Raw genomic sequence first — 144179 nt, 5'->3', positions numbered from 1 at the left:
CTGCCCTTTTATAAAGTTAAATGAATATTTGCCTATGTAATCAGCAATATGAATATAAACAACAAAAATCTATTTTCTACAATCATGGGTTAAACTCTATTTTATTTACTCTATATATCTCTATACTATTGAAATGCCCTTTAGTTTTAAAAAAACTAGTTTGTGTCTATTTTTCTACAAATTTTTACGATTTTTTAAAATCCAATTTTTTACCCACTTTTTCAAAAAATATTGTACTTTTGGTTTGCTGATTTTTTTCCCAAATGATTTTTATTGCTATGATATAAAGCATTGCAATTGTGGAATATGATTTGATATAAAGCATTACATTGCAATTGTTGCTATGATATAAAGCATTGCAATTGCCCTCTTAAAAAGTTAACTGAATATTTTCTTATGTAATTAGCAAGTGTCAACCTTTGTTACTACTTTGGTTTTAAGAAGAAGAGGATGTGAATGTAATTGTACACAAGAAAATAGGTTAGTTAAAAACCTAAGTGTACCAATGATACATTAGACTGAAAGATTTAACAAAAGCATATTAGAAACATCAAATGCAACAAAATCCTTCAAGAGCATCCATTTGTCCACTATCTCCAAGGACTTATTGAGTCTTCCAATTTAGTGCTCTCAAATTATGCACAAGACTCACTTAGATGACAACTAAGAGAATAAGATTTAAAAGATGGAGAACAATTACACTAAGATGAGAGTTAATGCAAGATATAAACAAAGCTAATTTTGGCTAAGATGATGTTAAGTATGATATAAACAAGATGATTTAAGCTAAAATGATACTAAAAATATGTTAAAGAAAGCTAATTAGATGCACAAGCTAGAGATAATTTAGCATTAGTATGATGCAAAAATAAGAGATGATCTTTATACATGGAGATGGCTCTATTTATAGACTTCCCAGGGCCAAGAGTGAGATGGCGTGGAATCAAGGCCTGAGATTCAATCTAGAAAATTGGATGGTGAGGATGCAAAGGTCATTTATGATGGCAGATAGAAGATGAGATTTTATTGCGAGGTCATGGGTCAAGGAAGCAACATGGAGTAAATAGGAATGTCGAAAGAAAGGTCCAAGTACCCTATGATGCAGGTCCAAGTACCTAGGAGCATGGTCCAAGTACCAAGAGGTGTAGTGCAAGCAAGGTCCAAGTACCCATGTGATGTGAGGATATTTGACCTTTTTATTTTGTAAATTATCTATTTACTTGTCATATGTTAATGTGTCATGATGAAGTGGAAAGAGGAGTGGGGATGTGGATTTGTAGGAAAATGCAAATGGGGTGGATAAATATGTTTTTTAGAAGAATTTTGGGAAAATGAATTATATAATTAAATTGGTGAATTCAACTTTAAATGACCTTTGCATTTAGATTAATTAATTGAGGTAGATTTGTGTGTATACAATAACCAAAGCACTTAGAGACCAAATACAACAGGCTCCCTCAAAGTTTATGGAGACCCAATACAATTATGATCACATTTGATCCATGGTAATGATCACTAGATGCTTTTGATTCCTTTCCTTTATATCTCTCAATGTGAGTGGTGTGGGAGCACCCTCATGCTCGCAATGGTCAAAATTGGGTTTTTGTCATGTTTTGTGTTGTTTCATCTAAATAAGGTTATTTGGGATCATTAATTATCATTTGGAGTCATTTGTGAAAGTTTAGGGTCATTTGGATAAAAAGATGTAAAAGTTGCTCAGTTATTGTCAAAGTTGCTCAGTTATTGTCAAAGTTGCCCAGTTGTTGTCAAAGTTTGGGGTTAGATGATGAAAACCACTTGTGTGGTCATAAATAGGCATCTTCAACATGACCCAAGGGTTGAAAAATTTGTATTAAAGTTTTGAATAAAGTTGGAATCAATTTGGAGACTATTTCTATGTGTTTTCTTGCAATATTGTCGCTCTTTCGCATTATGTGGATTGCATAGATCAAATAAATACCTGAGACTTGTAGGAAATGTTAGATATGTAAATCTAGTTTCATTTGCAATTTTTTACAACATGTAGGGTCCTAATGGGGTCACTCATGTGCTACAACACCATATGACCCCTTAGGACACCATACGATCCCTTAGGATATCATGTGGTCCTAAGGAGTCATGGAGTGTGATAAGAGGTCTTATGGTGTCATTCAGAGTCATGTGGGGTACTAATGGGGCCACACATGTGTTACAACACCATATGAACCCTTAGCACACCATATGACCCCTTAGGACATTGTATAGTCCTAAGAGGTCATGTGGTGTGTTAAGGGGTCTTATGGTGTCGTTAAGGGTCATGTGGGGTCCCAATGGGGCCACACATGTGTTACAACATTATATGACCCCTTAGGACACCATACAACCCCTTAGGATATCATATGGTCCTAAGGGGTTATGCAGTGTGATAAGGGGTCTTATGGTGTCATTAGGGGTCATGTGGGGTCCTAATGGGGCCACACATACATGTTACAACACCATATGACCCCTTAGCACACCATACGACCCTTTGGGACATTGTATGGTCCTAAGTGGTCATGTGGTGTGCTAAGGGATCTTATGGTGTCATTAGGGGTCACGTGGGGTCCTAATGGGGCCACACATGTGTTACAACATCATATGACCCCTTAGGACACCATATGACCCATTAGGATATCATATGGTCCTAAGGGGTCATGCGATGTGATAAGGGGTCTTATGGTGTTGTTAGGGGTCATGTGGGGTCCTAATGGGCCCACACATGTGTTACAACACCATATGAACCCTTAGGACACCATATGACCCATTAGGATATCATATGGTTCTAAGGGGTCATGTGGTGTGCTAAGGGGTCATATGGTGTCTTTTGGGGTCTTGTGGGGTCCTAATGGGGCCACACACATGTTACAACACCATATGACACCTTAGGACAATATAAGACCCCTTAGGACATCATATGGTCCTAAGGGGCCATGCGGTGTGTTGAGTGGTCATATGGTGTGGTTAGGGGTCATGTGGGATCCTAAGGGGTCATATGGTGTGCCAAGGGCCCGAATGATCTGAACTAATTTTTGTAAGAAGTATTGGCACTACTTTTTATATTGTAATAATGGTTCACCTTGACCCCTCAGGACACCATATGAGCCCTTAGGACACCATATGACTCCTTAGGACACCATATGACCCCCCAGGACACCATACAACGCCTTAGGACATCGTATAGTCTTAAGGGATCATATGGTGTTCTAAGGGATCTTATGGTGTGCTAAGGGGTCATCAATCCAACATGCATTCCATTATTGTTGCTGTTATTTCCATTACCATCGAAGTTGTTGGAAGTGTTGGCATTATTACCACTCATATTCTGATTTGGATCTTGATTATGCCCTCCTCCAGCACTCTGTCTAAAGGTGGCTATCATCTGGGACATCATGTCCATCATGTTGTAAATTTTCTTCTCTATGTTCTCCACAGCCATAGATGTATCATTCTGTCCAAATATTATTTCCCCCATTGAATCTGCTGAGTCAACTGAATCAACTTCCTTATCTCTATTTCTCAGGACTTCTGAAAAAGTCTCTTCAAATGGCACTGTAGGAATTTGATATTGCTGATGTCTTTGTTCTCTGTTGTAGTAACAGATGTCTCTATCACTCATGGAGAACTCTGTTCACTCTGACTTCACAGGCTAGCAGGGAAACCATCTATGATACCACTGTAATATTCCCACTATTTTTTCTGGTTTTTTCAAAGCAATATCACAATTACAGCAATCACCCATAAGGGTTAGAATAAAGAAATCCAAACAACTGGAAAGAACCCTACACTTTCTAATCATCGAGAGCCCAAACTACGAGGGTGAGAGAATACAATAGTAGGGGATCATTAGTGATAATCTATTGAATTGTTGAAATGCAATAACAGGTGGCAAGCCAGCCCCTTCCACTTTCTAGTGGGATGAAGACCAAGAACTTGGTGGTAAACTAGCCAAGGGAACAAGAACATGACGAAAACCAAATCACTCTACCACTTATGCAGCGGGAGGACTTATTGAAGTTTTGAATAAAGTTGGAATCAATTTGGAGACTATTTCTATGTGTTTTCTTGCAATATTGTTGTTCTTTCACAATGTGTGGATTGCACGGATCAAATAAAGACCCAAGACTTGCTAGAAATGTTAGATATGTAAATCTAGTTTCATTTGAAATTTGTTACAACATGTGGGGTCCTAGTGGGGCCACACGTGTGTTACAACACCATATGACCCCTTAGCACACCATACGACCCCTTAGGACATTGTATGGTCCTAAGGGATCATGTGGTGTGCTAAGGGGTCTTATGGTGTCATTAGGGGTCCTAATGGGGCAACAAATGTGTTGCAACACCATATGACCCCTTAGGACACAATACAACCCCTTAGGATATCATATGGTCCTAATGGGTCATGCGGTGTGATAAGGGGTATTATGGTGTCGTTAGGGGTCATGTGGGGTCCTAATGGAGCCACACATGTGTTGCAACACCATATGACCCCTTAGGACATCGTATGACCTCTTAGGATATCATATGGTCCTAAGGGGTCATGTGGCGTGCTAAGGGGTCATATGGTGTCTTTAGGGGTTTGTGGAGTCCTAATGGGGCCACACACATGTTACAACACCATACGACCCATTAAGACACCATACAACCTCTTAGGACATCATATGGTTCTAAGGGGTAATGTGGTGTGCTAAGGGGTCATATGGTGTCGTTAGGGGTCATGTGGGATCCTAAGGGGTCGTATGGTGTGCCAAGGGCCCAGGTGATCTGAACTAATTTTTGTAAGCAGTATTGGCACTATTTTTTATATTGTAATAATGGTTCATCTTGCCCCCTTGGGACACCATATGATCCCTTAGGACACCATATGACCCCTTAAGACACCATATGACCCCTTAGGACACCATATGAAACCTTATGACATGGTATGGTCATAAGGGGTGGTATGGTGTGCTAAAGGGTCTTGTGGTGTCATTAGGGGTCATGTGGGGTCCTAATGGGGCCACACATGTGTTACAGCACCATATAACCCCTTAGGACACCATACGACCCCTTAGGATATCATATGATCCTAAGGGGTCATGCAGTGTAATAAGGGGTCTTATGGTGTCATTAGGGGTCATGTGGAGTCCTAATGGGGCCATATATGTGTTACAACACCATATGACCCCTTAGGACACCATACGACCCCTTAGGATATCATATGGTCCTAAGGGGTCATGTGGCATGCTAAGAAGTCATGGTGTCTTTAGGGATCTTGTGGGGTCCTAATGGGGCCACACATGTGTTAGAACACCATATGACCCCTTAGGACACCATAAAACCCCTTAGGACATCGTATGGTCCTAAGGGGTCACGTGGTGTGCTAAGGGGTCTTATGGTGTTGTTAGGGGTCATGTGGGGTCCTAATGGGGCCACACGTGTGTTACAACACCATATGACCCCTTAGGACATCATATGGTCCAAAGGGGTCGTATGGTGTGCTAAAGGGTCACATGGTGTCGTTAGGGGTCATGTGGGATCCTAATGGGGCCACACATGTGTTACAACACCATATGACACCTTAGGACATCATATGGTCCAAAGGGGGTGTATGGTGTGTTGAGGGGTCATATGGTGTCGTTAGGGGTTATGTGGGGTCCTAACAGGGCCACACATATGTTACAACATCATATGACCCATTAACACCATATGACCCCTTAGGAGATCATATTCTCCTAAGGGGACATGTGGTGTGCTAAGGGGTCACATGATGTTGTTAGGGGTCATATGGGGTGCTAAGGGGTCTTATGGTGTCGTTAGGGGCCATGTGGGGTCCTAATGGAGCTACACGTGTTACAACACAATATGACCCCTTAGGACACCATATAACCCCTTAGGACATCATATGCTCCTAAGGGGTCGTGTGGTGTGCTAAAGAGTCACATGATGTAGTTAGGGGTCATGTGGGGTCCTAATTGGTCCACACATGTTTTACAACACCATATGACCCTTTAGGACACCATATGGCCCCTTAGAACATCATATGCTCCTAAAGGGTCATATGGTGTGCTAAGTAGTCATATGGTGTCATTAGGGGTCACGTGGAGTCCTAAGGGCCCACACATGTATTAGAACACCATATTACCCCTTAGGACACCATATGACCCCTTAGGATATCATACATGGTCCTAAGGGGTCATATGGTGTCATCGGGGGTCATGTGGGGTCCTAATGGGGCTGCACAAGTGTTAGAACATTATATGATCCCTTACAACATCATATGGTCTTAAGGGGTCATATGGTGTGCTAAGAGACCTTATATGATCTCATTGGGGGTCATGTGGGGTCCTAAGGGAGAGAGGGAGAGAGAGAGAGATATTTAAAGAGGGTGGGAATACAATGTGCTAAGATATTGAGAGACAATATATATATATATATACATATATTTTACATACATAAATGTATACATACACATACAAATATTATATACATATACATACACATATACATGCACATATTATATACATATAAACATAGACATAGTATATACATATCTATACACATATTATATTCATACATATCTATTTCTATATATTGGAATGTTTTTATGTTGACATAATCTCTACGAGTTTTTTGATCTCCAAAACGCGTATGGGTTTCTTGCTCTCTAAAACACGTATGGGCTTTCTCTTTTTATAGCCCCGTACGCACTTTTGTTTCTATAAACCTCGTATGAGCTTTCGATTTAAAAAACCCATAGGCATTTAGTGCGTTTAGGCTTGTGAATAGGCTTGGATGACAAGGTTGAGGGTTAGGAGTTTGATTTCCTTCCATTTCCCTCCTTTTTGACATGTTTTGTTTTATCAAATTGGTTTCTCAACTTTGTCATCATCAGGTTTACACCTCATCAACTGGGTATTTTTAAAATTGCCACCATACTTTCAGCCATCATATGAGCTTTCTAACCATATAATATTTTTTAAAATCTGAACAACAATAACATATTAATCTTGAATTTCTTTTACTAGTGTCTCCATAGTTCTCAGAGACATATGTGTACCATTTTTTTAATAACTTTTGATCTACTTATCCAAATTTTAAAAAATTTATATATCATTATAGTGCACTTGATTCTTTACACTTTAAAAGAAAATTGCATTTTCGATTATTTTGGTGCAAGTTATGCTTCGTGCACAAGCAGGTACCTGATTTTCAGGATGTGCCCATTTCGAAAAATCATTAAAAAAAAATATTCAACAAAAAATTACAAAAAAATACACAACTTCTAGTGCTCACTCTTAACTATATTTCCACCTAAGGATTTGTCAAACTACTAAATCTAACTATGACTTTTTTGATGTGCACGTCAAACACTATGTTATGTTTTTCAAAAAAATCAAGATCTGTTTTTCATGTGTGAAGGCTTTGACACCCTTAATCTTATCCAATTTTGAAAAAAATTAGTAGTTTGGAAACTAGATTCAGAGTAATACAATATTTGTTCTTTGAGTATCTTCATATTTTTAGTGGACTAGTCTTAAATTTCTCCTCCAAGTTCAGGTCTAGCTGATTTAAAAAAAAAGGTGTCCACTTATACCCCCCTTTTTGCACACCATCTTTGTGCACTTCCCCTATGACTGAATTTTGAAGCTTCATAGGAATTATAGGGCACTATAGGAAGTTTCTAGAAGGGTTTTATTGAATTGTATCACCAATCACTTCACTCCAAAATAAAGGAAAACTATTTGAGTGGAACGAGAGGTGTGAGCAGGCTTTCCAAGTGATGAGGATTTATAGGGTATGCATAGGATATATATAAGTTATTATCTTAGTATTAATTTTATTTGTTTCTTATCCTATGTAAGTGTCAAAAATAAAAAGTGAAACGTGAAAAGTAAAATGTTAGTTTCCTAGTTGTTAGGAGGTTAGTGCAAATTAGTATATCATGATTTTATTAATTTATTTGTTATTCTTCTCCATCTCACGTTGAGATTTGGAAGAGTATATTATATTTCTTTTCTTTTCCATCTCACATGGAGATTTGGAAAATATTTCCAAATCCTTTATTTTAGGCATATTAATGCCTATATATTTGTAGCTTTCTCCTCACAGAGACATATTGGAATAATGAAAGTTTGCAGCCTTGTTTGCAGAGAAATTATTTTGTTTGAATTTGTTCTCTAACTGCATAGATTGTTATCTAATTTGTGGAATTCAATCTCTGTTTGTTGCTCTTTCTTTGCTTGTTCCATATCAGTTGGTATCAGAGCATTTTCTGATCCTTGGATTTGAATTTATCATTCAAATCCATTTTGTCAAAAAGGAAAAAAAATCAGTCCTGAAGCTTTCGAGAGCTTTCAACAACAGGAGAATATTTTTGAAGATTTAACACTCATTTGAGGAGAAATATTCATCCAAAAGCATTTGGAACTACTTGCTTGCAAAAGTAAGCACCATTTTCTTTAATTTTTTGTGCATTTTCTTTAGAAACCCATGCTATTCTTTCATTAATAGATTTTTATATACAAAATATTTTGTTAAATGATTTGTGTGGAAAGAAGCATCTTCCTAAGAGATTTCCAGAACATTTTATTGTTTTGAATGTCATTTAGTATTGAGAAAATTATGGCAGTTTCAATCTGGCAGCCTCAACTACTGAATACAAAAGAAAAATAATGGTTTTGTTAGTGGTTTTGGACCCAAAAACGTGGTATTTGGGTAAAAAACATGGTTTTTCTCCTTCTTCATGGTTTTTCATTAAATTTTTTTTAAAATTTTTTTTAAAAAAAATTGTCTAAAACTTACCTTGGAGAGTAGTAATTCCATATGTTGTGATCTAAGGGGTATTTTTCCTCTAAAAATTTGCTACATTGTGTCTAGTGACATTCAAAACCTCTTGAAAATTGGTTTTATTCTAGCACTCATTGATCTCTCAATTCAATTATTTTCCCCAAGTTTGGTAGAGTTTTGATCCAGAGTGGTTGTTTATTTTTATTGTTGGGAGGTATAAAAATTTTCACTGGCTTTAACTCGCAATAATATGGCTGCTAATTTAGCCGAGCAAGTTGTTGAACTTGCCAATGTGATAACCACATTGATTGATAAAGTCAATGATATTGCAATTCAACAGCTTCCTAGTCTAGAAAGCCACCGACCTTCAGCCAAATATGAAGTCAAAATCTACGATCGATCCCAAGATCTTGAAGTGCTCCAAACTTCGATCCTTGACATGGAAACATGGTTCACCTATAATGAGCCTGTCAATGTAGATAAGGTTCCTTTTACCAAATTGAAACTCTCTGGTATCGCTAAGGTTTTGGTCACTGAGCGACAATATGCTCAGGACCCTATCACGACATGGAATCAACTTGTCACAACCTTAAAGGATACATTCTATCCTTCAAACTATGAGCAGGAATTGCACATCAAATGGCTTCGCCTACGACAAGGATGACAGATGTCAGTGCAAGATTATATCTACCAATTCAATCGACTAAGAATACTACTTCAGGTGCAAGAGCTAGTTGTTGCTCTAATCTTAAAGTTCAAGAGCGACTTACAGGAACCTTTTTTTAGGGAGTTGAAATATACTACCCTAGAATGTCTTGATGTTGCATTCAACCAAGCACAATTGGCAGAGGAAAAGCTAGCTACCTAGTTTCGTGCATCTCGACCTTCATTTTCTGTAGGTCCTCCAAAGGCTTCGAGTTCTCGGCCACAACAAAAATTTTCCAAAGATAAAAGTTCTTCTCCTTCCTCTTCTTTTCAGTCTCCTCCTTCTAATACTAAGAAATCTAAGTTTTGTACTTATTGTAAAAAGAAGGGACATGAAAAGTTTGAATGTTTTAAGTTGAAAAAGAAGAATCTAATTGTACAGTCTCATGATGAGGAAAGGAAAAATATTCCCATTGAGACTTTTGGTGATGATAAGAATTATGATGAGTTGAAAGGTAGACTCAACAAGGTCACCTTAATGAACCGTCATTCTACTTCAGGGGGACATGACAATTTGTTTGTCACTCGTGCACATTTAATACATAATTTTTTTGTGGATTGTATCATCAACAATGGCTCACAGAAAAAATTGATTGCGAAGTCCATTGTTGACAAACTTCATTTGCCGATGGATCCACATCCTCATCCATATTCACTTGGATGGAAGGATAATGATTCATGCTCACAAATCACACACACCTACACTGTCTCTTTTGTATTTGGCCCCAAGTTTATTGATAAAGTCACTTGTGATGTGACCACCATGGATTGTTGTGGTTTGTTGCTTGGTAAACCCTATCAGTATGATAGGAAAGCTCACTATGATGCCTTTAATAACACCTATACACTACAACAAGATAATCAAACATACCTAATAAAATGTACTAAGAGTACAAAAAATCTAGTACTTAGTTGCAGACAAGCAAGAAAAGTGATAAATCAGGCACAAGAGCTTGCATTAATTTTTATAAGGCCACAATATGAAAATTCTGAAGCAAAATCCATTATGTCTAAGCCACATGCTACATTAGAAAAATTGTTTCAAGAATATTCACATGTATTTCAAGAGCCTAAAACACTTCCCCAAGAACGAGCGATCAATCACTCTATTGATCTTTTTCCTACTACATCTCTTCCTAATGCCCCAATGTATCGACAATCAATTGTTCAAAGTGATGAGATAAAAAGACAAATTCAAGATTTATTATCTAAAGGCTTCATTAAACCAAGTGCATCCCCTTGTGTTTCACCAATTTTATTGGTACTCAAGAAAGATGGAACTTGGCATCTTTGTATTGACTTTCGGGCATTAAATAAGATTACCATTAAAAATTGATATCCACTTCCACGCATTGATGACCTATTGGATCGACTTCAAGGTGCAAAATTTTTCTCTAAGATTGATTTGAAAAGTGGGTATCACCAAGTTAGAGTTCGGGCCGAGGACACATGGAAGATGGCTTTCAAAACTAAGATGGGACTTTTTGAGTGGCTTGTGATGCCATTTGGTCTCACCAATTCTCCTGCCACTTTCATGTGATTTGTAATGCCCCGCCAGGAAACCCCGAAGGGATAAGCCAAAACACAAGAATAGAGTGCAATAATTTTATTTTTTTTAAGTTACACCACATTAAGATACAACAAGATATCAAAGATTCAGATTACATAGCGGAAGACATCAACTAACACCTAAAGAGTTTCCCAACAAGATTACTTAAATTTCACAATCTACTTAACTCACACAATTAATCCAACAAGTTGATTATCTTAATAATGAGATAATTCTTAATCAGGATAATTTCTTTCAGAAGATGGAAATATAAATCACAAGCAAAGATTCATCCATTAAGATCTATTCATAATCTTCATTCAAGCTTTTCATTAAAATACAAGCCATACATCTAATATTCTAACACACGAGAATTTCATCATAAACATATGAGATCTTTTCAAGCATACTTAATTTCCTTAACAACAACTGAATATATTCCATTACTCTAAGTTACATTCTTTCATATTCCAATTTATTGCATTTTAAAAGACGATTGCATACATGCATCTACGATAAATCTCATCTAAACCACTTATGCATTCGATCAAAATGGCATTCAAGAAAGGACTGAATATAAGCATTTAAAGTTAATTCCATCTTATCCACTTATACATTCTAACATAAGCTATTCATATATGATAAAGTTGAATAAGGGAAACATAAGAGAATAACATCACATAACACCATAATGATCTCGGAGTTCACCCCTAAAGGGCTACATCTCCGGGTCTGCTCAACTGCAAGACCCCTCTGATAAATAATAAAGTTAAGAATACATGAGGTTACACCATTTACAATCTGGCCATCAAGGCAAAACATAATCAATATACAAACGACCACATCGGTCAATTAATACATAAACGATCCTTGAAAAGGAAAGAATCCAGCTGAACATAATCAAAGCTAATACAAAGGTCCAAGAGAGCATCCACAAAACTGAGTCATCACCACCCAAGGTCTAACATGAAACCAAGTACTTACAAGGGCATAGACAAAAGGATGACCCACAAAGGTACTCCTAACAGGACAAAATGACAACATACTAGCGAACGTAGGGACAAGTGTCATCACACAACCTGGTATGGTTACCATGGCAGGTCTTCATAGGTTTCGGCCCCATACACTGGGTTACCCTGGCAACCTAATCTAAGCCTCCGGCCCATCCAAGCCTCATGTGGACCCACACATCCTCTCGTGAAGACAAGGATGATGGATTGCCATTTCAGGCCTTCTCACAGCATGTCGGGTCTATGTTAGCACTCATCCCATGTGTGAGGCAAATTTATCTTACTTAGAGATTACATTCTAATCTACTGTTAGGTTATCACTTATTAGACTCACTTTCAATGGGTTACCCAGCAGCCACTTTGGGCGCGGCCCCCAATCGAAAGCCACTTTCCCATACGACACTAGACTATACTCAGACGAACTCAAAACCAGGGAATAGACATGGTCAGACGAACAGAGTTCAAAATGGAGAAATCCACCATTTGGTCAAACATGACTTCATACGAGGTGCACTGACAGACGGTACTCTAACTAGAGACCTGACCGACTAAGGTCAACCATGAATCATCATTCGACACCCACATAGAGGATATGACCAAATACGACACCACCACAAAACAACAGTCAACTCGGAACCGAGGACTGAAACAGGTACCCCAAATCAATCCATACGACAGGGACCTATCAAACAAAGCACGACTTGCCATTACATAAACAAAAGCGAATACAGAAATTAAACTCACATAGGTAATATTCAGCATATACAATCTTTTCCGAATGGATCTAAACATTAAAAGTCGATCAAGTTTTCTACATGATCTATGTTTCCAAAAAAATACACTAGCAAGAAATCATCATTGCAAGGTGAATACAATATCACAATTTGCAATAGTACCATTGTCTATTTCTCAAACAGAGGAAAAATATAAATTAACCATTCATTTTACTAAATGAGAATATCAGTAACTAACAATTTTCCCAAATGATACTTAATTAAATTTCCAAAAGCACATCGTTTAAATGATCAAAATATCCAATGATAAAATATTTCACTTACTTCTCAATTACTCAAATGATATGTTCTTGAATATTATTTAACATAATCAATTAGTAAATATATCATATTTCAACAATTTTCCAATAACATAATATTCTATTTTTTTTTAAAACAATACTTCCTCAATTAGCCAAATACTCAAATTAGCTATTAAGCAAGGTATATATTTATTAATCCAAGATTAATCAAAATATAACCAATTAATATTTAATTGCGAATTAACAATTCTAGAATTTAATTAGAAAAAGTGCATTAATCATAAAATGAAATTGAATATTAATTAACATATAAATTCCATTATACAATTAATTAATATCAAATTTATCATTAATTATAATTATGCCACATTAGTCATAATTAAAAACCTAATTAAAAACTTAACATTAAATAGTATTAAAAAAATTATATATATATTTTTTTGAATTAAAAAAAAATACATAAAAAAAAACATTTTTTAAAAACTAAATTGAAAAGGGCAAAATGGGGAACTGGGCCCGTGCCCAAGTCGTAGTGGCGCCACCGCGATGGGCGCAGGACCTGCGGCTCCCGCACAGGGAACGCAGCGCCCTGCGGCCACCGCGGGGGACGCGCCGCTCCCTGCGGCCACCGCGGTGGAGACGCAGAGTCTGCGGCCGCCGCGAGGGTCGCAGCGAGCTGCGGGCTGTGCGAGCGGGGGAAAGGAGGAGGCAGGTGGAGCTCCGCTCCCCGCCCTCCAAACCCCAATCAAATATATATATATTTTTTAACAATTTCGATTTTTAAATACGAAATAACCAAATGAAATTGTTCCAAATTTCATATTTCGATTTATCATAAAAGAAATCAATTTTTCTATAATTAAAGATATGGGTTTTAATCACTTCCTTTCTAAATAGCAAAACCCCATAATAAAAAAAACACAGTCTCATAAAGAGACTTACAATATAGTTTTCCAGAATGATAAGGTTTCAAAATTTAGAGGAGTTTATTAAATAATCCTCCAAAATAACCAATTTGAGACAAAGAGGAACTCATTTTCCATACACAATTACGAGCAATCAACCAAACTTACTAATTACCACAATAGTTCTTAATCTTGGCATTCAATGGAGAATCTGGAACCAAGATAGCATGAAAACATTCAAACCCCCATTTTTATTTTATTTTAAACAATAACTAAATTGATAAACAGATCCTACCTGATCTCGCATTCCTGGCAAGATCTGCTGAAGAGCCCCAATCTGCAGCTCCCAAAAACCTTCCTTCTCCTTCCAAAACCCCCAAATTTCATCCCAAAAATATTTTCCAACCAACATTTTTCCAAAAAAATCCATTTTTTCAAATTTTCCAAAAGTTTAGGTTATAAGGAAGAGTTGACCAAAATTTCATTTTTGGAATTAAAATTTTTATTTAAAAATAATTCTTTTCTAACTATATCAATAAATTGAATTGCTTTTCCCATTTAAAATTGGTTTTCTCACTCAACTGAAATTTAACCTTTCTATTTCAAAAATGCCAAAAGATTAAATTAATTCTATTGCAATTAAATTTAAATCTTTCTTTTTCAACAACATATACAAAATGCATTTAATATTAAAATTAACCATCTAATTGAACTTGCTCCCAATTTAAATCGAGCAATTCAGATTAATGATAAATTGCATAACGAAATCCCGATTAATCTAGTCCATTAATCTTTAATGCACAAACACATATTTAATCAAATTAAATACTAAGGACTAATTAATCAATTTAACCATACACGCCAAGCACACAACCCAAGAAAGTCAACCAGACTGACAACTCGCAAACCCAACCAAAAAGGGAGTATCGACGACGACTAACAGTGCTCACTTGAGCACGACTATGGTCAACTAGGGTCTTACGACCACCTAATCCAACTCTAAGGATAAAAGAGGTACACTCAAACCTGCAAATCTAGGTGAAGACGAACCTCGCACTCATGCGGCATTGTACCTGAAATCTCCTAAAACCAAGAGTCATACATGCATACATATATAAACTTAATGAAAGCGTTAGCCCGATATTAATACCACGAAAAAGGAACACTGAACAACTTGCATACAACTAGTGTGAAAACCACATCAACAACTATGCATTTAAATCAAACATCTGACTATAACATTATATTAAGATAAACTGACCAAGAATAAACTGAGATTAGAAATTGATTAGGGCAGGGGTACTACATGATTGATGCATGAGGTGTTTCATGATTGTTTGGACAAATTTGTTATCATCTATTTAGATGAAATTCTCATATTTTCTAAGAATTGGAAAGAGCATCTTTAGCATTTGGAACATGTTCTTTGCACTCTTCAGCAGAACAGTTTGTATGCCAACTTTTCCAAGTGTTCTTTTGGTCAGACATATATCTCCTATCTTGGGTATATTATTGATGCACATGGTGTTCAAGTGGATCCTGTGAAAGTGGAAGTTCTTTTCAAGTGGCCTACTCCTTCAAATATCACTGAATTGAGGAGTTTTCTTGGTATTGCTAACTTCTACCGCAAGTTTATTCTATGTTACTCAGACATTGCCACACCTTTACACCAATTGACAAAGACCAGTGTTGCATTCAAGCGGATGGAAATTCACTCTCAAGCTTTCAACACATTGAAAGAAAAATTATGTTCAGCACTTGTTCTTGTTCTACCAGATCTCTCACAACCTTTTGAGATTGAGATAGATGCTTCACAGTATGCACTTGGAGCTGTTTTGAAGCAAAATGGACATCCTATGGCCTATCATTCAGAAACTTTTTCTTCTGCTAAAAGGAACTACTCCACATATGATAAGGAATTATATGCATTGGTCCAAGCCATCAAGTATTGGAGGCATTATCTTTTGGGGAAAGAAACTACTGTTCACACTGGTCACTTGCCTCTACAATTTCTTCAATCTCAGAATAAAATTGAAGAAGCCAGGCATATGAAGTGGGCTTCATATTTATAATAGTTTCACTTGTTCATCACGTATAAGAAGGGAAGCACCAACAATGTTGCAGATTGTTTGAGTCGGTTTCCTACAACACATGCTCTGACTATAGTGACCACTTCTCATTTGGGATTTCAAACATGGTCTTCTTAGTATGCTCTAGATCCTGATTTTGGCATGACATACACCAGTCTTCAAAATCCTTCAGCTTCAAATTTAATAGCTTCTCAAGATTTTCATATCAAGGAAGGGATACTCTCGAGATCATCAAGATTCCCTTCTCAAGGAGGCACATTCTACTCTTTATGGTGGTCATTTTGGCAAACAAAAAACACTTCATCATTTGTAGCGTTTCTTCTGTTGGCCTCATATGCAGTGGGATGTTCTAAATTTCCTCAAGAGATGTGCAGTTTGTTGCTGCTCCAAATCAACCAGTAGAAAAATGGGCTTGAGTATTCCTTTGCCTATTCCTTCTCGTCCTTGGGAGAGAATTTCTATGGATTTGGTTAGTGGCTTTCCATTGACTTCTCATCATCATGATTGCATTTTTGTGGTTGTTGATCGATTCAGCAAGATGGCTAAGTTCATTACATGCCGCAAGACAAGTTCTGCACGTGACTTAGCCCAACTCTTCTTTGAATTTGTTTGGAGATCTTTTGGTTTACCCACTAGCATTGTTTTTGATCGTGACTCACGTTTGTGGGCCATTTTGGGTGATCTTTGTGGAAGATCTTGGGAGTTTCCCTTAACTTCTCCACTTCTTTTCATCCTTAGTTAGATGGTCAAAATGAAGTTGTGAACCGAACTCTTATACAAAGTTTAAGGATTTATCATCATAGCTCTCCTGCCAAGTGGGATTTGAGCCTAACCCACATAGAGCATGCATACAACTGGGCAGTTCACTCATCTACAACTTACTCACCTTTTGATGTATGTCTTGGTTTTCAGCCTTTGGATCCATATGAGTTTCCCTTATCCTTGCCATCTCCAGCCAATATGCATATTCAGAAAGAGCAAGATAAGGTCCAATCCTTCATTCAACATTTGCAGAATCTTAAGTCCAAAGTAGTTCAAATTCTTCAAAAGACTCAAGAAAAACAAAAAAAACTTATGGATCGTCATCGTGTCCCTCATAATTTTCAAGTTGGGGATAAAGTTTGGCTATACTTGGATAAACGTTATTTCTAGGAGAAAGCACATAGCAAGGTCAAGCCACTTCGTTATGGGCCTTATACTATTCTTCAGAAAGTGTTCGAGAATGCTTTCCGAATTGATCTTCCAACTCAATTGGGCATCCATGATATTGTTAATGTTGATCTTCTCAAACATTACCATGAGTCAACACTAGAAACTGAGCCTCCTGTCAACCATCTTGCAGATGTTGTTCCTAATTTTCAGCTTCCGCTTGATTCTGATAGAGTTTTTGATACAAAGATTCGTTAGACATGACATGGCTCCACAACTTCCTACCTTGTTGCCAAGCAAGGTCAACTTCCACATCAGGCTCGTTGGATCTCTCATCATCAACTCTCTCAGGAGTTTCCTTCTCTATTGCGAGCATTGGAGTCCAATGCCCATATTGTTGGGAGGAATGATGAGGATTTATAAGGTATGCATATTATATATATATATATATATATATATATATATATATATATATATATATATATATATATATATATATATATATATATATATATATATATATATATATAAGTTATTATCTTAGTATTAATTTTATTTGTTTCTTATCCTATGTAAGTGTCAAAAATAAAAAGTGAAATGTGAAAAGTAAAATTTTAGTTTCCTAGTTGTTAGGAGGTTAGCATAAATTAGTATATCATGATTTTACTAGTTTATTTGTTATTCTTCTCCATCTCACGTTGAGATTTGGAAGAGTATACTATATTTCTTTTCTTTTCCATCTCACGTGGAGATTTGGAAAATATTTTCAAATCCTTTATTTTAGGCATATTAATGCCTATATATTTGTAGCTTTCTCCTCACGAAGACATATTGGAATAATGAAAGTTTGCAACCTTGTTTGCAGAGAAATTATTTTGTTTGAATTTGTTCTCTAACTGCAAAGATTGTTATCTAATTTGTGGAATTCAATCTTTGTTTGTTGCTCTTTCTTTGCTTGTTCCATATCACCAAGAGAAGGTGTGGGAGGAGAGCTAATGTAGAATGGGCAAGTGGTTTCCTATGAGTCTAGGAAGTCAAGAAAATATAGGTTGAACTACGCACCACATGATCTAGAGTCAATAGACATATTTCTTGCACTTTAGATGTGGGGACATTATCTTTTGGTTAATCTTTTTGAATTGAAGACAAACCACCTAGGACTCAAGTATATCTTTATTCAACCTAATCTCAATGCTCGCTAAAGAAGATGGCTAGAGTTTAATAATGAATATGGACTTTGGGATTGAATATATCAAGGGAAAGGAAAATACAGTAGCAGATGCTCTTAGCACCATTAGAAGCTATGGTTACTACAAGGTTTAATTTAAGACAAGTATTTCAAAATCTACAAGGGTATGAGCACTATTCTAGAGTGAAGCAAGCTTTAGAGAAAAATGCCTTAGACCATCGATTTGATGGTTATGTGTTTGAATTAGATGAATGATTGAGGTACCAAGGGAGAACGCACATTCCATATTTAGGGGATTTGAGGAAGTTGATCTTAGAGGAAATATGCAACACATCTTATTTAGGGCATCCAGGAGTAACCAAGGTGGTATTAGAATTGATATATTTATATTTTTGACCAAGACTCAAGAAGGATATGATTGAATTTTTAACGCTATGTTTGGAGTGTCGACAAGTCAAGGTTGAGAATGTGCATCCAAAAAGGATTTTGTACCCACAAGATATAATTGAATATAAATGGCAAGTGATTAGCATGGACATCATTAAGTGGTTGCCTACATCGAAGAATAAACATGTTGTCATCTTGGTAGTTGTGGATAAGTTGACCAAGGTAGCACATTTTATCCCAAGCAATCTTGAGGATGGATCGTTGACATTATCTAAGAAGTTTGTCTAAGAGATCGTTCATTTGCATAGAGTACTTGAGACTATCATATCAACTCGAGATACTTGCAAGACTTCTAGATTTTGGACAACATTGAATGCAACTTTGGGGAAAAGATTGAATTTTAGTTCAACATATCACCCTTAAACAAATGGACAAATAGAGAGAGTGGTAGTTGAAGACCTCCTTGGGATGTATTGTATGGATCAATAGTATAAATGGGAGGAGTATAAATCATCATTACAATATATTGTACTACAAAAATCATTTTAATATTTCAAATACTAAAGTGGAGAAAAAGAGATTTGACACTAAAGGAGTGTCTATATTGCTAAAATCCACCCATGTCCACTTGGGGAGAGCCGAAGAGTTATCAAACCTTGTATAATTAGCCAACATTATCCTTGACAGGTTAGTGTCTCCTTTTGTCTTGAGGGAATTGTAGCATATTTATAATGGCAAGGAACTCACTCCATCAATCGTCTTAGAAGAGGGTTCTCCCATTTCTTATGTCCCATGTCAAGTAATATTTTATCAAATGGGGTTATAAGCTGAGTGGGATTAACCTTGGAGGAAACTCCATGGTTAAGTGCGCTCGAGTTGGAGTAGTACTAGGATGGGTGACCTCCCAGGAAGGCCCAATGCTTCAAATTTGCGAGCATCACCTAGATGCAATGAGCGCTAAGTGTACCATTAATTTTCATGAGATATGGGTTCTTGTGAAACACTACTCATGAATCATGGGTCAATGAGTTTGACTTGAAAACTACACAGTTGAATTCTGATAGCAATATCATAATTCGACTTGCTATGGAAAATATCTCCTACTTATCACTTGATGAGCTTAAGGGGCTCTTTAATGAATGGTTCATAAGACACAACATTTGTTGAAGGTTTTTTAAATGTGGTTGCAAGCTGTGTGGGATTAACCTTGGAGGAAACTCCATGGTTAAGCGTGCTCGAGTTGGAGTAGTATTGGGATGAGTGGGCTTAACCTTGGAGGAAACTCCATGGTTAAGCATGCTCGAGTTGGAGTAGCAGTGGGATGGGTGACCTCCCAGGAAGGACCAATGCTTCACCTATGTGAGAATCACCTAGATGCAATGAGTGCTAAGTGTACCATTCATTCTCATGAGAGATGGGTTCTTGTGAACCACTACTCATGAATCATGGGTCAATGAGTTTGATTCAAAAACTACATAGTTGAATCCTGATAGCAATATCATAATTCGACTTGCTATGGAAAATATATCCTAATTATCACTTGATGAGCTTAAGGGGCTCTATAATGAATGGTTCATAATGCACAACACTTTCTGAAGGTTTTGTAAATGGGGTTGCAAGCTGAGTGGGCTTAATGTTGGAGGAAACTCCATGGTCAAGCGCACTCGAGTTGGAGTAGTACTAAGATGGGTGACCTCCCAAGAAGGCCCAATGCTTCACCTTTGTGAGAATCACCTAGATGCAATGAGTGCTAAGTGTACCATTCATTCTCATGAGATGATGGGTTCTTGTGAACCACTACTCATGAATCATGGGTCAATGAGTCTGACTTGAAAACTACATAGTTGAATCTTGATAGCAATATCATAATATTTTATCAATCGTCTACAAGAGGACATGAAGTTCCAAATTTTGGAGTCCATAGGTAAGGATTGAGAAATGAAGATCCTTTTATTATCTTGATATTACAAATATTTGTTTTGCAAAATCCTTTCCCCTAAGGTTGTGAATAAATCTTCTAGATTGTTTTGGCACCCAAGGCACTATTTTGGGATATTTAATTTCTCATTCCAACTCCACCATCTACCTTTGACTTTCAAATCGTGTCCTACACAATTAGGAGAATTTTCTTATGATTCAAAGTGTCTTGCCATAAAAATTTCCTCAATTTTTTTTAAGCTTTTGGTTTATACCTAAAGACATTGAGAGACCAGACATCAAAAAGACAAGAATTGTTAATATTATTTTCTTTAACATTATTATTCTCCTTACCCAAGATAGCCATCGACCTTTCAAGGAAGCCATTTTGTTTGAACACTTTGTAAGAAATAGATCCCTTAGCTTGATTATTCTTAGAATATTTGTTACTAGTAAGCATAAATAAGTGATGCGTATCATTTCCTTGTTGAATTCTAAAATTCTCAATATTTTCATTTTCTTACTTGAACTAGTACCAGAGGAGAAAACTTATAATTTTGTTGAATTAACTATTTATCCCAAAGCTTTAAAATATTATTCCCAAATCTCTTTTATGGCTTTAACATGTCTCTTATTTTTGTTGATTCAAATATCATAGTGTCATCAATAAATTATTGATGTGATAGGGGAGATACATATCTAGTTATTGTAATTCCCTCAAGCTCGCGTACTTACACAACCACCTTAAAAGTTCTCTCAAGGGAATATGCCATGATGAGAAACAAGAAGAGAGAAAGAGGCTCTCCTTGGCAAAGTCCTCTTTTAAGTTTCAAATCAACCTTGTGGATTGCCATTAATGATTACAAAGTATCTTGAACTAGCAACCATACTTAAAATCCATGTAAGCCATTCCTTGTCAAAATTAAATGATTTCAAAGTTTTGAAAAGGAATATCCAATCTAGTCTATCATAAGCTTTCTTGATAACTAGTTTCACCAACATGTTGCTCTTTCGATTTGTTAAGGATGAGTGAATTTCTTTTTGGGAAATTGTTACTCTATCATTAATGGATATCCTAGGTACAAATCCACTTTGTGCCTACCAAGAATTAGCCACTACCTTGGAAAGGATATTATATGTGGTGTTGCATAGAGGAATTGATTGATATTCTTCAAAGGACATTGCTTGCTTCCTTTTGGGAATAAGAGATACAAATATATTGTTTATATCTTTAAGAAGTTTTCATTTACTTTGAGATTCTTTCATGGCCTCTAGAAGACCCTTCCCAATAACTTTTGAACATTTATGAAAGAAATTCATAGGGAAATTGTTCGGACTTAGAGCTTTGTTCAAATGAAGCCACATGACTACTTCTTTCAGTTCCTTTTATGTGAGGAATTGTTTAAACATTTCATTTTGACTCTTTGTCACCAACTTTGGAATATTCCTAGTGAAAAAGTGTAGTGATGCATAATTTGAACCTTCCCAATTATTTAATAGATTCTAAAAAAAGTTTACAGTTCCCCTATTGATGAGATATTACTCCTCTAAAAGGAAGCCATTGACCATTCTGATTGTGTTAATTATGTTCATGATTCTCCTAACGTTTGTTGTGTTTTGAAAAAAAATCAAGTTTCTATCACCTCTAGGGTGATCCCACAATATTGGGTTACACTTTTTGGTACATCCTGATTTTTGCTGAAATCATACATTGTTTAGAAAATATAATGATTTAAGCCTTGAGAGATCTCATTTCAAGTAATTATTTGAAGAGAGTTAGATCAAAGCCACTTAGATCATAATCTCTTGGATAAAACCTTTCTACTTTTAAATCATACCTACAATGGAGTCTCCTTCGCACCTATCAAAATGCTGATAAAAAACCGCTTTTACATTATCTTTTGGGGGGTCTAATGAATTCATTTAAAAGTTTTGTTTTTTGAAGTATGTAGTCCTTATTATAAGCTTTCCAATTTTTTTTTTTAATATATTTAATTTCATTAATATATTTATGTTTTATTTCTTATGAATGTAGGTTTTTCATTGAACATTAAGGATTGTGTTTCACACATGTGGAAAAATTGAAAAATAGAGAATTTTTTTTTGTTAAAAATATCCTTTCCTTAGTTATTGATATCCCCATTTCAACACAAAAAGAAGAAGTTAATTCAAATGCATAAAAAAAAAGTTACGCATTACAGAATACACCTCTGTCCAAATTTAAAATTATTGACTTTAAAAATTAACTAAAACATATATATGTACCAATTTTTTTTTGAAAAAATAACCATCCACTAGATATTCCAGTGTGACAAATCTATTTTTAAAAATTAGAATTTCCTTCTTGCTAAAAAAAGTTATACACTATAGAATACATGTCACTTTTGAAAAATGTTAATTACTATAAATATTAAGTTATTAAAAGTTACACAAAAATATGAACAATTCATTTGTAATTATTTTTAAAGAATATATTTTTACAATCTATGTGAAAAATCTCACAAACTAGTAGTTTACTTCATCTTCAATTTCTTTAATGTTTTAGGTACATAAGGGTTAAAAAGTAAAGATTTGGTGCAAAATACTAATTTTAGTGTCAAGTTTGGCCAAAAAGTGTAACCCGGTATTATGGGATCACCCTTCTCTTAAGCACATCTCCTTGGATTTTTGTCTCCAATGAATTTCTGTTTTGGGCAACACATCAACATAGCTCCCCATGTGATAAGGTGAACTCATCCATTTTTGTAAATTTACCTTCCATTTTTCTCTTTTCCTCAAACATATTCTTAAATTCTCTTTGTTTCAAGCTTTCAATTTTTCTTTCAAATACCTAACCTTAGAGAGGAGCTAAAATATTTTAGTTCTCATCTGGACCTCCTTTCTCCACAAAGTTTCTATGTTTGTGAGAAAATTTGGATCCTTCACCTTATGTTCTCAAAATTGAATGGGCACTAAGTTGGAGTCTTATTATCCATGGTGATTGGTTGTATTAGGTAATGATCTAATCCAAAGAACGAAACAATTCAACATTCTAGCAATTTGAAACACTCCCCCAAATCTCCTTTCAAGAAAAAAAATGGTCCAACTTCTCTACAATGTTGTTGAAACCCATCCTCCTATTGGTCCAAGTAAATGAACCATTCTTCATAGGAACTTCAAAATTTTTGTTGCTCTCTAAAAAGGCTTCAAAATCTATCTGAGATTGCCCTTTCTTCTTAACACCACCTATATTATCCTTCTCATGCAAAATAGCATTGAAATATCCTTCAATGATGAATAATTTTTTTGGGATGGATTGTACTACTACTATTAGTTCTTTTTATAATTATTTTTTGTTCACACAAGAGTTAGGTCCATATACATTAATCAAACTAACTTGAAAATTTGACTCGGTACATCTAGCTTCACATACCTATGAAGCTATGTTATTTGGATCTTTGTAACTATCAATTGCCAAGGATTTTGAAATGTGGCTAACCCTCTTGAGGCTCCAATAGTAGATACCCCCATTATTTACCATAATATAAGCTTAATCTTCATAAGATTTAGATATGCAAAATTTAGCTTGGTCTCTTGAAACATACATATATATCTGAGTTTGAAACCTCTACTTGCCTTTTGACCAAGTGTTTCTTATTAGAGGCATTTAAGCCCCTAAAATTCCATAAAGAGATCCTCATTGCTCCATGGAAAGGGTTTTTCCCTTCCCATACTTTAACATTCTACTAAATTTTAGTTGTTCTTCATCAACACCTTCTTGGATACTTTCTCTTTGTTTGTTTTTCAACTCTTCCTTCTTGGATCTCTACAACCAGTGGTATTTTTTGTTGTTTCTATCTAATCCATAATATTTTTGCTTGTGTGAAGTCATCTTCTTTAGGGTTTGGTTGAATCCACCCTGTCCTCATTTAGGGTCTCTCCTTCCATTGTTGTCTCCTTTGATTTAACCTTTTGTTGGGTCATTTTCAACACTTTCTTTATTGGGGGTTCTTCCTTTTTTTCTTCACTATTATCCCTCCAACATCATTTGTTATGCCAAAGAGGTAGCAATCCACATCAAAGCTATCAACATGCTCATCAAAATATAATGCCTTGACTATTTGCCAATCCAAAAAGTACTTTTTAGCCTCCATCTATGAGCCCAATTTCTCTTTTTGCCCTACTTTTAAATTTTGCAATCCACCTTTGACTATCTCAACCTCTTGGGTGTTTGCAATTTTTCCCTTGTCACATTTGGGGCCCTGAAAGTTAGATTCTCATTATAGGGATCCAATTCAGGGGTGGCCATCCCTAGATTGATTTCCTCTTCCTTTGTTTCTTCTATCTTGTTCTTTGTCTAGATAGTTTCTCCCACCGATCCTTGTGTAATGACCTCCTCACCAACTCTTAATATTTTTAACATTCTTAATTATATACTAACATAAATATTTTAAATACATCTATTTAAAAAATGTAAAAAATATCTTAAATGTTTAATAATTTATATATTGCAATTTAAATTAAACTCAATCTTATATATTTTATTTTTTAGGTGTATTTAAAACAATATATAACAACTAATATCAAATATGATCCAAATTATTATATATTTTTTACATATATGTTTTTTTAATGCTTGGTAAACTTTTTAACGTGACCGTCGATGTTGGCATGACACACCTTCTAGCTCCATGTGAAACGCTTTTGACTTGGAGCCATGAACCAGTGAGGCCACAAATGGGGGACCTATCATCCCCACACTTCACTTATTCAAACCCCAAGAGCACAACGACCCAACAAAGACACATAGTAGGCACCCCCATTATTTACCATAATATAAGGTTAATCAAGATTTAGATATGCAAAATTTAGCTTGGTCTCTTGAAACATACATATATATTTGAGTTTGAATCCTCTACTTGCCTCTTGACCAAGTGTTTCTTGTTAGGGGCATTTAAGCCCCTAAAATTTCATAAGGAGATCCTCATTGCTCCATGGGAAGGGTTTTTCCCTTCCCAAACCTTAACATTCTACTAATTTTTAGTTGTCCTTCACCATCATCTTGGATAGTTTCTCTTTGTTTGTTTTTCAAATCTTCCTTCTTGGTTCCCTACAACCAATGATATTTTTTGTTGTTTCTATCTAATCCATAACCTTTTTGCTTGTGTGAAGTCATCTTCTTTAGGGTTTGGTTGAATCCACCTTGTTCTCATTCATGCTCTCTCCTTCCACTATTGTCTCCTTTGATTTAACCCTTTGTTGGGCCATTTTCAACACTTTCTTTATTGGGGGTTCTTCTCTTCCTTTTTTTCTTCACTATTATCCCTCCATCATCATTTGTTATGCCAAAGAGGTATCAAACCATATCAAAGCTATCAACATGCTCATCAAAATCTAATGCCTTAACTGTATGCCGATCCAAAAAGTACTTTTCAACCTCCATCTACAAGCCCGATTTCTCTTTTTGCCATACTTTCAAATTTTGCAATCCACCTTTGACTATCTCAACCTCTTGGGTGTTTGCGATTCTTCCCTAGTCACATTTGGGGTCTCGAAAGTTAGATTTCTCATTATAGGAATCCAATTTAGGGGTGACCATTCCCAAATTGATTTCCTCTTCCTCTATTTCTTGTATCTTGTTCTTTGTCTAGATAGTTTCTCCCACCAATCCTTGTGTAATGACCTCCTCACCAACTCTTAATATTTTTAACATTCTTAATTATATACTAACATAAATATTTTAAATACATCTATTTTAAAAATGTAAAAAATATCTTAAATGTTTATCAATTTATACATTACAATTTAAAATAAACTCAATATTATATATCTTATTTTTTAGATGTATTTAGAATAATATATAACAATTAATATCAAATACAATCTGAACTATTAAATATTTTTTACGTATGTATTAATTAATTAAAATTCAAAATTTTAATGAATTGAAAAAAAAGGTCAAATGTGCATCTACATTGTTGGATGGTGCCCGATGGATAAAACGAAAACTTACAAGAAAAAAACAAAAAAGCAAAAAAACAAAAAAGTAAGAGAAAAACAAAATCAAACTTGAGAAAATAAATATGCTTCAAACGGTAATCTTCGGAATACAAAACATTTTATGATAACGAAATCCTTAACATTTGGGTAAGCTTTGAGCGTCCCTTCCAGTCATGGCATGCCTGAGCTCCATGTACAGGAATAAATTTGGCCTAACGAATTTGTCAATGACAACCTCGCCATTGAGGCCGCATTGGCGGTTTAACAGCGCCCGCAGCAATTTGCAGCCTCCAGATGTACATCAGCTTGCGGCCAAGGCTCGAATCTCTCTAACACCCAAACAGGTAGAGTTTGTTTTCTGTTCATTCATGCCGCCTTAATCTCTGTAACCCTAGTTTACAGTATATGTAGACAAAATATTGTTTCCTTTTATTTCAAGGTAATGTCTCTGTAAGTCTATGGTCCATATAAATAATTTAATATTCATGAGCATTAGCAGAGAAGATTGACTGATTTAAATTCAGGGTAATTTAAATAAATTTCGTAGCAAAAGTTTTTAATTAATTTTTTTTAGGAAACATCTCTGAAAAAAACTCTCCAGCATCTGCTGAGAGAACTGGGGAATGCGCTCTCGCTTGGACTAGTAGGTTAACCGCATACATTATACTAAGGAGAAAATTATAGAGGAATAGATTAAGAGCTGTTAAATTCTCTTTGCTAATTCTGCACAGATATTTTGGATTTTTTGTAGGATTGTGGTAACATGGGAAAATGACGATTTCAGCTCTGCTACTGTTACTTAGAATTTTATATTTTTGAAGAGAAAACTAGAGAAAAATGAACTACCGAAAACATGACATTGCCACTAAACACCCCTTGGATATGTAAGGAGGTGCTGCAAACTTCCGGCTTCCCCTCTTTTTGCAACCGCTCAATTTCTCCTTCAACCAAATTGGCCTCACTGCATTTCTGGATTTTTTATTTTCCTGTAACTGTACAATGCAATTTACATGGGGTTTGTCCCTCCATGGGACCGAATCCAAAGTCTCTCACTGGAAAAAATAGCTGTAAGTAGTTTGGTGCTTGCTGATCCTATTCTTGCGCCTCAAATGGTCCCATGCAAACTGTTAAAACTTAGTTTGCCCAGCTGTAAATAATGATTTTTGCCCCCCTAAAGTTGTGGTGCAGCCGCTGCTTAGGAGGACTAATTTCAGCTGCAGCTAGCTGTTGGGGGCGAAGAGTTTGCCGTATCAGCAGAGACATTGTAGGATTTTTTATATTTTTTGCTATTTGTAATGATAGTTTTGTAAAATAAGTTTATTAATTCTGTTCGAAGAAATCCTGTAGTAGTTATTAGTAAAAATTCCTTGAACACATAAATTGATTAAGAAATGGTGAGTGGGAGTGAAGAAGAAGCAGATACAGATGGAGACAAAGCAGAAGGTTTTCAAAAGGACCTGCACACTTTGCAGAAGGGTGCACTGGGAGCAGGTAAGAAAGAGATGTTTGAAGGGGAGAGGGCTGTGTGTACCAGGGGAAAACAGACATGAAATTATCCTATTTTATATGGTTTTCTAAACTCCTCTAAGCCCCAAACCTCTGCCATAGCGGAAAAAGCTCATATCAGAGGATAATATCCTTTTTTCAGATTCTTACTTTGATAAGGAGAGGTTGGGGAAAGTGGATGACAGGGCTCCAAATAATCCTGTTTCGTCTAAATCACAAGTAGGAAGTATGTCCCTTGATGCAGAGATGGCTCAGCAAGTTTCTGTATCTTTATCTCTGGGGAATGTCCTACTAATTATGGCTGATGAGGTGCCTGAACTGGTAATCAATGATGACTGTTTGCGTAGAATGGAAGGGGAGACTGGTAGTAGATCTTTGTCACACAGTTGTGTGGGGAAGAAACCCACTTTCAAGGAATTCAGTGAATGGATGAAATCTGTTTGAGGTGTTATTGTAGATCCCTCCTTATCCTTGCTGAAGAAAGGTTTCATCTTGGTTCAATTTTGGACTGTTGAAGATTGAGAATTTGTGGGGAACAATGGCATTTGGTTTTTTTGGAAGGTGCAGTGTTTTTGTGTGCTCTTGAACCCCCTTTTTTGATCCCAGATATCTTACAAAGTTGCTGCCCAAGAATAAGCACCTCCTTCGTATCCATCGTCAACTCCTCTTCTTTGTCAATTGCTAGATTGGCAAGTAAATTTGCTCTCACATTTATCTCTCTATAACGTGATTGATAATACATTCTTCTAATGTTTGCAACAGGGAGGTCTTTGTCAATAGTAGATTGTTAATCTTCCAACCATGGGAGAAATTGGCTCTAATTGCATTGATAATAATAAGAGTCCCCTTCTATTTCAATTTTTTTTTGAGTCCAAACATCTTACAAAGTTACAGCCCAAGAATAAGCACCTGCAACTCGACTTCATTATTATTAGAATATTTAATTATATTTTAGTCACCTATATTTAGTTCCTTGTTTAATGTTCATTTAGCTTTTAAGCTTTATTTAGCATTTAGCTTTTTCTTTTTAGTTAATTAGCTTTTAAGCTTTATTTAGCGTTTAGCTTTTTGGTAGTTCACTTTAAACGACTTGTTCTTAATTTAGAACGTCGTTTGTAATCTCTATATATACGCTTGTATATTGTTGAATACATTATCCGATTATTGAATCATTCATTCAATTTATTTTTCATGGTATCAGAGCGGGTCAATGGGATTCTTTAAAGTTTGGCGAATTTTTTAATAAAAATTCATGGCTTTCTTTCTGGAATATTTTCCTGATTTTTTTCAATTGTTTTTTTATAAAAAACGATTTTGTTTTTTTTAAGGCTTCTTGAGGGTTTTGAGGGTTTTTGGTTTGTGGGCGAATTTCTTTGTGCTGGGCAGCAGTTCATGTTTTTTTTAGGGTTCTGGAGATTTTCGGGCCTGCCGCCTGGAGGTTTTTTTTTGCAGATTGAAAATTTTCCTAGGGTTTATGCAATTTTCGACTAGGGTTTTGACCCTTCAGTTCAAGTCGAATTTTTTTTCTGATTGCAGATTCTTGGTGGGTTTTTCAAGACCTCAACTGGGTTGTCATCAGATTTTTTTGGGTGCATCGTTTTCTATGCCTCGATTTTTGAACCATCAGATATGCATTCTGATTTCAGATTCTTAGTGGGTTTTTCAAGAGCTTTTCTGGGTTGGTCTCAGATTTTTCTGGGTGCCTCGTTTTTTGTGACTCAAATTTTGTGCCTTCACAGGGTTGACCAAAGTTGACCTCAACTTCCAGAATGGCGTCTTTGACCAATGTTATGTTGGAGAGCAGTCAGAATTTCAATGGGCAGCACAACTCTAAGGAGGGGTTCACACAGATATTCACATGTCACTATTGTGGTAGATCTGGGCATATCCAGAAGTTCTACAGAAAGAGGTTAGTTGATCAAAAGTCCAACCAGGGAGGGTCTTAGGAGCAGGTACAGGCTCATGTTGCAGAGCATTCTGAAGAGAAGAAGGAGTCAGCTTTCTATGCTTTTTGATTTTGTCATTGGTTGGTGTGTGGGAGAAAAAGTGACACTAAGCAAACATGCCCTAATCTCACTTTCAACCACACACTTGTGGAATACGAAAGAGCCTAGAGGTATCACACAATTGGCTACTTCTTTTTGTGGAAGAGAGAGCCACGGGCTACCTATTAGGATTTCTATTCCTTTGTTGTAATTGAAAGATAAAATGATGCAAGTTCAATCCCTAACCCCAAAGTGCAAGTATGAACTAATAACAAGATTGCAGAATTGAACTTAAACAATGGAAAGCTGTAAACACAAGGACAAGACAAGAATGCAAATGCGTACCCGGAGTTAAAATCTGACTGAAAATGTTCGGGACGGGGGCGCGGGCGCCACTGTCCTGATTCTGCCCCTGAAACTGCTCCGGAAATTGCTGTTTTTGCACTCTGGAAAAGCTGTCAAAAATGCTGAAAATGTTGTCTGTCAGGAGGACCAGGGCGCCCAGCGCCCCTGTCCCAGGGACCAGGGCGCCCAGCGCCCCTGTCCTGGCAGGACCAGGGCGCCCCACGCCCCTGTCCTGGTCTTTTGCTTTGAAATTTGGTGTGTTGTTCTGTCTCTGTCTGCTTCTCCCGGATTTGCGACCTGCGGCGTCGTCCGAGTCCTGAAACCTGCCCTTATATCTGAAAAGGTGTTTGGGCGGCTATATAGGGTTTTGCCTTAGTCAAACCCCCGCTTCGGTGATTTCCACCTCCACGAATAGCCAAGTTGTATTGTAAAATGTATTGTGTGTGCAGACCTAGTGTGTGTGCAAGGTCCTTAAATGCAAGAAAGCAAACTAGAGCAACCTAGAAAGTAAACCCTAATTGCTTGTAAATGATAATGTAAATGCTCTAAATCAAGATGCAAAGTGATCAAAAGCATGAATAAAGGATATATTGAAGCTTATGCAAAGACATGAAAACAACATGAAATCATACCCAACCCTCAAGGGAGGAGTACAAGCCAATCTTCAGTCGGTAATCTCCTATTGTTCTTCAATGTCTTCCAAGCCCTAAAATGGATGAATGAAATTGATAAATGCTTGATAGAAGGATGTTGAATGTTGTTGAAGTCTTCAAAGATCTGCTCTTTCACTGCATATGAGGTCCTGAAAACCAAAATTCGGATCCCTTCAAATGAAGAAAGAGAGCTCTTATATATGAAACCCTAGGTCTTAATTTCGACTTTTGGCCGACCTAGAGATTGAATATCCCGCCAATTTCTTGGGGTTAAGCTTTATTTTATGATTGGATCGCGCTCCTAAAATTTCGGGAAAAAAGTCCGGGACCATGTTGCACTCCGGGCGCTATGGTCCCGACAACTTTTCGCCAAATTTTCAGGGCCGTCGGATATGATGATTTTAGAGAGAATCCCGAAGTTACAGCTGATTTCGAGATGTTTTGACCCCCGAAATCAAGCCCCCAAGTTCAAAATAGGACCTAATTAGGGTTTTTGATTGAATGATGTATTGGAGGAATAAAATGAAAGGGGCACACTTTAATGAAAAGGGCCCAACTTTATGATATGGGAGATGATAAATAGAACCTTAGACCTAATTAATTTGATTAATTAAGTGCTAAAGGGGAAATGCAATGCAAAATGCAAAATGCGCCAAGGCGGGTGCTAAACTAGGTGTGAAATTGTACCACCCTAGCAAGTGCGTACAATTTACGACGCTACATTTAGCCCCCACTTTAGCGGTCATATGAACACTACGTGCATATGCAAGCTAAAGTACAGAAAAGTAAACATTATTTGAAAAAGGATATATCCATAAGTCTGTCGAACGAAGCCCCCAGCGGTATCTGCAGTACACAGTTAGGAACCACACCCTACAAAACACACGTTAGATCACAAAATCACCTAATGCTTACTAAGGAAGGTGATGAAAATTCGAGGGTAGCTATATGCCCCCCCCTGTTTCGGCTTGCTAATTTTAGTGAGTTGAAACAGGGTATCATGTTTACCACTTCGAATTGTTAAAGAATATTGATGACAAATGCTCACAAGACGATTTGATATGAGATCAAAAAACTAATGGAGAATCATTTGGTAAGAAAGAGGACTAAATCTCAATTCCAACACAACAAAGAGTGTGAGGATTTGAGAGTTCTCTAACACAAGATGAAGGATATAAATGGAAACAAAATGCAAAGAGAAGAAAAGAAAGGGAAAAAAGCATGAATACACACATTGGTGATCCATGAGAAGAATAATGAGAGAGAAAACATGGACTTCTCGTCCCTAGATCTTGTCTAGGTGATCCATGTGAAAAAGGACATGGAAAACTAGCCCCTAGAGTCTGTCTAGGTGATCCATGTAAGGGAGGAGAGTGAGAAAGTCTAGCCTTATGCCGCTAGTTCCACTCAACCTCGTGCATGTGTGTGTAAGGGAGGTTAGAAGCACCTCATAGGAGTCTATGCCCGAGTATGCTACAACCTGTATATGTATAGTACAAAAGCGTGACATCTCGCTCTAAGAGTCTGTGCTCTGGTTCCGAGAATGACCCATTGCTCAAAAAGTGTAATGTTTATGTCATAGGCAAAGTAGAACAAGGATACCTACCTTCATCACAAAAGAAGATACCCCAAAATGCAACAATGTCATAGATCCAAGCAAGAGAGTTTTGCACTCTTTAAGCAAGGATAAGATAGTTGAGAAGGGATATCTTGTAGTATGTGTAAAGGAGATCCTTAGAGGAGAAGAGATCTTTGTACAAAAGACACCTATCCCCGAGAGGACAAATATAACATCTTCTAGAATAAGACAAAGAAGAGAATAAGAATGCAATACTTCCTTCTTTTGTGAGGTGAAAGTGATTCTTAATGAAGGATGACGCTATTTTTAACCCAATTGGGAGAGTGAATTCATTATGGATGTAGTTTACCAAGTGCAAAAGAGGTTGTAGTCAAGGACTTACACCTCTTGTAAGAGAGAATCCTTGAACAAACAACAACAAATGCGTACAAGGCATAACATCTAGTAATAAAGTCCACACCATCCACAAAATAGGAAAAAGTGGATCCTTAGATAAAAATAAGGAAAGATCATTGCCTCCCAAGGATAAGGACAATGAGAAGGACTTACACAATCTTCTAGGGAGAGATTTGGACATAAGCAAAAGAAGAGATGTATGAAATCACTCTTGTCCCCATAGGAACAAGAAAATTAGGCTATTATGTTGCTTCAAAAAATATATGATTGCACTTGAAATTGTACCATCATGAATGACAATGAGCCCCCAGTAAATGAGCTACCAATGTCACATAATGATGAGCAACATAATAGCCATTAATGTTATTTAAAGACATGATAGATTGAATGAGGTATTTGAATATGACATGCTAAATGCTCAACTATAAGTGAGATCAAAAACATGTATAAAATGATAAAAATTGAAGAAGAAAAGTCACAAGAAGTCTTAGAAGAGGGATGAGTGTAATTTATTAGAGCCTTATCCCTGGGGAAAAGGACTTTATGATGAATAGGAGATAAAGATTCATAAGTAGATTTAGAAATTTGAGGGGATTCATAAAGAGATTTGTTCATCGCCAAGATTTCCTTATGAGGGGAATGAGAGTTGATAGAAGTAGAAGATGATTTAGTTGAAGTGAGATCATCATCACTACTAAATATAGCATTCACATTGAGAGATGGTCTTTTAGATGCTTTGGTACGTCTGCAGGGATTATAGCCGAGTCCAAAGGCATAATTGTGAAAATTAGTCTCTAGAGGAACTTTTATCCCTTGTTCATGAGCACCACAACCATTTCCATGATACCCATGCTTAGCAAAAATGCGAAAACCACGACCATAACGATCAGCCATTTCAGGAAGAGGAGGTGGTTTTTCATAAGACAAAGAATCAAATCCTTCAGCATTAGAAGTGTGAGAAGAAGTTTGAGAAGCGGCCACAAAATTATTGCTCATAGGTTCAAGTAAGACTGATTGATCTCTAGTTTCTTCCTTCTTTTTACCTTTAAGATCTCTAGGAGGAACCCTATATTCACCTACAAAGGTGGGATTAAAATCAAGGGATCCCCAATCGTCTTCTGCGAGAACCTTCTCAGGATCAAAAGCCTTTTCATGTGTAGACTTAAGTCGAGAAGGATCTTCTTCAGGAGCTTCAGACTCATCCAAAGAATTTTGATTATTAGAGGGTGATGATTCATCCATAGGTATCTTGTTCAAAGAGTCATTACTAGAAGAGGAAGGCTTAGATGTTTGCAAACAAGCTTGAAGATTAGTGTCACCTATCAAGGTATATGTCTTATTGTTATAAATGAATTTAACTTGTCTATGCAATGTAGAGGGGACAGCTTGCATACTGTGAATCCAAGGTCTCCCTAATAACAAGTTGTATGTTAGATTTCCCGACATAACATGGATAGGAGTAGGCAAAGTAACAGGTCCCACTGTGATTGGTAAGGTGATAATACCTAATGAAGACTTAGCCACATTATCAAAGCCTCGAATAGGACGAGAGTCAGGCTCAATAAGGGATGTATCCACATTCATCCTATGCAATAGATTAATGCTACACACATTAAGGCCAGAACCATTATCTATCAGTGTTCGTCTTATAGCAGTGTCATTTATGATAACCACAATCATCAAGGGATCATATTGATGTTGAATTTCATTAGTAGGCAACTCATCTTGAGTAAACACAATTTGAGCTTTAGGATTCATCACAGAGTTAACCAAAGACACTATATTACTAGATGTATTAGGTGGAGGAACATTCAAATCTTTCAAGGCATCTTGTAACATTCCATGATGAGCGGAAGAAGTTTGGATCAAATCCCAAAGGGATATCTTAGCAGGGGTAGCTTTAAGTTGTTCTATAAGATCATATTCCTTACCAAGAACTTGTGAAATACGTGGAGCTTGGGGAAGAATAGGTTGGGAAGGAGGAAGTGAAGTTGGGATAACTGGAGGAGGATTAGGTTGCCTATTGTTTCTAGTATTATAAGTATGGGCAACCGCATGATAACTCTCTCTAGTCAGTTGCTTAGCATAATCATAAGGGCTCTTAGTAGAATAACCTCCTTGCACAGTAATAATAGGTTTCTTAGGAGTGCAAAAAGAATCATTAGCATAACCACCTTGAACCACTAAGATAGGCTTATTTAAAGGTTGAGAATTTTGAGAAGGACAAGCACCTTGGACAGTGAAGAGAGGTTTGTTAGGTGTTTCATTCACATGTATCAAATTGATTGAGGATGGTTTAGAGGAATGAAAAAAAGTGTTGGAAGAATTGTTGATGGTCTTCTCTTGCACCAAAATCTCATCACGGATTAAATCAATTTTAGGATAGAGACAAGGGGTAGGCATTGATGTTCTAGTAGGAAGAGGAAAGGTCATATCATCCTCTATCATCAAATGATCTACATGGGGAATAAACTCTCTAGGAGAAGGATCAACATTACTCTCTAAAGTCTCACCTTTGAGAGGGAGATCTCTGAAAGAAATGTTAACCATCTTGCTTTGAACTAGGGTTTCCTTATGAGTAGAACCAAATTGAGGAGAGGGAGATGCTTTATTTTTAGAGGGAGAATAATTAAGATTCAAGGAAGGTGAGAAACTATCAAGGGAGTTTTCAATCTTGATTTCATCCCCTTTGGCTAGGGTTCTCTCACGGGGTAGAGAATAATCTACACCTTCTTCCAATGGTTCATCCCAAATAGTGAAGTTGTTGAAAGGAATGTTTGAAGTATTGTCAATTTCGGGAGAGGAGATAACATTGTTTATTAATTCCTCATCCTTAGAAGGGAGGGCATCAATAGATGTGTTAAACTCATCCTCTTTCCTCAAAATATGTTCAATATGATCTTTAGGGGAGAGAGAATTAAGGAAAGTGCTTATTATTTCATCTTCTTTCTCTAAGGGATGCTTATGGGTAAGACAAACTTTAGGAGAAGGGTAAGCATTTATCATTAATTCATCATCTCTAGTGGGAATTTTGTTAGAAAAGGAAATGCCATCAATAGGAAATGTAGGGATAATATCATCTTCTTGCACAAAAGGATCCTCATGAAGGGAGTGTTTTTTAGGAGGAACATGAACATATTTCTCCAAAGATTCATGCTTAGGAAGGAGATCTTTGAAAGAAGTATTCATAACCTCTTGTTGCACTAACATGCCCCCATTGGAAGGACCAACTTTAGGAGAAAATAAGTCAATGTCCATCAATACCTTTTCACTTAAAGAGGCATCATGTAGGGAAGGTGAAGTAACATTAAGAAAGGTGTTTATGATATCATTCTCTTCCTCTAGGATAGCTAAATAGGAAGGGCACATTTTAGGAGAATTGTCAAGATCACTCTTAAAGTCTTCATCCATAGAGCATGGGAGAGTCTCAAAGGGATCATAAGCAACTCTTTTAGGCACTAAAATGTTGTTATAGATGGGGGGAGGTTCTTTAGGAGAAGGAAAAATTGAAACAAGGGAAGCTAACCCATTATCACATCTATGAAATGAATGCATCATGACAACAATTTTTTCTCTTTCAAATGATAACACATGCAAAATAGAAGGAAATGTTTAATTTTAACCAATGCAAGCACTTAGAATGTGGATTTAGAAAATGAAATTTATGATTCAAATGAGTTCCTAAATCAGATTTGAAATTATTGATCCCAATTAAGCTATCCACAAGTTCAACTTTGAATTGAAAAATTTCCTCTAAATTTTTGAATCTTGCAAGAAATTAAAACTTGTAAATAGCATAAACACTCAAATTTGAAAACGTAAATCAGAATTAGAGAAGATTGGAGTTCACGTCAGGTTCACCAAAATGTGTGGGAGAAAAAGTGACACTAAGCAAACATCCCCTAATCTCACTTTCAACCACACACTTGTGGAATACGAAAGAGCCTAGAGGTATCACACAATTGGCTACTTCTTTTTGTGGAAGAGAGAGCCACGGGCTACCTATTAGGATTTCTATTCCTTTGTTGTAATTGAAAGATAAAATGATGCAAGTTCAATCCCTAACCCCAAAGTGCAAGTATGAACTAATAACAAGATTGCAGAATTGAACTTAAACAATGGAAAGCTGTAAACACAAGGACAAGACAAGAATGCAAATGCGTACCCGGAGTTAAAATCTGACTGAAAATGTTCGGGACGGGGGCACGGGCGCCACTGTCCTGATTCTGCCCCTGAAACTGCTCCGGAAACTGCTGTTTTTGCACTCTGGAAAAGCTGTCAAAAATGCTGAAAATGTTGTCTGTCAGGAGGACCAGGGCGCCCAGCGCCCCTGTCCCAGGGACCAGGGCGCCCAGCGCCCCTGTCCTGGCAGGACCAGGGCGCCCCACGCCCCTGTCCTGGTCTTTTGCTTTGAAATTTGGTGTGTTGTTCTGTCTCTGTCTGCTTCTCCCGGATTTGCGACCTGCGGCATCGTCCGAGTCCTGAAACCTGCACTTATATCTGAAAAGGTGTTTGGGCGGCTATATAGGGTTTTGCCTTAGTCAAACCCCCGCTTCGGTGATTTCCACCTCCAAGAATAGCCAAGTTGTATTGTAAAATGTATTGTGTGTGCAGACCTAGTGTGTGTGCAAGGTCCTTAAATGCAAGAAAGCAAACTAGAGCAACCTAGAAAGTAAACCCTAATTGCTTGTAAATGATAATGTAAATGCTCTAAATCAAGATGCAAAGTGATCAAAAGCATGAATAAAGGATATATTGAAGCTTATGCAAAGACATGAAAACAACATGAAATCATACCCAACCCTCAAGGGAGGAGTACAAGCCAATCTTCAGTCGGTAATCTCCTATTGTTCTTCAATGTCTTCCAAGCCCTAAAATGGATGAATGAAATTGATAAATGCTTGATAGAAGGATGTTGAATGTTGTTGAAGTCTTCAAAGATCTGCTCTTTCACTGCATATGAGGTCCTGAAAACCAAAATTCGGATCCCTTCAAATGAAGAAAGAGAGCTCTTATATATGAAACCCTAGGTCTTAATTTCGACTTTTGGCCGACCTAGAGATTGAATATCCCGCCAATTTCTTGGGGTTAAGCTTTATTTAATGATTGGATCGCGCTCCTAAAATTTCGGGAAAAAAGTCCGGGACCATGTTGCACTCCGGGCGCCATGGTCCCGACAACTTTTCGCCAAATTTTCAGGGCCGTCGGATATGATGATTTTAGAGAGAATCCCGAAGTTACAGCTGATTTCGAGATGTTTTGACCCCCGAAATCAAGCCCCCAAGTTCAAAATAGGACCTAATTAGGGTTTTTGATTGAATGATGTATTGGAGGAATAAAATGAAAGGGGCACACTTTAATGAAAAGGGCCCAACTTTATGATATGGGAGATGATAAATAGAACCTTAGACCTAATTAATTTGATTAATTAAGTGCTAAAGGGGAAATGCAATGCAAAATGCAAAATGCGCCAAGGCGGGTGCTAAACTAGGTGTGAAATTGTACCACCCTAGCAAGTGCGTACAATTTATGACGCTACAGTTGGGTTTTCTGATTTTTCTCCACAAAAAAATTATGGGAGGGTTTTGCTTGATTTTTCCTCAAAAATCAGGGAGTGTTGTTTTACCACATGATGTCTGCTATTTTGCCGCGTGAGGTTTGCTGTTTTACCACGTGATGTCTAGTATTTTACCACGTGATGTTGTCTGGTGTTTTCGTGCATGATGTTTGATGTTTTACCGCGTGATGTTTGGTGTCTTACCATGGGGTGTTTTGGGTCTTGCCATGCAAAGTTTCAGGGTTTTGTTCGATTTTTTCCACAAAAATTGTTTCAAGGGTTTTTACCATTTTTTTCCACAAAAATGATGATTTGTATCTTCAGTTTTGGAGGGTTTGTCGATTTTTCCTCAAAATCATGGTTTCATGTTTCAGTTTGGTTACCCAACGTCAAGTTGGATGGATTTTGGTATTCTTGGTCATTAACACTTTTCAGATCTAGGGAGGGTCTCCACCGCAACAGAGTGTTCTTTTCATTTGTGATCAAAAGACCTGCAGTTTCTTCTGTAGGGTAGTTAGTAGATAGAATGACCATTAAGGAAGGGTATTAGAATATTTAATTATATTTTAGTCACCTATATTTAGTTCCTTGTTTAATGGTCATTTAGGTTTTTAGTTAATTAGCTTTTAAGCTTTATTTAGCATTTAGCTTTTTCTTTTTAGTTAATTAGCTTTTAAGCTTTATTTAGCGTTTAGCTTTTTGGTAGTTCACTTTAAACGACTTGTTCTTAATTTAGAACATCGTCTTGTAATCTCTATATATATGCTTGTATATTGTTGAATACATTATCCAATTATTGAATCATTCATTCAATTTATTTTTCAATTATTAGTTCCTAATTTGAGCCTTTTTGAAGCTGTGCAAACCAAAACCCCATCTGAATCTATGACAATACATTGAATGCCTGTTTTACTAGGATTGCCTTTAGAAGTGCCATTGAAGTTCAGTTTGTGCCAACCAACTGGGGGAGCCACCTATGTCACTTCTTCTCTCCTTTTTTGAGATTAATCTCTTGAAACCCCATTAATGAGGGGGATAATGAGGGTAGTCTATCTTTTGGTAATCAAATTGTCTCATGCTAAGATTATTTTCCCTTTATCGGTCATAAATATTGTACAATTATTGACCACCTCAACAATGTCATTTTCTTTTTTGTTTTGTAAAGAGAGATTAGACAAATCTTTGTTTTCAAAAATTCTCCAATTTTTTGTGAGCCAAGGAAGAGATAATTGTGAGATATCTTGCAACAAGTGTAAAGGGGTCCTTTTGAGGGATACACAAGAAGGAGGAAGAGATCTTTGCTCAAAGACATCTACCTCCAAAAGGAGATCTTGAACAGTAATAACATTATTGACCAAAATAAAGGAAGGAGAACAAGAATTCGCACCTTCCTCCCATTGCTAGGTAAAGGGATTCTTGATGAAGTATTACACACTTTTTGGCTCCAAGTGAGGGATTTGTTTAAAATAGACATACATTGTCAAGTGAGGAAGAGGTTGTACCCAATGATACACACCTCTTGTATAAGAGAGAATCCTTGAACAAACAAACAATTCCACACAAGAAATGACATCGTAAAATAAGCCACTACCACCAACCAAGGAAAAAAAAGGTGGATCCTTAGAAAGAATAAGAGATAGAATCCTTGCCCCCCAAGTGTGAAGGTCAAGGAAAAGGAGCTATCATGTTGCTCACAAAGTAAGATTGAAAATGAAAGCATAACACCATGCAAAACAAAGAGTCCCCTAAAAGATTACATGGTGTGGAGCAACATAATAGGCAAAGGGGGTGCTAAGGCATGACCTCTTCACCAAGAAAAAGAATAAGATCAATTGTGAGAGTAATACGAGCTCTATCAAATTGGTCTTGAACAAATTTTTTAAAAGCTTTACAATTTCCAAGAGAATGATAATAACTATGATGAAAGAGACAATATATATCACCATCTTTGTTCTTATAATTATTGTTATTCTCTATGAAAGGAAAAATAACATTCTTACAAGAGATAGAATCCTTGCTCCCCAAGCATGAAGGTCAAGGAAAAGGAGCTATTATGTTGCTCAAAAAGTAAGATTGAAAATGAAAGCATAACACCATGCAAAACAAAGAGTTCCCTAAAAGGTAAACTGCTATGATTACATGGTGAGGAGCAACATAATAGGCAAAGGGGGTGCTAAGGCACGACCTCTTCACCAAGAAAAAGAATAAGATTAGTTGTGAGAGTAATACAAGCTTTATCATATTGGTCTTGAACAAATTTTTTAAAAGCTTTACAATTTCCAAGAGAATGAGAATAACTATGATGAAAGAGACAATACACATCACCATCTTTGTTCTTATAATTATTGTTATATTTTATGAAAGGGAAAATAACATTCTTATCATACTTCAATATCCAAAAGATTCTTGTAGCTACTTTTTCTTGATTATCTATATGGATAGGTCTTCTCTCTTGAGATGTAGAGCAAGATACACTAGTGGAAGAAGAAGGGTTGTTTTCTTGTGGTAAAAGATTTGAAAAGGGAGGAGGAGGATTGTTTGATGAAGAAGAATTTTTAAATGGATGGTAGTTTCTATGTTGTGCAAAATACTCCTTAAGCATTTGAACCTTATGAGAGTCTTCCATAGATGTTTGAGATGATGAATGAGGACATCCTAGACCTTCTCTAGTAGTTTGCTTGGGAAGATCTATAGGAATCTTAATTCCTTGTTCGTTCTTTCTGAATCCTTGTCCTCTATAGCCTTGTTTTGAAATCATGTCATAGCCAACCTCATAAGATGTTTGCAATTTTGAAGGACCTTCATCCTAAATTTCTTTAAAATGTGTTGTGTAAGGATAAGTTGAAGGGTCAAAGGGATGAATAGACAAAGAATGAATATTCTTTGTAGGGAGATTCTCCTTTTTATCATCACTATTCATGTCCTCTTGGTAGGTTTGGAAGGAGGGTCATCTAAATCTTCATCTTTGCTGAATGTTATGTTAGGAGATAGATCATGAGTAAAGTGCTTAACATCATCTTGTTTTAGAATATTTTGATGGCGAAGATAAGATGTAGGAGAATAGGGGGGATCTTGAATAGGGGGGATCTTGAGTGATTGAAGTGGTTAAATTTTCATGCTTAGCTTGTCCTGCTGATTTTATGGTAGTGCTCGTTAACCACAGGCAAACATTAGATTTGTTGCCTTCCCAACCATAGACGATAAGCTCTTATCGTCACCCCCGAGTACACTACATGTCCTTCATGTTATTGAATTCATATGTATTGATGCAATCATGACCTTGCATATATATGAGTCAATACCTCTTAATAGACCTCAAGTCGGCCATATACTTTTGGCGCGGAGGCAACATATCTGATGTTTGCCCGTGGTTAACGAGCACTACCATAAAATCAACATGTCCCTCTTGCACCAAGGTATCCTTGTGTGAAGAGGGTCTTGGAGTATGGACTCTAGCCTCGTTAACAAAAGATAACCTAGGGGAGGTACAAGTGTTGTTTATTTCAATGTCATCTCTAGGATCATCACTTTCTACAAAAGCTCTTATGTGATCTACATATGCTATGCATTTTCTTAAGAATATCATCATAAAACAACATACAACATGGATAAAAGCTTTGAGAATGATTTGCAAGTAGGAAATATCTTTGAAATTCTAATGATGCCATATGCAAGAGTACTCTGAATGAAAATAAGCAACATGAAGTGAAAGAAACCATTATCCAACACATAATTTTGATAAATGTAACTAAGAAGCAATGTAATCACATGTGAAATATCAAACCAATTGGATTTAGTGAATTCGATTATGAATAATTGAATACACCCAAATCAGATCTAAAAATCAAAAGATGGAAGGGAATGTAGGGTTCACCAAAATGTGATGTGGGGAAACAAGGTTTACTAGCTTGTATGGGCAAACTAGGAAGCTTAGGCCTATTTCCGCTTTAATTACTTTGAGAGGGAGAATGATTCACTTGGCTCAAGATGTTCTTAGTCACAAGGTGAATATAGGGGTCCCTCGTGGGGGGAGTTGAAAGGTGATTCAACAATTTAGGAATAGGGATGCAAAATAGGGTGACAAGATGACCTTTTTGTGTGCGTAAGAATACTCCAGTGTTCCAAGGAAACACGTTTCCCCCTCCCAGGCCCAAGTCTCCCCCGTCCTCGAAACCCGTCCCCAAAACTTTTTCCCTTTGTCCCCCATCCCCGAAGCCCATCCTCACGTCCCCCCGTCTCCCCGTCCCCAACGACCGTGGAACAATGGAATATAGTGAACCGACAGTTTGAGAGTAGATTGCAACTAACTTGCAGAACCAATTTTAGGCAAAATTGGAGGGGACTAGAGTGCCTTGCTCGACCTCCTCCTAGAACTGAGGCGCCCGACTCAACCTGCTCCCGATAGTTTCAACTCCGATGAATTGTAGACTGCAAATCTCCACCTACTTGCTCTATGCCTGTTTTCGTGGGTACATCACCTATTTTTGCACACAAAAAAGAGGGAAAATGTTGGGTTGAAAGGGGTTTGCCTTGGTTTAAGAATCAACCTTGAAATTGAATTGAAATGTACTTGAAAGGAAAGTGTGCTGATATGTAGCAGAGGCTAGATCTAAGAATGAAAATGTCTTATACCTTGATGATGCAATTGCTTCTTTGAAGATGATCACAAACGTGGATGCAATAGCATGACTCCAGAAAAGACCTAAAAGGAAATCATAAGAGACATGCTTTCATGAAGGTTGATGAAGGTTGCTACAATGAAGAATATGGTGGGATGAAATGCCTTGAATGCTTGAATTGCCTCTAGTTCCCCTCCTTTGTTTGTCCTTGATTTGTAATTTATTATTCTTCCCCTATTCCCAAAAATGAGGGAGGATACCTTGCTTGTATACTTGTACCAAGCATTTCGATGTGTAAAACTTGGAGTAGGCTGACATGGGCAAAGAATTACCACTTAACCAAGCTGAGTGTTAGTGGTTTGAATTTGGGTCCAAACATTGGGGAACGAGCTGCCCTGATTGGCCCAGTCTTGAGAGCGGGTCGCTCTAGGCACCTTGCTCCCTCCAATCTGGTCCCAAATGGGGACTTGAGGTCCAAAACGGGAAGGAGAAGGTGGAATGAGATGTGGAATTGAGCTGGAATGAATGGGACCGGATGCAAGAGGCCATACATGCTAAAATAGGGCCTATTCGAGCAAGAAATTGCATAGGGATGCAATTTACGATGCTATAGATTCATCAACATAGGCCACACCATGAAGAGACTAAGGATGTCATTAGGCAAGGCACTTTTCGATGTCAACTTGGCACATAGCCATTGCTAACACTCTTGAGCAAAGCGATATCCCAATAAAAGGTGATTAGTGGATTCCTCATGATGCAGGGGTTACTCTCCCTTCATGAAATCTGATTTCTACAGCAGCCAACTCATATAAATCTGATCACAAAATATGCAAGCAAATGTGATCTTTTGAATCAAATCTGAAAATGTAATCTGATTACAATAACATAAGCCTATTGGCTTCACATTCAAATAAGCAAATCTGATTGCGAACTCTTCAAAACCTGCAAGAAGAGGCTATAACAACAATATATGCTTCAAATCTGATTTGTCCTTATCCTTGGCTCCCACACACTAATTACATTTCATTTGGCTAAAATTAGCCTCCTAGAAATGCTACACCCAACTTGGATCCCCTCTCATTTCCCTTTTGAAATTGCATTCAACATGTTCATTTGTTGCTCTTACAACTTCCCTTCCAATATGCTCAAATTAGTTGTCTTGTCATACCACTAACTTCACCGATTGACTCCTAGAATAGTAAAAGTTTGGATCTCCTTCTTGGGTGCCCAACTTGCATTCAATGTTTTGTTATAACTTGTAACTCCTGGAATCTTGTCATTTTGCCTTATTTGCATCCACATGAGGTGTAAGTGGGTCCCCTCCAAATTCAATGGTCAAGTTGGTCTATTTGAAATATTTGACATTGTAAATGCCAACAAATGCATTCAAATTTACACACTGTTTTAACATGAGGTATTGACCAAAATATTTAATAAAATATATGGTCTTTATCACAACCTCATGGGATCAAACCCTATGGTCAATTCGTCCAGCTCCTATCGGGCTAGTCATCTCCTAACTCATATCGGGTTTGTTTAGCATTCAAGAGTGCAACGATTTTGTTAATAAATTATTAATTCCCAAGGATTAAATGAATCGGTTTTATAAATATAAAACGTGGATTATGAAGGGGCAACAATTAATAATAGAAAGGTGCCTCTTCACAAATGACACGACCAAAGGGAAAAGGCATGATCCTCCAGCATGAAAGAAAGCGTATAAGAAACTACTCTAACGTCCAAGGGAGATCATCGATGGCATAGAGGATTTGATACATCTTAAGACATAATCTCAGGCTGTCCGTCTAACTACTGCTGTGTGGTATGGTCATTTTGTGCAAACTCCTAAATGCAATAACAATATTACATATGTCTGTTCCTGTACATCACTGTCTACATAACTACTTCAGCATCTTTATGATTATTAACGTACTGTGATGTGACTATTTATATCATAGCAAATATAAATCAGACCATTATATTCTGCAGTTGCTTCATGTAATATATATATCCTCATACATTCTGAGTGTTTTCCATGCTGTGATAGAAGGAAGAGGGCAAGAGTGGCATGACGATGAAGCATTCCTCTATGGTATGCCACCTCTATGAGGTGACTGGATGACTTATTGAAGCAATCTGACATAAATAATAAGCTACAGATATCCCACCAAGCCACAAACTTGGATTTGGGCAAAGGAAGATGTGTCGGACTCGTTCGTAGAGGTTCGGCCTGATTTTTCGGCATAGATCCACCCTGGTCCTCTGAATTTTCCACCATCAAAAGCTGAACCTATTTCTCAGTGTCAACTTTGTCGGATTTCCCGAGTATAGCTTCACACCTGTTTCTTGCTTCAGACAAATGTAACGAAAGACTGAAATAAAGTACTTTCCTTTTGAGTGAAAGACTGGATCTGAAATGTAATGCATAAAAATTAAAACCACAATGTTTACCTTGATGAAGTTTTGTTTGTCTTCACACAAAGCTATTAGGGTTTCATGTAGGATGTCGTCATAAAACATTGATCATGAATGCCATCTTCAATGCTTGAACTTGACTTCACTTCTGCTCCAATGCTTGATGAATGACTGGTTGCTTGCTCACTTGAATTTGCTAGAGTGCAGATCTTGATTTCAATTCGTTAGTTCTGAAATGAGAGGGGTAGACCTCTTTTTATACTTGACCATCGAAAATCAAATTGAATTTCCACAACAGGCCGACATGGGATCCAAATTCTTGCTCATCCATGATGACTGTTAGGAGGGTGCAATTTGGGGCCCTAGTCTTGATTTGGGACTAGGGCGTGGTATGTCCCGTTCCTAAAAATCAGGACTCCAAAAATGGGGTGGAATTGGGAAATTGATGAAAATGCAAAATAGGTAAGTAGTATGAGCAGGATTAGCATTGCAATCAGGCCTTGGAAATCGGAATGCCAAAGTGAGGTCTAGGTGAGGACAAAATTGTAGGCGAGTACAATTTAGGATGCTGCACCGTCTAACTATTTTTGTGTGGTATGGTCATTCTGTGCAAACTTCTAAATGCTATAACAATATTATATATGTTTGTTTTAGCACATCATTGTCTGCATAACTACTTCAGCATCTTTATGATTACATACTATGACATGACTATTTATTTCATAGCAAATATAAATCAGATCATTATATTTTGCATTTGGTTCATGTAATATATATATCCTCATACATTTTGACATTTTGAGTGTTTTGCATGCTGTGATAGAAGGAAGAGGGTTTGCAAGAGGGGTACAGTGATGAGGCATTCCTCTATGGTATGCCACCTCTGTGAGGGGACCAGATGGTCCCATGAGGCCAATGGGGTACAGTGGGTACTACCCTTGGGCCTAGAGGTGATGGTTTTTATGGCACCTTGCTGCAATCTCTCTCTCCTATCATGATGCATAAGTACAGGGGGACCAATCATAAAGAGAAGGAAAAGGTTGGCAAGATGAGGGGATAATGGAAAGGGGATATCTCACTGGGTAGGCCACCTCATCTGGATGGCATGAGGTACATGAGGCCAAGGGGGATGGTATATCCGCTCTTGGCCCAGGGTAGAGGGTCCGAGACACCCCATCAAGGTCACTTTCACCTGTGCTCTCCTATGGTTGAGCCTCCGAGGCATTTAGAGTATTTAATGGATTAATCAATCATTCTGTTACTGATTATGTATATATAAATTAATTCTTAATAATACTGCTGTGGATTCACTAATTTGATCTCTGTTCTGCTAATCTGATTACTGTTCTGCTAATCTGATTACCGTTCTGCTATGATTTTACCAATCTGATTTCTTAGATTATTGTTGTAAGGAGTTTCTAATCTATTCTAGGTGAAAGGTATTCCTTAAATCCACTTATCCACTTGGAAATTAGGAAATTAGGGCAAACTTATGCTCAATTAGGGGACATTACACTTTGTTATTTCTTCAAACACTTGGCACACACTCTCTCTCTCGGTGGAAGAATATAACTATCCTCAACAAAAACTCTGGAAGATGCTTCCTCTACCCACTCTCTCTCTCAGTGGAGGAATTCTACACCTTCTGCCCAGCCTTAGTTCTGCTAGAGAATAACCAACACAACCTCTCAGTTACAAAACCCTTGCAACAAACTCACACACACTCCACCCTTAGGTTCTGGAGCAAACTGCCTCATTTTTGGCGGTCTGTTTACATTCTTAGGATTTTCTATTTTGATACAACTTATGCAAAGGGATAGTCTACCTTCATCAAATCTGATTTTTACAACAACAAACCTATACAAATTTGACCACAAAATATGTAAGCAAATATGATCTTTTGAATTAAATCTGAAAACGTAAACTGATTACAATAACATAAGCCTATTGGCTTCACATTTAGATATGCAAATCTGATTACAAACTCTCTAAAAATTGCAAGAAGAGGCTATAACAACAGAATATACTTCAAATCTTATTTCTCCTCCTTCTTAGCTCCCACACACTTCACTTGCAAAACTACTACTTCACCAAATGACAGAACTCACATGAATATACAACTCCACAAATGAAATTACATTTGATTTGGCTAAAATTGGTGTGATGTTTCGAAGTATAATTTAATAATAAATAATGATAATAAATTTAAAATACAAAAAAATAAACATAAAAATTAAATTATATTAAATATCAATACACTTATTTAGTACTGATTAATCATCCATTTATTTCTATCAGCAATATATTATTAAATAAAGAATAACCATTTATCCCTATAATAATAAATTATTAAATAAATTGTTAATTTGCAATCAATATTAATTACTATTAAATAATTATTAAATAAACACATAGTGGCAGACATGTCAGATTTGTCTTCCTATGCAACAACTAACTACCAATACATGTATAAAAGCGACAGTAATTACAGTCTGAGGTATCGCTTAAGGGAAACAATTATGGTGATAATGACCATTGGTAGTGATCACAATTGGAAGCAATGCCTTATATAAGCAACAGAGATTAATTGTAAAATAAATACGAAAGTATATTAAGACAGCAACCAACATCAAGTAAGGAGGATGATCATATGTATTGTATGCCGACTAAATGGAGGAAAGCGACTTGCAAAGTTTATGATTCAAAAGAACTGATTTATAATTAGGATCTCAGTATTAGCAATCAAACAAATATTAATCCATTACTGTGATGACAGCTGGCTGAAGGTGGCGGTTCATTTAGGAGTTACGATTCACATTGTAAAGGGTTCAGTTCAGAAATATGATTTGTGAAGGGATCGTTTAATATTCTAATCAATCAACACAAAGTGGTAATGATTAAATGATAAGTGTAAATGAAGCAGTGAATAAATGTTAGATATCATAAAACAATAATGTTTATAAAAAGGAAAATAACAATTAGTTTGTGAAAGGTTACAAACCTTTTCACATAGATAATATAAATGGTTCACCTCCTTTCATGAATAGGCACTTGAAACGTATAAAAGGAAGAAGGATTCAAGTTAGAAAGGAGGGGTGGTGTTGGAGTTATGGCGTATGTTTTAATAGACAAAAATATATGCACCACGGACCACTAATCAGAGGTTAGGTTGCAGACTTAATGAAGAAAGGTTTATAAAGAAAGTTTGACAGATTTAAGAAGAAAGTATTGTTGCAGATTTATACTAGTTCTTTAGAGTAACTTGAAGAGGGAAAATTGATATGCCTAAAAGATAAGTTCTACCTTCTTAAGCTATTCTTAGAATCTTAAGTTAATTGTAATAAAAATATCTTTAATTTTGATAAAATTACATTTATTAATGGACTAGAATTCTCACTTTAAGTTTGATTTGTTATCTCAGGACTGAATTATTGTAGATCCGAAAAGGGGACATTACAATTAGCCTCGCAGAAATGCTACGCTCAACTTGGATTCCCTCTCATTTCCCTTTTGAAATTGCATTCAACATGTTCATTTTTTGCTCTTACAGCTTCCCTTCCAATATGCTCAAATTAGTTGTCTTGTTATACCACTAACTCCACTAGTTGACTCCTGGAATAGTAAAAGTTTGGATCTCCTTTTTGGGTGCCCAACTTGCATTAAATGCTTGGTCGTCACTAGTAACTCCTTGAATGTTGTTATTTTGCCTTATTTGAATCCACATGATGTGAAAGTGGGTCCTCTCCAAATGCAAGCCCGAGTTGGCCTGTTTGAAATATTTGACATTGTAAATGCCAACAAATGCATCCAAATATACACACTTTTAGCATGAGGTGCTGACCAAAATATTTGGTCTTTATTACAAAAAAGTTTAGTCTACAACATTTTTTCACCTAAACTATGGAAATTAAAATAAAATATGTTTTTGGTTGATGAGGATAGCCCCTACACAGTGGATGCTTCTGCCACCTCATTAGCTTTGCGTAATGTATAGCAAGAGGGCCCATAGTAACCTAGCTTCACACCTGACAACAGTTTGATTTTTTTTTTTGCAAAGCAGCCTAAGAAAAAACTCCAACTATTGTTAGGCAGGCCTTATTCTAGCATAAACAAATTGGAAGCTTAGTTTTGTCCTCACATGTTTCCACCACAGTATAGCCAATTTTAGTTGGGTATTCTCTAACTTTGAGCAATTCCATCTGATTTAATCTGTTCCATCTGCAAGCCATATCCTTCTTTCATTCAATATCTCTAGTAGTCTCTTTGCCTTCTTCTACGGAATATCAATTTCCCAAACACTTTAACATTCCCAACATGTGGTACCAATTTAGTGATAGGCTCCACATAATCTGCCACAAAACAATCTCATTTTTTAGATAAGATCCACCTGGAATTGCTAAAATCTCCATAAGCCTCTAAGATGAAGAAAGCACTCCATGAATCCTCCCAAAATCAAGCTTTCTTCCCATCCCGAAATTCCCAAGTAAGGCGATCAATGATTATATTTTTGCAAGACAACAAGAAATTCCAAATACTTGAGCCATTAGGAGGGTTAGATATGGTCAAAATTCTAGAATTGTCTTGGGTATCCAAATACTCATTTTGTAAGCTCCTTGACCATTTTAGTTTTGGCTTAGAGTAGGGACTCCAAACCAAGTTAGCCTAAAGAACCTTATTTTGTGTTGTCTGGTTTCTCAAACCAACTCCTCCATAGGCCTTTTCTTTACAAGTTGATTCCATGCAATCATTGGAAGTTTTTTTCCTTCAGGTGGTCCTCGTTGGAGTAATTAGGACATTTATCTAATTATTTAATTAATTAGGTCCTTTAATTATATTTTCAGTTAAGCTAAACTTAGGTTTTTTTTTATTAGCTAGAGTTTGCTTTTCTAGTTGTAGTTGAGCTAAATTTAGCTCCAATTTTGCATTGCTTTAATTCTCCTAATTTTAGCGTTAGGGTTTGCACCTAGGGTTTCATTTATCCTTTTATAAGGATTCATTAGTTCATTGTAATTGTATCTCCAATCATTATTTGTGCAATAATACATAATTCTCTAGTTATAGAGCATACAATCTTTGTTTGATCTCTTTTGTGTGATAGGTGTTTTGCTTGCAGATGAATTGTGGCTCCTGCGGTTGATCATCAACTTCTACATGATATCAGAGCAACATTTGAGCAGATTCCAGAGGCACACATAGTTTGGATTTGGATTCCTACATTGTCTTGTTTATGGTAGTGGCTTTTCATATCTCCAGTTGGTTGGTTTCTTCCGAAGGGGAGAAATGTTGTTTGCAGGCAGTGGATCATGTTTTGTCTTCAGGCGTTCGTCATTGGCACAGGATCTACTTCTTCATTGGGGGGATTCCTATCCTCATTTTCCCTCTCTTATGGGGGAGATATTCATTGTACTATTGTGACAAAAAACAGTCCTTGGGGGGTCACATTAAGTCCTCCTCCTTTCCCTCTTTTGCTAGTACAATTATTATTTTTTCTCTCTTTTGGAGAGGAGTTTTGTCCCACTAGGTTTTCTCCTTTTCTCCGGTTGTGAGAGTTGCATTGCTTTGCATTGTTTTGTAGATGAGTACCTCAGCAGGCCTAGTTGTGAGGACTGCAATGTCCCTTTGCTGAAATATGATTTATTAATAAATAATAATAATAAATTAAAATATAAAAGAATAAAAATAAAATTTAATATAATTAAAATTTAGTTAAGTTTAATGAATGGTCAAAGACTCAAAAGGCATGAAATGAAAAGTTGCGACTCCCTCAAACATGAGATATAAAAGGGAGAGAAGAGAACATCATTTGGGGAGAAAAGGGATGAAGGAAGAAAGAAGGGAGCAAAGGAATTAAGGAAGCATTTTATGGGAAGAAGATAAGGAAGTGACTCTTTCAAAGGGGCAGCAATGATGAATGGTTGTGACTCTTTTGAAGGGTGGTAATTGTGAAAGGTTGTGACCATTATGAAGAGGTGTGGCTTTCCCTCACATTGGAGGATATAAAGGGGAGAAGCTTTCATTTGAGAAGGATCCATGGAATAGAACAAAATATCTGAAACATTAAAAGCAGATTAAGGAGCAGACCTAAATTAGAATTATAAGAAAATTTGGAAGAATGATATGAACATTTATCAAAGAGATCAGAACACAAATACAAATCTGCAAACAATAATCAAGCAAGCATTGAAGGAAAAGAAGAGGAAACATTGAATCAGTAACCAGAAAATCAGACCTGATAGAATAGAAAGGATTCTCATACGCACATATATATATGAGTATAGGCAGCAAATCGGATTGATATAAATAGCAAACCCGTGCATTTACAAGGTGCTTGGGTAAAAGTATAAGAATATCCCAATACGGGACATTACAAGTGGTATCAAAGCATGCTCCTGCCAACCTGAGGGAAAATAGTTGATGCAATTAAGTCAACGAGCTTTAAGGGTTATAGAAAGGGAGAGGAAGAAAGCTACAATAGCCCAAGCTAGCAAAAGAAAGGAACAAATGGAACAAGAGTTTAGGACTTTTATGGAACAAACTGCTCAAGCCCTACAAAACATAACAACCACCATAAGTGACCTTAGGGCAAACCCATGAAATGAGAGGGAAAACACCCCTAGTCAATTAGAAAGTGATGATAGGATCACTCGAAAGTCAACTGAACAAGCTACCAAATTTCCTATTTAGGGAGGAACCATCAAGGGGAAGTAAAGAAACAAATACCCCCAATACAAGGGAACTCGCTGTAGAATATGCAAGACTAGACCTTGAAATAAAAAGGAGTATCCCTTTTTTCGAGTTTTGTGAAGCCGATGCAAGGAGGAACCATAGGAAAAGAACACAACCTAATCTAGAAATACATCACAGAGTGGGGAAAATGACCATCCCCAACTTTGATGGATTTGGAAAGCTCACAACTCATTCATGGATTCAAAATCTAGAAACATACCTCACCCTTTGTCCTATGATAGAAAAGGATGCCATTACATTTGCCATGCTACACCTAGAAGGAATGACACATGAATGTTGGCATCATGGCCTAGTCACTCAAGACCATAAAAATATAAAAACCTATAAGGCTTTCAAGAAAAGACTTATTGAAAGATTTGACCAAGCTCACCCTCAAAAGCATTTCAAGGAACTAACCCAAATAAGGCAAAAAGGAACTCCTGAGGACTACATCACAAAATTCCAAAGATTAGTTGTTATGGTCCTTGGAATATCTGAGGAAAGACTTACCTATTCATAGAAGGATTGATGGATGCCACCCGAGGGCTAGTAAGTGCCTTGAATCCTCCTACACTCCAAGAAGCAATCCATAAAGCCACTCGGCTTGATGCTGCCCAAACAAGGGAAAAGGGATACTCTAAACGCACAATATCAAAAGACAAAACCTTCTATGATAAGGAAGGGCATAAGAGAACCTTTAGCTCTAGAGATGATCATGATGACTTAAGAAGTAAGAACTTATGCTTCCAATGCAAAGGAAAATGGACGCATGGGCATATTTGTGACCAAAACAAGGGTAGAGAGAGAAAGGTGTCCTACAAATGCAAAGATGAACAGAGAAGTGGACACATTTGTAATCAAAAGGATCTCAAAAAGAAAATTATGTGTTTCAAATGTAAAGAAAAATGGGAACCAAGGCATGTACGTGGGAAAAGAAGCCAAGCCCATACTATAGAAGCAATATCCAATAAAGAAAGAGGAAAAAAGGGAGAAGAAAACCTAAACAAGAAAATAAGGCATGATGAAGAAGATCTTAAAATCATCCAATCAAAGGAAAAAGGGACAACAAACACATCGAGCTTTGTGGAGGAACAAATCTGGTGGTTATGACACCCTTGTGTCCTCAAGATCTAGAAACAAATTATCCAGTCAAACTCCACAAAAAGAAATAAATAAAACCAAAAAAAGAGAAAAGAAAATAAAAGTTATTTTTTGTAACATTGGAACTTTACCCCAAGGGATGGAACTAGTCATAGTTGGACGTTCCTGCCTCTTGTGGGCCAAATGATGAATTGATTACCCCAAGGGATGGAATTGGTCATAGTTGGACATTCTTGCCTCTTATGGGTCAAGTGATTAATTTATTACCCCAAGGAATGGAATTGGTCATAGTTGGACATTCCTGGCTTTTGTGGGCCAAGTCATGAATTGATTGCCCCAAGGGATGGAATTGGTCATAGTTGGACATTCTTGCCTCGTGTGGGCCAAGCGATGAATTGATTACCCCAAGGGATGGAATTGGTCATAGTTGGACATTCCTTCCTCTTGCGGGCCAAGTGATGAATTGATTACCCCAAGGGATGGAATTGGTCATAGTTGGACATTCCTTCCTCTTGCGGGCCAAGTGATGAATTGCTTACCCCAAGGGATGGAATTGGTCATAGTTGGACATTCCTGCCTCTTGTGGGCCAAGTGATGAATTGATTTCCCCAAGGTATGGAACTGATCATAGTTGGACGTTCCTACAGTGTGTGGGATGTGAGGCAAAAGGCCATGTTTTGGATGTGACGTGCTCTCGGGCTAAGTTGGGTTAGGCAGTTTGTTGGTGCCCTTTCGAGTTTCCTTTTGAACTAAGCAATGATTGGTTATAGGATAATTAGCTAGTCATAATGTTTATCATAATATGCTTATTCACTGAATGCTCATTATTTCTTATGTTCATGTGTATGCGTTGTGTTTTTATGTGTATACTTCGTGTTTGGTATGTCTACTCCATGAATATCTATGATTACTATAAGCAGATTGCTAGCACTATGAGATTCCTATTTTGAGAATAACAAAAGCGAATCAAAAGGGATATGAATTCATCTAGGAAAGAACATTGTGTTTAGGGTAATAGATATGTGCCATGCTTCTAATCCTCATCTTAATAAATGCTAAGATCATGTAATATCCCACTAATTTTTTTTTTGTTTTTTCAGGCCAATAGCAATTCATCCACAACAATTACCCGTTAAGGTTAGAGTAAGAAGCAAAACAACTAAAGGGAACCCTTCCACCTTTTGTTCACCGAGAGCCCAGACTGGGAGGGTGAGAGCATACGGTGTTCCGGGGATCGTCAGCATCAATAAACAAACTGAACATTACAACTGCATGGGCGGCAAGCCATCCCCTTCTGCTTATCCAACAGGATAGAAACTAAACTTCTTGGCGGTAAACCGACCAAGGGAAAGATTACAAGAAATAGAAGTTCAATCACTCTACCGCGTATTTCAGCGGGAGGACATTACATTAACAATCACTATACCGCATATTTCAGCGGGAGGACCAAAACATTGAACTTTATCACTCGACCACTTATTCAGCGGGAGGACATTACATTAAAACATCACTCTACCGCATATTTCAGCGGGAGGACTATTTATCAAAGAAAACTGAATTACAAAACTGAGAAGGCGGCAAGCCAGCCTCTTCCACTTATGCAGTGGGAATTACAAAATAAAGCAGATAGAATGGGATGCTCAGAACTACTGAAACAATCCTTACAATATGGAGATGAGATGAGAAGATTAACTGCAGATTTCTACACAATACTGTAATTTTCTGTTACACTGCTCTGCAGGCTGAAAGTACAGTTCCAGCAGCCCATGAAAACATGAAAATACTCATAACTCACTCAATTTTTACCCGAATTGATTCAAATCAAGCCCAATCCCACCATACATCCAATACAATGACAACCAATCACAGCCACACCCCAAACAACCCTCTTTTTATTTTGCACGCATCCCAATGCAACCCAAAAAACCCACGCCTAGACTAGGAATTTCGATTTTGCATAATTAAATCAATACTCAAACAAATGTGCTAAAAACTTACAAACTTATTTGCTAGTGCTGGGAAGGAAGATAGGAATAATACCCATAACTATCAGACGCTCCAGCAGAGAGATGTGAGCAAAAATGTGTTTCAGCCATAGGCAAAACCAGCAAGTCCAGAATCGTTGCAACACCAAGATGTCTATGGCAAAGCTCTGAAAGCGATAGGAGAATACAAGGCACAGCTAGGTACTGTATTTCAAGTACGAAACCGGGTAGCACTAGGGAGACGCACTCCGAAGCCTCAAGTTCTATCGCCAATTCGGCAGCATAACATTACAGATTTTCAAGATGGTGCAAATGGGAACCCAAGCCTCATATTTATAACTTCATTCTTCAAATCCAAATGACATCCCTCCAAATTCCACGCTTGCATTTGAATTTCATTCCACTTTCATGTGGACCCAAGAGTAGCGCCCAACTCCCTAAATCAAAAGTCACGCCCAAGAGAGGGGAGGACCCACGTTGGACACTTAGGCACAAAATGGCGATGTAAAGTGAAATAATATCCCTTTTTAAAAAACATTTCACATCCCATAAAATAATTGAATTTTGCCCAAACTTAGGATTAAACAGTCATTAATCCCAAATTTAATAAACTAGTAGCCAATAAATAGATTAATTAAATATTAACCTTAGGAAAGGAAATAATATTTAATTATGTTGCAAATATCTCCCGCACTGATTATTATCACCTCCAAGATGAAACTGAACCCAGACGACCACAAACTGCTGCAGAATTCAAACCCCTGACTACTGCCAAAAATAGAAATGTGCCACCCAGCCACTTACTAAAAATAGTAAGTCAAGAATTAATGCTCAGAAAAATATGATCATCGCGTCCAGAGGCAAAGCAAGGAGTGTTCGGTCGGACAATGGCACCAGAACGATCATCCCCTGACTTACTAAAAATAGTAAGTCCTCGTTTCATCGATGCTAGACCCTGATTACTCATTCCACCTAGCCTACGGGTCTCAGGAATAGGCTAATGGACCTCTGAAAGAACATCAGTGAGAAGGGGACATTACAGTCCGCCCTCCCCAAAATTGCTTGTCCTCAAGCAACTGTAAGGCTGGATGCAATAGAATCTCCTCATTCTCCCACGTAGCATCCTCTGCTGGTAGATTCTTCCATTTGATCAAGTATTCCCTGATCACTCTTCTCCTCAAAGTTCGCTCCGTGAATTCAAGGACAGCTTCTGGAACCAAAACCAACTCTCCCTCCTCATCAAGTGGAGGTAGCTCAGCTGAAGCAACTACATTATGTCCCAAAGCCTTCTTAAGGCGAGACACATGAAACACATTATGGATCCTGCTGCTTGCCGGTAATTCCAACTCATAAGCCACTTCTCCAACCCTTCTACTGACTCTGAAAGGCCCATAGAATCGAGGTTTCAATTTCTCAACCCCACTCTTCTTGAGAGTAGATTGCCTGTAAGGCTGGAGCCTCAAATAAACCATGTCGCCCACCTCAAAGGTGCGCTCAATACGCTGCTGATTAGCATACAACTTCTGCTGATTCTGTGCATATTGTAGATTGTCCCTCAAGATTCTCAGAATATCCTGACTTTGCTGTATCATATCTTTCGCCTGAGGGGTTCTGCTATCACCAAATACCAAGTCTGCGAAGCTAGGAGCTTCATAATCATATAGTGCCATGAATGGTGACATCCGGATGGACATGTGATAGGAAGAATTGTAACAATACTCCCCTAGGTGAAGCCACCTCACCCAAGTATTCTGCTGTTCCGAGACATAGTTTCTGAGATAACCTTCCACCCACTTATTTACTATCTCGGTCTGTCCATCAGTTTGGGGGTGATAACTGGTGCTTGGAGTGAGCACAGTACCACACAATCTGAAAATTTCCTGCCAAAAGGCACTTAGGAACTTGCTGTCCCTATCACTCACAATGTTCTTCGGTAAACCATGCAGTCTGAATACCTCTCGGAAGAACACTTGAGCAACTTGTGCTGCTGTAAAAGAGCTGGTAATGGCGAAGAAATGAGCAAACTTTGTAAGTCTGTCCACCACTACATAAATACTATCTTTTCCTTGAGCCCGAGGCAACCCCGTGATGAAATCAATGGAAATACTTTCCCATTTTTGACTGGGAATAGGCAAGGGTTGTAACAAACTAGCAGGTAGAGTGTGCTCATCCTTGTTCTTCTGACATGTATGACACTCTTTAATGTACTTCAAAACATCATTTTTAAGCCCCTTCCAAGAGAATCTCTCTCGGATCTGCCTGTATGTTTTGAAATAACCTTGGTGACCAGCAAGGGGAATGTCATGGAAGGTCTGCAAAATCTTCTCTTTTAACTTAGATTCAGGTACTATGAAGATTCTTCCCTTGTACAGTATCAATCCTTCAACCAATTTGTACCTTTCATCATGAAAAGTACCCTCTACAAGACTGATTGCAAACTGATTTTTGGCATAATCAGCAAGCAATAACTCTTTCCAACCAGCAGTAAGCTCGTAGAGTGAGCTCAAATGGGGCCTCCGTGATAAGGCATCTGCTACCACATTGTTTTTCCCCTTTACATACTCAATATCGAAGTCGTAAGCTTGTAGCTTACTCACCCATTTCTGCTGTCTCTCATTCAAATCCTTCTGGTGCATGAAGTGCTTAAGACTGTTGTGGTCAGTCTTGACAATGAACTTACTTCCCACCAAATATTGTCTGAATTTTGCAAGTGCATGCATTATGGCAAGCATTTCCTTGTCATAAATGGAGTATAGTCTCTCAGGACCTCTCAACTTTCTGCTCTCAAAAACTATAGGGTGCTTATCCTGCATGAGGACCGCACCAACACCTTCTCCAGACGCATCACATTGTAGTTCAAATGGCCTGGTAAAATCGGGCAATGCTAAAACTGGGCAGGAGCTCATGATCCTCTTAAACTGCTCAAATGTTGTCTGTGCCTTCTCGGACCACTCAAAGGCCCCTTTCTTGGTAAGATCTGTAAGGGGGGCAGCCAACTGAGAATATCCCTTTACAAATCTCCGATAGAATCCACACAATCCCAAAAATCCTCTCAGATGTGTTATGTTTTCTGGAGTAGGCCAATCGATGATAGCCCTAATCTTTTCAGGGTCTACCTTCACACCACCTGCACTGATGATGTGACCCAGGTAGAGCAACTCTTCCATCCCAAATTCACACTTGGATTCTTTGGCAAACAGGGATTCAGATTCTAGTATGCCCAACACTTCATCCAATTGCTGAAGATGCTCTTTCCATGATCTGCTGAAAATCAGGATGTCATCAAAAAATATCAACACAAACTTCCTCAACTGTTCGTGGAAGATCCTGTTCATGCATGACTGGAATGTAGCAGGAGCATTCGTCAACCCAAAGGGCATGACTAAGAACTCAAAGTGCCCAAAGTGGCACCTGAAAGCAGTCTTCTCCACATCTGAAGCTCTCATCCTAATCTGATGGTACCCCGATCTGAGGTCAATTTTGGAAAAGAACACTACCCCATGTAGCTCATCAATGAGCTCATCAATCCTCGGAATAGGATACCGATTCTTGATGGTCTTCTGATTCATCGATCTATAATCCACACACATGCGCATGGTCCCATCCTTCTTTCTCACCAGAACAACAGCCGAAGCAAAGGGACTTTTGCTAGGCCGGATGTAACCCATGTCAAGCAATTCCTGAATTGCTTTCTCGATCTCATCTTTCTGCTTTTTGGGGTATCGGTAAGGAGTAGTCATGATTGGCTTAGCTCCTTCCTCAAGCTCAATAATGTGTTCAACACCTCTTTCAGGAGGTCTACCAGGAGGTGGCTTTTCGAACACCTTGCTTCTCTTAGTTATCAAAGCTTGAATGTCTTCAGGATACTTTCTGTGCTCTTGTTGTGGTTCTGAAGGTATCACTACAATATTGCTCTTATCTTTGACCATTGCTGAAATGTCTGAGGAATAATTGCCCTTATCCACCAATGGATTGGAAGGCATTATCAAACACTCCGCTGCCCACTCCACCTGATTATGGCGGATCAGCCTCTCCATTCTTTTCAAGGATACAACCTTAAGTCCCCCATGCGACATTCCTCTCAAAACTACCTTTTTCCCTTCAGACATGAATTTCAGCTCCATGGTTTGTAGGTTTAGTGTGATCTCACCAAGAGATCTCAACCATTGAATCCCGAGGACTGCATCATCAGTCCCTCCAATGCTTACCACAAAGAAATCATCTCTGATTTCATGATTTCCCAACTTCAGAGACATGTTGGAAATCATTCTATTACAGGATATAGTGGAGCCATCTGCTACCATGACTTTGAAGCCCTCAACTTCCTCTGCCACTAGTCCCTTTTTTGCAACAATTCTTTCATCAATGAAGTTGTGTGTTGCACCCGTGTCAATGAGAGCTATGACACGATGCTCTCCAATCACACCCCGAACTCTGAAAGACTCATTCTTGTGGATGCTTGAGAGTTGAGCAACCACTCCTCTATCTTCTGACCCAAATTCGGGCCCTTCAAGAGCCTCTTCATACTCGCTGTCCTCAACTTCAGTCTGCTGTTCTGAAATTTCAGAATCTGATCCATCTCCAGAATAGCCTTCCATTTGATGTAAATTCCCCTTTCCATGGCACCTATGCCCGGGAACCCACGGTTCTCTGCAAGAATAGCATAGATTCTTTCTCCGGAGCTCTTGATGGAGCCCATCATCCATTCGCGGAGGGAACCTCTTGGTCTGATTAGTGAACTTCTTTTTATCCTTTCTGAAAGGGAAAGGCTTGGACTGAATTTTACTCTTAGGGGCAGCCAACTCCATACTTCAGGATTTTTTTATAGCTTCTGCCAGTGTGGGCGGGTCAAAAGCTTTGACCCATCCTCTCAATGTTTCTTCAAGTCCTTCAGTGAAAAGGACAACCAGTCGCTTCTCTGAGATGCTACTCACCATGACTGACAGGTTTTGGAATTCAGTCACGTAAGTGTCCAAGGAACCTTGCTGCCTCAGTTGTGCAAGTTCTCTAAACTTCACCTCTGGATCCCTGGTGTCAAATCTCTCAATTAGCTTGTTGGTGAAATCAGCGTAGGTGGTGACTAAGTTGTGACCAAGGGTGACCAACCCATGGTACCACCATTCGTGGGCCACTCCATCCAAGTGCAAGGTAGCAAACTTGATGGCATCCTCCTCCGGCATCGGTCTCAAGGACAAGTAATTGTCCAACTTCTGTACCCACGCTCTAGCAGTACCCTTAGCGCTCCCATCAAAGTGTGCTAAGGTCACTCTTCCAATAGCTTGCTGGAAATCTCTTGGGGCAGCAGACTTGTAGTCATTCCTCCGTCCTCTTTTCATTTTCTGATTCATGAATTGATCTAAAGTTAGGATATCTCGGATCTCACCAGGAAGGGAAGCATACTCCATGTAGCTATTTCTTATCTCATCAACTGTGGGTATCTCTGTTTCAGCTTGTTGTACTTCTTTGGGCAAAAAGACAGGTTGTAAAGGCCTTGGAGCTGAACCTCCATTGTTACGCCCGTTATTGCTCCCATTTCCATTGCTTACAGGAATGTTAGAAGTGCTGGCTTCCGGTCCATTGTTGGGCTGATTAGGGGTCCCAACAACGTTCTGGTTGAGCTTTGACAGCAGTAATGACATCATGTCCATCATGGCATTGAATTGCCTCTCTACCTTCTTGTCGGGTGCCTCATTTGTCTCTGTAGTCTTATCTGCCATTGAATCCACTGAATCTGAGGTATCTAAATTCTTCCCTCTGTTTCTCAGTACTTCTAAAAATGTGTCCTCTTCGGGCACTATAGGAACCTGAAACTGCTGTCTCTTCTGTTCTCTGTTATAGTGTCTGACGTCTTTGTCACTCATGGAGACTTCTGAACCCACTGACTCTCACAGGCTGGCAGGAAAACCAGCTCTGATACCACTGTAATATCCCACTAATTTTTTTTTTGTTTTTTCAGGCCAATAGCAATTCATCCACAACAATTACCCGTTAAGGTTAGAGTAAGAAGCAAAACAACTAAAGGGAACCCTTCCACCTTTTGTTCACCGAGAGCCCAGACTGGGAGGGTGAGAGCATACGGTGTTCCGGGGATCGTCAGCATCAATAAACAAACTGAACATTACAACTGCATGGGCGGCAAGCCATCCCCTTCTGCTTATCCAGCAGGATAGAAACTAAACTTCTTGGCGGTAAACCGACCAAGGGAAAGATTACAAGAAATAGAAGTTCAATCACTCTACCGCGTATTTCAGCGGGAGGACATTACATTAACAATCACTATACCGCATATTTCAGCGGGAGGACCAAAACATTGAACTTTATCACTTGACCACTTATTCAGCGGGAGGACATTACATTAAAACATCACTCTACCGCATATTTCAACGGGAGGACTATTTATCAAAGAAAACTGAATTACAAAACTGAGAAGGCGGCAAGCCAGCCTCTTCCACTTATGCAGTGGGAATTACAAAATAATGCAGATAGAATGGGATGCTCAGAACTACTGAAACAATCCTTACAATATGGAGATGAGATGAGAAGATTAACTGCAGATTTCTACACAATACTGTAATTTTCTGTTACAGTGCTCTGCAGGCTGAAAGTACAGTTCCAACAGCCCATGAAAACATGAAAATACTCATAACTCACTCAATTTTTACCCGAATTGATTCAAATCAAGCCCAATCCCACCATACATCCAATACAATGACAACCAATCACAGCCACACCCCAAACAACCCTCTTTTTATTTTGCACGCATCCCAATGCAACCCAAAAAACCCACGCCTAGACTAGGAATTTCGATTTTGCATAATTAAATCAATACTCAAACAAATGTGCTAAAAACTTACAAACTTATTTGCTAGTGCTGGGAAGGAAGATAGGAATAATACCCATAACTATCAGACGCTCCAGCAGAGAGATGTGAGCAAAAATGTGTTTCAGCCACAGGCAAAACCAGCAAGTCCAGAATCGTTGCAACACCAAGATGTCTATGGCAAAGCTCTGAAAGCGATAGGAGAATACAAGGCACAGCTAGGTACTGTATTTCAAGTACGAAACCGGGTAGCACTAGGGAGACGCACTCCGAAGCCTCAAGTTCTATCGCCAATTCGGCAGCATAACATTACAGATTTTCAAGATGGTGCAAATGGGAACCCAAGCCTCATATTTATAACTTCATTCTTCAAATCCAAATGACATCCCTCCAAATTCCACGCTTGCATTTGAATTTCATTCCACTTTCATGTGGACCCAAGAGTAGCGCCCAACTCCCTAAGTCAAAAGTCACGCCCAAGAGAGGGGAGGACCCACGTTGGACACTTAGGCACAAAATGGCGATGTAAAGTGAAATAATATCCCTTTTTAAAAAACATTTCACATCCCATAAAATAATTGAATTTCGCCCAAACTTAGGATTAAACAGGCATTAATCCCAAATTTAATAAACCAGTAGCCAATAAATAGATTAATTAAATATTAACCTTAGGAAAGGAAATAATATTTAATTATGTTGCAAATATCTCCCGCATTGATTATTATCACCTCCAAGATGAAACTGAACCCAGACGACCACAAACTGCTACAGAATTCAAACCCCTGACTACTGCCAAAAATAGAAATGTGCCACCCAACCACTTACTAAAAATAGTAAGTCAAGAATTAATGCTCAGAAAAATATGATCATCGCGTCCAGAGGCAAAGCAAGGAGTGTTCGGTCGGACAATGGCACCAGAACGATCATCCCCTGACTTACTAAAAATAGTAAGTCCTCGTTTCATCGATGCTAGACCCTGATTACTCATTCCACCTAGCCTACGGGTCTCAGGAATAGGCTAATGGACCTCTGAAAGAACATCAGTGAGAAGGGGACATTACAGATCACCCATGCTTTAACACAAAGAGGTATCCATAGTATGGTGCAAGCATTGGGTCAACCAAATTAAAGAAGAAATACCAATTTACAAGGGTTGATTTATTCAGTTCTTAGAAACCTTGATTGCTTGAGGACAAGCAATTTTGGGAAGGGTGGACTGTAATGCCCCTTTGTTGAAATATGATTTATTAGTAAATAATAATAATAAATTAAAATATAAAAGAATAAAATAAAATTTAGTTAAGTTTAATAAATGGTCAAAAGGCATGAAATGAAAAGTTGTGACTCCCTCAAACATGAGATATAAAAGGGAAAGAAGAGAACATCATTTGGGGAGAAAAGGGATGAAGGAAGAAAGAAGGGAGCAAAGGAATTAAGGAAGCATTTATGGGAAGAAGATAAGGAAGTGACTCTTTCAAAAGGGCAGCAATGATGAAGGGTTGTGACTCTTTTGAAGGGTGGTAATTGTGAAAGGTTGTGACCATTATGAAGGTGTGACTCTCCCTCACATTGGAGGATATAAAGGGGAGAAGTTTTCATTTGAGAAGGATCCATGGAATAGAACAAAACATCTGAAGCATTAAAATCAGATTTAGGAGCAGACCTAAATTAGAATTATAAGAAAATCTGGAAGAATGATATGTGAACATTTATCAAAGAGATCAGAACACAAAGGCAAATATGCAAACAATAATCAAGCAAGCATTGAAGGAAAAGAAGAGGAAACATTGAATCAATAACCAGAAAATCAGACTTGATAGAATAGAAAGGATTCTCATACACACATATATGAGTTTAGGCAGCAAATCAGATTGATATAAATAGCAGACCTATGCATTTACAAGGTGCTTGGGTAAAATATAGGAATATCCCAATGGGGGACATTACAAGGATTCATTCATGCATGCATTCTGCATTCATCATTAGATCTTTAGCTTATCCCTAAGTTAATCTTAAGGGGGGTGTTGGAGTAGTTAGTACTTTTGTCGAATTATTTTATAAATTAGGTCCTTTAATTACTTTTTCACTTAAGCTAAACTTAGGTACTTTTTTATTATCTAGAGATTGCTTTTATAGCTGTAGTTGGGCTTAATTTAGCTCTTACTTTGCATTGCTTTAATTCTCTTAATTTTAGCATTAGGGTTGCATCTAGAGTTTCATTTATCCTTTTATAAGGATTCGTTCATTCATTGTAATTGTATCTCGAATCATTATTTGTGCAATAATACAAAATTTTCTAGTTGTTATAGAGCATACAATCTTTGCTTGATCTCTTTTGTGTGATAGGTGTTTTGCTTGCAGATGAATCTTGGCTCCTGTGGTTGATCATCAACTTCTACAGTCCTTGCCAAAAGAAGTTTCTCAACTTTTGATTCAATTTTTGTTTGATTGCCGTAGGCAACTTCAAGCAAGACATAAAAAAAACAGGGATGGTGGAAATGATCCTACCATTTCATGAGAGCCATTTTCCTTTCCAATAAGTTATCCTCTTAGAGCATAGATCCAAAAGTGGATCCCAAAGTTGAGTTGAAAATCTACCTTTGAAAAGTGGGAAACCCATATACTTATTAGATATCAAACCTTCTTTGAAATCTAATATTTCTAATTAAAATCTCCATTTGCCTTTTTCTCGTCATGGAGGAGTAAATTTAGATTTGATAGAGTTGACAATTTGACTTGAAACCTTACAATAAAGATTAAGAGTGTTCTTCATGATTTTTTCCTTCATCTTTTTCAACACCCTAAATACATTGTATCATCAACAAATTACTGGTGAGTGATAGGTGGAGCATTCTTTCACCATAATCCCTTTCCAAAGCCCTTTCTCAACGCCCTTATGAGAAAATCTTCCTAAGGCTTCAACCATTATGGTAAATAAAAAAGAGGAGAGGGGATCCTCTTGATGCTGAGGCACTTCAAAGAAACCCTAAGTACTACCATTTATAAGAATTGGAAATCTTGGTTTAGCAATTAGATTGAAAATCCAATCAAACTATTGTTTGTTAAAACCAAAAGCTTCCTTCACCTTAGACAAAAATCTCAGATCCACCCTATTGTAGGCGTTTTTGACATTAAGCTTCAGAATCATGTTGCTGTTTGTGGCAGATTGTATCAAATACATTATTTCTTTAGCCATAGTAATCCCATCCAAACTTAATCTTTCAGGAACAAAGCCACTTTGCTCTTCTGCTATTATATGGGGGAGGAGTTTCAATCTATTGACTGTGGCTTTAATCTCATTAATATTGTTACACAAATATATCAGCTTAAAGTCGTCAGAGCATAGAGAAAATTCTTTTTCAAGGATCAGGGCTATGGAAGTGTTATTAATGTCTATCAATAGAGTTCCTTTCTTTCGAGATTCTTCCAGTGTGGCCCAAATATCTTTTCCCACGACATGCCAACATTTATGAAAAAACATTGTAAAAAATCTATTCATTCGAGGAGCTTTATCAAGATGGAGTTACATAACTGCTGTCTTTGTCTCTTGCTTAGTGAAAGGACTACTAAGGCCCATATTTTGCTCTTTACTGGTAAGTTTTTTAATGGCTTTTAAAATCAAATTTTGATTACGCAAATCTGATCCTTCCATTTAATTTAAACCTTTGAAAATAGACAATAGCTTCCTCTTTTGTTCTCTTTTCATCCTTTGATTCTTAATTCTTCTAATCCAATTATACGTCCTTCTAACCTTGGTGGAGTTATGGAAGAATTTAGAGTTCCTGTCTCCATCTTGTAACAACACCTCCCTAGAATTCTGCTGTCAAAAGGTTTCTTCCTAGCCAACAACTTTGAATAATTCCTCATCAACTATTTTTCTTTAAAATAACTATCATTGTCCATGCCCTTTTCAGAAACATCTTTATTGAGATAATTCAACTCCTGTTTTATCAATTTTTTTTCCTTAAAAGATATTTTTGAAATGAACTTTACTCTAGGATTCTAATTTTTCCTTAATGCATTTGAGATTTGTGACTAATGGAATACATTTTTGTACCTCTTTGATATTCAATTGCTCACAATCTTTCTATATTGGGAAGAAAATCCATATCTCTCATCTACATGTTCTCAAATTTAAAAGTACATCCATCTTATTTATGTTCCTCTCTATGTGAGTGCTAAATAGGATAATGATTTGAACTCGAAAGAGGCAAAATTCTGCAATCACAAGTTCTAGAAAAGGAACTGCAACCTCCAGTACAGAGGAATCTATGAAGCTTCTTTACAATATTACTAAAATCCATTTTGCAATCAATGGCATAGTTGAATTGAATCCACATTAGCCTTATGATCCAATTTTGATGATACAAACTGTGTTCAAGAGCTATGCATCAAAACTAGTTCATGAGGGGGTCGCCCAGTAAAGCATTCCTTTAAGATGTGTGCACCTAACTTTGGAACTTAACTATGGAGCTTCATCTTTGAAGTATGTTGAACTGAATCTCAAAAATGCCTTTAGATGTTGCATATGGATGAGAGAAATATATATAACAAGGAATGGTATGGTATCTATCACTTTTAGATTATTTGAATTCTGAAGTTCTTGGAACTTGTGAAGAGAGTGAACAGCATATGCTTTGGACTTTTGATAGCTCCTGTCATGTCTGGCATGTAGACATTGTTTTCTACAAGCTAATCCATTCTGTAACTACTGCTAAACGAGCACAGTTACTTCTGATTCTCAATTTATATTGTTATTGAACTCTCCAATGCTATTTATTTTAGATACAATAAGGGGTATTTCAGTTGTTCGTTATCACTGCAAAGCATGCAACTGGCTAAATCTTAGAATGCGTGCCATTTTGTTCACTGATTTCTGTTTAAGGTCTATGATTGCATTAGGGATGTGGTGAGGCCTACACAATTGCCATGGATTATGGAGTTGAAGATTCTAGTGGTATCTTTTTATTGGTCCTCCTAAAATAACTTCATGTATGCAAAAGAAAAACTTGCAATATGAGTTTGCCATCCATATCAAAGATGAAACTTGAGAACCCCACCATGTAGAATTCCTTGGTGTATATTAGAGGACAGTTTTGGGGACCATATGAATGCTTTTTAAAGTTTTTTAAGCAGCAGAATCAAGGAATGATATTGGATTGGACATAACATCTTTGAATGGCATAAAAGCTTTCAAAGGACAATCTGGTTAAATTCTAAATAACAATAATTGAAAATAGCAGTTAATTATGAAATTTGGACCGGAAATTGTGAAATATGCTCAATTATTGGAAATAATACTTCTAAGGTTTTTCATATGAGAATAGAAAGCTTACAAGGGATTTCCAATATTAAGATATAAAATACATGTATTTCCTTAACATTTCTGAATTCTAAAATGATTTTGAGCGCTTCTAATTTAAATTGAGTTACTGAACGCTTTTTAAGTTAGTAATGTCAAGTTATTAGTTGCACATAAGCAGTTGCGTGTGATTATTTGCAAATTAAATACTCAAATGTGTATTATTAGCTGCACTCTGAGTAAACAAAGGTAGTTCATGTTGTATGAAGCACTCTTGCTTTGGTATATTTCTAAATGTTTTTTTTACCAACATTTCTGTCACACTCTTCCAGGTTGAAGAATTTGGTCCCAAGATCGGACAGGTTATTGACTGGTATTATGCAAAAGCAGTACATTTCTCTTTCCGTTTCCCTTCTTTATGGCCTCCTGTATTTTGTAGTCTCATTCCTTTACAAGTATGAAACTTGTTACGTTGAACTCTCTAAATAGAAATGCACATTCCAATTCACAATTCATGATTGATAAGTTTATATAAAAGAATTGCTATTGTGTGGGTCTCTTCACTTAAAGATAGAATTCTGGACAAGGCCAGGTGATAACATCTAGTAGAGGCCAATGCATGCAATTTACTCTAGCTTGGAAGCTCAATTTGTCTGGCACAATGTTTTTAATCTACATTTATTCTCAGATATTCATAAACTGCCCTTAAGCACCTGCCCCTGAAATATAGGTAATAATTAATTTTTTCATTGTCATATTTCTTATGTTTCCTGCAGAATGGGTTTTTGTGTTGAAGTGAACTGAGTAATGATCTTATGCTTGAAGTTTCTGGATTCAACTGTGTATATTTTGATGCTAACAAAAGATACACAGTTGAATCCAGAAACTTCAAGCATAATACATCATGAACTGTGGAAATTTGATATCTTTGAGTAATGATCTATAAAATACCTATTGAAATAGAGTAAGATAACATAAATGTTTGTTAAAAGCGTCCACTAAATAAGGATAAATTGTTAGTTCAACAAACAGGTGAGTGAAGACATATGAAGTTAAACCCATCATCTACTAACACTGATTGAGCAAACTCCAATTAAATATAGTTGTTTAAGTGAGAACTCAAGTTGTATCTTCAATATATAGAAAGTGCTAGAAAGTGTTAGTGAAACATCAATCTAAAAATGAGCATTACATAAGCAGCCATACACATCTTAGCCAATGGTATGGATAAATTAAAATCATGGCATATGAATTGTTTGGTTCTCTAGATCTAATTCCAGAAACTAAATAGCAGTGTTTTCATTGATCCTAATACAAGCATGGAACTATCTTAAATTTGTAAATCAGTTTATTCTGTATTGTGAAGTGAGCAACTTGGATGGAGTATCATGTAATGGTATGTAGTCTATACATATTGTAGCCAGTTGGCAATCTCACATGTATGATACAATACCAAAAGTTATACATTATTATAAAGAGACTTTATAATGCAGAAAAGGTAAACAGGGAAATCCTTTTTCAGAAAAAATGCTAATTCTACGAACGTAATTTAGTGCTAAATGAATAACCAATTTACTGATTCTTTTAAATGGTTACATGCAAAGTTTAATAAATTGACAAGTCACTCTCTGACTTGGGATTATTCGTGAGTGGAAAGAGCCCAGTGAGTCACTAAGAAACGTGCCACAAATTTTCAGGCTAGTACTTTCCCGAAAACATGAGTTTTGGTGAGTATGAGCCTAAAACTTTCCCGGCCACACATAAAGACAGTCCACAGCAAAAACTAAAAAGGAATAAATCTTTCTTTTTGGTTATTTTGTCCTTTGCACTTTTGTGCCTTCAACACTTCGACAAGAGTTTTAGATTTTTTCAGGTCTTTTTGATTGATTCTATGTGGTCATTGACTGATTTGGCTGATTTATTAACCACATTTGAAAGGTATGGAATTCTTGTTTTTCTTTTATGATTGTCATTTTTGTTTTCTCCGTTTCATTCTTATCACATTCTAGCATTTATAGGGTCTTATTATTTCATTTTTATTTTTATTTTTCCTTTTTTTCCTTATTTAAGAGCAAAGGTTTACAATGTTTAAAGCATTTTGTTTTTCCCTTCTTGCTAGAGCTTCAATTTACTGATAGAGACATGGCATTTATAAATAACCAAAGTAGTGGGAAGGCCAGGGACTTGACTTGGAGGTATTGTACACCAATGGTGGTGTGCACTTTTTGTTAGCTGGTGAAAAAGGCATCGATCACAACAAATATCACCTTGCTGGGATCCTTGGCTGGGATGTGTGATTTCATGGAACCTGAAATTACATGAGAGACGGAGGCTCTTCTTGCTTCGTATGAGGAGAAGAAATTAGAAAATAAGAGGATGACTGAGGCAAACATTTGTGATATTCTCCTTCACAGTCAGAGATGATGTAATGCGCTCTTGCCTTGGCTTGTAGATATGGGGCTCATCCACTATAGATAATTCTATTAGGGTGTTGTCACATTCAAAGGGTTCTCTGTTCCTCATAATACTCCTAGTGCACAACTTTCACTCAAAGGTATTATGTGGAACTAGGAGAAGCATCATTAGTAACATAGAGGTCAATGTTGTGACGAGCTCATGTTGGGATTCATTGGTCAATGCATTGATCTTAGTGAGAAAAGGGTTCAAGGAACCACACCAATATGATTTGAGTGTGCCCTTGTTTGGTGATGTGAAATACACCGAGTTCATAATCAAAGGACAAAAGAGAATTTGGCATAAAAAGGGCTGCAATATTTTGTGTAATTGCTAGATGGATGGCATGAGCTATATATTAATCAAGTTCCTAGTGGCTTTAGATAGTCACTTTCTTGTTATTGAAGTTGGTTGATGTCTGTAACGAAGTGAAAAACGTTGAGACCCTATGTAATATGTTGGACGAGGTGGTAATACAAGTGGGTGTGGAGACTTCTTGAGGAGAGGCATCCTAATGTATTTTGAGCTCTTATGCTGCCTGTTGTGTTGATCTTCTTCTTGAAGATATAGGCAAACTTGGATGGGTGAAAACCATGGTGGAAGAGTTGAAGAATGTGAGAAAATACATCTATATCCACTTGTGGGTGTTTAATGATAATCTAATGCGAGAGCATGCCAAGAGAAAGGAGCTTGTACAATAGGGAGGCGCACAATTTTTCACCAATTTCATCACTTGGCAACTTCACTAACATCATGTAAGCAAATGTATGTGATCAGAGGGTTGGTGGAATCTTCATGCAATAGTTGAATGTGGGTCAAATGGAAGTACACAAGGAAGAACAATGGAAATCGAACATAAAAACAATAAATTTGCATGATTCCTTAAAAAATTCTTTGTACTTGCTTTGTTGGGTCTTCTTGCCAATGCATGCGTTCAAGATTTGCGTAATTACTTTTCATTGCTTTGTTAGTCTCTCATTTCCCAATTAGGCGCTTCTACTAGTGGTGCAACCTCTAATAAGGCACATGGTAGGAATGTTGGTCATATACATTACACATTAGTGAGATATCCAACCCTTCCAATAGCTTGATCTCATATACCTCAGAAAATTTGTGCATGATGTAGCATGGACTGATCTTCTTGGGCTTTAGCCTATTTTACGTTCCCCTATAGAATGATTCCTTTCTCAAATGCAACATTACTAACTTATCCTCTAAGTCTTCTCCCTCTGCCAATCAGTTGCATGCAACTTGTACTTTTTGTTGCTCTCTTTTGTGCTAATTTGCTTGCTGCTTTTCACCTTCAACAAGGCTATGATGCCTCGCAGGGATGTCTAATACACCACTTGGGTTGGTGTCTTTTGTGACAATTTGTTCACTGATTTATTGTACAAAAATTCTACCTGCACCAACATAGAGTCCCATTGTGTAGGCTTCTCTACTACTAGACATTTGAGTAGATTCCCAAGAGTTCGATTGATGACCTTCATCTATCCATCCATTTGTGAATGGTATGCAAAACTATAAATGAGTTTTGTGCTCAGTTTTCTCTAAAAGGAACACCAAAATGGCTTAGGAACTTCATATCTTTATTAGATGTAATGCTTTGTAACAACCCATGCAATTGCACTCTCCTTGAAGAATAAATCTGCTAACTTGGAGGCATCATTCGACTTTTGACAAGGAATGAAATACACCATTTAGAAAAATTGTCCACCACTACAAAGACATAGTCATTACCTTTCTACATACTTGACAATCAAAGTACAAAATCCATGGATAGTTCCTTCCAAGGATTGTCTTGTTAGAAATCATCGTCATTGATGTCGAATGTCTGCTGTAGAAAATCAGAACTGTAAAGAATCAAAACTGTAGAAAATCAGAACTATAGAAAATCAGAATTTAAATTGTTTAAATAAATTGTTTATTTATGATGGCCAACCTCCTCCATGTTGGTATCCAAGACAAACTTATAATTCTGGCTGACCTCCCATTTTTGGAGCCCTAGACAAGATCTAATTTAATACTCTATTCTTGGCTGACCTCCACTTTGGGGAATTCAATTTCAAAATAAATATTTTATTTCCATTGGCCCGATCTGTTGGTGTTGGAAATAAGCCACACCCGGACCAACGATGGACTGGTCCAAGAGGGGCCAGTAGCTCAGTGGTAGAGCACTCCAGCAGCATATGGAAGGTCCTATGTTCGAGTCCTAGCTGGTCCATGTCTCAACATGGTATCAGAGCCAGGTACAGGCTAGGAGCCCCAAGCACACAAGAGGTGTGGCTTAAGGGGGGGGTGTTGGTGTTGGAAATAAGCCACACCCGGACCAACGATGGACTGGTCCAAGAGGGGCCAGTAGCTCAGTGGTAGAGCACTCCAGCAGCATATGGAAGGTCCTAGGTTCGAGTCCTAGCTGGTCCATGTCTCAACACGATCTACTTGGCTCGTGCAACCACTTTGGGCAGCATGATTAAAAAATAAAATAAAAAGTAAATGCAAACTGCCTTGGCCAACCTAGAAAGAAGAGGTGCAACCGTTGGTAAAGTGACTTTAAGAGCAGTCTTGAAGGCGAATTTTTGCAGACCTAAAGGACGAATTGTAGCAGACTTAGTGCAGATCTTCAAGGGTGAATTATTGCAGATATGAGGATGATTTTAATGCAGACTTCAAGGGTGAGTTGTTGCAGATTTAAGACTATCTATTACAGATTTGAAGGTCATTTTATGAAGACCTTGAGGGCGAATAGTTGCAGACATATGAGTAGAAATTCTTGAGAAGAATTGTGAAGGGTTTCAGATCTGATTGGAGAAGAAGGTCAAACAGTCATCCTTTCATTCTTTTGGAGGTTGGTGCCTCATTTCCAAAGAGATTGTTGTCTCTTACTGAGTTGGTGCCTCATTTCCAAAGAGATTGTTGTCTCTTACTGAGTTGGTGCTCAGTTGTGGGGATTGGGGTCTCCAGTGGATTGGTGTCTACAAAATCTTCTAGAGGGGATTAGTGTCTCCGCACGGGTTTGCATGTAAATCGTATGTTCTTTTGTGTTTCTACTTGCTAGATCTTGCATTTGTGGTTGATTATGCTTTGAAGTATTGCTGTGCATCTAATAAAGTTTTGAAAATTAAAAGTTTGTAGATATACTGATTCACACCCCTTCTCAATATAATCGTGTATTCTTCAATTTGTAACAGAGCAGGTTCCTTTGGATATAGTTTAATCCCCTGAAGGTAAATCTATAAGAGCTCTGATGGCTAGGCAAGAGGTACATCGATTCTTATCAAACAAGGAACCATCATTTGATGGGACAAATTATGCCTTTTGGAGCATAAGGATGTGTTGTGACGTTTTCACACATCGCCCCATTGCAAATGGGGACCCATGTTTTTTTTTGCTTTTTAGGGGTTTTTTTTTTTTAGGTCTTTTAGGGTTTTGTTAGCTAGCCTTTGCATTTTGAGTGTCGCCCAGGTGATCACATGGATAAGCAAGTCCGGCTTGAGTGATGTCTTGATCCTGAAATTTGGCTAAGTCTGGAATGTCCTGAAATTTGGGCTAGGTTTGATGTCCTGATCCTGAAATTTGGCTAAGTCTGGAATGTCCTGATCCTGAATTTGACTAAGTCTGGAAACTGAAAAACCTCCAAAAACTAGATTTTGCAATATAACTCCTGGAGGCCTGAAACCACTCTCAAACATCCTGAAAGTATATATGGAATATAACTTGAAGTATAAGTGTTTCTTCTTTCTTATACTTAATGTTATATTCCATTAAAATTGTCCTGATAGAGAGTTCGAAAAGTCAAATTTCGCTCCTGACCTTCACTGAGGGTCCAGAGCGAAAAGCGCTCATGTCCCTCTTCAAGGGTCCAAGGCGAATCGCTCCTGTCCCTCACCAAGGGTCCAGAGCGAAAAGGCTTAGTGGACTCATTCCTGACCTTGTTTGGACAAATTGAGACATCAAAGGCATGAAGGAGGACGTAATCAACCCATTGAAGATAGTTTTGAAAGTTAACAAGGCATAAATGAGCTCATAAAGGCCAGGGCGCTCCTGTCCCTCTCCAAGGGACCAGAGCGATTTTCCCTCAAGACAAGATTTTGGCAAAAGGAAGGCAAGTTTCGCGTTTGAGGTGGGTGAAGGAAGACGCAATCGATCTGTTGAAGATAATTTTCGAAGCTAGCAAAACACAAGTGAGCTTATAAATGCAAAATCGCTCCTGTCCCTCATCAAGGGACCAGGGCGATATTGACCTTAAGAGGCACTCATCCACAAAATTGAATAGATCAAACTCAAGATTTCAAGTAAAATGCCATTTTGGACGTCCAGGATGAAGTGTTGAACGTGAAAAACAAGAATTGCAAGGCTAAAGTGCAAGGGCGCTCTTGTCCCTCTCCCAGGGACCAGAGCGATCTTGTTGATGTCCATTATCTTGCCATGCCTAGGCGCCAATATCATCTATGACACATTAAATGCCAATTTCGATAAAACTTTGAAATATTTTTGAAATTAAATTGACATTTGATAAGTGCGCAAAACATTTAATAATTAATTCATGCCTTTAAAAAATCGAAATTTCAATTATAAAGGCATTTAAAATTAATTATTATTAATTTAAAAAATAAAATTGGGGCGCTTGGGGTATTATTTTGCAAAGTCGGCCCCCTCTTTTATTAAATTTTATTTGTTTTTTGGGCCTATTTTCCAAGTCGGCCTAGGGGCAATTATCAAGATGAGCGCCTATATAGGAGGGGTGTGTTGAGCATATTAATCCATCATTCAATCATTTGTCCAAGTGCGATTTGGAGAAGAACAAAAAGGTGCGAAATCTGGCCTAAAGAAGGAGCGAATTTTCCTCAAGACGTTGAAGGCTAGAAGTGGTGAAGTTGATAGAAGAAGCACATTTTGAAGACTTCGATCCACATTTTGCCTAGCAAACTTGCTTAATTTTGCATCTTTTCTTAGAGTTAATTTCCAAGTGGAGGTATGGCGAGATTCTCCTAGTCTCAATTTTGAATTTTCAATTTTCAATCTCAAGTGGCTTAGTTAAATTTAGGAAATGATAATTCAAAGATTTATCATGAGGTTTCCTAATTTAAAACTTAAATCCTCTTTCTAGCCTATATTTCCACGTTGCAAAACATGTTACTAATTTCGAAATGTTGTGTAGGTATCAAGATGGCGACTCCCAAGCCCGGAGGATCTACAAGTCGGCAGGTTCTCATCAAGGACGATCAAGCCAAATCAAGGACGGTCTCCTCCAGCCTAGCATCGACAAGGACGACCTTCTTCGATCCAGCATCATCAAGGGCGACCTCTTCCAATCCAGCGTTCCAAGGCGAGGTACATCATCATCCTGCAAATCAAGGACACAAGAAGTCAGAGCAAAGGGTTCGTTGAAGAAGCAGGTAGTTCCAGAAGAATTAATTAAGGCTAACTGCTCAACAACATCAAGTTGAATATTTACCAAGTTACAAGTGTCGGACGAGGTGGCATCCTAGTCATCACTTCTCCAGTCAGTGTGGTCCACCTCAGCACGTCCAGATTCAATGTACCTAACTCATGGAAGGTGGCACAAACTCCGGTGTACCTACCTCGGCTATCCATTGGTGGAATTTTCTAGAGAGGACATGTGTCCAAGCAATACAATTTTATGATTGGTCAAGCATTAAATGTTATGTAATGGTTGTAACAAACCCTAATTAGGGTTTTCATTGTTGAATCTTGGCCATTGATCTCAAATCGATCTAAGCCATTGAATTGTATTGAGGGCACTATATAAGCCCTGACATTTCATTTTGTAAAGGCAATTATATAGTAAGAAAATAATTAGAAATAGTTAGAAGATAGTTGGAAGAGTTAGAATATAGTTGATAGAATAGCAATTAGAGTAGAGTAGAGAGAGAAGGCAAAGATTGTTGCCAAGATGTTGTTGTAAAAGACTTGTAACTTCATTGAAGAAATGGCGAAACTTATGGGTTGATTCGACAATTTGCATGGTCTTTATACTTCTCGTATTTGATTTCATGTTATTAGATGAATGGAAGAAATGTGCTTGATTGATGGTGAAATTCGTATATCCATACTACTAGCAGTTTGTTGATTGCAGACTTGCCTTGCGTAGTCAACTGGAATCGTTCAGCTTAAGCTTAACTTCAATTGTCGCTTCTTCATCGATATGCATCAACCTGATGGTGTCTATGCCGGCAAGTGATGATTTGAACATCATAAAGCTTTTCTTCGAATATCGCACTAGCCTTGTGGAGATGGTCCTGCGATGTCAAAACAAGACCTAGTTAGAGTTTCATCAAAGATCAATCATTGCTCCTACATTCTTAGTATTAGGATTAGATCCTCTCTTCGCCCTCATCTTTTTTCCATTTTTCAAATCTAAGGCAGTAAGATCCTGTGTTCCAGCAATATTCAAAGGCAAATCAGAAGTTCAATCATCAAATGTAAGTCCCCTTGTGATTCCAGCAAATCACATCGTACCACAGAGAGCTTATCCACACGTAGAGACCCTACATACAAGAACATTGAAGTCACCCTAACTGATCTATCTTGCGATATCTTCAGCAGTTAGAGATTTTATTCAAGAGAGGATAAGGTACCTTTGGGTATTTTATTCTGTGTATGATTGTGTACAAAATACACGTCAACAGGATGGAGACCTACTTGAATGCCCTAGGATATGATGTTTGCAACATTAGGAAGATCTTAAAAAACCTTGTGACACTCGATCGCACTAGCTATCTCCCTTTGGTGTGATTTCTCATCAAACTAAGAACCTAAGGGTGATTATAAATAAATTGTGTTATGCTTCTTGCATCTTCTACAATTGGTCTCACCCAATCAATTTTGCCTATGTCCTCCAAATGAAGGTTAAGGCAATGTGTTGTGCAAGGGGTCCAAAACAGTGACTGATGCCTCTCGTGGAGCAATCTTTGAGCTAGCCCATATGTTGTTGCATTGTCAGGTATGATTTGCATTACATTCTTTGTGCCCACCTCTAAGGCAACTTCCTACAATATTGAAATTAATACTTTATTAGGGGCATTCTCTATGCATTTTTTATTTTGTCAAAAAATTATCTCACTATTTGAAGCTACCAAAACCTTGATAAGGGTGCAGTTCTTTCCATCCATCCACCAATTTAAAAGAATAGTGCAGCCATACTGCATTGCTTCTTTTGTTCGTCCACAACTAAATTTGCCCTTTAGTCGCATCCGTGCAAAACTTCATACTTAAGTCTTTTTGAGGAGGTGCCTTGTAGCGTTTAGCTGCGATTGTCAATGTAGTTAACAAAATCACCCATTAAGGGCTACTTGCCTATAATGTTCCCTTTATAATGAGCCGAGTTGGTGACTTGTTAGCCTATTCAGTTTGGTTCCCATAGGCTGATGTGTTGAGAATGGAACTTAGGAGGCAGTTTGTCCAGCAGTTAGGCAGTATTTGATGTATAATTGAGCTTCTTCTGTTAGTATGAGCACAATGCCCTTTTCTGGAGTGAATTTGGGTTAGTTTTCCAATACTTCCATTTTTAGTAAGTTTCGAGCACTGATTGAGCCGAATTGTAGGGTTTCTATTTTTAGTGTTGTCGGTGGATTGAGTTATGATTATTATCTTAGTGTTCTATTTAGTCTGATGGTTTTTAATTAAATAACGATAAGTTTAAATTAATAAAGTTAAATCTTTGATTTAACTTTATTGTTATTTTAACTTATTTAAAGAAGTGATTGTAAAGGTGAGCTATAAAATAAAAGGTGATTTATTTGAATGGATGGGCCTTTATTATTTAATGCTACATTGGGATATTAAAAAGAAAGTGACTTTTATTAAATAAAAGGCAAAAGTGAAAGGGGTCGAATTTGCCTGGAGAGATATAAAGGGGATTTTGTGAAGCTCATTTGTAATGCTAAGTTTGAAATTGGTGTTGCTATTTCTTTCGGAGGAGATTGCTTTTCTTTGGTTTGCGAGGATGGAAACCCTTGCAGGCGACATTCTGCACATTATTGAAAGGTATAATTTGGAGAATTTATTGGTGTTTTCACTTAGGAAACACATTGGAGCTTCATGGTGAATTAGTTAATGCATTAAATCAGTTCATAGCTGCAGATTCTGGAGAGGATATTATTAGTTGCAGATTGTGAGATTGAGGAGGAAGTTTAGAGCTGATTTTTTTTTTTTTTTGCTTGCCTTAACACTTCTATGCTGGCCATACACCTCCATAAGTTGGCCGTACACTTCCTTGTTGGGCATCTAGGGTTTTGAGGAGCTGTGTTTTTCCGTTTGTGGGCATTTTGGGTCTGCAACTCCTTTCCTATGCTCAATGTGGCCTTTGGGGTAGACAATGAAGGTTGGCGTTCAAGTTTCCTAGTACCAATTTGCCAATTTCAATGCTAGTTTTCTTTGCTGCATTTTCTGGGTATTGTAAAAATAGATTGTTATGAATATCTTGGAACTGGGTTGCTCTTATTCTTGTAGAAAATTGTATTTACAGATCAGAAATAAATTTTGGAATTTTCAGTTCTGTAATTTTTGTGTATTGTCTATTTTCTGAATTGAAAAGTTGTTGACATATTTTCTATTTATCTGCACTATATTTGTCATTTGAAAACATTGCAAAAACAATCAAAACACATGCCAAAAACAAAAAAAATCAAAGCACAAATAGGACTGCAATATTACAGTGCTATCAGAGCAGTGTATCGTGCCATCTTGGAGGGTACATTATGATAGAGCAGTGATATGCCAGGTTTAGATCAACAACCTTTCACACACTATCATGCCCTGCCCAGGGTTAATACAAATCATAGCCTAGACAATGAAAATTATCTGATCTCCTCCTTTGATCAAATGAACTGCCCTCCTATATGTATCTTCCCATGGAGTCACGACTCTAAATTTTCAAGGGATGCAACTTTTCATTTGTTATTCCTTGTTCGGCCCCAAGAAGAGAGGCGTTTATCCATAAGAGGTCAGCCTCTTCAAACAAGACATATATGACTTTGTTATTTCATGATACAAAGGAGTCGGTTAATAGTTATCTAGCGATCATATTTCTTATTTGCACTTGCCATGGGGTTAAGCTAGAAATAAGTGTCTAACTTTTGCACCCATGCATGTGCAATACACTCGAGCCATCAAAACAAGGGATAGTCAACTTGTCAGCCCTGCACTACAAATCTCTATTATTTCCTTGTCCTCTTCCCCTCCAGGTCTGTATCTGTATTTGATGCCACAAAAATTTGCCAAGGACAGGATGCATGAAACTCATCATCCAAGGATTCATATTCCTGTAAATAATTGTAATGTCCCATTTATAATTGTTAAGAAATAAAATATTATTTAACTCGCAAGGTTAAAATATTACCAAAAAGGGGAATTAAATAATAATTAATTATGATTATTATCTAAAAGAAATAAGGCTAATATTAATAATTAATAAAGCGACTTTATGAGAGGAAGATTAATTAATGTCAATTAATCTAGGTAACCGTGCGGGAACTGCCAAATAATTTTATAAATGGAAACCTTGGGATTGATTTGGAGGTATGGAATGATTAATATTATATTTGGGAATTTTCTCAAGTTTGTAGACTCAAGACGAAAGTCTGAGAATCCATTTTTAGCAGTGAAAGATCTGCTCTAGATGGTTTGGAAGGATCATTCGGATTCTTCAATTGGAAGTAATGTAATTATATTAGAGTTGGTAAAGTTTCCCAGGAGGACCCATTTCACACATCAGGAAAGTACAGAGGTATTTCATTATGTCCAGAATTAAGGGTTATCTTACTGGTATTTTCAGGATGAATGCTTGATGGATGGAAAATAATTATCAGAGCAATTGAATGTGTTTGATTCAAATAATAAAATGGATCTCGTGCCTGGAAAGTTTATCATGGAGACTAGGTGATTATTTTTTTGAAAATAATATCAATATTTGAGCTTCTGGACAGAGTCACCTAATTGCTTATTTCCAACATAATAATATTGAAGTTGCTTTCATTTGAATAGTCCACTTTAGGAGTTGGGCGTAATATTTTAATATTTTTAACGTGGGTCTCTATTTTTAAATAGCCCACTCTTCTAAAGTTTGGCATCTGAAATCTTTTATTTTCAAATGATATTGCCATGAATATCTTTTTTTTTTGGAAATAAAGATTAATCATTAAGGTTGTGAGCACCAAATTTAATATAGTTTGACTTTATAGAGTGAGTTTATTGTTGAATAAATATTTCATATGATCGGGAATATTTTGGCATGGGAATGACTGAGATTGAGTTCTTGCCTCCAAGTGATTCCTTTTTCTGAATCAGTTGGGATTCAAACTCATTATAGTGGGATTGGAGGATGATTCTGGAGAAGATGGGAACTTGATGGACGGAAGAGGGAATTTTACAGTAAAGAACGATGCCAGTTAATTACTAGTGAAGTGATTTAGCAGCCAGACCAAGCATTGGGACTCAGAGTCTGACCAAAGTCAGTATAAAACCATTCCCTAGCATTGAAGACAATGTGTGAAGATCAATAACAACAGATTCGTCATTTGCTTTGGCATGGGAAAGTGTTGAAGAGTTGTCTCTGTTGCTTGCCATGAATATTCAGTCTATCATCATCATTTGATTTTGGGTGACTTTAGTGTGCCATTCCAAAGGCATAAGGATTCCAATTCATGTGTGGTGATTCTTGGGAATGTTGTGGCCAATATTGGCAATCATTGCATCATATTATTTGCCTTTCGTGTGTGTATTCTTGCATCTCGGGTTGCCATATTTTATGCTTGCAAATCTCTTTCACATGACAGGAGGAGATTTATATCATCTACGACATTTATTTGGAGTAAATGGCTTCAGCATCTTGAAATTCTTCTGGTTGGTGCGAGTGTGAACAAAGTCATTATTCCAGTATTGGTGAAATTTATTATCAAAGAACAAAGTGCAGTTTGTAATATGCTGTTCTTGAATATTCAGAAAATTCCATGCATTTGCTGATTGCAATGATAATTACAGTCAAATGAGTTTCTGACATCATTGATGATTAGTTCAGATTGAGTGATTTTGGTTTTGGTAAGTCTCTACAATTCATTCATACATGCTTAACATGATTTATGATATGCATTGTATCAAAATACAAGCAGCCAGTATGTGTAAACATACTCAGACTTGAAAATACAAACGTGAAAATACTATTGCAAATGAGAAGACTTGCTATCTCAAAGTATTCAAACTGTTTGACAAAATATCATCAACAAAATTCATAGGAAGGAGTGAAATTGTAATCAAATTTAGGTAAGGGGAAATTACAATAATCACCCCATCCTTCAGCACCTCCTTTCTGTCCTCCTTATTCTCTAAGTTGAGCCTCCAAAAACTCAGGCATTAGGGGCCTAGGAGTGGTTCTACTTGAGCATAGCCTAAAAGACTAGGATCAGGTTGTTCATGTCTATCATGTCTATCACCCATGTTTTCTTCTTCTTACTCTGAACTGAAAGAAATTTCTTGCTCTTTCTCTTCTATTCCTGTAGATGATCAAATCCCTTTCTTTCAGACTCATTAAAAGTTTTCAGTCACTGAATTTTTCACCACAATTCAATCAGGCTGGCAGGATGCACAGCTCTGACACCAGTGTAAAATTCCACACTGTTTTTTTGTCAATTTTCTTTCCCTCTCAGTGGCTAATTTATCAAATCGTTCACATGATAGGTTAAGCTTGCAGGTTTGAATGTTTCAGTTTGCAATGATTCTTTTTTCAAAGACACAAGTCATTCACACAAGAAATAATGACAATGTTTGACCCACAAATTAATATATTCTAGTTTGGAAGCTATCACAATATTGTAGATTACAAAAGCAAAAGGAAGAGGCATTTTGTAGAGACTTTCAGAGTTATGAAACTTAACAAATTCTGACCTTGTAGACAGCAATAATACTTTGGAGTGAAGGTTTGTGCACTGGATGGACAGTAAATAAAATGCAAAGGCTGCACCAAAAGGGAATATACCACTCTTCAGGCCAACCCTCAAGTTTGTTGACCATGTATCTTACCTCCCATAAACAACATTACAATGCATTTGATATGCCTTGGATATTCACGTTTCCTTCCTTATGAACAGTAACCATTGTCAGCAACCTCATGTCCTAATGGAATGGCCCTTAAACGATCGTCTCTGCTCTTTTCTACACGTCCAGCTATCCACAATGCATGTTGTGGCTAGTGCTTGGAAAAACAAAGGAAATAACTCAAAACGCCTTACCATGGCCTCTTCCAAACTGCAACTATCTCATGCTACAACAATGACAAGGGTCGATAAGGTTTATCATGCAATGGTGTCCAAAGGAGCAACACACTGACACATAAACGAGACAGAATCCTCATGTCCACCATGAAAATCGATTCTATACTGCTGAATGAATCCCACACTTCAAGAATGGATGGTATTACCTACTATACATGAATCCATCACCAAACTTGTTGACTCTATTTATTTATGGTGTCTAGTCTTCTTGGCAATCCTAGAGATTTTTCTTTGCATAAAACACCCAAAATTTCTTGTGAGAAATTTGAATGACCTCTTCTGCAACTAGCTAGGATATAATCCTGCACTACCAAAACTAGTATCCCTTAGGGTTTTTGTTCTAGGGTTTCAGCTCTAGATGAAACTCTACAAATTATCAAATAGAAGAAATAATCCAAGCATAGTGAAAATAAGCTCCAAAACAATGTTTTATACAACCTGTAGAACAATTTCAAAAACATTTTCAATTTCTTGCTTAAAATAACTTACTTAAGTCCTGAAAATAAAGTGTCATCATTATTCCCCGTTTAATATTTCACTTAAGTCACTTTATAATTTTTTATTGAATTAATTAAATAACATTACTCTTAAAATGTACTTTATCGGATAATATTAAATAATTAATTTAAATTATTCCCTCACTTTCGACTTTAGCCTACGAGAATAAGATAGGCTAAATGGTCTCTTAGGCCACTCTTCGGAAAGGGGACATTACACTATTCTTCCCGAAATAGGATTCTCATACATCTCTTCATGACCCTTCTCATCCTTTTTCTTGAAGACATCTTCCTTTACTTCTGCAATCTTCTTCTACCTCTCTCTCTGGGACTCATGTGTCCCCTTGCAGTTACAAGATTCTTCTTGCAACAATTGCTCCAATCTCTAGGGTATTAACCCTTTGATATTATAGTATTCTCCCTGCAACAAAGGTCTCACAATATTTCATCAAAATTTCTTAAACACATCTTTTCAGATTCTTGTGTTTCTTCTACCCTTCTGCAATCTGCAACCTGCAACAACCTTCTCACGCACACCTTCAAGTACTCATCAACTCACAAGCCTTTTTCTATAGTTACAAGTTCTCTTTCATACCTGCAACAAACTCACAGACATTCCATCCTCTACCCCTTTAAGACTAAGGAAGACACACCTGTCAACATTTCATCGACCCACCTTCTCATAATGGAGGAACTTTGTGCACCTTATACCCAGCATTATCTCTATTGGAGGATAACCAACAGTCTCTGCAATTACAGGTTTCTTTCATACTTGCAACTTCACTCACACACCTACCCTCTACCCAATTAGGACTTTGGAAGATGCACCTCCTAACACTTCCTCTACCCACTCTCTCTTAGTGGAGGAATTTGTGCACATTCTACCCCAGGTTTGTCTCTATTGGAGGTTAGTCAACACAACTTTATGCATATTCGATAACTTCTACATCCTACATCCTTACATTTCACCTTAATATTAACTTAGCAATGTAGCTCCACAATCTCCTCAAAACTCTTCCAAACGAACAACTTGCTCTGGTACCACTTGACACAGTCACAACCAGGGGTTCTTATTAGATTGGCTAGTTATGTAGTCAAAAAAACACTTTCCTTTATTAATTACCAATGAAAAAACATTGCAGCAGGGTACATATCATTCCAATGATCTCATAGGCCATCATTCTTACATGCCCTCACACAGGCCTTTGATGTCAAGCCTTAAAAACTCACATATGCAGTCACCCAAACAACTTCACCAACTTGTACTCACTGAATCTTCTAACTCTGCCCAGCAGATTTGAAACCCTTGTAAAAGACTCCTAAAAAGCTCTTCAAAATGGGTTCAAAATCTCTATTTATAGCCCACAATGGAGTTGAGGCAGTTTACCCATGCCTAGACAAGATATGAGACGTGTTAAGCCTCCATTCATCCTTAGGATCTGCGTGCCGATGGTTAAAAATGTCACTTTGTCATTTTCTGGTGAAAATTTGCATTCTAACAGTAGTAGTGAAAATTCAAGGGGTACATGGATAATATCTTGGTTACTTGAAAATTCCATAATTTCTTCATCTTGATGAAAAATAAGCTAGTTGCAAATGTAGTTGCATTTTTTTCATTGGCACCCTATAATTTACTTATCTCAATTCTATATTTGAGGTTTTTTGCCAAGTTTGTACATACATTTACACCCAAGCATCGTACATGGAGGAGGTGGCCATTGACTCTGATAATGTTACCTTGAAATTCAAGTTTACAAAAGTGGCACTTCCACAACCTAGTGCCCCTAGATGTCTCAAGCTTTGCTTGCAACTTAGTTACAAATTGTTTTAAAGGGGACTTAAGATCAAAGAGATTCTAACATATTTTTGCAACATTTGGAAGGGCAACTAATACTTGCACTCCCAATAGAACTAGGTGTTTCATCCCTCTTTGCAATTGTACTTGAATCATCAGATGCATAATCAGATTTATTTTCTACTTCAACTTCAACCTCTTGAGGCTCACTCTCATCCTCACTCATGTCATGAGAACTCATATTAATAGTGACACTGTAAGAAATGATAATTTTTTTTATAGGTTTATAATTTAAAAGCATAATGCAAGACAAGGATTTTTTTTGGTTTTTGTTAATTTAGCTCGCACAAAGCATAGAAGTAGAGGATGCACAAATAGAAATCGTTGTGCTTAACCTTTGTTAAACAAGGGTTTCCCATGTGTTTTTCTTACTTCAGGTTGCATGAAGCATAGAAGTAGAGGATGCACCACATCAAAATGCTAATTTGACAATTAAATTTTATGATCGATTTTAATATTTGATCAAACATTTGTGCATTATTTTACAAAATAACTTGAAAAATGATTTAAAAAAACCTAAATACTATTTGTCATAAATTGACAATTGTGAAGTTAAATGGTCATACTAGGTTTTCACTTCATTTTCTGTTACTTAAAGTTGCATGGAGCACAAAAGTAGATGATACACAAGATGAAATCCTAATATTTAACTTAAATGTTTTTGACAACAATGCTACAAACAAGCCTACAAACCAAAATAAATCTTAGAATTAAGTTTTAAGAATGAAATGAAAAAATCTAAAATAAGAATCATAAATGAGAAATGAAGAAATCATAAATGCTTGTACCTTCAGGCTTGATGATGGGTTGAATCTAGCAAATGCTTTCACTTTTCTTAAGTCTTCTTGCTGATCTCACTTTACCTCTCCTAATATTGTCCCACTCTTGCAATCTTCTCACTCTTGGCTTGCTGCCTCTAATTCCAGTTTTTAGCTTCAGTCAATGAAGTTCCTTTGTGGTTTGGAATGAGGCTGAAATGTCTTTTTATAGGTTTTGTGAGGCCTTGGGGTGTGGGTGAGGTTAGGGTTATGAGCACTAGATAAAGGATCCTTTTATTTCTTTTTTGAAAAGGACACTTTTTTAGTGCTTCTTTGTCGGGGATGCTTGTGTGTTCTTTTTAGGGTTGAGGGGTGCCTAGGGATGTACAACCTAAGATGTCCAAGGATGTCCCAAAGTCCCTTCGATGTCCTCATATAGAGGACAATGTAACATCCTCTCTCAAAGGTTAACATCTTGCAGATGTCTCAAAGACAATGGTAGAGCGACGTCCCCCACATTTTGGGGATGTCCTCGTACGAAAAGTCTTTTTTTTTTTAAACTTTGGGTTTTTTGCGGGGTGGGGGGCAGGGGGGGGTTGCGGGCATTGGCAGGGGCATCCTTGTGGAACAATGGCTGAAAGTAAAGTAGCACACTAGCATTTTGGTATTGTTGAAAAAATTGGAAAGATCTTATAGTGGATTTGAAGGTTTGTACTGTCTTGAAAGCTCCTCAATCCCATTGAGAGCATTGTCCCTTGGCTATGCTAGACTCATTTGATGCATTTTATAATCGTATTTTTCATAAAATTTACATATTTTTAGGAAATCTAAGTATATTTTAAGTTGCTGGGTTGAATTTTTTTTGGTCGACTAAGTCTTAGTCAAGTTTGAGTATGCACATTGTGTTAATGTATATAAAGGTCAAACGGGCTAATAGGAATCTTAAAAATAATTCGGGAGATGAAATTTTGACACATCAAAACTACATTTATGACACACCCTCTCATTTGTATGGAGCGTCTTGCTAGTTTGTAAAACCTACATTATTTGATTCTCTAGAACCTGAACCAAAATGGTTTTAGTACTGATCTTAATTCTAGTTCTCTATGGAAATGTCTGAGTTCCTTAGAATCTGTGGTGTCTTATTGGAAAACTCCTGAAAATGCCATTCATGATAGGGATCTATGAAAGCTAAAAAAGGAAAAAAACTAGCTTAACCAAAACCATTAGTCATACAACAGAGTTCTCGAGATGTTTCTGAAAAGGACATGACATTTCCTGGCAGTTTCCTAGATGAACCCACATAAGAAATTTGTAAAGGTTTAAAAAAAGAACAAAAGCAGAACTGATTCAACATAAATCACAAATCATATTTATAAACTTCGTTACAGATTGAATTATAAAATATTAACTATTTGTAAAGTTTTGTTAGGTTAATGTTGATTATTTAACATAAATGATAAAATTGTATCCATTCTGAACAAGTACCCATACTTGTTTCTTGGTAGTTTATGCTGCAGCCAAAGAGCAAATACAGCGACATAATCTATGCTCGTCAAAACACACTTAACACAAGTTAGTGACCCAAATACTTGATTTGATAGGTGAGGGGACCATGAACAAGCCATATGCTGTGGGCATGCATTCTTTGACATTTATTTCTATGAGGCATTGCCATTTTGTAAGTCCAGTCACCCCCATGTGCATTGCTCAGCCATAAAATAAAAATTACATAAAAAATTTAAATATAACTCAAATAACTTCGCGAATTAGATCTCAAGATTTTATCTTCTTTTTGTTCCCAACAGCTCTTACAAGATGGATTGTAATATTCCCACTATTTTTTTTTTTTTTTCAAAGCAATATCACAATTACACCAATCACCCGTTAGGGTTAGAATAAAGAAATCCAAACAACTGGAAAGAACCCTACACTTTTTGATCATCGAGAGCCCAGACTGGGAGGGTGAGAGCATACAGTAGCAGGGGATCGTTAGTGATAATCTGCTGAATTGCTGAAATACAATAACGGGTGGCAAGCCAGCCCCTTCCACTTTTCAGCAGGATGAAGACCAAGAACTTGATGGTAAACCAACCAAGGGAACAAGAGCATAACCAGAACCAAATCACTCTATCGCTTATGCTGCGGGAGGACTTATACATAAAAACTATCACTCAACCGCATATTTCAGTAGGAGGACAATATCACTCAACCACTTTCTCAGTGGGAGGACAAAATTACAAAAAATTGAATTACAAAACAAGAAGGCGGCTAAGCCATCCTCTTCCACTTGTTCAGTGGGAAATACCATATAATGCAACAAGAATGATTGATCAGTACTACTGAAACAATCTTACAAAAATAGAGATGCGAGAGAAGATAGAGTTAAGTACATATCTCAAGTATTTAATATCAAAGTTCACACAATAAAAATCACTACTTGCTGTTCTGAAATCAGAGTCAATAATATGCAGAACCAGCCACACCCAAATCCACTAAAATGCTCGTAACTTTCCCAAAACTAAATGAAATCACGTCAAACCAAATGCAAATGAATAGTATAACTTAAGTGATCAAGCCAATACCTTAAAACAGCAAATTGAAAGCCACAAGAGTGATGCACGCAACCCAATGCAAATCTGGAAATGGCACTACAGCTGAATACTTCGATTTGCAATCACAAATTAGAGAGTTCACCAAATGCCGCGCCAATGTAGAAGAACAATTGTCTCTCCAATACGCTTCTAACGAGCCTTCACCCAGAACGATGCACCCAACACACAAATAGCCACGAACAAAATACACTTCCAGCCAACACGCACCAGCAACTCCAAAAAACGCAGCAGCACACAACTCTTCAAAAAACACACCAAATGCAATCCAAAGGAACACCAAGTAGTTCACAAATTCGAACCACAGCTAAGAGTGATGTCTCACACTCAAAATTGCAAAGAAAGATCTAGGAGGTTTTCACCCTCAAAGAAGTCTGGAGTCATTGCGACAGCATAACAATATATTTTCTTTGGATGCTCAAATGAGGAGCCAAACACCTGTATATATAGATTTTCAAGTCTGGAATTCAAATGAAATTGCCTCCAAATTCACCTCTTCCAAATTGCATTTCATTTCAAGTGGTGGACCCAAGTATGGCGCCCACTTCCTTAGTCAAAAATCGCGCCTAGGAGTGAGGACCATGATTTTGGCATAAAATAAACTTTGTTGAATATAAAATAAAGTCTCCTTTCATTTTTTGGCGTCCCCCTTCAATCACCAAATGATTTGCCTAGATAGACGTAGGAAGAAAATCACATTATGCACAATTCCCAATATCATTAATCAGTAATAAAATAATTAAATATTGTTGGCGGCATTATTGTACACGAAAGTAAGACTAGTTAATTATGTGTAATTGTCTTGGTTAGTTGGCAATCGAGGGGTGGTCGTTGCGGTGCTACTGTTGGCGCTTGCACCCCCTCGGTATCTTTATATACTTCGGAATGTAACTTGTAACAAAGATTGAGGAATGGGATAACATCTCTTATACTTGTCTGATATCTATGGTGTTATCATTTTGCATTACGTGCTTATGTTTTAAGTTATTCATCCGAGAGGGCAAACATTTGGTGCCGTTGCCTAGACGTACTCGGGAACGGAAAACGCGGATGGTGCACGGACACGATGGGCCTACCTGTCGGTGAGATTAACCCAGAGGCCGACGACGCGCAAACGGAACAATCGTCGTGGGACATAGAGCGTGATGGCAAGAGGCAAAGGGGAAATTGAACCCTGTAATAATCCCGACACAATGTTGAGATAAATTGTGGCCGAAAGGAAAAATAATAAAAGTTTTTTTTGTGTACATGGCGTGTGCTTGCTATGTATGGAAGTGATTTATGCCCAATATATTAAATAAAGATAGAAATAAAAAAGCAGAAACGGACGAGTGGGAGGCCGCGCAGAGGGCCTTGATTCTAGAGCAGCAAGTAGAACGTAGACAGAGGCTGAGGCAACTTGCCGAAGGACGACCTGCCGAAGGGTGGCCCGAGGGGAACCAAGGAGGTGTCACGGAGGGTGCAAAAGCCGATGGAAATTTCTATGCGTCGCCAGAACACCGTAGGGTGCGGAGCCACGAAGAGTTTCTGGAGGAAACAAGGTTAAGGAGAGATCTAGTCGAAGAGACCCGGGATCGGTTCAAAAACTTATCCCTTACACCACAAAGTGAGGATCACCAAAGGGAGCCAGGAGTGGGCGCAGGTGACAACGAAGGGGAGGATAACCGTACGGTAGGTGCCACACTTGGCAGGCAAAACACTGTACCTCCAATCACCCACGCAGGACACACCACCGGCACCGGAGGGACCGGCACAGGGGCCCAGACACAGCCACAACCACCTCTAGGACGATGACCCCCATCGATGGGGAGTAAACAGAAACTGTCGAAGTTCAATGGCGACGGGAAGGAAGATCCCGTCCGCCATTGTCGAACGTGCGAAACCATATGGTTAGCGAACGGTGTTACCGACCAAGACGAATGGGTAACACAGTTCCTAGCAACTTTAAGGGGAGTGGCCATAGATTGGTACTCAGACATGGATAAGGCCAAAGTCGGCACATGGCCCGACCTGAAGGAGTTTGGGATAGAGTTCCGCCTCCTGAGAGATGACAATGAAATAGTCGCCGAGATCTATGGAACGAAGCAGAACAAGAATGAGACTGTCCGAGCCTATAGTCGGCGGCTGAAGGAACTATTGGGAAAAATGGAGAGTCAACCAGCAGATGGGTTGAAAATCGTTCCACCTACATCGTACGAAGACGCATACAATAGAGCGATGGATCTCGAGAGCGAGACCAAGACATCGAAGAAAAAGAAGAAGGATAGCTCGTCCGAGGAGGATGACTCGTCACAGGAAAGCAGCAACAACAGTGAGGCTGGCAAACAGGTGCAAGTGCTCCAGAAAGACATAGAGCGAATGAGGAGGGAATTCAAAACAATGAGAAGCACCGGTCGGACCAAAGGGGACATATGGTGCACTGAGTGCAAAGAGGGGCACACAAAGGGTACTTGCTCGAAGAAGGCATTCTGCGAGATTTGCCAAGTGATGGGACACTCCACCAAGGAGTGCCCATACAACATGAAAACCCGGAATACGCAAATGAACCGGGTGCTGTTCACGGAGCAGGCCACAACGTTTGCACCAGTGGGTACGGGCCAACAAGCGAACAACAATGCAACCTCGGGAGGCTATCGAGATAACCGGTGGGGAGGATGAAACAACATTAACAACAATAACAACACAAGGAGCCGGATCCAATACGACTCCAAAGGTCGACCGATGGTACAATGCAGAGCGTGCAGCCAGTGGGGGCACTTTGCCCGAGACTGTTCGAAGGGAGAGGCCACACAATATTTGTGCAAATGGTGCGGGATCGGGAGACCACGAAGACACCACCTGCTCGAAGTCCGACGTCAACTTGCTCAATGTCGAGGAAACCAAAGAAGGAAGTGCTGGCCGTAACCCGCGCCCAAGCCAGACACGCAATGTGCCCAGACCCGGAGATGGAGAAACGAAGGGCACGAGAAGCATGAGAAGAAATTGAGAAAGAGATACGAGAAAGGGCGAAGGTGAAGGGTATGAAGAGTACTTCCAGCTAACCGGAGGCGGAGGATGCTATACTAAATCAAATTTTAAAATTAAAACTGGAGGTGCCTGTGAAGGTACACGACCTCCTCCAGACGATGCCTCAATTACGAACGGCGTTGCTGAATAATCTCTCCCAACCACGCACCAATACCAACCACCGTACAGATGTTCTTGAGGGGTCTACAATAGACCCCATGCTGCTGGCAGTTAACATTGGAAGGAACTCGGCCATTGTGGAGATGGGTATCCTTGGCACCATTCTAACCGATACCATCGTTGATGGTGGATTAGGAGTGAATGTTCTTCCAAAAGAAACCTGGCAGAAGCTGGAGAAGCCGACGTTGTGGCCATCTACATTCAATCTGCTCGGAGCAGATCAGCATGGAATCAAACCCATCGGGACACTGATGGGCCAACAAGTTACCATCGGGACGCAACCCTTCATATTGGACTTCGTGGTAATCCCACTAAAGAAAAAAGGGTATGATGCGATCTTAGGGAGAGGGTCGCTGGTGGCAGCCAAGGCCACCCACAACTGGAAGAAGAACACTCTGTCTATGGAGAATGGAGGAAGGAAGTTTATCATAGACCTCGGGACATAGTTGGTTAGTGAGGAACTGGCATCATCTTCGGAATCGGAGGGTGAAGGAGAAGGCAACCTGAGGAACGAAGGACGAGGCTGCAGGGAGCCCAACGACGAAGGGATTCTCAAACTAGGAGAGTGCTCCGAGGATGAGACAGGGTCATTGAACGGGCTCTTCCACTGGCAGATGGAGGATTATGAAATGTTCCAGAGCTACAGGCTCGAAGTAGAGGAACCAGAGCAAGTAACAGAGGAGGTGTACCTGCCAGAATACATAGAATATTGGAAGGGAGACGCCCCAAACCTCGGTGACGTAGATAATCCGAAGATCAATTGTGTCGGCAACGATTGGAACCCTGTGTGGAAGGCCGCAGCTTTCAAAATCTTTATTATTCTTCTTCTTATGGACGGGAAGGAGACCGTGGTCCTCGTAGAATTTGTGGTTCCAGGTCTTCGGATGGCCATTGAAAGTAGACTTGCCACCAATGGGTCCAAATTGAAATCCTACCACGAGAAGCACGCAGGGGACCCGAGAGGCCGGAAGGACACCCGAGAGGATGGAAGGGGACTCGAGAGGCCGGGCAGGCGACTTGAGAGGCACGGGACCAACGCGGGAGATTCTTGGGTGAGGAAAACCGAGAAGGATGAAGGGTGATCCTAGAGACAGGGGACCTGAGCCGAAGACTCTCTAGACAACTAAATTAGGAAATTGGAAAAAAAAAAAATAATTTTTTTTTACGGCCCTACGGGTCCGTACGGCAGTTGACCTTATGGCTTGAAGAAAAAAATTATAAAAAAAAAAAGAAAAAAAAGAAGAGAAAGCCACGGTGGAACCACCATACGGTAGCACCATCGTGCGGTGGGACCATCGGTGGTGGCAACACCGATGGTGGGACCACCGACGGTGGAACCACCGTGCGGTGGCACCACTGGCGGTGGAACCATCGTACGGTAGCACCCGGACCTCACGAGGGGTGCTGCCCCTCGACCCTGCTGGGGGCACTGCCCCCAGACCCCAGTTTATTTTTGAGCTACAGTACACTTGTTGGAGTTGGGCGAAGGGCATTAGAGATGTCACGGTAAGTGTTGTGGTTGTCCATACTGTGAGAAAGAAGCCTACAGCTAAGCATTGGCGGGGAAGCCATAAGCCGTAGAGGGAGACGGATTTGGAGGTTGGGAACAAACAGAGTTAGAGGGAAGCCATTGCAGGTCCGCGCAGTTGTATGACACCAGGGAGTTATTCAGTTCAGTTATTAGCCTTTGGGGAGTGTGATGGAGGATTTGAGGTGTGTCCTAGCCTTTGTGCCAGCAGGTTGTGGCCACCTCCAGGTAGGAATGGTACGCTTTGAGGAACTTGGAGTATGTCTCGGCTGGACGTGAGGTTGCCTTGGTGGATGCAGAGAGGGCTTGGTAGGAGCTGACCACCAGGTTGGAGGCAGTACTAGCGTGAGACGTAGCTCAGCGTACCCAGGAGTTGGATGCCGAGAGGGCAGCGCGGGTGGCTATCGAGGACAAATTGGCTAGGGAGACAGTATCATTTGAGTAGCAGTTGGTGGAGGTTGAGACTGAAACGCGTGTTTTGCAGACAAGTTTGGATTAGGCACAGGAGGACTGTGATGTCGAAGGAAGCAATAATGGTGAAATCCGCACTTGAGCATCAGATGGTAGCAGAAAAGGGTTTTCAGGCGAGGATGCAGCAGGCGTATAAGTTCCGGGCTCGACTGGCGTCAACGGTTCTATTTAATGTAATCTCTATTTTGTATTAAGTTGTCCGGAGACGACTTATTTTCTTTTGGGGGGGATGATGTTGGCGGCATTATTGTACACGAAAATAAGACTAGTTAATTATGTGTAATTGTCATGGTTAGTTGGCAACCGAGGGGTGGTCGTTGCGGTGCGACGGTTGGCACTCGCACCCCCTCGGTATCTTTATATACTTCGGAATGTAACTTGTAACAAAGAGTGAGGAATGGGATAACATCTCTTATACTTGTCTGATATCTATGGCGTTATCATTCTGCATTACGTGCTTTATGTTTTAAGTTATTCACCCGAGAGGGCAAACAAATATTAAACCTTAGGATAAGGAAATAATATTTAATTAAATCACTTATGACTCCAATACTGATTATCAACAAAATCCAAGATGAGGCTGAGCAATGAAGACCACTGAACTACATCAGATCAGGACCATATCCAAGACTGCCAAAAATAGAAACGCTCGAACTGCCACTTACTAAAAATAGTAAATCATGAAATATTGCTTCGAAAATCATGATCTTCGCACCCAGAGAAAGAGCTTGGCAAGCTTAGTAACATCGCACCATCTAGACAGCCAAACCCCAACTTACTAAACATAGTAAGTTCACATTCCACCAAAGAGTCAACTGCATGTTATGCCACATTGGAGTCCATGAAAATCCTAGAAGGGAACCACAAGCAGGATTGAAGAATTCCCCTCTGACTACCCCTGACAAGCTTGATCAGAACTCCATAGAAGATGGAAACCCTAATTCTCCTTTGCACATAGCCTACGGGTCTCCGGAATAGGCCAATGGACCACTGAATGCATCATCACAAAGAAGGGGACATTACATGGATACTCATTGCTTAGTCATTCAGACCACCATCCTCTTGAATGTTGGCTTATATTTTAGTCAATCACTCCGCCATCTGCTCAAATGTTTCTTTTATATAATCATGCAACTATTTGTGTTCAAAAGTCCTGTCTGCAAATGTTTATGTACTTACTATAAATGAGGAAAACACACTATTGACTTTTGGATCTAATATAATGTTAGTTTTCTCCATAAAAAACCAAGACAATGTAAGTTGCAAACACCATTGTAACTTCCCAATTCAATCATAAATATAAGTACATACACATTAAAGTGCGTTCCATTTAATTCTCTCAAATTCTGTGCATTCATTCTTCTGACAATGACAAGGATGCAACTTTATTTATTTCTATTCAAATGATTCTGTATCTTTTTCTTCTATTAGCACAAGAAGTAATTCGGATTGTTATAGAAGAAAGCCTAACATTGAAAGAGTAAAGCGCCGACGAACAACATACTTATTGACTTTTGAGCCATTCTCTTGGTATTTGTTATTTTATGTGCATTTTCAGTGACAATTCAAAGAAATAGCTTGGTTTCTGAGTTTATGTGAAGATTTTGAAAATTGTTTGATTATAATTTGACAGGTTTGGCCAACTTCAAGATGTTGATCTGGAAAATGTTGAACCTACAATTCAAGCTGGTAAACATCAACTGTTTGACTGTGCTTGTAAATATATAACTAATTTTTTTCCATATCATTTAATTTGAATTTTTCGCTCTATAAAATAATGTTGCAGATGATAGATGAAAAAATAGTGTGACTGAGACTATAGTGGTTACTATTTTAAGCATTGCTGAGGTAGTTGATATTCACATCATTGATTTTTATTGGGAATCTAAATATGCAAATCATTTCTAATTGCATTTTAATATTCTCATTCCGTGGTTAATTTTTGGATCAACCACCTTTATAATTAAGGTTTTCCTTTATCATTTTAATTTTTTAAATTTATGGTGCAACATTTAGTAGATATTTTCTTATTGCTAGTTTTGTTCGATGCTAATTGAACTAGTTGTATATTTTGTTTTTTTGAATGATTTATGATTTATGACTGTAGAGTGATATTTGACAACTCTCACATTCTCACCTATTTGCAATCTGTTGTATACAGACATTGATAATCCAAGCAATCTGCGTCCTGATTCACCTATCATTTTTGAAGACAGGTGAGAAAATTAGTTTCTTTTCTTAAATGAAAATATTTGTCTCAAAAGAAGTCTTAAAAGTTAAGAATGTATCTGTACAAAATCTTAGTGGATGGATTAAAAGTGTAAAAGAGAGAATATGAAAGTTAAAAAAGTCTAAAGAAGTAAAAAGGAGAACTCGAGAGTGCAAACCTCCATACTTTTATGGTATCTGTGATTGTTCGTGTAGTCTGCAAGCTCCTTTGATTTTCATAAGCCACAATCTTGTGTAAGTGTGGAGACTCGAGGTCTTTGTGGGTATGTCAAAGCTCGTACCTTATGCATGTCTAGGGAACCTGCACGCACTTGACTTTTTAATGAAAACTTATTGGAACTAAAAAATAATGCTAGGAACTAGTAATCAGGTTTATCTGTAAACAAACGAAAAAAAAAACCTATCCCTTGTATGGATCTAAAATGACTAGAAACTGGTATTTGGACAAGAAGCCAGCAAAAATATACTTACTAGACAAAGAGAACACGACATATTTTGTATAAAAGTCCTATTTTATTACATTCTTTTAAGACTTCAACATTTTGGGTTCTTTATAGTTTATACATTAAAATCTAGGCTGGATCATTCAACAATGTTTTCCAAGGCTTTCATACTAGAATCCTACTAATCTCAGTAAGTTTTTTGTCTCCTTGGTGCTTGCTTGAATTTTCTTGAAATACTCTCCTTCCTGTGCCTCCGTTAGAATGAGCTTTCAACTTGAATTTGAAAAAGGCACCTTTTGAAAAGTTGACACACTTAACTTGGGGTTTCAAGACTTGTAAGTTCTAGTTCAAATTATGGATGGGCTTTGTGTTCTACTCTTTTTTGCATCCCGGCGCGCCCCCCCCCCCCCCCCCCCCCCCCCGCCCAAGTTTATTGATAAATTTGGTAGATGGTTGTAGAACAAGCTTAATCATTCTTAGGTGAAACTAGTACAACTCGTAATTTTCATTTTATTTGTAAATGTTTTCTAGGTATGCATACTTTTGGGTTCTAACTTTGTAATATTTAATTTGCAACTTTATTTTTCTAGAAAATGGTAGCACATTTTAGACTATCAAAGAGTTCATCAACTAATGGAAAAGGATAGATATCTTGAATTATAACCTTATTAAAAGCCCTAAAATGGACACCAAACCTTAGGGCACTGTTTTTTATGTTATATGTTAGGAGTTCACTAAATGTTCTATGAAACCCTTTATGTTATAGGGTTCTAGCTTTGTAATATTTAATTTGCAACATTATTATTTAAGAAAATGGTAGCACATTTTAGACTATCAAAGAGTTCATCAACTAATGGAAAAGGATAGATATCTTGAAGTATAACCTTATTAAAAGCCCTAAAATGGACACAAAACCTCAAAGCACTGTGTTTTTTATGTTATATGTTAGGAGTTAAGTAGACAGAATATAAATGTTCTATGAAACCCTTTCTCAATATATTTTTTCCATCTGCCTTATCAATTCTCTTTTGATATTACATGCTTATCACCAACATGTCTTTATGGAGGTAATTTTGGTGGAAAGTCATTAAGATAAAATTCCTTGAATTTTTCAAATATGTTTTTTATTTAAAAATCTATGTTTTTACCCCTTCTATATCTCATTGCTTTGTTTGGTGAGAATTGCAAAGCATTGGTTTCCTTTTCAGGCCAATCACTTGACTTTGAATGCCTGCACTAGTTTTAGTAATTATATATAGAATATCCTTTATATGGTTGGAGTATATAACTTTTTTGTAGTACAATATTGCTTTTATGAAAAAAATTGGTTTTCTATTCCAAGAATGATGCAAGAATACTTGTGGGATAATGGGAGGAATGATTCTGTTTTCCACCCATACATGTATACAGTAGCATCTCATCAAGGTTCATTAGGGAGAGAAGAGATGGTGTTCTCCATACATGCATACGATGCGATTGTATATCATCAAGGTTCATGATGAAGGGGGGATGTTCTTTTATAAGATACATGTATTGCAATTGAATGTCAATGGGGTTCATGTTGCTAGGTTGTTGATGGGTACTTCTGCTGAATTCAGGTTTATAAATAGTAGTCTTTTCTTAGTTGTAGGCAACTCAGTATCTAATCATTAAAGCTGATCACGTATTTGGAAGATAATCATAAGTTTACTGCATGACTGCAGTTTTAAAGACTCACTATTGTAAGTGGCAGATGAGAGCTAACCATATGCAGTATATCAGTCGTAAACCAAGATAAAACTTTATTGCAAATAATCACTGTAGTAAGTGGCATATGAGAGCCATTTAAATTGCCTTATAAATTCATATATTTAATGCTATTGTGATAGGGAGGATAGTGCTAGGTGGTTGTTAAGTGGCTAGTATGTTTGCTAGGTAATAGTTCCTTACTGTTTTCAAGGTGTAAACACCAAGGTCAGAGTGCAAATAGCTCAAAGGCAGTCTAACAACTCACCTTGCTCCTCCTCCCTATGTCAAGCTCTCCTTGGCTACTCAAAAGCTCCAACTCCATAATCTCTTTGGTTTGGTAATCCAACTCCTTACTCACCCAAATGGCATTCAATCCTCTGTTCCTGATCTGCTCTCTAACTGCACAAAGACTCCTCTTAGTGAATTATGAGTTTGAGACAAGTTTTGTTTCCTTGGGTGTTTGTGGGTCTTCTACGTTCTGGAGTGTAGAAGCCTTCACAAGTGCTGCAACCTAAATTTTGGAGTCTTCCCCACCAAAAGGGTTAAAATCACAAATGGACAACTTGTTTCAACTGTTTTTGTTGAGCTTTATGCCTTACATCCTTCATGTTTGTACCCGATTTGACAAAAATTTAATTTTAAGGCCTAAAAAGGCTACAAGGAATTAGCCCTCCATTAGGGGTTTTGTGCTCACCCTGTTCAAACGATGGACTTCCAGAACAAAAGCTTCACATTTATGGATACCCTTTTGGGAAAACTTGAAGATTCATAAAGTTTCAGGGTCTCTCAGGCCTTCTCCATGACTGTCCCAAAAATGGGTGAAGGAGGGTTTTGAAGGGTTTTGATGGTGAAAAACCAAGATCCAAACTATAAACCTCCAATATTGACAAGAGACCTTAGTACCATCCTACTACTGACTATTTAGGCCACAAATAAGAAGATTTATACTTCAAAGTTTGAAGAACAAGTTTTTACAAAAAGTTGCTTATAAGGAAAATGCAACATTTTACAACTTTTCCAATATTGCCTCTTTCAAACACATCATTTGCAAACAAAACCAATTACATTCAACATGTGAACATGTCTACCATCTAGATGCAAAGAAGAGTCATGTTAGCCCTGCATACAAGCATTAGGCAATTACAAAATGAATTAATTCACTGTCAAGCTGACTGTTGCTGCCCTTTTGTCTTTCACTGTTTTTTTGTAGTTCACTGTGACCTGCACTTTCACTGTTAGAACTCTTCACAAAAAGTCTGTTTTTGTGCTTCTTAATAAGGCTCAGTCTTCAATGGCTCTTTGTCCTTCATACCTGTCATTTAGAAGGAGGAGATTACAAATATAACTTCAAGAAAATGTAAAACTCAGTCCTAGTTGACTGGGACAGCAAATGGGCATTCCAAAATCTTGCCTTAAAGATCATTGATTGATCTTGGCAACTTCAAACTCATAGATGACATAAAGGACCCTCCTTGTGCTTGTTTGCAAGCCATTAGAAGGAGGTACAACAACCTTACAAGCTCCAATGCATGATGGAGAGTAGGCTAATGAAAGGAAATTGCCTCTAAAACAGTGACTCACTGTTTTTTACATTATTTTCACAAACTAAACTTGCAAACAATCTCCTCATGGCTTAGAAAGCCTCTTTGCCTTGGCATACAAACTTCAACTTCAAGGCAAGTCTGTTCAACATTTAAATGCACTTGCTATAGAAGAGCAAAGCATTAAATTTCTTCAAGACCCTAGCCAAATGGCACACTTGCCTAGGGCTTAATGGCCACCAAAACTCCTTACACCTGCATTCTTGAAAACAAAACATGTATTTACATAGTCTACAAGTTGACCAACTGGTTCTTGGGAAGCCATGAGCATTTTAGGACTCCAAGAAGCCAAGTTGGTCAAGCATCCTTGCCAATTCCTAGACAAGGCAGTGAAACTATCAAATCAAACTAATTTTGCCACAAACTCAGAACTTGATAAAATCAAATGCCACCAAAGGGAAAAGTTTAAGAAAACATATTAGAATCAGAAAATGCAAGAACAGTACGGCCAAGTACAGCTGGTGTATGGACTGCTGTTCACATGGAGCCAAAAACTAGAGAAAACCAAACAAAACTAGTGTAAATTTGCAAAATGCTTCTTCACTTCGAATGATCAACCCTTACAATAGTTAAAACAGGAGATTAAATACCTCTCCAAGTTGGTTAACCTCCTGTACGGACAGGTACATGTCCAAGGGCACTTAATTTTGACATTTTGATGCCTAAATGACAACTTTTGGTGCCTAGAAAATGCAAGATTGACCTCCAAAACTAATCATCACCTAAAAATACTTCTCATACCTTAAACCCAAGAATAAAACATGTCTAAAACCTTTTCAAAACAAAACCACAAAAAAAACTCATTTTTCCATCATTTTGCCAGGCAACACCAAATTGGCAACTTTGAGCAAAAAGATGAAAACAAGAAACCAAAACCCCATAATGAGTTCAAAACTCATCAAAACAACCTAGAACAACTTCAAAAACATCCTAAACAACTTTCCAACTTAAAACAACAAAAATCAAACCTGAGATGAAAATGAAGCTGAGAATGAAGCTAGGTGCTCCTGCACCATATTCCCAAATGTATTTTAGTTTATACTCAATTTCTGTGTGGATAAGTACTTGAACCATTCCAAAGCCACGTCTCATGTTGAATGAGTTCATACCTTGCTTTATATAAACAAAGTGATTAACTTCTTTTGGCTTCTAATTTACAGCTTAGGTGGTCTTTGTGGTTGGTTGGATGAACAATGTATCATCATCGTCACCATCACAATTAGTAGCATCATATTGACACATGACCAAATGTACCATAGAGCAATAGTTTGGCTGATTCAAATCATTGGAGATATATAGGGGGCAATACTCCGAACTTTGAGAAGCTAGATGTGTTTATGTATGGCAATTGTTTTTTGATCGATACCTTTGAAATTAGTAGGCTAGCCTCAGCCAGTCACGGCCACAAATGGGGGGACCTCATTCTCAACATGAACACATTGAATTAATGTGAATGGTCCAAACCCACGAGTCCAATAGCCTAGTAGGGGCAAAGAGCTCACGAGCACTTTGGCCTAGCGAGGGCTTGGAGCATGAAGACAAGGACATGAACACCCACAACATTAATGCTAAGGTTCAAGCCTGCGAGCACATTGGATTGACGAGGGCACAATACCCACGATCACAATGGCCTTGTAGAGGTTTGAACGTTGGTGGCAATAACAACAATGCCATGACTTAACTGTCACACTATGGCATTAACAACATGTGTGAAAGTATTATTAATAATAAATCAGACATGAAACATAAATTAAGACACATTCCTAGGAAAGACATTAGAACTAGAGGATAAAAGTTTGTTAAATTTTGTATTATGCACATAACATAATTTCAAGAGAGATATATGACTCTAATTTTCACTAGCTATAGCGGAGGAAATTTGTCACCTCCAAGATGATGAATCTTGGAGGACAAACCAATCCGCCGCAACCTCACTCAAACTGGCGCTAAGGTGAGCCAGGGGATAAAAATGAAAAGCTAAGCTAATAAACTGCAGACAAGACTCTCGGATGACTCTGTTGAGTCTTCATCCTCGGGATGACTATGCAGAGCTTGGACACTAGCGCGACGCGTTGTCATCCAATATGGACAGAACACAGAAACCGTACGGGGGTTGCAGATACAATTATAATATTAAATGAACGTAGGAAAACAACAAGATAGATTAATAACGTAGAATGAAAAATATTAGAATGACTTGAGAAGAGGGAAAGAAGGAAGCTCACAGCCGGTCGACGATATGAAGCCTCTAGCTAAATGATCTTCTTCCTATGATTACAAACCTGCACACAAGCAAGAAGGAAAATGTTGGGGGTTGTGTTTTGGAGTCTGCCTCAGTCAGACACCCGTTTTGGTGTTTCCATTTCCATGAACAACCTAGATAGATTGATAGAATAAAAGACAAATGATAGAAGAGGGATGTGTTAAATCCCAAGATGCTCAAAGATAGGATAAATAGATAGATATTACCAAAGAGGCTTGAGAAAGCCAAGAGAGTTGCAAAGGAATACTGTGAGAGCTTGAGAGTGCTGTAGCAAAATAGAGACTGTTGTAGCAAGAGAGAGAGAGAGCTAGAGGAAGCTATGAGAACCCAAAGAATAAGAGAGATTGCGTCCAGAATCTAGAGAGCTTGAATGAAGAGAGAGGATACATTTAAAATGAGAGGAGAGGAGGGAAAAGAGGGTCGGCGAGCCGTTTAGAAGATTCCGAGCCGTTTCCACCAACTTGTGTAGTTGACAAGTTGAAAAGCACGCTTAGAACCGACATTCGAACATTAAGATGTCATGGGATGAATGCGCGGTGCGCGGACGTCTGCGCAACATGCTAGTGTCCAGACAAATCACGCTCAGAAATGACAAGTGACAAGAGAAACACATGGCTAATAGGAAACATAAGCTGAAGGATAGTTGCTGAAAGGTGTCTCGAGCATCCTGAGAGGGAAAAGGCTGATGCAAGGGCTGAAATGAGCCTACTCAAATGCTAGAGGGATGGACACCAAGGTGGTTACAAAAGATGTATGTCGAATTACAAAGGGGTATGCAATTTTCGACTCTACATTTTGCCCCCACTTTAGCGGGCTTTTGAATGAACATGAATATGCATGCTAAATGAAATCTACTGAATAAGAAATAACATCATGATACCAAAAGGATATTGTAGAGGAAGCAGATAAATCTCGAAGCTAAGGAAGCATGCCCCCAAGCTGAAGACCTACAAAAGAGATGCACTAGATAGAAAAACTTGCACAAGAGAACAGGGTTAGAGAGTAAGAGAATCCCAAGACAATAGGGTTAGGGCATGAAAGCACAAAACAAAGAAATTACGATCTTGAGTCAGCAAAGTAAAATGGACCTCGATGTAAAAGGTTGTCTCAGTACCATGCGTCGTCCCCAAAATAACAAGAAACAACAGATAGAGGAATTCTACAACGAAGAGAAGAAATTAAGGATTGATCACTTCAAGGAAGAATGCACCCAAAAGTCAGAGAAGCAATCAATGTCAAAGAGATAATACATGACCTAGACACTAGCTTGATGCATCACTAGCGGTCATGATGATATAATGATGATAAAAAAGATAGATTTAGCAAGTTGTATTATGCCAGATGATCAAAGGTAGGTAGCACCAACCTTGCTCTGAAGGAAGGCCACTACCAAAAGACAAGATAAAGAAGATAGTCGCGATAGGGAGGCATATTTTCGTTGATCAGACGAGGTTGCCCCCAATGAGATGAAGTAGAGATCTGAAATAGTTATTGCTACTCGATACATCACAAACACGCTAGCTGCAGACTAACATGTCAGATGATAAGATAAAGATAAATAAGACAGTGTAACAGAAACGAGCCTTGCTTTGGAGGAAAGCCCCTTGTTACAAAAAAATACAAGATAGGCAGTTGCCATTGGTATAAGATACGCCTGTATGGATGGAAAAGTGAATTATGCTAGACAGCCATACGATAGGGCGAGATGACTGCCAACATGGGTAGCGATATACTAGATAGCCATGTGATAGGGCTGATGAAGATAGATTTTCCGGCATGGTTAGCGACATGCTAGATTGCCATGCGATAGGGCAAATGAATTTGGTAAGTAGTAGATTGGCCCATACCAAGGCAAACAAGAAAGATAAATTAAGAATGGTTTGGCCCCCATGTAGGCGATCTTTGGAACAGATCAAGTGGCTTTTGCCCCCAACTAGGTGATCTTGGAAAAGAAAAAGATCGAGTGGTTTGGCCCCCACTTAGGCGATCTTGGAAACGAAAAAGATCAAGTGGTTTGGCCCCCACCTAGGCGAACATGAAAAAGCAACTAGTAAAGGAAATAAATGCAAGAGCTAAAAGATAAAATATAGCTATGATGGCCCCCCTTTAGATTGATATACGTGGAAGGCATGCTATTCTAAGGAGAAGAGCGATTGTGGCACGTCAACATAGCGAGATGTTTCCGTGGAATGCCACCAAGTGCAATGGCACATGGATATCCACAACATCAAAAGATGCAATGCAAGAGGACAGGGGGATCCGATAATTTGGCATCAGAACCCATAACAGTGTCAAAAGGATAAATAGTATCAGTGCGAGATAGGTGTATCGTCATAGCGCCAAATTTCTCGGATCTGAAGAAGAGCATATGAAGACAAAGATAGGATAAGGATAGAATGTGTTAAAGAACAAGATAGAGGTAAGCTTTGATATCGCTTGTTGTGCAAAGAAGAAGAAGGTACATCAATAGATGAAGAATTAATGACATTCGATTGATGAAGTTGTTGGATCTCGTCATTCAAGGCCTTACATTCACTAGTGGAATGGCCAAGCATTTGATGGTATGCACAGAAATAATGATTCTTAGGAGACTTCTTTATGTGTAGGAGGAGGAAGAGAAATCAAGTGAGCTTTAAGAAGCCGCACCAAGACACGTTCTTGCTTAGATAAAGGATGAGGAGTAGGAAGCAACCCTTTCTCTTGTGGACAAGGTCTTGATTGCTCACAATAAGGAGATACAAAGATAACAGATGATGGAGGACGAGATGAAGATGGATTAGGTTTGTAATCTAAACCCATCGTAAACGAACACGATTTCGACTCCAAAGGCACCTTAACACCTTGACCCAGGCGCCTGAGACCATTTCCTTTGTATCCATACTTGGAAGCAATATTGAATCCTAGTTCATAACGTGATTGCAACTCCTCCAAAGGGGGAGGATCACCGTTAATGGTGTAGCCAATAGTGTTCACATGATCTTGAGATGCAAAAGAATAATCATCTTTGGTAGTAGGTATGAAAGATGTTTTTGGAAGTTTAAGGTGGATAGGGTCGACCTTGTATTCACCAACATGAGAATTAGTGAAATCCTGGGAACCCCAATCGTCACCTAAACATGCATTCACTTTAGATGAAGATAGTTCGATAGAAGATGTCTTATCAGGAGTAGACTCAGAGCTTTGTGCTTTCAGGAGACTTGCATTAGGAGGATCCACTTTAGGAGAATCTTGTTTCTCAAGTGATTCCTTCTTCAGGACTTCTTCACCCTTCACACTTTCCTTTTTAGGGGACATGACAGAGGCAAAAGTCGTCATTGTGGAGGACAATGTTGGAACATAATTTTGAAATGAAGGTGTAACTGAAATCTGACCCAGTGCTGCTACTTGACATAGGTGCACAGCATTAGGGTCAGCCTTGATTGTAACCACTTGATTATTTGCTACAAACTTCATTGAACCTTGAAGCGTAGAAGAAACAACTCCTAAAGCATGAAGCCATGGTCTACCCAAGAGGAGATTATAGGATAGAGGACTTGGCATTACATATACCAGAGTCGGAATAGTGACAAGCCCAACCTTCAAAGGCAAGATAACCATTCCCAAAGCACTTTTTCCACTGTTATCGAAAACCACGAATAAACAAAGAAGATGCTGCTAGGGAGTTCGGATCAACCTTAATCTTTGGTAATAAATCCACACTGCATACATTAAGTGCAGAACTTGTATCAACATAAGTTCGTCTAATTCCAATGCCATTAACATTAACGATTATCATTAATGGATCAGCCAAGTTCCTCACTTCCGGAGGCGGAAGTTCATGTGGATAGAATGTAATATTCGGCGAATCCACACGAATATGATCCATCAACGCATTTACAGCTGCCAACCTAGCAGATGAAGGCAATAAGATCTTTTGCAGAGCTTCCTGAAGCATACCTTGATAAATCAGAGCAATCTGAAGCAAATCCCATAGTGAGATCTTAGCGGGAGTAACACGAAGTTGGTCAATAAGATCATAATCACTAGGTGGCTTACCCACAAGCAGAGGTGCTTGAGGAAGATTTGGTTGAGAAGATGGCATAGAGGGTTGTGGATGATCAAGATGTTGCTTATTTCTTTGAGTATTATAAGTATGGGCTACCAATCTATAGGAAGAAACCTTAGATTGTGTATATCTCGTAAAAAGATCTTGTGAGTCATTTCCAAAAGGAACACCATGAATAGATTTTACCTTCTTTGGAGAAGTGTCACATGAATGATTGGTCTCTTAAGCCTTTTAGGGGCGGCAGAGACACAAATGACATTCATAGACTCATTATGATATGTAGAAGAGTTAGATGAAGGAATTTGCTCAACATCGACCTTTGAAAGATCAAATATGAGTCGAGACTTATCATTCACTAATACATCATCTCTAGAAGAGAGTGCACTAGAATGAAGAGATGGTAGAGTAACATTTGAGAAAGGTGTCAATGATTTTATCCTCTTGTAACAAAATATCCTCTGAAATAGAAGATATATTACGAGTGGGATCAAAGGAATAGAGTGACATAGGTAGAGCTGAGTCACCATCATAAGCATGAAAAGGAACATCATTAGCACTTTGAATAAAGCTAGAAACTAAGTTAATAAAAGAAGATAACATTTTGAAATTAATAAACTTAAATTGAAGAAAGAATGCATAAATTTGTCAGCCGAAGGCCGACAAACCATTAAAATAGGGTTCGGGGCAGCAACCCGATTTTTTTTTTTGGAAGAAAGGGGAAAGATTTAGAATTGTCCTTTTTTTTAGGGGGACATTGAATGACGAAAGGAATGATAAAGGATGCTCTAAAAATATCACAGAATAAGTGTTAACGTCGGGTTCACCAAAATGTAGGGGAGGAAATTTGTCACCTCCAAGATGATGAATCTTGGAGGAAAAACCAATCCGCCACTAGCTCACTCGAACTGGCACTAAGGTGAGTGAGGGGATAATAATGAAAAGCTAAGCTAGTAAACTGCAGACGAGACTCTTGGATGACTTTGTTGAGTCCCTGTCCTTGGGACAACTGTGCGGAGCTGGGGCACCAACGCGACACGCTGTCGTCCAGTACAGACAGAACACAGAAACCGTATGGGGGTTGCAGATACAATTATAATATTAAATGAATGTAGGAAAACAACAAGATAGACTAATAACACAAAATGAGAAATATTAGAATGACTTGAGAAGAGGGAAAAGAAGGAAGCTCACAACTGGTCCACGATATGAAGTCTGTAGCTAAATGATCTACTTCCTATGATTATAAACCCGCACACAAGCAAGAAGGAAAATGTTGGAGGTTGTGTTTTGGAGTTTGCCTCAGTCAGACCCTTGTTTTGATGTTTCCACCTCCATGGACAACCTAGATAGATTGGTAGAATAAAAGATAAATGCAAGATAAAATAAATGATAGATGATGAATGATAGAAGAGAGATGTGATAATTCCCAAGATGCTCAAAGATAGGATAAATAGATAGATATTACCAAAGAGGCTTGAGAAAGCCATGAGAGTTGTAAAGGAATTCTGTGAGAGCTTGAGAGTGTTGTAGCAAAATAGATACTGCTGTAGCAAGCGAGAGAGAGCCAGAGGAAGCTGTGAGAACCCAACGAATAGGAGAGATTGCGTCCATAATCTAGAGAGTTTGAATGAAGAGAGGATACATTTAAAATGAGAGGAGAGGAGGGAAAAGAGGGTTGGCGAGCCGTTTAAAAGATTTTGAGCCGTTTCCACCGACATGTGCAGGTGACAAGTTGAAAAGCACGCTTAGAACCGACATTCGAACATTAAGTGTCACGAGACGAATGCACGGTGCGCGGAGGTCCGCGCGGCGTGCTAGCGTCCAGACAAATCACGCTCAGAAACGACAAGTGACAAGAGAAACACATGGCTAACAGGAAACAGAAGCTGAAGGATAGTTGCTGAAAGGTGTCTCGAGCATCTTGAGAGGGAAAAGGCTAATGCAAGGGCTGAAATGAGCCTACTCAAATGCTAGAGGGATGGACACCAAGGTGGTTACAAAAGATGTATGTCGAATTACAAAGGGGTTTGTAATTTTCGACACTACACTAGCTATTGCTATATGATGACTATACTATGAAATTCGATAATAGAAATATATACATGATGTTGCAACCTTATGAAGGCTAAAGAATTTTTATGGGTGTTGAAATATTTGACTTCCATGCGACTCACTTTTTTACATTTGAGCTAAATGACTTCACATTTAGTGGTTGCCATTGGCTTGCATGGTATAGGGGTGTCCTTGAACCAAAGAAAGGAATCTATTGGGTCATGGTTGGGGATCCACCCCTCTAGTGTAATGGCTTCTCTCTAGGCCTAAGCATTGGGTGACCATTAGCCTAGCATGGGTTCCCTTTTAGGCTAATGTGTGTGGTTAGGGGGACTCTTGGGTTTGGTGGCTATCCAATTCTCTCTTTAGTTTGTTTTGATTGATTTCATCTGAGGTCATTTGTGCATTTAATTGGGTAGTTAATTAATTTATTTGTCATATTATAAGGTCACGCTCTCTAATAGATTTAATTAATTAATATTTCTTTATTTGACCTTATTGTGCTCCCAAGTGATGATTAAAATACAAAATTTTAATATTTCCTAAGTTGAGTGTCCAAGTGGTGAATACCATAGTTGAAAAACTCGGACTCGGTAATGACTAGGCTGTCCCAACATTTTTAAAAACTTGGGACTTGCCAAAAAACTCAAAAAAAGATTGGCAATAACTCAACAAATTTATCAAACATTTTAAAATACGTAAATTTTAAAAAGATTCTTCAAAAGCACACATTACTAAATTTGTTGAGCAAATCACTAATTTCCATCATATATAAATCAAAATTAGAGTTTAATGCTAAGTTGTTGGTACGGGTATGGGAATGAGTACAGGTATGAGAATCGAGTATGCTGGTATGGGTATGGGAATGAGTATAGGTATGAGAATCAAGTATGTTGGTACCATAGTTCCCAGACTCGGACTCGGCAAGGTCGACTCGACTCGTGACTCGGCTATGACTCGGCAAAATAAAAAAACCCTTGAAATTAAGAGATTTTTAATGATTTAAAACTTGTTTCATGCACCCATTATTGAATAAAGCCCAATTATAATGTGTGGTAGCTTGTTATGCCATGAAAGGCATGCTGGTAGAGTATCTATTTGTTTGGGGCTTCTATTTAGTATTTTCTTTGGCCAATTGAAATTCTGGGAGCACCAACAGGAGACATCGTGAACACCTTCACTTGGAAATTGTAAGGAGTGCTTGTGTATGGTAGCATTAAATAGTGTGCTTGTTGAACTTAGGTTTTACCTTGGGACTATAGTTGACCTTGGTCTTTCTTAGACCTCTTAGTTTTTAGGCTATATATATGTTGGATGGAAGGGGGAATTGTGAGCCCATAAGGGTTTGAAAATATGCTCCTCAAAGACATGTCCCTCGCCAAAAATAACCTTGTGTCCCATGGGGGGATTTTTTGGGATGTGGGGACAGGTAGGAAATGTCACCAACTCACCCCCTTTTTTCAAAATTTTAAGAAACATCCTTGTTGTGAGGTACTCACACATCGCCCCATTGCAAATGAAGACCCCCACTTTTTGCTTTCTAGGGTTACTTCTTTTAGTTTTGTTGTTGGTCGTTTTAGTGTCTTAGCCTTTGCATTGAAGGGATTGAGTTTCTCAAAGGTCATCAAGTCAGGTGGATCTCCTCAAGGTGGAGTGAAGGAGGTTAGGTCAGTTAAGTGATTAGGGGTTATTTAGATCATTCCTAGGGTTTTTGTGTACTATCCAGTCACGCTTCAAGTTGCTAAATCAAACCTTGGTTGAATGCATAGTGTCCTCCTAGGTCTCGTCCCTTACATCAAGGTTAGAGTGAACTCGCTTTAAAAGTCTGGATGTCATCCTGATCCTGAAATGGCCTGAAATTTGACTAAGTCTGGAAATTTGAAGGATCCTCCAAAATCTAGATTTTGCATTATAACTCATGGAGGTCCAAAACCACTCTCAAACATCCTAACAATTTATATGGAATATAACTTAAAGTTTAAGAAAGAGAAAAGACATAAGGAAATGCCACTTATACTTAAATGTTACATTCCATATATGAATCCTGACGGAGAGACTAACTTGTCAAACAACATCATGTTTTTTTTGTTTTTTGCAAGTCAAAACATTGACCTGTTGTGGCCGAGTCTTGGAGCTCGGACTCGGTGAGTTTTGCCATAACTCGCCTGACTCGCGAGTTAGGCGAGTTATGGTCAAAACTCGCCGAGTCCGAGTCCCGAGTCAACAAAACTTGCCGAGCTTGGCTCGACTCCCCAACTCGGCGAACTCGCCTGACTCCCAGCGAGTTTGGGAACTCTGGCTAGTACAGAAAAATGTTTTTTGCCCTTGGGTAGGGTATGTTATCGGAAAAAATGTATAGTTTAGTAATGTTAATTATTGATAGTCAGTTAGCCGACGGGTAGGTAGTTGGAGTCGTGACGGTGGTACAATATATGACAGCCGAAGGGGTGCGACACAACCGTCGCGACTCCAACTACCTACCCGTCGGCTAACTGACTATCAATAATTAACATTACTAAACTATAAATTTTTTCCGATAACATCATCCCCCCCAAAAAAGAAGTCGTCTTCGACGACTAACAACAAAATCGAGACAATGCATATATACACCCAAAACAAAGTCAAGGAGGGTGCTGAGGAAGTGTCCCTGAAGTCGAAGGCTGGGATGCTGGTGTCTGGGCCGCCAGGCGGGCGCGGAGGTCATAAACCTGCTGAGTGCGTGCTGCCACATCCCGCTCCGCCACCAACACCTTCTCCAAAGCCGTCTTCACCATATGCGCAGCTTCCAGCAACTCCTTCTCCGTGGTATCCGCGGACTCTGTCATACCGACCAACTGAGTCTACAACAAACCCCGCTCTGCAGTAACAGCATCCAACTCCTGCTGCACAAGGCTCCGCGCACTCTGCTCCTCCGACAGGCGGATGCCAACCGCAACCTTCTCTGCGCGGGCTGTCTCAAGCTGGGTTAACAACTGCGTCCTCTCGGCTGCCCAGGAAGCCTGCTGTCTGGCGAGATCTCTCTCTATCTCTACACGAGCAGCCTCGCGGACTGCGGACTCATGCTGCGTCTGCCGCAGTGCATAGTAGGCATCCCTGTAAACCCGCTCAATTTGTCGGACGAGAGTAGTCACCCTACTCTCCACGACGGGCTGAGGCACACTCCAAGCCTCGAGCATTGCATCTGTCTGAATAGCTGGCCACCCCTGTGACTCAAAGCATGTAGCAAAAGCTGTCGAACAGCCTACCCGCATAAACTGGAGGACCTGCTCTAATTCCTCCACAACCTGCTGCAAAGCTCGTGTTTGAGCCGTTGCCACCACTCGCTGACCCCTCGTCACCATATCTGCTAAGTAAGCCTCAATGTCCTCCCCAGCCTGTCTCGAAGGCTGGGACCCCGATATAGGTGCAGGGGGCTCGAGTGGGACCAAAACTGCTGCATCTTGCTGGCACAAAGGTGTCTCCTCTACCCCCGCCTGCTCCTGGATAGCAGGGACGACTTCCCCTATCTCATGCCCTGCTACTGGTACCGGTGTCTCACCCGATGAATCCTCCAAGTCTACCACCTCTGTCAAAGGCTCTCGCCGGGGTGAGAATACAGCAGCTCCTACTGGTGGCATCACCGTCATCTGAAATCGCCGGGTCAGCCAACTCCCCATAGCCTCCACCGATGGATCCGTACTGAACACCTCCGGGCCTCTCTCCACCTCTAAAGTGTGTCTCTCCAGGGGCTCCTCCAACAAAGAGGCAGACACAGTCACTACTGCCTCGGATCCCACAACGTCCAACCGCACCTGAGGCTCTGCGTCGACCACCTCCCTGTGCTCCTCTTCTGCCACTACTTGCTGCGGTGATCCACACGACTCCGCCATGCCTTCTGTACGTGCCTCTATGGACGGAGGCGGTCCCGCGGGTGGCGCACTAGCCTGCGGAGGTGGTACGATGGAAGGTGATGCCACCTGCTGCATTGGCCCAAGTGCAACGGGCGTGTGGCCCTCCCCAAAAGCTGGAATCGACGTGCCTCCCACTCCCGCGGATGACCTCACAAGTGTGCCAAGTGGTAGTGAGGGTGGCGCAAACAAGACTCGCTCCCCCGCGGGCTCCATCCTCCCCTCTTTAGTCGCCCTACTCCTACTATCCTCCGCCGAATCCTCTTCCTCCGAAGCCTCTTCGCTGCTGGAAGTCTCTCTTCCACTATCACGTTCTGCCGAGGGGGTCTCTACTATCCTTTTCTGTTTCGGGGAAGAATGGCCAATGTCAAGGTGTCTCCAATGCATGATAGGAGGCTCACCTACGGTCAATGGTCTCTGCGGCTGTATCTCCAATTCTGCCTCCGGTACTACTTCTCGCGTGGCCTCCAGAAACAATCCGATGGCATAGTGGGGCATGTAAAACGTGCGATGCTCCATCCTCAAGAACTCGCACATCCGCTCTGATAACAATGTAGCCCAATCATACACAACGCCATTCAGAAGTTCATTCATCAATATGATCTGCGGTAGAGCGATATCCGATGCCCTACCAGACCCCGTCAACCTGCTCTTGAGGACGTCCATTATGCACCGCCAATGGCCCTCTGCAACAAAAGACCTACGCATCCCACGACTCTTCGTGGCATCAACAATGCTCTCCAATTCTGCTGTGGTCAAGTCTCGAGATACTCTTTTAATCCAATATTCTTTTTCCTCCCGCATCATCTTCTTAGCTTTCAATTCCACTTTCTTGCCATGCACTCCTGGAATGCCAAACACCCTCGTGAAATCTGCCGGTTTGAAGGATATCGTGATATCCTTCCCAAGGTACTCAAAAGTACTCGTCCGTGAATGGCTATCAAAGGTATCAACCATGAACCGTAGTGCTCCCTCGTACTCACGGATAGCAAACACAGGCATTCGGACGGCCCACTCCACTCCTGCTTTCCGAAGGCTCTTCTTCACCAAATCATCATCTGGTGTATCCTGCCACCACTTCCTGCATTCGGACCCATTCAATCCCTCAAAGGTGATATTATGCGGGTCAATGCGTTCTTCCCTCGTGCGGCATGCTGCTGTGGTGTCTTTCTCTTTTGCCTGGCGTGCATTGTGCTACCAGCTATGCGAACACCCGAAGGAAGAACTCGCGTCTCCTTATTTCTATGGCCGCTATCCTGCAACTGTTTTTTCCAATTCCTTTTTCCTGCAGACTCCATTAATTTCCTCCTCTAAATGATTCTTGATTTTAGCCGTGTCGTTGCAAAAGCCGCTAACTGCCTCCGGGCAGCTAAGACTGTGCGGAGGTGATCCCTTGTATGTGCCTGTGCGTTGGGCGTGCGGTAGACACTGGGAGGAGCCAACCCAAGCTTGTCGCTGTGGACTTGTTTTATGTCTACGTGCCCACCGCACGGTAGACTTTGTTCGTGGCTTCGCGCTGCCTGTCCGTGGTATATGTGCGGTGCGTTTTGATTTATTGACCGCACGGTGTTTTCAGAATCACAGAAATATCAAGCCCCAGGTCCAGTATGTTGACAAAAACTATCAATAAGAAAATACATATCTTTTCTTAGAACCGGGAAGATGAAATAAAAAAAAACCGCAAGCAATTTAACGGTACGACTTCTGGAAACGGGCATGGGCACCGCGACCACCGAACTTCTTGGGCTCGCAACGGCGGGGATCAGCGATGAGCAATGTGCGGTGTGCGGCGTGGTTTTTTTTCCTTGCGCGGCGTGGTGGCTTCTCGGTGTGCGCTGTTTTACACTTGTTCGGCGTGGCGTGGTGGTTATGTTCATCGGCTGCTTTGTGCGGCGTTTATATTTCCGCGGGCTTCAGTGGGGGTTATAGGTGGTGCGGGTGTCACGGCACGGTGGTTCCACCGCGTGGTGGTCACCGCACGGTGGACCCCAAGTTATATTTTATTTATTTATTTATTTATTTATTTTTCAATTGTCGAGCTGCCTGCTCGCCTCCAGCCTCTGATGATATACTTTAAGTTTTGAGCCATTGACAACCTCCGAAATTTCTTGTCCGTTGAGGGTCCAGAGTTTGACGGACCCGTTGAGGTGTTCTTTATTTCTCTCCCTTCATAATTTAAGGATTATTTGTCCTTCGTCGGTCTTCCCTACGTCCATCATCCTAGCGCTCATGAAATTCTCGTAAGATTTGCTGTCGTCGGTTCTCACGGTAGGTGTCTTCTCTGTGGTTTTGAAGAGCCAAAAATGCTTGAGCCAGAAGGTTAGGCAAATTGCTCATTAACCGATTCACCGCCGGGCTTACACCAAGCGCGCTCCACACAGCATCCTCTGGAACAGCCTCAATGGTGGCTTCCCTCCGTACGTGTGTTTCGATGGCCGCTTGAAGGATGCAAGAGAAATCTTTTGTGAGTGCTCGTTCTCCTTCGAACAGTTCTTGGTGATCCTCGTTAGGGTTATTGCTCGTCCCCTCCGGCAATGGTTGTCCCTCCATACTACATGGCACAAGGATAATGGGACAACCATTGCCCGAGGGCCGGAAAACCATTAAAACGAGACTTCATGCCATTAAACCCTTCAGCGGCACAAGAGTTATTCGAACGTTGGGGGCTTGATTTTGTGGGGCCTTTAAAAGTCAGCAGACCGCGGTGATGTACATACATCGTGGTAGCTACGGAATACTTGACAAAATGGGTCGAAGCACGGGCCCTACCTGATAACACCGCTGTGAGTACAGCCAGATTTATTTATGAACAAATTATCACGAGATATGGAATTCCGCTTCAGATAACCAGTGACAGAGGAGGCCATTTTGTGAACCATGTGGTGAGACTCCTTACGACGGAGTTCAAAATTTTTCACTCCTTGTCCAGTCCGTATTATCCGAGGGCCAATGGTCAAGCGGAGGCGACCAACAGGATTCTGGTTTCGGTCATCTATAAGTCGTGCGGGGTAGAAAAGGAAGATTGGGAGGAGCGACTACCGTCGGTGTTATGGGCATACCGCACCCCCTACAAAGTAACGACGGGCCAGACACCATTTCAATTAATGTACGGACAAGAAGCGGTAGTACCGATGGAGTTCATGGTGCCAAGTCTCCGAATTGCTATTGAGAGTAAACTTAGTGATATGGAGAGCCCGAGGGAGCGCCCGTATGCCCTAAACAAACTCGATGAACGAAGGTTGATGGCACAATGGGTGATAGACGTGGCCCAGCAACGAAGGAAACATTGGCACGACCAACACATTCGGCGGGCGAGGTTCACCCTGGGGCAGTTAGTCTTGAAATATAATGGACAAAACGAGATTAAGCCTGGCAAGTTCAAGGTCAAGTGGTTAGGCCCCTACAGGGTCCGAGAGGTCGTAGCAAACGGGTCCGTCAAACTCTGGACCCTCAACGGACAAGAAATTTCGGAGGTTGTCAATGGCTCAAAACTTAAAGTATATCATCAGAGGCTGGAGGCGAGCAGGCAGCTCGACAATTGAAAAATAAATAAATAAATAAATAAATAAATAAATAAATAAATAAATAAATAAATAAATAAATAAAATATAACTTGGGGTCCACCGTGCGGTGACCACCGCACCACCTATAACCCCCACTGAAGCCCGCGGAAATATAAACGCCGCACAAAGCAGCCGATGAACATAACCACCACGCCACGCCGCGCAAGTGTAAAACGGCGCACACCGAGAAGCCACCACGCCGCACAAGGAAAAAAAACCACGCCGCACACCGCACATTGCTCGTCGCTGATCCCCGCTGTTGCGAGCCCAAGAAGTTCGGTGGTCGCGGTGCCCGTGCCCGTTTCCAGAAGTCGTACCGTTAAATTGCTTGCAGTTTTTTTTTATTTCATCTTCCCGGTTCTGAGAAAAGATATGTATTTTCTTATTGATAGTTTTTGTCAACATACTGGACCTGGGGCTTGATATTTCTGTGATTCTAAAAACGCCGTGCAGTCAATAAATCAAAACGCACCGCACATATACCACGGACAGGCAGCGCGAAGCCACGAACAAAGTCTACCGTGCGGTGGGCACGTAGACATAAAACAAGTCCACAGCGACAAGCTTGGGTTGGCTCCTCTTGGTGTCTACCGCACGCCCAACGCACAGGCACATACAAGGGATCACCTCCGCACAGTCTTAGCTGCCCGGAGGCAGTTAGCGGCTTTTGCAACGACACGGCTAAAATCAAGAATCATTTAGAGGAGGAAATTAATGGAGTCTGCAGGAAAAAGGAATTGGAAAAAACAGTTGCAGGATAGCGGCCATAGAAATAAGGAGACGCGAGTTCTTCCTTCGGGTGTTCGCATAGCTGGTAGCACAATGCACGCCAGGCAGAAGAGAAAGACACCACAGCAGCATGCCGCACGAGGGAAGAACGCATTGACCCTGCATAATATCACCTTTGAGGGATTGAATGGGTCCGAATGCAGGAAGTGGTGGCAGGATACACCAGATGATGATTTGGTGAAGAAGAGCCTTCGGAAAGGAGGAGTGGAGTGGGCCGTCCAAATGCCTGTGTTTGCTATCCGTGAGTACGAGGGAGCACTACGGTTCATGGTTGATACCTTTGATAGCCATTCACGGACGAGTACTTTTGAGTACCTTGGGAAGGATATCATGATATCCTTCAAACCGGCAGATTTCACGAGGGTGTTTGGCATTCCAGGAGTGCATGGCAAGAAAGTGGAATTGAAAGCTAAGAAGATGACGCGGGAGGAAAAAGAATATTGGATTAAAAGAGTATCCCGAGACTTGACCACAGCAGAATTGGAGAGCATTGTTGATGCCACGAAGAGTCGTGGGATGCGTAGGTCTTTTGTTGCAGAGGGCCATTGGCGGTGCATAATGGACGTCCTCAAGAGCAGGTTGACGGGGTCTGGTAGGGCATCGGATATCGCTCTACCGCAGATCATATTGATGAATGAACTTCTGAATGGCGTTGTGTATGATTGGGCTACATTGTTATCAGAGCGGATGTGCGAGTTCTTGAGGATGGAGCATCGCACGTTTTACATGCCCCACTATGCCATCGGATTGTTTCTGGAGGCCACGCGAGAAGTAGTACCGGAGGCAGAATTGGAGATACAGCCGCAGAGACCATTGACTGTAGGTGAGCCTCCTATCATGCATTGGAGACACCTTGACATTGGCCATTCTTCCCCGAAACGGAAAAGGATAGTAGAGACCCCCTCGGCAGAACCTGATAGTGGAAGAGAGACTTCCAGCAGTGAAGAGGCTTCGGAGGAAGAGGATTTGGCAGAGGATAGTAGGAGTAGGGCGACTAAAGAGGGGAGGATGGAGCCCGCGGGGGAGCGAGTCTTGTTTGCGCCACCCTCACTACCACTTGGCAAACTTGTGAGGTCATCCGCGGGAGTGGGAGGCACGTCGATTCCAGCTTTTGGGGAGGGCCGCACGCCCGTTGCACTTGGGCCAATGCAGCAGGTGGCATCACCTTCCATCGTACCACCTCCGCAGGCTAGTGCGCCACTCGCGGGACCGCCTCCGGCCATAGAGGCACGTACAGAAGGCATGGCGGAGTCGTGTGGATCACCGCAGCAAGTAGTGGCAGAAGAGGAGCATAGGGAGGTGGTCGACGCAGAGCCTCAGGTGCGGTTGGACGTTGTGGGATCCGAGGCAGTAGTGACTGTGTCTGCCTCTTTGTTGGAGGAGCCCCTGGAGAGACACACTTTAGAGGTGGAGAGAGGCCCGGAGGTGTTCAGTATGGATCCATCGGTGGAGGCTATGGGGAGTTGGCTGACCCGGCGATTTCAGATGACGGTGATGCCACCAGTAGGAGCTGCTGTATTCTCACCCCGGCGAGAGCCTTTGACGGAGGTGGTAGACTTGGAGGATTCATCGGGTGAGACACCGGTACCAGCAGCAGGGCATGAGATAGGGGAAGTCGTCCCTGCTATCCAGGAGCAGGCGGGGGTAGAGGAGATACCTTTGTGCCAGCAGGATGCAGCAGTTTTGGTCCCACTCGAGCCCCCTACACCTATATCGGGGTCCCAGCCTTCGGGACAGGCTGGGGAGGACATTGAGGCTTACTTAGCAGATATGGTGACGAGGGGTCGGCGAGTGGTGGCAACGGCTCAGACACGAGCTTTGCAGCAGGTTGTGGAGGAATTAGAGCAAGTCCTCCAGTTTATGCGGGTAGGCTGTTCGACAGCTTTTGCTACATGCTTTGAGTCACAGGGGTGGCCAGCTATTCAGACAGATGCAATGCTCGAGGCTTGGAGTGTGCCTCAGCGCGTCGTGGAGAGTAGGGTGACTACTCTCGTCCGACAGATTGAGCAGGTTTATAGGGATGCCTACTATGCACTGCGGCAGACGCAACATGAGTCCGCGGTCCGCGAGGCTGCTCGTGTAGAGATAGAGAGAGATCTCGCCAGACAGCAGGCTTCCTGGGCAGCCGAGAGGACGCAGTTGTTAACCCAGCTTGAGACAGCCCGCGCAGAGAAGGTTGCGGTTGGCATCCGCCTGTCGGAGGAGCAGAGTGCGCGGAGCCTTGTGCAGTAGGAGTTGGATGCTGTTACTGCAGAGCGGGGTTTGTTGCAGACTCAGTTGGTCGGTATGACAAAGTCCGCAGATACCAAGGAGAAGGAGTTGCTGGAAGCTGCGCATATGGTGAAGACGGCTTTGGAGAAGGTGTTGGTGGCGGAGCGGGATGTGGCAGCACGCACCCAGCAGGTTTATGACCTCCGCGCCCGCCTGGCGGCCCAGACACTAGCATCCCAGCCTTCGACTTCAGGGACGCTTCCTCAGCACCCTCCTTGACTTTGTTTTGGGTGTATATATGCATTGTCTCCATTTTGTTGTCAGTCGTTGGAGACGACTTCTTTTTTGGGGGGGATGATGTTATCGGAAAAAATGTATAGTTTAGTAATGTTAATTATTGATAGTCAGTTAGCCGACGGGTAGGTAGTTGGAGTCGCGACGGTTGTGTCGCGCCCCTTCGGCTGTCATAGGCTGTCATATATTGTACCACCTCCGGGTGTTGGAGGACATGTAATGTTGACGACAGATTATAATATGAACATCTTTTGACATTAATGGAAAGCTTATTCTGGTACTTCTTTTGTAATTGCATTGTGCATTGCTGTTCAGTTTCTGTATTCTTCCTGTTTACCCAGTGAGGTAAACAGGGTACATGTGTATATATATATACTATATACACACAATTTAAAGAAATATGCAAAATTGTAAAACTAAATACATTCAATAGCATGATACTTCACCTTTGCTCAATGCCAAATGCCAAAATGGTAGTGATAAAGATAAATATTAAATGCTAATTGATAGCTAAATATTTAATATTTATCTTTAATTTATTAGTTGACATTTTTTAGTGATAATTTTAGCTGTCTAAGTTCTTGATTCTAGTCTCCACTTCCAAACCAACTCATTGTAATCAAATTTCTTATATGAGGACATCCATTTCTTATATGACAAGAGATCCCAATAACTTTTGGGAGTGGAGACCCTAATGGGATTGAGGGGCAGCAATGGTAAGCTACACAAAGTGTTAGATGTGAGAAAAGCCCAACGATATAAGGGGTGTAGGGAAACGTTTTGTTTCCTTGATGGTCGAAAGTGGGGGTTTAGGAGCTATGCCCCTGAAACAATTTTTTTAGAGAAAATGAGAAAAGAGTGTGAAGATTATCACCAATGAAAATCATGGCTTTTTAACTACAAGCAAGGAAAACTAAATTATATGAATTTGGACAAGTTTGCCAATTAAAAATTGCGATTTTTTGAATTTACTTGTGAGTTTTTCAAGCAAGAAATGTTTTTGAGTTTTACAAAAACTCGTCGGCGAGTGACTCACTTGGCGAATTGGCTCGGAAGTACTTTGCGAGTTTTTCAACTATGGTGAATACAATGAAATATATCTTTTAAATAAAGTGCCTATGTTTTGGGTGTGGTAGGAAAGGAGGCATAAGGGAAATTTTTTATTAGTTATTTCCTCCTAAGTTTGGCGTATGTGGGGATGATTTTAATTTTTTTTATTTTCCTATTAATGGGCGTGGACTTAGTGGGCATTAAATTATTAAATGCAATGCCTAAGTTTGGCATGGAGGATGGAAGGGAAATTAAAAAATGAATCTTTCCTTTCATTTCTCTGTTATGCATATGTGAAGAAGGAGGGATTTGCTGGTTTTGGGGTCTACAAAGCTCTTGAAGGGCGGAAATCTTCCTTGAGGACATTATCTTCCGGAGTGAAAGATCTCTTTAGGATGGTTTGCTGTTAGTCTCATCCAGAGGCCAAGCTGGATTCAAAAAGATTGAAGATTTAGTGATTTTTTAGTGGTTTTGGAGTTTATTCAATGAAGATTTTCCAGTTCTTTTGATTACAATATCTTTCCAGTTTAGAGTGTTTCTTCAAACAAGGATTTGCATTGACTGTTATTGTAGAAATGACTTGCAGAGGTTGAATATCTTTAAATATAAAAGAAAATCATAAAAAATGGTCGCATAGGGAAATCTTGTTGGAAATAATCCCAACTACCTCCACCATACAGTCAATTATATATCATCTATCCTTTGTATGCACATTAATATTTGTTAGGAGCTTCTCTCAATTCCAAAGCATTCATATCCTCCATATCTGCAATTTGCATCTCAATATTTATGATCAGCAATGAAGATAGATCTTTCTTGGATTTGATTGAATTGTTCCAATCTCTCCATTGTCACATCTAGAGAAGCAATAATCTGCAAAAAATCGTGATTATACTCGATTAATCTTGAATCTTGGAGCTAGCCAATTTATTCCCCGAAAAAATCCTGATTAATAAAAATATCGTTGACCCAATTTTCAATGATTTTTTGCATTTAAATCACGTTAAAATCATGTTAAAAAACCTCAAAAATGGTAAAAGTGAAAAAAATCATTGTAAAAACTTGCAAAACCCTAGAAAAACTCGTGAAATTACTGAATTACTTAGAAATAGGGTTGATCCGAGATTTTGTCCATTTTTTGGGGTTTCATCATTCCCCACACTTCACTTGTTCAAACCCACGAGCTTAACAATCCAACAAACCTAGAAAGCCCGCGAACGCAATAGCTCAACAGGGGTTTGAACCTTGGTGGCTGCCTCACCAATGGAGTGTTTCTACCACAACACTAAACACACACACGTATATATACATATATATATATATATATATATAGTTAATTTATGATTTTTAATTTATAATTGATATAGTTAATTTTTGCTCAAACAAAGACATACAATTCATTATGTGAGCAACATATCCAAAGTGCTCCACAAAATAAATTTGAATAACAAACAAGCTTACATAGTTGTAATAAAAGAGCCTCCAGCCACAATCATTAAAATTTGTCTCTACCTAAAATAGTAGTTGCAAGCTAGGTATTGCCAAAACCATTGGCTTGCTAATCTTTTACTTCAGCTAAACAAATGCCTTTTGTTGAATTCTACCCCATATAAAAGGCTTACCAATTGTCACCAAGGAATATAAAGCATTGCGACTGTGGAATATGATTTGATAAAACTTCTCAATATTGAAATACCCCAAGAAAACTCCTTTCCTCAATCACAATGAAAGACTTGGATCACTTCAAAATGGCTTCCACTTTTACGAAATTCCTAACAATAGCTGGATCTCTGTCTGATAAATTTTGATCTCAGCTACTTCATAGACTTAGCTAATCTTTGATCTCAGACTTAGACAACTATTTGGTGTATTTGGTGACTGCCCTTTAAAAATGTTAAATGAATATTTGCCTATGTAATCAGCAATATGAATATAAACAACAAAAATCTGTTTTCTACAATTCATGTATTAAACTCTATTTTATTTACTCTCTATATCTCTATTCTATGGAAATGCCCTTAAGTTTTAATAAAAAAGTAGTTTGTGTCTATTTTTCTACAATTTTTTACGATTTTTTAAAATCCAAATTTTTGCCCATTTTTTCAAATAATCATATGCTTTTGGTTTGCCAATTTTTTCCTCAAACAATTTTTGTTGCTATGATATAAAGCATCCCAATTGTGGAATATGATGTGATAAGCTTTCTAAAATATTGAATTAACCCTACAAAACTCCTTGCTTCAATCACAATGAAATTCTTGGATCACTTCAAAATGGCTTCCACTTTTACTATTTGGTCGTTAACTTTTGATCTCAGTTACTTCATAGACTCAGCTAATATTTGATATCAGACTTAGACAACTATTTGGTGTATTTGCCATTTGGTGAGTGCCCTCTTAAAAAGTTAACTGAATATTTGCATATGTAATCAGCAATATAAATATAAACAACAAAAAATAATTTTCTACAATTCATGGGTTAAACTCTATTTTAGTTGCTCTTTATATCTCTATGCTATGGAATTGTCCTTAAGTTTTAAAAAAAAATAGTTTCTCTCTTTTTCTACAATTTTTAATGTTTTTTTTAAATCTGATTTTTTGCCGATCTTTTCCTGATTTTTTCAAAAAATCTTATTCTTTTGGTTTGCCGATTTTTTCCCCAAACGATTTTTGCTACTATGGTAACATCTACCGTCCTCACATGCTCTATGTGTGATAAGATTTATATTATTTTATGTTGTATTTTTGTCCACTGAATGTTGTTAGGTTTTCTATATATTGCATAACATTGTATATTGATATTCACTCTCTCCTGGGAGTCCAGCTCCACAGAACTGATGGAAAAGTCTGATGTAACCTGTGTGCTGTAAGATGCAAGCTTCAACTTGTGAGTTTGAAGTCGAGTGAGTAAAAAGGCTATATGTGTTGAATGTAATAAGTCTAAATGTCATTATTGGTAGAGCTCAGACAATATGTAATATTTTGATGTGATCAATACAAGTTTCTAAATTTGTTTCATTTTCTCCTGCTCTCTCTATCCATCATGTGGTATCAGAGCTAAAGGTTTTTGAGTGAAGTATTTGAGAAAGTTTGTCAAGGAGTTAGAAGTATTGGAGAATGTTACGCAATTTGCATCTCAATATTTATGATCGACAATGAAGACAGATCTTTCTCAGATTTGATTGAATTGTTCCAACCTGTGTCACCGCATTCGTGTGTTGAGTCTGCCATTGAATTTTGCTGTGCCCAGCCGCGACTTTGCTCCACGACTTTTCCCTCCCCTTCGTAGTGTTGAGTGTGTCATTGATGTCAAGTCTTGCCAGTTGTTTTATCCGATCTCTGCTGTTGATATTTTGCGATCTGTTTAGTTTGTGGCATGTGGCAGTTGCTTCTGTCCAGTCTGGTCGTATGCTTTAGTTGTTTAGTTTTTGACAAGTCGATGGCTGTAGTTCTCAGAGTTGTTCTCTGTCTCCTGACGAATCTTCAGTGGTTGGTGGAGGTATTTTTTTAACAAAGGAGCTTAACTGATACTGCGAAAAATGACAATTTGAACAGATGGCTTTCGTAGGTGATATTACCTCTGCCATTTTTTTTTGGGTGGACAGCACTTACAGGGCTCTGAGATATATCAGTGGTATTCTCTGCATTGTTTGCATAGACTTTCACTCATGAATGTGAACCGTTTTTTATGTGTAGTCGTTTCTTATCTGAAAGAGTTTTTTTTTTGTGGAGCTGAGTATTCTGAAGTTTATGGGATTCAACTAAGTGTGGAACGTTTTTTATTTGATTCGGCTAAGGTTGTGCCAGTCTTATGTGTGGCGTTTTTAAAAAACAAAACGTTTTTCTGTGATGGAGATTTTTATCGTATATTGCTCTGATGGTCTTCTCTACCTTGAAGGTCGACAACAGTTTTAGATATGCTGTGGTGTCGACTTAAGTCTAGCGTGGTGTTCTTTTTTTAAAATTGTCTTCTCATAAAAACTTTCGAGGGGCAGTTATAGAAGTGGAATGATTAAAAATATTTGACAGAACCTGTCTGCTGGAGTATGAGTATTGTGATATCGAAAGGAGTGTGTGCGTTTTTAAAAAAATAAAATAAAATAATGGTGTGCGTTTGGTGTTGTTGATAGTTTTTTTTGGTGAATTGAACTTGGTGGGGGTTACTGTGAACGAAAGTGTTATTGTGCATAAGAGAGAAAGTTATGTGAGAGGAGTGGGACAGTGTTTTGGAGTTTATTGCATTGTAAGAAGAATGACAGGTTGAGATTATGTCGTGTGAATATAATGGAGCCTGATCTGCTGAAACTGTGATTTCATGTGTATGATTCTCACAATGAAAGTTTCTGATGTTCGTGAATGAAGAACACGTTAAGTAAGGAGATTGTATTGTCATTTGTATGAAAGACAGTTTACGTTTTGAACAGCAAACTGTGATTCAAGCTGACAGAATACATCAAAATGATAAACTGCATTTACCGTGCTGAGTAGAGTTACTTGTATTAAATCAGTATAATGCTCTGAGTGACATTACTTAGCTTTAAGGGGTGTACTCTCTTTTGAGTATAACATAGAGCCTGAAAGTATTTTCAAGTTTCTGATTTTATACTTTGTAAGGTTGGGTAGGAGCCCATTAAGGTTGAAGCCTCAGTGTTGAGTTGGTGCTCATTCAGTGAGTTGTAGCTCACTTTTTGTATCAGGGTTGGTGCCCATTTTTTAAAAAAGATCTTCAATGCCGTGGTTTTTTACCCATAAGGGGTTTTCCACGAGAAAATATGTGAGTTCTCTCTGTGTTATATGTGTTTATCTATTTTAGTTAATGTTTGTTAAATGTTTTAAACTACTGATTCACCCCCCCTCTCAGTAGTTTTGTTTTGTTTTCACGCAGTGCCCTGTCGCCATCGTCGGTCACCTGAGTAAGCCCTCGGATTTTTGTTTTTCGTAATGTTCCTTTAATATTACTTTTAGTTATTAGGATTTTTGTTTCGCATTAAGAATAATGTTCTTTTAATATACTTTGAGTTATTAATATTAAATAGATTTACATTTATTTATTGTTTTAGAATTTTAATGTTATTAAAATTTCATTAAAAATTTAGTATTTAGAAAAGTATTTAGTATATTTAATTTTTTTTTAATCTGTTTATAATGATTTCAAATCTATTTTACAATCTTAAACTATTTTGATAATTTATTAGATATATTGCTTATATTTTTTTTCAAAAATTATATAAAGCGACTTTAATGTCGAATTTTTTGCCTTTGCCGAATTTCATCTGAATTTTGAATTCGAATGCGGTGACTTAGGTTCCAACCTTTCCATTGTCACATCTACCGTCCTACCATGCTTTATGTGTGATAAGATTTATATTATTTTATGTTGTATTTTTGTCCATCGAATGTTGTTAGGTATTCTAGATATTGCATAACATTGTATATTGGTATTCACTCTCTCTTTGGAGTCCAGCTTCGCAAAGCTGAAGGAAAAGTTTGATGTAACCTATGAGCTATACGATGAAAGCTTCAAGTTGTGAGTTTGAAGTCAAGTGAATAAAAAGGCTACATGTGTTGAATGTAATAAGTCTAAATGTCATTAGAGGTAGAGCTTAGACAATATGTAATATTTTGTTGTGATCAATACAAGTTTCTAAATTTGTTTCATTTTCTCCTGCTTTTTCTATCCATCATGTGATATCGGAGTTGAAGGTTAGTGAAGTAATCGAGAAAGTTTTTCAAGGAGTTAGAAGGGTTATTTACAGTCAACAATGGCAGCTCCAAGCACAAGCTTGACAAATCCACAAATTTCATAGTTCAATTGGAAGAATTATGAATACTGGGCAATCACAATGAAGGCGTTGTTTTGTTCACAAGATTAATGGGAGTTTGTAGAGAATGGCTACCTAGAACTAGCAGATGCAGCAGCATATAATGAATTAACTCAAGTAGAGAAAGAAGCGTTGAAGGATAATAGGAAGAAGGATTCAAAAGCTCTCATTTTTATTTTCAAAGGGGTGCACGAGAGTAATTTTCAAAGGTTTGCAGTAGCAACTAAGTCCAAGCAAGCATGTGACATTCTTCAGACAGCCTATCAAGGAATGCCAAAGGAGAATACAGCAAAGTTGCAAATGCAAAGAAGAGATTCTAAACAGTTTACATGAAGGAGTTTGAATAAGTAGATTCATTTTTCACTCATTATTGGACTGGTTACCAAAAGGGCCACAACTCATGGTTAGAGCATCCCAACAACATCATGGAATTTCCTAGGTTTGATCTCTAGTATTTGAAGATTTTAGATGCCAAAGCATAAGTGACAAAAGTTAGGAAGGAAATTAGAATTGGTAGTTGAGATTAAGGGGGCGTGTTGGAAATAATCCCAACTATCTCGATCATATAGTCAATTCTATATCCTCTATGCTCTGTATGCACCATAGATGAAAAACTCGGATTTTGCAATAACTCGGCGAGGCCAAAAAATTTTAAAAACTCGGGACTCGCCAAAACTCGGCAAAAAACTCGGCAAAACTCGGCAACTTTATCGAACATTTGAAAATACATTTTTTTTTAATATATAATTCAAAAACACACATTTACACCAAATTTGTATAACATATATGATTTCCATGATATATAAATCAAATTTTTTTGGTAATACATAGCAACAAATGCAAGTATCATAGCATAAACCAAAAACCAAGTGCAACATATGTATAAGAGTTCAATACATATCAACGTTTCATAGTGACAGTCTCATAGAGTTATAGAGTCATAGACCACAAAACAAGAACCTCTGAAATTCTGATTACATATCAAGTTCAAAGTTTGGTATCAATGAAATTATGAAAATAAGAAATCATAAATTGCGTCTACAACTAAAGCTCAAAATAGATTGTGGCCACTGGGTGGGTGGTGCTGAAGTAGTGGCAACATCCTCAACACTAACAGGTGCCTCTTCTGCATGATCAACCTCCTGCTCCTCCTCACGTGCTGCCACTTCCGCATCCCATTCCTCTCCTGCCCTCTCCAACTCACTCAGCTGCTCATTAGTAAGGAATGGATCCAAATCATTATCAACATCATCAGGAGAAGCAACCCATTCTGCTGCATATGGATCAATGTCATCCAAGTCAAGTGCTTCATGTGAATCTTGCCCTAGCACCTTCTTCTCATGTAATTGAATGTTGTACCGCACATAGACAAGATCATTCAAGCGTTGTTGAGTCAACCTATTGCGCTTTTTTGTGTGGATGTTCTCAAAAACACTCCAGTTGCGCTCACAACCAGAAGCACTACAAGGCTGTGATAATATGTGGATGGCAAGCTTTTGAAGATTAGGCGTTGTGGCACCATAATCTTCCCACCACAAATCTGCAAGGATACAAAATGTGATTTATAACTTGTAAAGATTTCAATAATCTTAAAGAGAGAAATAAATGGTAAAAATTAAACATATGTTTTTTTTTACCTGGTCGTAAGGTGGCTCTCCTACGTTTGCAATCAGGTGAAGAAAACAATTCCCCTAAGGCCTTCTTATAACTCTGCAACTCATCAAGTATCAGGTCTCGAAGGATCTCATCATCAACTAATCTCCGAATGCATGTGTCAAGGCCAATTCTAACCTCTGCATCTGCTTTGAAACTCGGAGAGTAAAAAAACTTGGGATTCAAGAAGTAGGCAGCAGCATGAATATGTTGGTGGAGTTGATGGTTCCACCTCCGATCAATTATGCGCCATATGGGTTCATACTTGGTCTTGTTTGACCCATACAAGTGTTGAATCGCCTCTTTGGCCTTATCCATGGCCTCATATAGATACCCCATGGAGTTATGATCCCCATCCACCATTCGTAGCACCCTCACCAACGGTTCCGACACCTAGATATAAAAAATCTAACAAAATCAGCAGATTGAAATATTAGAAAATTAAATAATAAATCATCAATTAAAGTTTCAAAACTTACATTGATGATCTCCTCCACCATCTTGGCAAAATTAGTATCAAAAATGGCAATCACAACCTTCTCTGCTTCAGGCTTTGTAGCATAAGGACTCCCCAACCATCTTTCACTCACGAACATCCGCTTCAGGTTGGGCAATGTAGCAAGTATGCTCTGCAAGGTGAGGAAATTGGTAGCAAAGCGTGTGACCCCCGACCGCACAAGATCCTTACCTTCAGTGTGTTCTCTCATAAGATTCAGGACCCATGTGTGATTGTAGATGTATTTGGTGATATTCCTTCCATCTTCAACCACTTTCTTTACCCAACTTAGTTTCCCTATGTCCTCAAGGAGCAAGTCAAGACAATGGGCAGCACAAGGGCTCCAAAATAATGTCGGATGTCTAGCCATTAGAAGTTTGCCGGCTGCCACATATGCAGCTGCATTATCAGTCACAACTTGGATGACATTCTGCACTCCCACATCCATCACCACTTCATCCAACATGTTGCACAAGGTCTCCGCATTCTTCACTTCATTGGAGGCATCAATTGATTTTAAAAATACTAACTGTCCTCCTGAAGCAACTAGAAAGTTGATGAGTGTCCTGTTCCTACCATCTGTCCATCCATCAGAAAGAATGGTGCAGCCATTCTTTTCCCAAATAGTCCTTTGCTCTTCCACTAATGCATGAGTGTTTTGGACCTCATCCTGCAATAACGGTCCACTTACCTCGTAACGGCTTGGGGATTTGAACCCCTTACCTGCCACAGTCAACGTGGTGACCAATTGGTCCCAAGATGGACTAGAAATAGCATTGAATGGAACATCGTTGTAGATAAAAAATCTAGCACACGCCACCTTGGCTTGTTGGTGAGCCTCTTTATTCCATGCAGTGCCAAGCAATCCAGGTTGTGCACCAGGAGTGTTACGTGGAATAAAGAAGTTTTCCATGTTGCTGTCCAAAGTTCCCTTTGCTCGTATCCGTGGCCCAAGGGAAGAACCAGATGTCCCCACATCTGTATGTGACCCCATGGAACTCAAATCTGCCCTTGGGGCTGCCATTGCCTCTGCTGTTCTCTTTTTTGTTGCCTTCCTTTGATCATATGCTTCAAGCGTTGCTATTGCATCTCTCGTAGCCTCTTCAGTACATTCCGTACAGCTTGTGGTATCTCGGCATTGAATTTTTGCAAGGTGATATTTGAACCTATTAATGCCACCTTTTACAATTTTTTTGCAATGGTTGCAAAAAACATCTCCTCGTTTTGGACCTGGTCTCCCATGTTTCCAACAAGGGTCTCTCTTTTTGCCACCAACTTTAACTGTAGAAGCTGAATCCATTTTCTTTCAAAAAGATGTGGAAAAGAACCTAGCAAAAGAGAGGCAACATTTAGAGATAAATAACATTGTTACCAAAAAAAATCACAAACATCCAAAAATTACAATGACTGTATAACTGTATTTTATTTACAGTCAAAATAGATGACTCTCTAAAATTAAAATTTTTAATTGGTTGTGTATTTTTTTAAGTTTTTAACTTCAAATTTAAATTTAAATGAAATACTTTAATACACATTGACATTACACAGTTGACAGTCATTTCAAATGACTATGAGTATTTCACAATTGACTGTGTAATACACAGTCATTAATTACAATGTACATTAATGATTAATGTATTACACAGTCATCAGTCATTTGAAAATGACTATGTATTACACAGTCATTTCAAAATTTCAAATGACCGTGTATTACACAGTCATCAGTCATTTGAAAATGACTGTGTATTACACAGTCATCAGTCATTTGAAATTTTGAAATGACTGTAATGACTGTGTATTACACAGTCATTTGAAAATGACCGTGTATTACACAGTCATTTGAAAATGACCGTGTAATACACAGTCATTTCTCATTTGAAATGACTGTAATGACTGTGTATTACACAGTCATTTGAAAATGACTGTGTAATACACAGTCATTTGGAAATGACTGTGTATTACACAGTCATTTCAAATGACTGATGACTGTGTAATACACAGTCATTTGAAAATGAATGTGTATTACACAGTCATTTGAAATGACTGTGACTGTGTAATACACAGTCATTTGAAATGACTGTGACTGTGTAATGATGACTGTGTAATACACAGTCATTTGAAAATTTGAAATGACTGTGTATTACACAGTCATTTGAAAATTGAAATGACTGTGATTGTGTAATGATGACTGTGTAATACACAGTCATTTGAAAATTTGAAATGACTGTGTATTACACAGTCATTTGAAATGACTGTGACTGTGTAATACACAGTCATTTTCAAATGACTGTGTATTACACAGTCATTTCAAATGACTGATGACTGTGTAATACACAGTCATTTGAAATGACTGTAAATTGTAATTACTAATTACTAATGATTGTGTATTACACAGTCATTTGAAATGACTGTGACTGTGTAATACACAGTCATTTGAAATGACTAAGACTGTGTAATACACAGTCATTTTCAAATGACTGCGTATTACACAGTCTTAGTCATTCGAAATAAAACAATACAAAAAGATACTTGGTTGTGTGTGCAAATGCAAACAATACAGTCATTTTGACTGTGTAATACACAGTCATTTCAAATGACTGTGTATTACACAGTCAAAATGACTGTGTATTCGAAATAAAACAATACAAAAAGATACCTGGTCGTGCGTGCAAATGCAAACAATACAGTCATTTTGACTGTGTAATACACAGTCATTTCAAATGACTGTGTATTACACAGTCAAAATGACTGTGTATTCGAAATAAAACAATACAAAAAGATACCTGGTCGTGCGTGCAAATGCAAACAATACAGTCATTTTGACTGTGTATTCGAAATGAAACAATACAAAAAGATACCTGGTCGTGCGTGCAAATGCAAACCCTATGCAAATCGCGTGGCGTTTTTTGCCTTCCGGAGTCGCGCGAGCCGCGAAATGGAATAAAGACTTCGGTTTTTTTTTTGCCTGCGACTTAAGTCGCGTTTTTCTCGCATTTTGTGCCGCGTTTCGGGCGGGTTTTGGCCATTAACGGCGATTATTTGCCAAAAAAATCGCGGCGAGTATATAAAAAAATCGCCCCGAGTATTTCCGCGATTAACTCGCGCGGGATTATGGATCGCGATTACTCGCGAGTTTTTGAATTGCTCGCCGAGTTTTTCATCTATGGTATGCACATTAATATTTGTCAGGAGCTTCTCTCTATTTCAAAGCCTTTGTATTCCATATCTGCATTCTGCATCTCAATATTTATGATCAGTAATGAGGACAGATCTTTCTTGGATTTGAATGAACTGTTCCAATCTGTCCATTTTCACATCTACCACCCTCACATGCTTTATGGGTGATAAGATCTATATTATTTTATGTTGTATTTTTGTCCATTGAATGTTATTAGGTTTTCTATATATTGCATAACATTGTATATTGGTATTCACTCTCTCTTGGGCGTGCAGCTCCTCAGAGCTGAAGGAAAAGTCCGATGTAACTTGTGAGCTGTAAGATTAAACTTTAAAGCTTCAAGATGTGACTTTGAAGTCGAGTGAGTAAAAAAGGCTATATGTGTTGAATGTAATAAGTCTAAATGTCATTAGAGCTAGAGCTCAGACAATATGTAATATTTTGTTGTGATCAATACAAATTTCTAAATCTGTTTCATTTTCTCCTGCTCTCTCTATCCATCACGTATTATCGGAGCTGAAGGTTATTGAGTGAAGTATTTGAGAAAGTTTTTCAAGGAGTTAGAAGGGTTATTCACAGTCAACAATGGCAGCTCCAAGCACAAGCATTACAAATCCACAAATTCCACAGTTCAATGGGAAGAATTATGATTAATGGGCAATCACAATGAAGACATTGTTTTGTTCACAAGATTTGTGGGAGTTTGTAGAGAATGGCTACCCAAAACTAGCAGATGCAGCAGCTTAAAATGCATTAACTCAAGCAGAGACATGTATTGAAGGATAATAGGAAGAAGGATTCAAAAGATCTATTTTTTATTTTCCAAGGGGTGCATGAGAGTATTTTTCTAAGGTTTGCAGCAGCAACTAAGTCCAAACAAGCATAGGATATTCTTCAGACAGCCTGTCAAGGAATAGCAAATGTGAACAGAAAAGTTGCAAATGCTAAGAAGAGATTTTAAACAATTTACGCGTAGTCTGAATAAGTAGATTCATTTTTCACTCATTATTGGACTGATTATCAAAAGGGCCACATCTCATGGTTAGAGCAGCCCAGCAGCATCATGGAATTTCCTAAGTTTGATCTCTATTATTTGAAGATTTTAGATGCCTACGCATCAGTGAAAGAATTCAAGAAGGAAATTAGAATTGGTAGTTGAGATTAAGGGGGGGAAGGTGTTGGAAATAATCCCAACTACCTCCACCGTATAGTCAATTCTGTATACTCCATCCTCCGTATGCACATTAATTTATTTCAGGAGCTTCTCTCAATTCCAAAGCCTTAGTATTCCATATCTGCAGTCTGCATCTCAATATTAATGATCAGTAATGAAGACAGATCTTTCTTGGATTTGAACGAATTGTTCCAACCTGTCCATTGTCACATCTACCATCCTCACACGCTTTATGGGTGATAAGATCTATATTATTTTATGTTGTATTTTTGTCAGCTGAATGTTATTAGGTTTTCTATATATTGCATTACATTGTATATTGGTATTCACTCTCTCTTGGGAGTTCAGCTCTGCAGGGCTGAAGGAAAAGTCTGATGTAACCTGTGAGCTGTAAGATGAAAGCTTCAAGGTGTGAGTTTGAAGTCGAGTGAGTAAAGAGGCTATATGTGTTGAATGTAATAAGTCTAAATGTCAGTAGAGCTAGAGCTCAGACAGAGCTCAGACAATATGTTATATTTTGTTGTGATCAATACAAGTTTCTAAATCTGTTTCATTTTCTCCTGCTCTCTCTGTCCATCAAGTCTATTATGATAATGGTTCTGGGTATTGTCTTAGAAAGCCTTCCTACGCTGGGCAGTCATGATGGAGTGTTATTGCAGCATTATTCTTTAAAAAAAAATAAAAATCGCCCTTATAGGTAGTGCTGACTTTCTGCTCACGTGGGAATTATATCTTAGCATTTTAGGGGGTGGTTGATGCATATTCCCTTTGTGGATTGTTTGCTCAGTCTTCCCTTCAATGCTACAGCTTGTTTTTTGGGAATTTAGACCTTGAAGGAGTTTAGGTGCCAGATGTGGAGTTTGGAGGCTACTGGGCATTGGTTTGGGGATTCCATGGAGGAAATTCATGTTGCAGATCATAGTGAGAGGGGCTGTTTGCAGATTGTGTGGTGATTAGGGTGTTATTTAATCATTTGGAGCAAATCAGCCTGTGTATGCATGCCCAGAAAATGCTACAAGAGCATTCTTGATGACTGCAATGTATTTCTAATGTCTGCTACAGAGCATTTCAGCTAGTATTTTCCCCTTTGAGCGTCATATGGTGATCAATTCCCACTTGAAAGAAGAACTGAAGCTAAATTGCTGTCCTGGAGTGAGTGGTTTCTTGCTGCTGTTCGCAAACTGCACTTAATAGAGAGCATTTTCTGATCTGCAATCTACAGGGTGACTGATTTGAGGTACTTTGGGTGCATTATGGCTATTTGTTTGATATTAAGTCAATTCTGTTTTGCATTTTTCATTTTCCAAAATGAACATGTTACAAGCATTGTCTTTGGATCTATGAATCGATGGCAAATTATCTCTGTTTCAAAACACATCAGCATTGAACCTACACACTTGGTCAAACACTTTTCCTTTGAGTGACTTATTTTCAAAAAGAAGTTTGGGGTCGAACACCATATCTAGTTTGAAGGTGACAATGCAATTGACACTCAATGGTACCATGTTTTTTGAGTGGAGTATTTCAGCGATTTGCTTTTGATGAAGACTGCATAAGGTTTTTTGGGCGCCTCAATGGCATCATGTACAATTTGCTCAAACTTGTTTTGTGCTACAATTAAGGTGCGTTTGACATCTGGGGGAGATGGATCAATGCTCTCTAAGATATGAAACCTTGTTTCATGGTTTGGAAGTACTACAAACCATGAAACATGAATTCATGTTTTTGCAAGCCATGAAAATGGACTTGGTGGCATCATTGGTGTTATACTTGGAGAATTCTCTTGGACTATTGGCACAACAAAGTTCATGTTTTTATTTTAATCAAAAGTAATGTACTTAAAAATATTACAATATATATATATGTGCTATTTGATTCTATTTGATTTCGTTGGTGTAATATTTTGATTTTGTAGGTCTACTTAAGATATTAGGAATATTAATTATTCATTCCTATTAGATAATAATGACATGTACACCTTGACTTGAGGTACCCAAGAGCCACCCACTACCTTGTCCATGGATGGAAAACCTTAAGAATACTCACATTTTTTTTCAGTTGGATGAGTAAACACAAGTTTAACTCACGAGTCTCTAAAACTTGGCAGGTTTCACACAATTCTGAGGTAAAAAATTGTGACATAGGATTAAAATGTGCCGAAGTGGGTTAAAATGCATTGAGGAAGGGTAAAACACGTTGGGATAGGTTACAACGTGGGTTAAAATGTGTATTCCATAGGGACTTCTTCTTTAAAATTTTAAAACCCTACTTTCACACCTCCATTGAACTCTGACTTTTGTCAAGACTTTGTCAAGTTTTTTCCCTCTTGAAAATTTTGGGCTTGCTGAGTGCTCTCCGAGTCTGAGTCTACGAATTATGACCTTATCAATCCTTCATTAAGAGTAGTTAATCTTTGTTTAGTCAAGACCACCCGTGTCTTAGTCATATAGAATCAACCAATCTATAGATTGGTAGTTCATTTTTTTGATCTCTTAGACTTGTTGTAGGTGAGAGGCATATGTATCTTCAAGATGAGGAGACAATTTTTGGGACTTCACCAATACTGGTTATACAAGCATGTGCTAACATTTTCTCACCATCATTACTTGCTTCCATTGAGTTTAGTTTTGCTTCAATGGAGGCTTCTAGAGATTCAATGTAATAGGACCATCTTGGTCTTCTAGATGTGGTTCTTTGGAATGGGTATTTGATAGATCTCTCTTTTGTTTTGTGATTGCTGTAGCATATATTTGCATGACACTATCGAGGATAACTTTTCATATTTATTTTATGGTCTTTTATTGTATATTTGGAGAACACTATCGAGGTCACTTGTATCCTCTTGATGGCTGGTTCTATAGTAGCTATTGTTCCTCATCTTTGGTTACTATTATTTAGAGTTTGCATAGTGTTTGGAGTTGTCACCATCGTCAATTAGGCTTGGGACTCTTGATTAGATAGTGACACCTTTCAACATTGACTTGTAGATAAATGAGCGATTTCTAGAGATCTTCATTTTGTTTTTTCTTCCCTTGTATTTATACTGAAATGGGAAGATCTCCTACATTCTCTAATGTGTTTACTTTTTCCTAAGGGAAGGAATGTTGTTTGATGCACGTGGATCTTCTTCAACTTGTCATATCATCATTCCACTATTATTGTATGAGGCATCACATTTAGTGAATGGTAGCTATTTAGTGTCTCTCTTTTGGTGAGGGATGGGTTCTTTTTTCTCTCTTCGAGGGGGATTATCATTGTACATGGGTTCCTAATATTGCTTGTTTTGCTAGGACCCTTTTTTACTTCATTTTCCTCCTAGGTTGCACTTTTGAGGGTGTTGGTGTAATATCGCACCTATTAATTAGTTTACTTATAGATCATTAGGAATATATAATTATTCTCTACTACGTAGCTAATAATGACATGTATACTTTTACTCAAGAGACACAAGTGCCACCACCACCTTATCAATCTATGCTCAATAGTAGTTAGGTACCTCCTTTGTTCATTCATAATTACACATCTTAGTTGTATCGAGTTAATTGATCCATTGACTGGTGGTTCAACTCTTGACCTTTAGTTAGATTTAGTTATCTCCTAGTTGGATTGAGTTAACTCACCTTTTGATTGGGAGTGATTGTGAGCTTACACATGACCTCTCAGACATGTCATCTCCATGATTTGTGCATTGAAGAGGCGGATATATATTTGTATTCTATCCTTTGTATCACATCTTTTCTTATCCTGAGTATGGAATGGCTGTTATTTGCATTTTACATAATTTGTTTGTTTTCTTGCAGATTTCCCAACTTGCCTTCATTTATCCAAATCTAGGCTTGTGTTGGATTTTTTCATTGAATCTAAATTTTACATGATGAGATGCACAACTGTGCTTAGTTATGTAGAACCATACATAAACGTTTGCATCAAGTTAAAATCTAACTGGTTTAAGGAAAAACTCTCTTATTGGGTATTTAGAAGTGACACTATTGGGCCTTTGTCATTTGCAAAGGTATTATGATTCTCGTGATTTGGTAAGATTGTTTGAATCCATTGCAAATGATTGATTCATACTTACCTCTGTTGAAGATATTTGAGAACACAACAACCCAATTCATGTCTCAATAACTTGTGCTTCAGATTTGGATAGGCTAATATTTACTTGGCTCATATTTGAGCTTCACCTACACAAAATTAATAGAACAACGAAGAGGACACGGGGATGGATAATATGTAACTTTTTAATATGTGCATGGTATGAATATAAATTAAAAAAGGCATTTATGCCCATGTTCTCAAACATTTATGCTTCCTTACCTACTCATCTCATCTTTAAAATACATAGTCCTCCTCACATATAACCATGATTAACAAATTGTAACAAGTTCACTCCAAGTAAACATAATCAACATAATTAATAAATTTCTAGTGGTTTTTAGGATTGTAAACTGACCATTGTTATTTATGCCTAAAAAATTACATGGTTGAGTGAAATTTAAAATATGGTCTTTTAGATCCAGTATATTATTTTTACCAGTTGCAGGAGCGTATAATAGACTTGTGACATGCATGTTACGGCACTTGAGGGGATGTGTATGAATTACTTTGTTCCTTTTCCTCCAAAGCTGAAACTGACCATTATTATTTGTGTAAAAATCTACTTTGATGAGGGATTCAAATTCAATATACATGTGCCTACAACAGAACTTATGGCCATTTATTTAACTGCTACCTCAAATTTCTTTTAACATATATTTATATTTTAACCCCTATTTGATGGTTATTCTTAAGGTTTATATCTTTGCCTTGTATGACTTAAAAGTAAAATTTGTTACACATTGGTCTTTATAAGGAGTTTTATGTGAGATTGCATTATTTTGAAAATGAATTAAAATTTGAAAAATAGAGTTTGTTAGAGTCTATACTAGGGTGTATTTGATCATTTCATTTGAATTTTAACAGAAATTAATTGGAGATATTTATATTATTTAACTATTTATTTTTCTATAACTTAATTTACAAAGAAGAAAACAACCACTTATTAACATTTTTAAATTACGTTAAAAAATAAAAATAAAAATACTTACAAATATTTCCTTTTTAAAATCTAATTTGTAGACTAATAATTCTTCATACCTTGCCGATTTCAATGCAGGGAGGCAATGCTTGCAGCTGTTCCAGTATTAGAGAAACCTTATATTAAAGTTCCAAAAATTCTCAAGGATAACATCGAGTAGCTTATTCTGAATAATGTATTTTGTTGAATTTCTATATGTATAGAAATCTTTTGCTGTCATGCTGTATCTTTAGTTTTTTAAAATATCTTTTGCTGTCATGTTGAAAATTTATATATTTGAACATGCTAGTAGTTTGGTTAAACTGTTTGCTTTGGATATTAAAATATAATATATCAACTAAAATATAGAAATATATGTAATATATTTTTTTAGGAGAAAAAAATATTTAATGTTTTTTAATCAGATAAACAGGGATTTTGGAAGGGTCCAACCTTTGTACAAAGAGAAAATAATCAAGAAGCCGAGTAAGACACCAAAACACAACGGAGAAGAGTAATTATGACACTACAAAAGATAAGGCATTACAAAACTTACAATAAACCAACTAAAAGTTAGGGTAATTTGAAATTTTATTTTCCATAGATTTTTTACTTTACCATGTACCAGGAGCTTTATCCCCTAAGCTCTTTTTCTTGTAACAAGGAGCATTCATAAGACCACAAGTAGATCCCTCATCCAACCTAAAAGCTTTAAAAGAGGTATCCATCGATATACAATTAGGAGATTTCCTTCAATAACTCCTCAACGGTAGCAATAGGCTTCTCAATGGTAGTAGGCATTTGTTTCTTTTTTCCTCGAAATGAAATGATTTTTCTTTGCTTAATCAAGTAGTAGTAGTGTAGTCCACTTTACCACAAGGATGAAAAATAAAGGAGAGCCTTGAAATTCAAATTGTTGCACCCAATCATCATATTTTGAAGATAAGGTAATTCAAGTAAGGAGTACCTTGTTCTTCTCCACGAACATTATGGAAAAATAAATTAATAGTGTTATAATAATTAACTATATAATAAGTATTATTTGCATCATTACATTAATGTTGTTAAAGATACAAAAGAAAAGACATGTTGCAATGATGTTAGTGCAACAATGTTTTGATGTGATAATAACTCTATATATCATAAAATTGAAATATATTACAAAATAAGCTATTAAAATTACTAGTTACAATAATTAACAATATGATAGGTATTTTTTACAACATTAAATGTTGTTAAATATACAAAAGAAAACAAGATATGTTGGAGCGTTCTAGTTGTTAGTGTGATGTTATGATAGGATAATATGAACTTGCAATTTTGAATGAGCTATCATCTTGAGTAAATAAATTTGTTTGAATTGAAATAAAACTAGTTAGAAGTGTAATAGATTTATATAAGAAAACAATTAGAGTTGTGAAAATACAATATAAATGAATGTTTTTGATTATTGAAAGTAGAAAAACAAGGGTGTTGATTGTGTATACAGGCAATTCGTAGGCGGTTTAAAAGGAAGGCACAAAACAAGGGTGCTGACCCTATACAAGCTCAGGTCAAACACGCCATTAACAACAGGTTAGAAGACCATTGTTAAAGTCTTGCCAAACCAACAACACAATGGTGGAGAGCTAGGAACCCATCTCAAGAGGGGAGAATCACCCACAACTTGACATAGAAGAGTTTGGGGTTGGGGGAGACTTACCTTTACGCCTATGATAAACAACAATCCAGATATACTATTATTAGGAACATCATTGCAAGTGGGATCAAGTAGGGAAAGAGTGTTCATCAACACATGGAGTAGACTTAGTAGAAGCATATCGTTGTTGCAACATGAGTAGAAACGTCAAGGCCTGAGGAGGCCACACCAATAGGAACCAAGGGGGTAGTAGAAGTCACAACAATAGTAAGAGGCACAACCTCATCCTAGGAGTCATCATCATCATCATGAGAAGAGTCATCGGAATCAAGAGCCTTGACAGTCAAATTTAAATGAATGCTATTTCTATCTTTAAACTAGCTTTCTTTTTCTTTTCTTTTAAACTATGTGAATACACATCATAGTAGGTTGTATGTTTTCTTTTCCAAAATCACTGTTGTGTTTAGTAGTAATACTATGGAATGTAATTTAAAGAGTTATTGAGCTTTTGCTAATTGTTAGAATGTGTATTCGTAGTTTTTATCATTTTTTTCAAAGAGTTGTTAGCAATGTCATATTGAGTTTGAGTTCATGTAGTAGGAGCAGGTCTTACTGAACCACAATCAAATATATAGTAAGTGGGTTTACAATGTTCTTTATACTCATGTAGGTTGATTTGTGGGGGGCCTCTATGATGTTGACCATGCTAAAATTGGTCTTATAATGACCTTTACTATTATAATGCTCTTGTTCAGTGTAATGGAGTTGTTGCTCAACTACATCTTGGAACTCAAGAAGACACAACTTTGATAACTAATCATGGGGAAAACAATGGTAGGCTAGAATCATGTTGGATTCACGATCAAACTATAGGTGGCTTTGGCCAATTGACAACAATAGGAAACTCTTATATTCTTGGCTTTGCTCGAGCCAAGGGAGGAGTTGTAAATTTTTGTAGAATAAATGAAAACAAATTGACTATACACTTACATAGCTTGTATGCATAAGAACACTCAAAAAATTTGCCTCTAAATATCCTTAATACTTGGCTTAGTAGTCTTTTAGATCATAGATATGTCAATAATGGAGATTAATAAATAGGTTGTGATATAACTAACATGTAAATTTTGTTAGTATCGCCATATAAAATCTTATGGTTTTTACTTCTCATAGCTTCGGACATAGAAACATGCATAACTCCAAAAAATTGACACCAGTGTAAGGCTCTCAAGAGATGTAGCAAAGACATGTTACATTGAGTTAAAATAAATTATGAATAATTTATCAAGACTTCAAATAGATGATTTATCATTTAAAAGTTTGATTAAATGGATTAGAATAGGACCAATGTCTTGATCCATGAGCAATAGAGTTAAACCATAAAGCAATGAGAACATATGTATCTAAATAGAGTTAGAACATATTACAATAATTTCATATTGGATATTGCCATTTTAGTTGCATTGTCACTCTAATATATAAATTCAAAGACTCAAGATTTTAACCTAACCAAACACTCTAATTGAAATAAACAGACAACTGCATATGTTATTGATGGAAAGATTTTACTTTTGCTCTAATAACTAAATAGGAACAAAAGCTAGTAAATATAGCTTTAGAGATTTTCCACACCCCCTTATATTAGCAAACTTGTACAAGACATTTAGATCATGCGGAGATGAATTTTGTTTGCAAGAACTTTCTTTTGATTTATAAAATAAAGAATCATGCATTGTCGGAAGACAAAATTAAAATTTGGAACGATAGAACAAACTAAGATCAAAGGATATTGTGATAAATTTAGACTAGATATCATGTTTACTTAGTGTATCAATGTGATTGGCAAAGAGAGAACTTGAATTTATACACATTATATCTATCTTGATTTCATACCCAACCAACACATACACATCTACATCTTTGTCATTCTTTTGTAACAAGAAGAATCAAATCCACAAACTACTTTTTCCACTTCCATTTTGTTAAGATTTGAGATAACATAAAGTATTGTTGCATACAATAAAGATGTAGAAGGTGAAATAAAGAATTAAACAATGAAACGAGTCCACATTTTATATATAAACGACTCAAATTGAGCTTAAAGTGGTAGTGTGCTCAAGTTGATAGACCTTGCAAAAGATCTCTCCACATCTCTTGTTGTACATCAAGGGTGTGGATGTGGTCATTATTGTGTGATTGATGTAGGGATGCTTTCTAAAACAACATCAAAGACATTTGATGGTTGAGATTATCTTAATTTGATAAAGAGGTGTTGAATGAAAGTTCTCACACATGGGTGAGAGGTACCATGAGGATGCGAGGTTATGACATGTGATTGCTCTCATATGTGTGAGAATGATATAAGGACATGTGCCTTGACAAGGGGATCTCACACATGCGAGAGTAACACATAAAAATGGAGGGTGTATACGATTTAGGAGAAATGGATGGCTATGATTGATAAGGATTTTTTGAGAAATAGGATTAATGTGAAAAATGCTTAATTAGATTAATCATTCTTTGACTTGAGCATGTAGATTAATTAGTTAACTAATTGGTTTTAGTCAACTAATTATTTGAGGGGAATTTCAAGAGAATGTTTTTTTTTTGATAAAATGGGTATGAATGCTAAACTTACTTAAATAAATGTGAATTTATTTAATTAAGGGAAGACTATAGAGGAGATGCAGATACATGATAAATTAATTAAATAAATTATTTGTATTTACTTAATCAATGTTTCAATGACGATTGAGAAGGTCAATGAATTAAGTGGCTTTGTTTAATTAATGCTAGAAAGGTTATGAAATTGAATGTGGTCAAGTGTGGATGATTTAACTATTCACTTCCACATTTGGATCAACACATTGTAAATTACTTCACAAGCACTTTTTATTTAAAACCATAGATATTGATTTTCACTTTGTTCCATAAAAGAAAGTATGCCTGGGGCCTTCATCACCCCCTTGGCAAATATGTCAACCCTCATACTTTACTCATACTACTTGGGCCCATACTTTAATCATTTTCCATTTGAGCCCTTTCTAGGCTTATTTCTATTTGCTTTCACTTTTCCCCTTATTTCTCCTCTCCGCATGTAATTTCACCCTTCTTAAGCCTTATTTCTTATCTTTATGTATCATCTTCTCTCTCATATGTGATCCTACACCTTCAACCTATGCACATTTTCATTTCAATGTTGGTTTCTCCAAAAATTAAAATTCTTTTATCCTCTCTCATGATTGCCTTATCCTTTCATTGTTTCTTCCATAACTCAGATATTTGAACTCTAAATGAGTTGAAACCACCTCCAATCAATTATCTTATTTCCATCCTCTTTCCCTCTAGTTTTAATCTCATCTTACATGGAATATGGAGGAAATGTAGCCCTACCTTTGTATTGATGCATTTTTTCTATTTTCTCTTGGCTACAAAAACTTAATGACAACTAGCCTAGGTTGACTAACCTCATTTCAAATTGTTTCCACTCAAAATGATGTAATTTGGCCTTAAAAATTCTATAAAAGAATGCTCTTTTGTCTAACTTTATACAACCTATGCATTGCATACATACTTCACTCATAGCATACAAGCAATTGTTCTTGCAATATTGGAGCATTGGAATCTTGGAGCGTTAATATAATCATATACTATTGTATCATTATCGTGAAGCTTTGAAGCCCATCTATGAAATGCTTTGGAGCCATGAAATGAGTTTTAAGTGGTCTGGCTCTCTTGGTGAAATGAAATATTTTCTTAACCCACATCTGATGTTCTATAACCCGATCAACCAATTTATCTCTTTCTTCTTCAATCCGCATTAAATTCATAATCCTCTTCTCCAGAAAATTTTGAAAATATGCATCTTCAATAACTATTTGTAACTTTGAAGCCACAAGTTCTAAGGGAAGTGACACTTGAGCCCCCATGCCATATACTAGTTCAAAAGGTGACATCCCTATGGCTCTTTTTGGAGATGTGCGATCCGCCCAAAGAGCTTCATACAATCTTTTGTGCCAGTCTTTGAAGTTTTCACTCACCAACTTCTTCATAATATTGATTAGATTTTTATTGCTTGACTCCGCTTGGTCGTTACCTTGAGGGTAATAATTTGAAGAGTGAGCAAGAGATATCCCATGATCATAACAAAATAATGAAATCTCAGTAGAAGAGAAGTTGGTTGCATTATCAGCCACAATTTTCTGAGGAACCCCAAAACGAACTAGAATATTTTCATTAAGAAAATTACAGACAACCTCACAAGTTGTCTTCCACACCGGAATAGCTTTGACCCATTTGGTGAAGTAATCTATGGCCGTTAGTATGTGTGTATGTCCGACACTTGAAGTAGGTGACAATGGACCTATAAAATATAAACCCCACTGTTTAAACGGTTCATCAATAACTACCAGTCTGAGAGGTAACGCTGCAAGTTGTGGCTTCCCAGTGAATAACTTACACTTTTCACACTTAGCTACCCAAGCATATGCATCCTTAAACATACCTGGCGAATAATAACAATTTCTCAAGATTTTATAGGCAGTTACTGTTGATGAAAAGTTACCACCATAGGCTTCATCATGAAAAGTTTTCGATAGTGACTCCTGAAGCAACTTATCCACATCGCGTAAGAAAGTTCCATCCAACCCCTTTTTGTACAACACATCGTAAAAAATGACATATTTAGCAGCCTTTAATCTCAGATTTCATTTTTCTCTCAGAGAGATGTGTTGGACGGTCTCCATAAGTTAGGTAATATACAACGTCTGCAAACCAAGAGTCTTGAAGTCCAACAAATAAGACTATAGACAATTCCTCATTCACTTCATTCTTACTTTCTGCAATTAACTTACAGAAACCTTGTTCTCACCAATTTTGATGGTTTAATGTCTAGATTAAAATCTTGTATCTTAGACACCCATGAGGCTCTATTGTTCATTCCTATATCCCGCTGTGTTAAAATGCTTTTAACAACAAAATGCAACACATAAACTATCACATGAGAATGAAGGATATAGTACCTGAATTGTTTTATGGATTCCACAATAGCAAATGCTTGTTTTTCCATCAATGAATATTTCAATTCATGTTTCTTGAGAGGAACACTCATGAAGGATATTGGAACTTCTTCATTTTCTTCATTCTTTTGTAAAAAAATCTCTGACATGGTATGTTTTGAAGCATAACAATAGATAATAAAATCTTTCTTGAAATCTTGGATTAACAAAAATAGGTGCTTGAGCTATAGCTTCTTTTATTGCTTCAAATGCCTTCTTCCCCTCATCATTCCACTTAAATACCTGCTTTTCACTCATCAGGTTCATAATGTACCTTGTGGTGTCTGCGAAATCCGGAACAAATCTTCTCAGAAAATTCACCTACCTAAAGAAGGGCCCGACTGCATTTCTATTGGATGGTAAACTTAACTATTGAATTGCCTTTACTCTCTCAGGATCCACTTTAACTCCCTCTTTAGAGATGATGTGACCAAGTAATTTGCCTTCTCTAACCCCGAACACTGACTTCTTCGGGTTCAACGAAACTCCATGTTCCTGACATCTTTGCAATACTCGCCTTAAGTCTCTTAGGTGATGTTTTCTCCTCTTCGAGAAGACAGTTAAATCATCAATATATATAACAATTATCTTATCTTTCAGATGG

General features: G+C 38.3%; 1 protein-coding gene across 1 annotated transcript; it reads left to right on the top strand.

The window, feature by feature from the left end:
- The first annotated feature begins 26798 nt into the window (after positions 1–26798).
- Positions 26799–137183, top strand: LOC131075710 (glutamyl-tRNA(Gln) amidotransferase subunit C, chloroplastic/mitochondrial). Its single transcript, XM_058012581.2, has 5 exons — positions 26799–27047; positions 68028–68068; positions 94980–95035; positions 95508–95562; positions 136979–137183. Exons 1-5 carry the CDS (start codon positions 26877–26879, stop codon positions 137058–137060), a joined length of 405 nt encoding a protein of 134 aa, XP_057868564.2. The 5' UTR covers positions 26799–26876; the 3' UTR covers positions 137061–137183.
- The last annotated feature ends 6996 nt before the right edge of the window (positions 137184–144179 follow it).

Source organism: Cryptomeria japonica, chromosome 9 (assembly GCF_030272615.1).
Source record: "Cryptomeria japonica chromosome 9, Sugi_1.0, whole genome shotgun sequence".
NCBI classification, from domain to species: domain Eukaryota; kingdom Viridiplantae; phylum Streptophyta; class Pinopsida; order Cupressales; family Cupressaceae; genus Cryptomeria; species Cryptomeria japonica.
The sequence above is the reverse complement of the archived record's forward strand: the minus strand, read 5'-3'. Positions and strand labels throughout refer to the sequence as shown.

Bases quoted from the DNA above. Each gene is read 5' to 3' on its own strand.
- LOC131075710 (XM_058012581.2), top strand. From the start codon at position 26,877: ATGGCATGCCTGAGCTCCATGTACAGGAATAAATTTGGCCTAACGAAT. The intron at 27,048-68,027 runs GTAGAGTTTGTT...ACACTCTTCCAG, and splicing joins TCTCTCTAACACCCAAACAG to GTTGAAGAATTTGGTCCCAA. The intron at 95,563-136,978 runs GTGAGAAAATTA...ATTTCAATGCAG, and splicing joins CCTATCATTTTTGAAGACAG to GGAGGCAATGCTTGCAGCTG.